This window comes from Perissodus microlepis, chromosome 11 (assembly GCF_051167445.1).
Source record: "Perissodus microlepis isolate ML-2025 ecotype Zambia chromosome 11, ASM5116744v1, whole genome shotgun sequence".
In the NCBI taxonomy this organism is placed as follows: Eukaryota; Metazoa; Chordata; class Actinopteri; order Cichliformes; family Cichlidae; genus Perissodus; species Perissodus microlepis.
Window position 1 is genome coordinate 35,485,625 of NC_140471.1, and position 105,823 is coordinate 35,591,447.

Consider the following 105,823-nt stretch of genomic DNA (forward strand, 5'->3'; position numbering starts at 1 on the left):
TCTGCTGCTCCAACCTGGAGTCGGGCATAAGTCTTCTGCCCGTGTCTAATCTCCACCATCTCCACCTCTCTGGGCAGGGGAACCAGCGGCGGCAGGCCCAGGCTGGAGTCAGCCAGTCGGCAGTCAACATACAGCTCCATGTTGATGTTGTTACGCTGCAGGCCACCGACTCTCAGGATGATGGAGTGAGTCCGTCCATCAGCCAGGTTAGTGTTCTGCATGTTCACGGTGTGGACCTTCCCGTCAGCTTTGACGTAACGAACCAGGACTGAAGAACAAGAAGAACATGGACGGTAGAACAAAAGATAGTAAAAGAAAGGAGAGGAGAGAGAAGTCGTAGTTGGAGCAGAAATAGATGGAGTAGAAGAAGAGGAGAAAAAAACAGTTTGACGTTTGGTTTAAATGCACCATGATCACAAACACGGCACTGTTCTCAGGTATTTTATAGACTTACATATAAAACATAGCTCTGTTTTTATAGGGTTTATATTAAGATAACACAGAGCCAGTGACCGCTGGTTAAAGATTATAGATGACCACCTTGTAATTTGCAGTTTGATCTAACAGTGGCAGTATTAAGTCATTGCAACAACACCTATAATTAGACACAATAATGATACAGAAGTATCATGAAGGTTTAGTGTTAAGCAGCATTTTCTGTCACATCTCAGAGAACCAAGTTGGCCAGAACTTATCTTAATATATTTACCTGTCGTAGTGCCATTTTTGGCAGCATTTTAAGTTGCTATATGTCAATACAGCCATTATATCCCAGATGTTAATAATATGTATGCATTAAGTTCATAGTAACTACATAAATTGCAAAACAAAGTGCAATAAACTAGGTTTATATTTAGTTGCATGAAATATTTTCCAAACACTGGAAATTTATTTTGAGTCTTTATAGTTACATTTTTGAGATGCACCAATTTTTATAAACTGCAGGAAAAATGAAAATAAATAATTTGTGAACAGTTTGCAAAAAAAGCATCAAAATAAACTATTTCCAACAACAGTGCAGTTTAAGTCCTGAGCCTCCCACAAAATGACACAGACAGTCAAACATGACTCTCACAAACACCAGCAAACCTTCAAAAGGCCCCGTAGGGAAAAACTACGTTTCCCGCAAAAATGACATCACTTCCGGTTTTGGCAGGTAAGGGCGGACGTGCGATAGTTTGCGCTGACGTTTATTCCAACGTAGGAAGTGCTGTGAACAGTTGATCGGCTCGGCAAAGCGTGTTTCTCGATCATAATGTTTTTGTTGTTGCCAGCGCTTTTTACGCGATTTTTGAAAAAAGCCATTTCTGGAAGGAAACTGCGACCTGAGACAAGCTGAATGCGTGTTGCTTAAGCACACTCCTACGGTTTCATATGCAAAAAAATAAAAAATAAATTATTGCGCTAGCTTATGTGGTTGCAATTCTAACGGGATTTAGAAATAGTTACACAAATGGGCTTTAACCTCCTGGCGTCCACATATGTGGACATCACATTTTGGGTTATTTAGACCAAAATACTCAATTTTGCTCTACAAGGGCCTGATATCCACTTACGAGGACAATATCAAATATTTTAAATGAATATCCTCATATGTGGCTCTTAATAAGGTAAAAAAAATCTGGTAATTCTTTGTTTTTACATTCATCAGGTCCCAATCAGCCCAAATATCAAAGAGAAATTAAAAATGCTGCTGTGGGAGAGTTCTGGTCTTAGGAGGTTATAGAGGACAGCTCTGCAGATGAGAACAAACCTGAGAGATGTTGATCAAAGAAAAATAGAACTCATCGATATTAGACTGCAGTACTGAACAAATATTAATCCAGTTTTTAACTCCTATCTGTCTTCTACACAGAAAGTGTTACTAAGATACAAATAAGAAAGTTATTTATGAGGGTCAACAGGAGGAAATCATCCACAGCTTACTCATAAAGACAGGAACTGCCCATGCTCTAATTTCTAAATGCTTTTGTTTGAAAGTGTTTAGTAGGCGATCAGGGCAACGGTTTCGTGGGCTCTGTGGATGAGAAAATGGAAGAAGCGTAACGGAAAAAATTAAAAAGAATAAACAGTCTGAAGGAGCGGATGGCTGGCAGCTCGCAGCAGCAGGAAGAAGGAGCTCTGCTGACCAATAAAAACATGAGAAGCACCAAGAAAATAAAACTACCAGGATAAAATAACTGTGGTGGGGTAAAGATAAAAGTTATAGTTGTATCTTATTTCTCTGTCCCACAGAGCTGCACTCAGTTCAACATAAATTACTGTCACCAGAGAACCCAGTGCAGATTCATCCGCTGCTGGAAATAGTCCCATTATTGGCCTAATTTCAAGGCGAGGAGGCTCTCTGGAAAATTTGTGTGGATCATATTCAGACTAAAGCATTTTGAGACAGTAAATCACGAGGTCAAAGGTCGGCCTAAGCCAAAACGCAAACACAGAGTAGTTTATGAAACATGGAGTCTGATTACAGCAATCATGTAGTTAGAGCAGCTGCAGGCTGAACTCGCAGTCTGTCATTATCAGGATGAAGAAGATTATGAAACGACAACAGAACCAGATTCCTGTGCCGGCCCGGCGGAGACCAGCTTATCAGACCAGACTGCACCCGCCCAGCACAGAGCCACGTGAACGTCATTCAAAGCTGAACCATCAGAGCGCAGTGTTCAGTTTCAGCTTCATTAAACATCACTGAGCTCTGCGTGATTACCAGCTCTGTAATCAGCCACCGTCTCAGTTCTGCAGGACTCAGAGTTTCCACAGATCTTCAGTCTGTCAGGCTCAGCTGTGTGTTTGATGTCGCAGACGTGCGTGGAGTCTGCAGGTTAAATGTGTCACTCAGTGGAAACGTCACAGCTAGGTGTCTGCATCTTTACAGCCCATGTGCTCCTGGACCAGTTGATGTATTTTATTTGCCACTTGTGGGAAAACTACATCAGAATGTATCAATAGGTTCATATTTGATTTTTTGACAACAGATTTTTCCTCCATGTCTAACTGTCAGTGGACAATCTGTGAGAAATTTCTGCTGTTCAACCTTTATGACAGGTAAGAAGGAGACACTGCACCTCGAGTGGACGTAGATGGCGACGTAGTCCTGAAGTTATATATATTTTCATCTATAGCAAAGACAAGAGGGCGTGTAAGAGACTGATGTCACAAACTGAAACCTGAGAGAGCGGCCTGTGCAGAACCAGAAATTCCAATACATTCAATTCAATTTTATTTACACAGCGCCAGATCACAACAGTCGCCTCAAGGTGCTTTATATTGTAAGTTAGACCCTACAATAATACATACAGGGAAAACCCAACAATCATATGACCCCCTGTGAGCAAGCACTTTGGCGACAGTGGGAAGGAAAAACTCCCTTTTAACAGGAAGAAACCTCCGACAGAACCAGGCTCAGGGAGGGGCGGGGCCATCTGCTGTGATTGGTTGGTGTGAGAGAAGGAAGACAGGATAAAGACATGCTGTGGAAGAAACAGATGAACAAACAAGTGTGATGGAAAACTCTGCGCCCTTTCTTTGACATAAAACTCTCCAAGAGCTCAAACTGATGAGCTGTTTAGGTCAGAGAGTCTGACTCTGGGGAACTCCAGGCCTCGAGAGCCGGTGTCCTGCAGGTTTTAATATCACCCTGGGTCAACACACCTGAATTACATGATTAGTTCACTACCAGGCCTCCGGAGGACTTCAAGACATGTTGAGGAGGTCATTTAGCCATTTAAATCAGCTGTGTTGGATCAAGGACACATCTAAAACCTGCAGGACACCGGCCCCCGAGGCCTGGAGTTCCCCACCCCTGAAGTAGAGGAAATAAAAGTGTAGTTTAACCTGTGGAATATTAAAGACTGGTTTTGTCCCCAGATTGTTCAGTGTCTCTCTGGTGAGTGGAGTGTGCAGGATGATTGGTGGAAATGGTGTGAATAACTCTAACAAGCCTGTCATAATGGTTTTTACTTCCTCCATCATCATTGGCTGAATGATTTTAATGAAACATCTTCAACAACAACTAAAACCTTTGCAGTGACCATCACACCTCCTGAAGAACCCCACAGAGTCTCGGGATTCCTCAGTGATCTGTGGAACCTCCTTACTGCTCCACGGTACGGTGTGTTACTCTCCAGGGCCCTGTGGGTTCAAAGGTAAAATAAAATGTTTCTGTCAGATGTCACAGAAACACTGTGGACCAGCTGCTAAACTAAAGACGCCACATTTCCTTCCTTTCTTTCCTTGTCCTGAACCTGCTACGTCGACCCTCTTGGTGAGGTGTTTCCTCTCAGTGAAGTATTTGAACCGCAGCCTTCATGCTTTCATGGAAAGCTTTTACAGCTCTGCTGTTTCATTTCAACAAAATCCATCCTGACACTTTTGGGATCTGTGGAAAGTTTCCAGCAGAGTTTAAAATAAAGAGGATTTGGATGGTGTTTGGATCAGAGCTGGAGTCAGATGAGGGTGAGCTGCTACGCGTCCACCAACCTTTGTTGATCTTCCCCATGATGGCGACCTCCAGGTACTTCCTGTTGTCCTGCTTGCTGTAGATGCCCAGCAGAACTCCTCCGAGCTTTGCCGGCAGCCTGAACGTGGACACCACATAGATGTCACTGAGTGCGCTCAGACCACCAGACAGCTTCTCCACCGCTGCAACGCTCTGCTTCGAGTCCTGCAGACCCAACACGTCGATCACTGAGGAGCAGGAAAGAGTGCACACAAGTGTTTCATTAACACGAGAGTCAGTTAGCTCAGAAACATCAAAGAGAAAAAAGCTGAACTGGTTTTTGACTCCTGTTCAGATTTCATCAGAGACACTGTGAGACACATCTGACACTCAAAGGACTCACACAGGAATCTAACCCCTGCCCCAAACAGCCAATCAACGGCCAAACTGGAAATTAGAAATCATGTTGTAGTGACAGCTGTGGACAAAGACCCACCGTGTGATCGCAGAGATATCTCTGTACTGATTATCTTAGCAAAGATGTAGAGAAGAATCCTGTTTTACTTTCTCGTCACTACTAATTAATCCACATGTCACAGAAATGTAACTTGTATAAAAAGATAACCAACAACAACCATAAGTAAAGAATGACACAATAAAAACATCTGGTTATAACAGGCATCAAAACTAAGAAATAAAGCGATGAGGGAATTCGCTCATTTCCAGATGTTTTCGATTTGTTGAGAAAGTCGTCAAATAGAAGAACTTTTTTCTTTTTATTACATTCAACACCAGGGCAGATGTTTGGCAAGTCTCTTTTGTTTTGATCATCGACAACATGAAACTCGTTAGGTTTGGTCTCAGTTTCAGAACCTTTACATACAATCAGCACACTTTTAACATTCCATCTGGAAAAGTGCGGGGAGGCGTCAGGTCGATGCCAAAGCCTGGCAGCATATTTTAAGACTTTCTGTCGTGACGTAGAAACAGATACTGCCTCGAAATGATTGATGCTAAGGCTGAAAGTTCAACACTAAAAATCATAAACTCTGTGATCGCCTGCTGAGCTGTCCAAGGTACACGCCGCCTCTCTCTCCAGCCAGCTGGGATCAGCTCCTGCCCTCAGGACGCTCTTCAGAATAAAGCAGACATAACTGATGGATAAATGGAAATCATTTAGAAAGATGTAGGAGACTCACCATCACCCCCATTTTCCTTAAAGACCATCTTTACTGGTTTCTTTTTCATTTTTTTTATTAGAATCATATGAGGATCTGAGCATCTAACAGCTAATATCTGACTTTCTTGTGACCTTTGCACGTTTAAATTAGACTCCAAGTCACAACAATACTGAGGTCAAGAGTTAAAGCTTCCTTTTTAACATCTGAAACTTCCTGCAATCACTCAACTGCTCAGACTGCAAAACGAGACAACAGATGCATTTCTGCACCTCAGCTGGATTTGTACAGATGCGTGAAGGTGGTTCACATCTCCCCTCTTGTTCTCACTGGGTGTCTCTAATTGTTGCTCCTCCCACTGTGGATTTAACAGTGATGATTTCAAACACACCAGAAAATTCTGGGCGAGGATCACATGAGTCAGAACGGCTGCTGCGGTTTAATGTCACTGAGACAAATAGATGAGATTCCTCTGGGAGCTAAAATATTGGAGTCTGAACATCGCAAAGGATGCCAGAATATTGTTCTTTAATACTTGACTCAAAGAAAAAACCTCGCCTGATCTAAGATAAATGGAACCTGCGCTCCATGAATGCTCTTTCGAGACAAATAAAAATACAAAAGTTAAGTTAACCCGTATCCTTACACAGACTAGGCGTGGTTCAGGAGTACCTGGCCCAGCCTCCAGGCTTTGCTGATTACCCTAAACTATGGCAACCAAAGAAAAATAAGAAATCTCTACCCTGAGTGAGCTGCACACAAAACCGATTAGGGACCACCAGTGCAGGAACACAAAAGTGAAGCTGCTCAGCAGAACGGCTCTTTCAAAGCAGCTACGGTCTGATGACAGAAGGCGAGATAGAGATCAATCAGGGCAAGGGCCGGCTTGCCTTGATTGACACTAATCAGCACACAGAGCAGAGCAGTGTGCGAGGTGCTGTCGGCTATGCTGAAAGCAGTGACTCACTTTACCTGCTGATACATGAACCGACGCAGCAAACTGCAATGTGCAGCTTCCAGGTTTTTATTGTGAAACCAAGCTACGTTGGTGAGCTCGACTCAGGAAGTTTCTGATCAGTCCATCTGCCGAACACAAACACCACAGAGGAAGAACAACACAGACAGCTGATAATCCTGCTGCTCCATCCTGCTGCCCCTCCACCCTCACACCAGCCAGGATGTCTTAGTCCAATAACAACAGATGACTCCTGATGTTTTAAAACAAACCCCAACAATCTTCAAACTGGAGACTAGTGTAGCACCTGAACCACCGCAGAAAGAGGAGTCAGCTCCATGCAGCCTGCAGGAGGGGGTTCAGACCATAAACATCTGGCTGGAACCAGTTTAAGCTCAATTTACTGGTTTCACAAAGGTGGCTCAGTGTTAGACACAGTAACAGGTCAGAGCATCACGCAGACACAGCTGACGCTAAAACTGATCCCAGTGCAGAGGCTTTAAAACGCAGAAGAGTCGTGAAACCAGCAGGCGACCCCACAGTGGCCACGCCCACCTTTCAGTCTGCAGACTTAACACTTGGTCCTAAATAAAGTCACTACTGCAAACTTTAAACACCTTTTCTCAGATCACTTGACTGAGTACAGTTTCTTTTTGATAGTTTGTTGGTCGTTTCTTAAAAGCAACAGAATCTCTGCCTCGCCTCCAAAACCCCGTTTTCCATGTTTTAATGGTAATAAAGTATTTGTTAATAAAATGAAAGATTTAAAGATGAAAATGATCTCTGTCTGCACTGGGCTTACGTCACAGAAAATGAAGCCTTAGCAGACAGGGAACCCCTTTCAAGTCCTCGCTTTTGGTCCAAATCTCTTGCAGCTGTTTTCCAGAAGATAAAATTGAAAAGATAAAAAAAAATATGTTGTTGGAAACCCAGAAAGTTACTATAAACAGTCCCAAAGTGGAAGAAAGTAGTGAAAGCGCTGACACACTGAGGAAGCTTTCTTCTCATCAGATTGTTTTAAACACTTGAAAAATAGGAGCAGTGATCCTGCTGATCTATAACATCTGTTCCTCTTTATTAGGCCACTGTGAAGATGGTCTCTCAGCCCAGAGTCAGCAGAGGTCCGCACCTCAGTCCTGAACTCTTTGCTCGGTTTTTATTTGGTGTCTCTGTGTATGTGTTTCCCTTTAGTCTGAGTGAATCTGTCCTCACAAAAAAATAAAATCATTACAATTCACCCCAATATTCAGCTGCTGTGTTTTATGTAACATTCATCGGTGAGCAGCAGCTGCTGTCACTGTGGATTACACAGCATGTGCAATATGGACACCTGTGGGGATCCACGAAGATTCACATTTTGTGTTCTTCAATGTTTTCAGTATTATTCCAAAAAGGACTTTTTTCAAGTTAGGTATGATTAAACATCTGGATCTCTAAGACCACAGACTGTATGTAGAAGATGGACATAGCTGCCATGACATCATCCACTGGTTTTGGACTCCACATTTTAAAGGTTAGGACTTAGAAACGACCACATTCAGTTATCAGTTAGTGCTAGCTAGCTCCCTTTGCCAGCTGGCTGCATCACTATTTATTACTATAATGGACTAATAACGCACTCAGCAGAACTGGAGTCTTTAGCAGGCACTGATGTTATTATCAGACTGTTATTCAGATAACTTTAAACGCTCCATCATGGACGTGAGGCCTGAGGTGAAACCTTCGTCAGCTTCCACCTGCTGTTCAAACTTCCTTAGCAGCACACTTTGTTTCACAGAAACAGCATCCTGAGCCGAACACGTCCTCAGGATGTTTTAGACCATCTCACTCCGTCTCCGGGACTGGAAATCCAAACTAAAATATCCAGGTTTTCCAGGATTTGTGCATCCATGATCACCTTTCATCACTGCCTTACTAAAATTTCTGACTTCAGGTGATCGACTGATATCTGATACAGTCTCAAGAACTTTTATTACAGAAATAAAACATTTTAATTTGAGTAATTCATGAGTATAGATTAGTTTTTAATAGGTTTAAGAACAGAAAGGGAGATTTTACACCACCTGGTTAGAAGGTGTAATAATGAAAAGCTTATTAATACATTTAATATAAATGTACCATTTACCTATCATTTACCTTTTTTCCATAAAATCTTAAGACCAACACTAAAACAGTATCAGTAATGATTTATTTGTTATTAATAAACCCGTTTGCTATGAACTCATAACCTGACAGCTGGTCGTGCAACATTAGTAACACAAACCTGGTATTAACATTAATAAACACCATTTATTAAAGAGCAGTTTTTCAATGTATTTGCTAAGTTTGCTAAAACTGTAATATGAAAACTGGTAACGTGTAGCGTTGAAACAATATTAGTAACGTGCTTGGAGTTAATAAAATCAGCAGCTATAGTTAATGTGTCTCTATGAAGTGTAGTAAAGTAGTACTTCAGTGCAGTACTCGAGGATTAAAACTACTTCCCATCCCGTTTTACTCGGTTTCAGTTACAGCATCAGCTGCAGGTTGGTTCGGTTCTCTGACCTTGGACGTCCGGTCCGTCCGGGACTCCCGCAGCGAGCTGAGCGCCGATGAGTGACAGCAGAACCGGGACACACCAACCCATGCTGGACCTCAAAGAACCGGCTCTGGAAACTTTAAACCGGAGATCCGGGAGGTACAGAAACCCGTGCAGGTCCAACGCGATGCTGGACTTGGGGAGCTGTCAGCCGGGAACCGAAGGAGAACCCGAGGAGCTCTCCAAAGAAGGTCGGAGAAGCTGGAGGACGGAGAAGGGAGCAGGGGCAGTTTCAGCCACGAGGAAGGAGCAAGAGGACCGAGAGAGCAGGCTGTATCCACACCGACGAACAGCAGCGGTGAGCGGTGAGGAGAGGAGCAGAGAGAAGAGCCGAAGCACCGCAGGACAAACCGAGCAACTGACGGGCGGGTTCACGAGCACAGCTGGAAACTGCTGCTGGCGCGCGCTCAAGTCGTGCGCGCGACCCGAGAGCAACAATAACAATAAAAGAAAATCAAATTAATTCAACTTTAAAAACAACAACAAAGTAAAAACAGAGAAAGAAATTTTTTTTCATAGGTTAAAGTTTTCTTTTCTTGAAGTGAAACATCTGCACTTCACTTTTTTGGTTAACAAACAGAGAAGCAGCTCGGATCAGATTACATAACAGCGAATAAGGGGTCGAGAATCAGTTTAGTGCCTGATGGCTGCAGCTGTGAGGGCCGTAACCAGATCACTCCTCCATCCATCACAGCAGGTCAGAGGTCAGGTGTCAGAGGTCAGGAGCTGCCTCCCAGGAGCTCTGATGTCCGTACCGCCTTTGTGTTCTGGGACCCTCATTCAGTCCTGCAGAGGGCCAGCTGAGGGTCCAGGGCCAGACTGTGACACCCCCGGGTGCAGGGTCCTTGTGTGAGTTCAGAAAATAATTTACAAGAAGAATTAGAAGAAAAACGTCCGGAAGTTCAGGAAGTGGACCTCTGTTGAATCCTTTTGGATGGCTAATGGAATTAGCTGAAAAAACACACATGGCATGCTGTGCGATACGTCCCACGTGTTTGTACTTCAGTGTCCATATGGGATTTCATTAGCCTGATACTGCAGTGATTTACAATTTAATTCAATTTTATTTATACAGCGCCAAATCACAAGTCAACTTAAGGTTCTTTATATTGTAACATAAAGACCCTACAATAGTACACACAGAGAAAAACCCAACAATCATATGACCCCCTATGAGCAAGCACTTTGGCGACAGTGGGAAGGAAAAACTCCCTTTTAACAGGAAGAAACCTCCAACAGAACCAGGCTCAGGGAGGGGCGGCTGGGGATCGTCTTTACAGGCTGAGACCTCAGTCTAAAGTCTGTGTGTGATCTCCAGCGATGGGCAGTAATGCGTTACTGTAATCCGATTACTTTCTTCAAGTAACAAGCAATGGAAGGGATTACTATTGCAAAAAAAGTAATTGGATTACTGTTACTTTCCCGTAAGCACGCTGCGTTATGATTTTGTTTGTGAGAGTGTCTCACGACATTATTTTATTTTATATGCAGGAAATAGGTTTAAATGTTAAACAATTTCTTCAAGTCAAAGACTGTTGAATATAATTTATTTTTTGCTTGATGCATAAAATTAAAAGATTAAAAGTAATTAAACAAGTTTTAAAAAGAGGCTTTCCATTTAATTCGATTTTATATGATGATTAATTAAAATTAGAATTGGGCTGAAAGGTCTGTTCCTTTATTACGTATTCAGGTTGTGTATCATGTTTTTAAAAAGTAACTAATTACTTTTGATCAGCAAAAAATGTAAGTAATCAGTAAAGCAACTGAATTACTTTTTTGAAGAAGTAATCAGTAATTAGTTACTAATTACTTTTTTCAAGTAACTTGACCAACACTGGTGATGTCTCCTGTATGTCATACAGAGTCAGCTGATCTGAAATACATTTGATTTAAAAGTAAGAAACCTCTCCATACAGCTGAGATAAATGTTGATAAAAGTTAGACCAGCTGTCTGAACTAAATTGTTTGGTTGGTGGGTGGGCGTGTCTTAGATGGGTGTGCGTGTCTTAGATGGGTGGGCGTGTCTTAGATGGGTGTGCGTGTCTTAGATGGGCAGGCTCTACCGAAGGATTCATGCGTGAAGAATTACTCAAGGCCAAGCTGGCACAGACTGAGAGGCATCAAGAGGTCGCAGGGCCCTGCAGCCAAACAAACACTCATGAAAACATCCATGGATTCATGATTTTAATGTTTCTAAAGTCCTCATCACAAACATGACTGAACATAAAGAGCTGGAGGTTTCCAGGCTCCCGTCCTGATGTAAAGGAGAGAAGCGAGCTTCAGTGAAAACGTAACGCGGGGGTGATTCTCGATGAAATCAGCAACACAAAGAAGGCGAGCTCTCGGTTTCTGCTGCGGTCCTCCCTGCAGGCCTCCTCTCCCGCTTTCAGACTGTTTGTTTCTGACTCCAGCACGTTGCCATGGAAACTCGTGTTTAACAGCAGGTGAGGGGAGGAAGGAAACGCCACCTCTCCACCTCCAGACCTCCGGCTCCTTTTTGCCTCCTCAGTCTGAAGCAGAAGTGTGTGAGGAGTGAAAAAGTGTCACACAGAGTTTGTAATTCTGTCTTAACTGCGTCTGGAGAAAGAATCCAGCTCCTCAAACTGCTTCCAGATCAGCTCATTAAGCCCAGCAGAGCAGGAGGGGGGGGGCACTCACGTTAACAGCACGCAGCGGGCGAACAGAAGCCAGGCCAGGATTCCTGCGAGGTGGCGTCATGTGCAGCTGTACGTCCCCGGGGTCCAGACCCGGTCAGGATGGGTGGAGTCTCGGGGCGGAGGGGTGGGTCAAAAACATTCATTTCTATTATCCTGACATGTGGATGTTGTCTGCTGTTGTTTCATTGTCCAGTTTACGGTAAAATCACCTCGCGTGACCTCTCGTTTCAGTCAGAGTCCAGATGATTCTTACTTCTCATTTTCAGCAACATGTTTTCATTCCTAAACTAGTAGAGTGGCTTAGCATGATTAACAGCTCAAACAATAATCCTTATTTATCTTACAGCGCACTGTGACGCAGCTCCCCCAGTTTCAACCTGTCTGGAAACTTTATTCTGATTGGCTCAGAAGATTTGAACAGAAGCGAGAAGGTAGCATACTTGATCAAATAAACATCACGTATTAAATAAGACCTTAAATTGCTGTTGGAGATAACAAACTCCATCAGAGGTCATGGAAATGAGCGGAAGAGTCGCTGTGCTGTCGTGGAACCAAGACGGTGAAGCTCGGGTTCGGATTTGGGAACGAATCCATGTGTGTGACTGAGACAGAAGCAGGTGGAAAGGTGAACACGGAAGGAGAGACAGAGGAGTTTAAATACCTGGGCTCCAAAGCAACAAACAGCACACAAGAGAGGTGAAGAGGAGTGGGTGGAGACGGGTGCCGTTTATTGTGACAGGATAGCAGGAAGTGTGAAAGTTTAAAGATGGAGGCAAGACCTGCTGTGATGTATCGTTTGGAGACGGCGGAGGCCGAACTGAAGATATCCAGATGTTCATGAGCGGGATGGACGGGATTAGAAATGAGCGCGTGCAGAGGAGGGAGGCGGGGATGGAGCTTTGAGGCAGGAGGAGAAGAGCATGGATGAAGGAGGACATGCAGAGGCATGACAGAGGAGGATGCCGGGATAGGAGGAGATGGAGGCAGATGATCTGCTGTGGCGCCCCCTACAGCGAGCAACCAGAAGAAAAAGTAGTAGTTGGTGACTGGAACGTTGCCACGCTGGAAATGTGGTAATTTGGACCAAAATCAATGAAACTCCAGTTTGAAAGCCGGTAGAATTCCAGCATGAATAACAACTGGTAACGATTTGTTGTTATATTTGCTGGTTTAGGCACTCTTCTGCTTCTGTGCACCTCCCCTCTGTCATTCGCTGATAACTTCCACAGATGAAGTGAAGGCAGCTGCTGGTGACTTTGATTATATGGAGAAAAAAATCATTTAAGCCACAAAACAACAAATGAACCCAAATAAGCTTTGTTTGAATCCTCCATGGGTACGGAGCCATCCGTCTGCATTTAAAGCTTTATTCTCTTTTGTTGTCGTCACATGAAAATTACGCTGAAACATGTTCAGAACAAAGATGCATCAGTAGTGAACGCTGTCAACATTTCTTCTCCTTTTGCTTCATATTATGTTAAAAATAGAACAGAACACATGAAAACTAAACAAAACCATGTGGCTCCACTTTTCCTTTAATTCATTTCTGTACATACACCAGCACCAAACTCCACTTCCTGTCCACAGAGGCTCGTTTGTGTCGATAAATTATTTTTTCATTTGATAAACTTCACACTTCCTGTTTGGTCAGATGGACCCTAACTTTGTCTAACTGCACCTGGATCTTATCCTGAACATTTTCACTGCTGTCCGCGAAGTCCCACGGCGGCCTCTGCCCGTCGTCCTCAGCCGTCTCCTTCGTCCTCGTGGTCGTGATGGGAGCCGATGTCTTGCAGGTCCGGCGGCTCCTCCAGCGCCTCGTGATGGGCGTGCTGGATTGACACCATGCCTGTCAGGAGGGCGTAGCTCAGCATGGCGCCCAGAGCCACCAGAGCAGACAGGAACTGCTTCCTCCGCTTGTTGGGAACGTGGTCGAAGTCTCCGCCTTCAGAGTGGGGGGAAGTCTTCTGACTGAAGCTCTCTGAACCAAAAAACAACAACGGGGAGAATGTCAGCCGTGTTTCTACTGTGTTTCTACTCTAGGCGGTTTCTGCTCGCTCACGGTGGCTTCGCTAACCGCAGCGTGAAACACTACATCACAGCTGCTGGTGCACTTTGGTGCCATTTTGGCTCATCATGCACATTCTGACTTTTTCTGCCTCGGTTGGGGTGGAAATACGAGTGTGCGGACCGGGTCTGCTGTCGTATCAATGCAGAGATTCCCACAGGACACATAAGGAAATCACCGCAGCAGTTGGAAACGAGAATTCCTGTGGAAAACTTTGCTTCTCGTCTTCCTATCGAAGAGGCGAAGCGCTTCATTTCTTTCCTGAGCTGTGATCATTCAGCAGCTCCAGAGAGCCCGGCGCGCTTCGAGCACCAGTTTAAACACTAATGTGTTGACGTCAAAGTTTCCAGGAGCAATAAACAAAATGTCAACCACAACAACGTGTCAATGTCACATTACTGAAGTATAAGACGAAGCCGAACCGCTGCAGGTTGCATTAACACGAGCTACAATTCAAAAGCTCTCAGGATCCTTCACGTCACAGGGTTTGTGGCTATTAGGTTTAAAGCTGAACCATCAGCAATGACAAGCACCCTGACCCTTGACCCCATGCTCTTAGAACATGTGAGTGGGCTTTTAAAAGTTGTTCTTTCAAGTGAAACATTGTAACTAAAAAAGTAAAGTAGTAGTAAAGTGCTGCGTCACAGATTTGTGGGTTGATGCTGTAGTCTCTTTACTTTAGAGCAGAAGGCAGGACTGTTGTGGTGAACTGGTGCTTTATAATTAAATCTGAATTGAACTGGGAACTTTTCCACTGGTGTCCTCGCTCACACAGCAGGAAACGGTCCACTCACAAGACTCCGACTACTGGAAATACTCTGTGTGCTGAAATGAAAGCGAGCTGGGAGCGTTTCAGACGGTGTCAAGTTCACAACCAAAACTTTCTAAAAGGCACCAACAACAAAAATCTCTCCAATAAAACAAACATCGTCTTTGTGACAGCGCTCCGATAAGCATCCCTTTTTCCCCTAAGTGTTACAAAAATGTCTTTCCACATTTCCCCCAACATGTGTGCCTGATGTCATCTTTGTTCCTCATTAGTGATGGCAGAAGTCAAACAGCAGAAAACATTTGCACGTTTCAGACTAAAATGAGACAATCTGTTTAGAGTGACGGTTTACACGATGTCACATCAATCTCAGACGGATAAACGATTCCAAAACATCTCAGAGGCAAAAAATGCTGACGGGCTTGAACTTGAACTGTTGTTACTTCTCTTATTAATGGTTTCAAACATCTCACTCTCAGAGTTTGACTTTAAAGTCTGCAAACAATTTGTCAGAAGATTAAAACGTCCTGAAGTGAGCGGGACGGCGTCCAGCCTCGTCCTGGACTCGAGAAGTCTGCTCTCGGACTGTTGTGTGCCTCACCTCGGCCGTCTTTGGGGAAGTAGAGCTGCAGGATGTTGGTGCAGAAGTTGGTCAGGTTGTCGAGAGACTTCAGATGCTGTTGTAGTTTCCCATTGGGCAGTTTGCACTTCAGGATGGGCGCCAGGTGACCAAACACATAGGCATCGAGAGAGGAAGGCCTGCAGGGAGAAAAGCTTATTAGGGTCAAAGTCCAATAATCTGGTGTCACCACTGCAACTCCCAGTGACAATTACTGTGTACATCACTGTATGCAGTGCAGTAAGGTACATAAGGAGGACAGACTTGCATGAACACAGGGTGTCTACAAGAGTTTTTACCACAGTTAACATGATACATAAGTGTTTTTCAAAATGATAGCAATCAATCTATTGTCTAACGTATATTTGACCTCCTTCTCCCGAACCCTCCAGCGGCCCCGGGTCTCCTCCTGGGTGGAGGTGCCTGAAACACCTCTAGAAAAGCTTTTAACTTAATGACTATCTTCAAAGTTTCCCCAGAGTAATACAAGTGTGCTACCTGTGAGAAAAGCCAACTTCGTGTTTTCACGTTCAGTTAACGTGTGGATGAACTTACGAGTCTCCAAAGAAGAATTTGTGAGAGCCGAGTCGCTGGGACAGCAGGTTCATGCACTCGGCAGCATCTCGGTACAACTAAAAACCACAAGACAGACACAGAAAGACAAAACTGGGTCACAGCCAGAAGCTTCAGTTTATAGATCAACAATATCTGTAAAAAAGGCTCAAAAGGTGCAGGAATTCTGGTCCTGCTAAAAAGCTGAAAACAAAAAAACTCCGGGCCAGTTTTGTTGTCTCGTGCTGGAGCTTTTGGGGCTTTTTCTGTTCCTGGTACTTGGACGGTAGAAGAGAGGCCTTTAGGATACCCAGAGGTGTGTTCATATGTGGCCCTTTGTCCCACCAGACTTCACAAGATGGAAAGTCTCGAGTAGTCTAAGGAGCTTGGAAAGAAAAGTGTCTGGACTTCTTTAAGTTGCTTGAAGACGTTTCACCTCTCATCCGAGAAGCTTCAGTTCTAAAGTCTCGAGTACTTGCCCCCGATTCCCAACCTTTAACCTTAAATCTGCCAAGGCTACAATGGAGTCTCGAGCTGCCTGGATGTCATGCTTGTGACCTTGGTCCTCCTTGTCTGGAGTAAATTTCCTGCAGTTCATTGTTCCTCCTCTCACTGTGTACACAGCTGTTCCATTACCAGCTCCTCTGACTTAGTGCTATTGAAACCAAGCATTAAAAAGCCAAGGGCCACTATAAATTTAACTGTGAAAGCTAAAGCAAGGAACTAACATGGCCAAGGCCAAAGGTCCGTGTCCAACTCCTGTGCTGAAAGTCTGCACGGTGTGATGCCTTTTACGACCACTGAGAGCTGTTAATATCTCCACTGGACACCTCCAAAGAGAGCACATAAATTCCTTTCTTCATGCCTTAGAAACTCCTGCGACTGACTGCTGAGGTCAGGTTATACCAAACCGTCTTTGGTACGGTCATTTAGAAAGGGCTTCTCAAACATGAGCGTTATAGCCTCAGGTACAGCCAAATGTTCACCAAAGTCTGACGTGTTTATAGTCTCCAGGGGAAAACTGTCTGACGAACTCACTTTTCTGGAGCATCCAAACACACCTCAGACTTCATCAGTCCCGACCACAAAAAACGTCGACTCTGTGCAACATTTCAGGCAGTCCTTCTACGGTTTCCCTCCAGATGACGGAAACACTCGGCAGTACATTCATATTTTAACCAGTCAGTATTTTAATGAGCGTGACATCAAATTAAAAATTGAATTATCTGGATGTTAATATTATTTCTGTTGGACTTGAGGCATGTTTTTGGCCCAGAGTTTCCATTTGTATCGGGTACTCTGGACATTTAAAGGGCCGGTTCATGCAGATGACCACGTCGATGTAATGCGTAACTTCCAATAAAATGAGACTTTCTCAAACTTTGATTGAATCCATTATAAATACAGCTGCCACGCTGCTCTGCCGCCTTGAACACAGTGGGCAAAACGGGCACCGCTCTTCCACTTAAACATGTTTTACTCATGTGGCTAGAAACCGCCCACATGCGTGGGATTTCAGCAGTGGAGGCGAATTTTAATTTGTGTCTGCATGAATGCATGTGTGAAGCAAAGAGAGAAGCCCTGGAGGCTTTCAGTTACCATCTGATAGTCTACACCCACAACAATCATCGTGAAGCGGTACTGTGGTTTAAAAATCAGTTACAGGCCTGAAACGCCACCATTCCTTCTTCATATTTCTCCTGGGATCACAAATATCCACAGGACACTTTGTGCCAAACTGTGATTCAGATGTTGTCCAGATCCTCTTCTTGGATGAACCATCAGACCAACTGATGTTATCACCCTCAGGCTCCATGACTGACTTTTTCCCTCTAGTTCACTCTGCTTCCCGGCATCTCTATTCCCCTTTCTGTACATACTCAAAATTCCAGCCTCACTGGTTTCTGCTTGCCTAGCCAGACTACGTCTCTATAAACCATCCACCGTGACGTCTTTATCTTGGTTACGACCTGAAGGGGAGTCAAACTCAGAGGAAACAACCCTGGAAAATAGGCCGCTTCGGCGATCGTTCATTCCTGAAAAGTCAACTCTGAAGGTTTCCGCGCTGACAGGAACAAATTGCTTTTTAACTACCTTCCCCTGAACGCGGCGTGCCCTCTGACCTTTGTCCAAAGCAGACCGGTTGTTCTGCATGTGCACTTTTCCAACAGAAAGCTCCGCTGACAAAAAGTTTTCCTTTCAGTCTAGATTCGTTCCAACCACTTCAACAGCCCGAACACATGGAAACGATATCTGCGTCTGAAGTGGAAAACCACGGAGCTTCTGCATGTTCTGGTGTCACTGCAGCCGGCTGAAAGTCAGTGTTTCCTTCACAAAAGCGGGGGGTCTGGTGGACGCTCCACATACACGGTGACCTCACTTTTTATTCTCATGCTGGAGTTTCAATTCAGGGGAAATTTGTTTACTTCTTTTATAAACACAAGGACAAAGAGAAGGCTGGGATTTATTGAGAAAGGAAGGAAGTTGGGAAAAAGAGAGCGAGGCAGATCAATCAGAGGAAGGGAAGAAAGAAATGCACAAGTTGGATTAGATAACAGGCTTTACGTATGTATCGAAGATGAATTTACTGCCTATAAAATATTAAAGAATGACTTCACAGTATGGCATCTTGATCATCTTGATCAGCTGTTTTATTCTGAAGCTGGTAAATCAGAGCCGATTCACGGAGGGTCGATCTCTTCTGACCTCCTCCCCCTCCGAGCGCTCACCTCCTTCTCCAGCTCCTCTCCGGCCTCCAGCCTCTCGTCTCCTCGCAGCAGTCGCAGTTTCTCCAGCTGTTGCCGCTGCATTCGTCCCGGCAGGAAGAAGTTCAGGGGGAACGGCATGTGCTCGGCGTACCAGCGCCGAGTCACGTCCACGTAGTTCTTCGGCTCGATCCAGAAAGCGTAAATCTAAAGAGGATTGATCCAGAGATTCAGGGACGAGCTCAGGAGAAACGCACTCTCGGTTCGTTAGCAAAGAAACTCGTCTCACCAGAGCCGGCATGAGTTTTTCCTCCATCAGTGAGATGAAGGCCAGGCTGTCGGCGCCTTCCTTGGCCGACAGGTCGTAGTCTGCATTGAACTTCTGGGAAGGAAAAAAAAAAAAAAGTACGTCAGGATTAAACGTTGATAAAACAGGAACAAAGAGTGGAGCAAGTTAATGATACTCCAATGAAAGGAAAAGGAGCTCACTGCAGCCGTTTCTAAACACAATTTGTTTTTGTCAGTGATTTGTGCATAAATGTTCAACGACTTTAAAAAACAAGAACTGGCTGCACAGTCTGAATTTATTTACCACATCACATCTTAGCGTCCTCGTTGTCCCATATTATCTACTGCCTCCCTGAACCTCCATGAACTGAAGCTACGTCATGAAGAAGAGATGCTCCACAACAATGTGAGACACTGATGAAGCCATGCACAAGATGATTCCTGCTGAAGGTGGTTCTAAAAGCTACCGAGTCACTGGGAGTACTGGAAGGACTGGGGTAGCAGCAGGCTTTCGGACACGCACAATACTGCAGTTAAGATGCTGTTTGAAGGAATGAGAGCTGGGAACGGGAGCGTGCTCCATGTTAGCAGGAATATCAGTGCAAAATTCATTTGCATTATGTGTCAGTTTTACAAGAAGCTGTAAACGGATTACAGTTCCAGCTTTATTTGAACAACAGCAAACAAAATGTGAGAGTTTCAGCTGCTCTTAGAGTCAAGTTCAGTTTCTGACGCTTCGGTCGTCTGCAGGAACGGCTCGAGCGGAGCTGAAGGTGTTTGTTTTAGTGTGTGTTGGAGGGTTTACAGGCTGCTGCCGTCTCTGCGGTTTGAACCGCTTCCATGTTTCCTCATTAGCACAAGCAGCTGCATACAGTGGCAGCAGCAGGGAAACCAGAACGAGCTGCTGCTGAATTCACGCTCAATGAGCCGCTCTGATAAACAGCTGAGTGCACGCAGCACTAAGAGAACACTTAACAGGTCCTCCTCGTACACGAGCGGGGCCCCGAGGGGCAAGAACACCACAAAAAGATGCAAAACGGCAACAAGTTCTGTAAAGAAAGAGGAGCTGAAGGGCTGACGTTTTTTTTCCTTCCAGCAGTTTTCTCCTCCGAGCTTCTTCAACAGCTTTCCTGTCGCTGTGGTTTCTGAACAACTTACCACATAGAGAAGGCACCGAGCATGCTGGGTAATGTGTTCCAGCTGCTGAACGAAGGCCGAGCTCCTCAGCGAGGGGGGTGTGGGCCAGAAACTGCTGTTATCACTGGGTTTGAGAGTTTCTTCCTCAAAGATATTCAAGAGCAAATGTCAAAGACGCGCTTCCAGTTTGGGCTTACGATGCTGCTTTAACAGCAGGCCGCACGACGCTGAAGCAAACCTGGAAGCTCGACAGCAGTTTTAGCTCATTTTATTCCAGTGAGCAGGTGCAGAGACACACCCACACTAACAATCATGACAACATGTGATCAGAAAGCATATCAAACCCCTGCAGGCTGAAGTCTGAGTAATGCACACCACCCTTCACGTGCACGACTGTGAAATATTTATGATAACGTGTCCAGGTCGGTGTTCGATCGTGGCTCAAGAGTTGGGAGTTCGTCTTGTAATCGGAAGGTTGCCGGTTCGAGCCCCGGCTCGGACAGTCTCGGTTGTTGTGTCCTTGGGCAAGACACTTCACCTGCCGCCTACTGGTGATGGCCAGAGGGGCCGATGGTGCGATATGGCAGCCTCGCCTCTGTCAGTCTGCCCCAGGGCAGCTGTGGCTACACCTGTAGCTGCCTCCACCAGTGTGTGAATGTGAGAGTGAATGAATAGTGGTATTGTAAAGCGCTTTGGGTGCCTTGAAAAGCGCTATATAAATCCAATCCATTATTATTATTATTATTAAAGTGCCTGAAAAAGCTCCTTCTCCATCCACACTGTATAAAGACAGAGGTCCACCTCGCAGCGCTGCTCGGATTTCTTTCTACCTTCTTTCTCCTGCTGAGGTTTAACAGAATTATCAGCTGGAATGTGTCTCTGGCTGCAGCTTCCTGTTGTTTAATGAGTTTTTCCAACCGGCGCGTGCGCACACACACACACACACACACACACACAGCAAAGGGAAAAGTTTTGACTGCAGAAACAACAAGTGGCAATCAGAGTTTTATTCCTCGCAGCTCTGCTTTTGTTTTCCATCAATCCTGAGAGTGATGATTTCATTCTCCAATATCCAACAGAACATTTGAATGTTAAAGACGTTTGTTTCTTCTGTCGGACCGTAACCCTGAGAACGAGGTTTCACCTGTTTTCTGAGGTGGATGATGATGTCAGAGGGTCGGGACAGAGTTTCTTTCTGATTGGTCCTCAGAGCAGGAAGAGAACCTGAAGACAGGAAAAACAAAAATCAATAAGCGCTTTCAACAAGTCAGAGTTTCTTCTTCGTGTGTCTGCAGCGGAGCCGCCTCACCGCTGGGACTCCTCCAGGGGTTGGAGATCTTTCGAAGTTTGAGAGGAGCTCCAGCGAACTGGGCGTAGGCCTGAAAAAAAAAGAAGAAAACACGACAACACATGAGAAACACAATTCAAACTTTTTTTTTTATACAGCACCAACTCACAACAACAGTCAAGCTGCTCTGTATTGTAAAGGCCCGCAACAAAGGACGACCCCCTATGACCACGGCAAAAATAACCCCAGATGAATGAAAGTGAACTTTCAGGAGTCCAGAATCTGCATTTTACGCTCCACACTCTAAACAAACGTCATTTATTGTTTACCCTGGTGTTTAGTTTTGCTTCCTTCTTTGTGCCTGTGGGAGCGCTGACCTGCTGATGGACCTTTCAGAAGAAAAGCATCCAGGAAACAGACCGTCTGGACCTGATTTCATCACAATCCATCCGACGGTTGTTGAGACATTTCAGTCTGAACCGCAGTGTTGGACTGAGCAACATTTCCATGTGTGGAGCCAAGCAGGCAGCCTGAGCAAACCCACTCAGACCACACTGACATGATGTCTTCACGGGAAACTCAGACGAGTTCAAGGACTCGTTCAGCAGAAACTACAGCCCCGATGTTACGATCAGATCAGACTTTCCAGAGTTCGGACCAGAAAACCTCTGAAAACAAAGCTGCAGACTGAGAGAACCGTCAGTCACCGAGGACAAGGACGCTCATTATCCGGAGACCTGCTGACCCGAGGCTCAAAGAGCTGCTGTAAGACAAACACCTGAAAGCTTCCTGAAGCCTCTCTGTTCCTCTCTTCAGTCAGAAAATCACTGACCCAATTATTTCTGCCAGACAGAAACAATAACAACTTTATAACGAGGTCCCGCTCACACGGAGATTTTTTGAATTACTATGCCCACACATTCCTCTAAAGGTGGGCGTGGCCAAACTTGGAAGCTGGATTCCCTGAATATGAATAATTTTAAAAGGTTTATAAAAAGTTGGGAAGCTGTGAAAAACAAGAGGAGCGTAATGCTGGATACAAGAAACGGATCAATATTTCCCCGAGTATATTGGTGATCGTTATTAGTGCATTTGTGTTCATAGAAGTTCATGTTTTCCTGGAGTGTTTTGCCTCAAAAATATGCAGTTATGATTGAAAATAACCAAAATGTAACATGACACAATGTTTTTTAATGTTTTCTGTCTTTTGTCAATTGCCTGCAATTTAAAATAAACTACTGTAACGGTCAGAGGATAATTAGTAATGAGCAGCGGGGGATTGGGACCGACTGCTCTTACAGTAAAAGCTGGAGGTGACTCAATTCTTCTGGAAAGAAAGAATAAAAGCTTCGCTCAGAGTCGAGAGCCTCGTTCTGCTTTTACAACCAGAAAAAATGAGGAAGAATTTCCCCATAAATGTGCAGCAGTGAAGTCAGAGTATGATGAAAGTGGAGCTGTTTGTTCCACGCAGCTGTGGCAGAGCGTGAGCTGATCTCAGTAACACATTACAGGCTGCACAGTCACTTTACAGGCGCGATGGACACGCTGGATGTGCTGAAAACAGAAGTGTGTCGTCCACTTCTCTGCTAAACAGTTAAATGTAGAAACAAAGGGAAAGATTCCTCATGACTCCCAGTAGGGCTGCCACAAACGATTATTTTGATAGTCGACTAGTCACCGATTATTTTTGCGATTAGTCGACTAATCAGATCATCATCCATTGGACGTACAACATACAGCTTATTGCACCAGCATCATCTGCTCTTATATAACTATCATTAGCTTACAGCTTTAAGTGTTTCAGGTATGTGCTAACTAAAAATAAAGACAAGATGATAGTTTATTAAAGTTTAATGAAATCTGCAGATTGTTTCTGTGAAATTTAATAAAGTCCTTGCTATCTAAAATATAACAGGACACCGGAGTATATTCACACTTCTGATAATCAGCTGTCTGCTTGACGTTTATTCAGCTGTGTAAAAACTATAACTTTAATCTCAGCCAAACCGATTTACTCAGGAACAAATAAAATACTAAAAAAAAAGCCAAACAATAACATTTTTAAGTTATCTAAGTGACTTATATATCATGTTTAACCTGAGTAGCGAAAGACGGCGGTGGGTTTGAAAACGATTTGCCGGGAGTCCGGTGTTCTCACGGCTCTAGTGAGCCGTGCCCCCGGCTAGCTATCGAGCTAGTGGGTAACAGACGTCTCCGAAAACGTCGGAGCGCTTTTGAAAATATGTGGTGTCTTGATAAACTGAGCAGATATTTGAGGTTTACACAGCTACATTCTCGCCTGAAAATATGTTAAACGTTTATTTTGTGACCCAGAAAGAATAATAAGAGTAATATTAAAACTAACCAGCTGCCACCGTTGTTGGAAACTGAGCTGGGCTGGGACACAGCTTCTTCTTCTTCGGGGTTTAACGGCAGCTGGCATCCTTGTACATGCAGTGCTGCCATCTTCTGTTTCAGTCCGTTATTACACTCTTAAATCCTACTACTTATTCCTGCATCTTTTGTGATCTTACAAAGCTTCAAACGGCGCGTCGACTATTAAATCAGTCGTCGACGATTCTGATAGTCGACGTAATCGTGACTAGTCGACTAATCGTGGCAGCCCTAACTCCCAGTAAAACCAAACGATTCATAACACTGCATCTCACAAATGAACAGATAGAAGCTGAATGTGAGTAAAAAGACATCACAAATAAAAAATATAATCCTCATGGTGATAAATGTGTTTAATCTGAATAAATGCATCCTGTTCACGACCTCGGTTAAGAACAGGCTGCGAGCGCCGGGGTCACAGCTGGACGCTAAGATAACAACTCCGACTGAGAGACGCTTAAAAGAAAACACACATCATCGCGCTGCTTCCGTCCAACAGGAAGACATCATTTGTCACGATGAAGTGCTGAAAGTCTTTCACTTCACCTGTGTGGACAGCTGAAGCTCCGCCTCCTATCTGCTGAGACCACAATAAGAAAACCAAGAAAGCTCTGATTGAGTGTAAAGTGCAGTAGTGGATTCACATTTCTCCGGTGGTTTGGAAAAACAGCAGCAGTGACACATTAGTGTTTTCCAACCGCTGCTGAGGAGCCCGTCATTACCCAGCATGCACTGCTGCTCTGCTGTGTGATTTCAGTCCAACACAAACATGTTTCAATCAGCTTTAATCACTCAGCAGAGCTCTGAGGCCCTCAGCGCGGTCTGCAGGCGGGGATCATCGTACCCACACTGTCACCAGAGTCTCTGGACCACGGCAGTAATGGAAACTCTGCAGCCACAAAGCATTCTGGGTGGTCGCGAGTCTTTAACTACACCTAATGCCTCCACTTAAAGGACAAGTCCCCCGTTTTTAAGCATGAACTGAATGAATGATGAGGGAAGCTGCTTTTATAGGACGGTAGAAAGTCACAGCTCTGCTCCTACAGAACAGGCTCGTTTCTTTGCCTTTGTGGATGACGCAGTTCTGCTGTTTAAAATTAAGATAAGTGCAAGTGCATTAGCAGCAGCACACTGCTGCACACAGTGCTGCACACAATGCTGCACACAGTGCTGCACACAATGCTGCACACAGTGCTGCACACAGTGCTGCTGATTATAAAACATAAGAAAAGAAAATATGTCTACAAAAAGGCAAGAAGACATTTTTGCACTGTCCATAAGTTTAGTTTTTTGCTCAGACTCAGCTCAGCAGTGTGACTGTTTGCGTCTGCTGGTGAATGCCTACACCATCAGGACACAGGGTAAGGAGCTGGTCAGGTGGGAGGAGCTCAGAGGGGGACGGTTCCAGCTTCTGACCAGGACTCCTCCTGAGCGCCTCCTTTGTGAGGAACTGAGGCGTGTCCAGATGGAATTATGGAGACTTTTGGGTGTTTCTCAATTCAGAAGATAAAACCTTTCAGGGACACAGTCCATGAAACAGCCAATGCTTCCCTGTTACATCACCAGCTGTCCTCGCCCTTACACCAGCAGCACAAAGTGCAGCTTAATACACACAGCGACTTAAAGCACTTTTAAAAACACATTTGAACCACTAGACTGATGTAAAACTGAATTCTGAGAAACATAATACTGAGGCTGTCTGACGAACGTGTCGATAAAAGAATCTCTGGTGCCATCTGGTGGTCATATAAGGAACTACAGGTCAATGACTATTTATTGGTAAGAGACAGATTTAGAATTAATTTATTAATATTATATTATTAATTAAAGGCAAAGAAAACAGATGGATGGATTATTACATCTGGACTCTGAATACAGTGTGTAATAAAAAAATACATTAGATAACAGTAGAAAGCTTAAAATAACAGGCAGTTCTTCCTCCCGTCCACTGAGGACGAGTAAACAGTCACACTGCAGGAACCATGGCACACAGCACTGCAGCTCTCGCCTCCCTCTCTGGGCTCAGGACCAAAGCAGGAGGGTGAGACATGCCCACTGGGGCAAAATCACAGCAGGTCCTGGTAGGCCTGTAACAACACTGCTCTGCTGACTGAAGAAATAGTACATTTAGGGACTTGTACAGCTGTGTCATGCCAGATCATCCACAATAAATTTTTATGTGATATCAAAATATCTGTTAGTGCTGCAGCAACGCCTTGTGCTCAAGTTCCCTAGGACACGCAACAGCGAGACGATCCTGGGACAAAAGCCACGTCGGCCTCTGATGGTGATTTAGTATCAAAAAAGGGAGCAACTGTGAGATATGAGGAGCTGGTGGTGTTACCCACATATGTATAAACATCACCACTGAGCCGGGAAATTTTTATCCATCATTTTTGTCCATAGCATCAGAAATATAATTACTGCAAATGAAATATCATAATCTAATTTTGAGGGTATGAATGAGAAAGATTTTTACTGAATTAATCATCACCAGAAGCTTTTTTCATCTGAGCTGTACTTCACTTCCTACAGGTGAGCTGGAGTCACTAAAGCCGGCACTGAAAAGAGCCGGTTTCCACCATCATCCTTCTTCATGAGGATGTGAGCCAGAGATCTGACTTCAGTCAGCACACAGGCACAACTCCAAACGGAACGATAGAAAGATCTGCCGTTTCTTCTGCTCATCACTGCGCTCTAAAACTCACTGTCATACAGCACAAAACAGACCCTGCTGTCATTCAAAACACCACAGAAGGAAAAGACCCAACACACAAAATCCAAAGTCCTCCATGGAGTCAGACTTTCCTGCACATCAACCAGAAGCACTGCTTCAAGAAATGTTTTAATCAGATCAGCTCCAGACTGAACGTGGAGCATTCCCACCTTCCAAAGCTCCACGGCGAGCTAGTGCTGTGTGATACTGCAAATGTAGATGCCGAGTAAATAAAGAGCCAGTACTGCTGATACCAATACTTTTAACTCATAAAGGCAGATGATGTACAAGAAAGCAGTGTGCTATGATTTATGAGATCTACTTACATTGAACTTAGCAGATAGAAACAAAGTATCGATCCTATCGCACTACTATCGAGCCGATACCAATACCAGCTTTAGTATCGACACTATCGATACTTGGATCGATCCGTCCACCTCTACAGGAGCCGAGAGGAACCATGCCAATCAGACTCGTTGAATATTGTTATTATGTTACCGCTGATCGGTCAGAAAACTTCCCGTTTCCACTCCAGCTGAGCCACATGGACATCAAGCTTAATTATTTTGAGAACAAATGAAAGAAAAACTCCGTTTACGCCTAAAGTCGGTTTATTGCAGTCTGGTTGTGGAGCCATCACTTTACCGTTTACGTGAGTAATCGATCACGCTCCGTGCAGCCGGCAGTTTTATGATGAAACCTCGCTAACGCACGCTTACTGAGGCGTTAGCATTAGCAGCCGTTAGCACAGAGCCGGCCCGCGCCCCTGAGCGTGAACCCGCCCGGGCACAGAGCCGGGACCGGGCCCGGTGTGAGCGGACACTCACCAGAACCACCAGACAGTCGGTACTGACCGACGGCAAACCCCAGTCTCCTTCCCAGCAAAACAACTCATCGGGCGCCGCCATCTTCACCCCGGATGGTGACCTCTCACACCGGAAGTAGCTATCAAATGAAGTCTTTTGTAAAAACGCATTTCAAAGTAAAAGGATTTATAAAATGTTTTATTTTTCGATCCAGAGAAGTAATCCGTAGAGACGAACAAGTACTTATCTTCAGTACCACTAGCAAAACTCAGGGTGGGGTCATGTTAGCACCCTGGAAAACTCAGCAGGCATTCACCAATCACAGCAGGAGGTCAGATAAATACAGTTATTTATTTATTCTTAGAAAACATGAAGCAGGATGTTCATCCCAAACAGCATTACTGTTTTCTGTGTAGATTATCCTGGGCCATGTCTAAACCAGTATTCATTTTTATGCTTTTACCAAACACACTTACCAAAACAAACTGAGCTTGCTAAGATAACACCAGGAATGCTGAGCTAACACTAGTCTGAATAATGGTTGTAGTCCCATGTTGAACATGTCATTGCATCATTTGGTTTAAAGGAGCACTACTGTATGTGCGTTGTCGAGGAAATTAACAAAGTCCGCAGGCACGGTCAAATTCAGAATTCAAATTCAATCTTTAGTCTTTAATCTTTAGTCACAAACTCATCATATCACACATCACGCGGCTCGCTATGAAACCTGGGTTTGCTGTTTTGTGCCCTTGGCCTTATCAGCACCTGCAAAGCGGCTTGTTTTCTTCAACTACTGAGCCTGAAATACTTCCATCTAGCTTTAGACTGTTCAGTGAAAGTTTCCATTACGGTGTCACAACTAAGCAAACGCATGAGCTCTTAAACACTTTAAATGGGAGAAATTTTCCATTACAGCATGTACAGCTCTGCAACACAAAGATGTTTCAGACATAAAGTCATTGCTCTTGTTTCCTCATAGTTTTAATTCACTTTAGAACACAGGCGTCAGACTCCAGGCCTCGAGGGCCGGTGTCCTACAGGTTTTAGATGTGTCCTTGATCCAATACAGCTGATACAAACGGCTAAATGACCTCCTCAACATGTCTTGAAGTCCTCTAGAGGCCTGATAATGAACTAATCATGTGATTCAGGTGTGTTAACCCAGGATGAGATCTAAAACCTGCAGGACACCGGCCCTCGAGGCCTGGAGTTCAACACCCCTGCTTTAGAAGATTTTAAAAGTTTTGTTTTACAATAAATACAAAACAGGTTCAATGTGTGTTTTTAGCTTGCATCGAAGGCAAATCTTTATTTTTTTTATTTTATGTAGACTTTTAAGGTTTTCAGTAGTTCAGCCACAATAATCGACATGCTGCTGCATGAAAGTCAGACTGGAGCTGCAGCAAACAGATCGGAGCTTCCTGCAGCTCCTCCTGTCGTCTGTGTGTTTCATCTGGTTCTGTGGCTGTGAGTGAGAGGCGGCTTCTGCCTCAGCTGGTTACTGTCGAGTAGATGACGGCGTCCTCAACCTCGCCCACATGCCTGAAAAAGAAAAAAAAACACAAATTGAAAAGCAAAACAAATTTTTTTTAGTTATTGGAGCTTTCATAATCCATTCTCTTCTACTCATTGTTATCAGGGTCACGGGGGCTGCATGTGTTTGGACTGTGAGGAAGCCTCCACAGTCCGAGGACCTGGACCCATATTTTCTAAAAACATATAAGACAATTTGTTCTTATTTAAAAGTATCAGATTAATTTTCTCTCTTCTGTTTACTAAATAAATGTTTGTTTTTTGTACAAAACTCACTAGAATTTTTTTGCAGCTGGATTAAATGCATTAAATGCAAAACTCACACAATTTTTATGATTTCTTTATTTAGCACGGTGGCACGGTGGTTAGCACTGTTGCCGCACAGCAAGAAGGTCCTGAGTTCAATTCCACCATCAGGCCGGGGTCTTTCTGTGTGGAGTTTGCATGTTCTCCCCGTGTCTGCGTGGGTTTCCTCCGGGTACTCCGGCTTCCTCCCACCGTCCAAAGACATGCGGCTTGTGGGGATAGGTTAATTGGAAAATCCAAATTGCCACTAGGTGTGAATGTGCAAGTGAATGAGAGTGCGAATGGTTGTCTGTCCCTGTGTGTTGGCCCTGCGACAGACTGGCGACCTGTCCAGGGTGTACCCCGCCTCTCGCCCTATGACAGGCTCCAGCGCCCCCCACGACCCTGAAAAGGATAAGCGGAAGCGAATGGATGGATGGGTATTTATCAAGGACTGAGTTCGTCTTGATGCATTCTCAGTCATCCAGGTAAGTAAATCTCGAAACGCTTCTCCCACTGAAAACGCTACGTCCAGATAAACAGAATCAACTGTTGGAGAAGGACTGAGTTCCTTCTTTAGTGTCTCTGTCTCATCTGAAAATCTAAAACCTCTGCTCAGTGAGACCAAACAGATGTGGAGTTTCCATCCCTGCAGCTGACACATCTGTCTGTCCTACCTGCCCTCCGATTTCTTCTGTGTGAACTGGACGGACGCGTAGCTGACGTCCTCCACAGCTCGGCTGGTTTCCTGTTGGTCACCTTGTTCTTGAATGTTGCTGTAAACGTTACCAGGATGCTGAAGCCACAGACAGAAGTAAAGATAGTGAAGAAGACAAAAACACAGAAAGATGCCTGTTAGTGATTAACTCTGTAAAAGATCGTCTTCTTTCTCCCTTCAGGTCTGACCACAGCGGATCATCTGCCTCCATCTCACCCTCTCTCTACTCTCCTATCCAGCTCTCTCCATCATGACTTTGATAACAGAGGATGTTCCTCCCATCAGTAACTCACCTTCAGCTCCATCTCACCTCCAGCAGCTCTCTGACCCTCTGCTGTTCTCAGCTTCCTGTAACAATATGACTGACATTACAATAAAATATCAAAAACTACAAAGAAAAAAGGAGAACGGGTAAAAATGTGTGAGTAGCTGCTCAGAATAAAACAGGGACTCATAACTTCATGTGTTTACTGTCATCTAGAATAAAAAAGCTTTTGATAAATGTTTGACTCTGTAAGTCTAAAATTGTTTTGTTTTGAATTTTTAAATAAAATATTTCCTGTGTAGCAAAACAGGAAATCCTCTGGTTTTGGTGAGAGAGCTGTCTGATAGAGTGAGAGATGTACACCAGAGTTACCTGTGTCGATCTATCATCACGCACACTTTGTACCAGTGAGCGTGTGAAAGACAGAGAGTGACCGTCTTTAACATGTTTGTGCACCTGTGTGAGGTAACTCCTGCAGGGAACTGTTGGGTGAACAAACACTCAGGCGTGACTTACTGCTGAGGGCCAGATGAGAGAAGTTTAGTCTTAAATCAGAATCAGAATACTTTATTAATCCCGAAGGAAATTAGGGTTACAGCAGGCAGCACGCTAATGGCGCACGCGCACTTACAAAGGAACCTTCTGACCAACTTTACACAAACATCACATTGGGGAGACATGTCAGAGAGGTCGGCTGATAGGAAAAAAACAACAAAAATACATAACATGAGGTAAGAGGAGGAGAAAAAAAAACACTCAGACTGAGCTCCTAGTGGGAGAACAGTTTGATAACAGAAAAAACACCTCAGCACAAAAAGCACATGACTATCAATACACCATAGAAACACAAGACAAGCAACAGGGGCGGGTAAAGGGTACGAGAGAGCCGGTGTAGACAGCGCATCCGGTCCTGCAGCATGTCTGCGCTGGTCCAGTCGACCGCCATCTTCCCTGGGAGTTGACAAGTATCGAAGGCATTTGGAAAGGGAGGGGGGATGAGTGTGCGCATATCAGTGTATGTGTGTGTGTCCAGAGTTCAGCTGAGACAGTGTCCTTCGCCCTGCTAGGCTAAGTAAACAGTCTTCCAGCCAACCCAGGTGGCCTTGCATGGAATGGGGGGAACAGACTAAACACAGTTGTTATCAGGGTGTTGTTGTTCAGCTCCAGCCTTGAGACCACAGCTGGCGCCGAAGGGGTCTCCGCATGAAGTGATGGTGCTTTTTACTTTAGTGCGAACAGCTCATATGAATTTCAAAGCAGTTCTAACAGTCCGACACTGGTCTCTCAATCTCCCGTTGGAGAGCTGTGAGCTTCTCCATGATGTTATCCAAACTTACGTTCCGTGATGTTGTCATTCTTGTGCTCAAAGAGCCGATTCTGAGAACTCACGACCGCAGTGCACTTCCCCAAGATGTGATCGAATTTGCGCTCAAAGGTGTTATTCGAGCTAGCCCCTCCAGATGTAATCCAGTTTTTCACTCAGAGGTGAGCCAACGTAACTGAGTGAGTTGTGAACACCAGCGTTGCCATTCTTGGGCCTGATTTGGTGGCAGTTCTTCATCCCAGGAGAGCTCCTTCTCCCCCATTTCTTGGAACATGCGCTTGACCCTAATGGTAAAGGGTTTCCGAAATAAATGCATGCTGAGGACTGCAGGATGCATCGTTTGGTTCCTTTCTTCTGTTTGAAGCCTCACTAGTGGCCTAAGGTGAAAAGTGAAATCGTCAGCCTCTGGCCTCCACACTAATCCAAGTACCTTTAATGCTACTCCATTTGTCTCATGGGCCAACATGTAGTTTCTGGAGCTCTCCTCCCATTTCTGCATCAGTTCGGCTGAGTTCGTTGTGCAGAGCTCCATAGCAGCAGCTGCCAGTATTTCTTTGACATTTGTTGTTATATGATACGCCTCTTCAACTGTGCCTGTACTTGAAATGCACATAAAGTGACTCCCTTATTGTATTCACAACTTGTGGTTTGTTTGTTTTATATTGTTTTAGATGTCTTTGTAGCTGCAAGCAGAAATGGGCTTGAACTCCAAACACCACTCTTGTCATCCTCAGAATGCGCAGTTGTTAGTTCACTTCTCCTTTCGGTGTTCCTGAGAACTACAAGAACCTGGTTGCATCTCTGTCCTTTTCTGCAAGATGTATTTGCAGTAACGCTTGTTTTACGTCAGCTAGAAAGGCGATTTTGTGTTCCCTACATCGAATTAGAACAGTGAGCAGATCTGGATTCAAGTTACAACAAACCTGCTGTCTATCCATAGACAGAGGAAGCGGCATAGATGCAAGTAAATGTAAGTAAATGGTTCTTCTGCCACTTTGTGAAACAGTCATTAATGCAAAACTATGTTTAAACTCTTGTGCAGCTTCTCATGTAAGACATCTGTATGAGACGTTTATTTATTCTGACTGTGATTTCCTGTTGATGATGCTGACGTTCACCTGCAGGCCTCAGCAACAGACTGAACAACATTCAACAAGACACTCAGACCGAGTCCACAACTCAGCTGTTTAACCCCTGAACCACCTTTAAGAAAGTCCAGAGCATCAACAGTTACCTGACAGAAACCAGCCAATCACGGGAGAGCAGAGTGACCTTTCAACTGCTCCAGTGTAGAACCAACCTTTATTTAAAGCAGTGATGAGTCAAAGTGATACAGCCTTGGCAACCCTGGCCTTTATTTTAATCTTTATTTCATTTAGTGACACAATCCCATCTTATTTTATTTTGGATTAATTTTACGATGTAGAAATGAAAGTAGACGTGTTCAGGCGTTTGATTTTTTACCGATCGACAGTTCAACAATCAGTCTCTCACCGTAAACACAAGCTGCCGTCTTTCATCATGTGCTGTGTGAAACAACAGGATGAAGGAAACTTCCTCTGCTGCGTCTCGAGTGGTGAAACTGTTGCGTTGTTGGTTTTCAGCAGCTTCCACTCTAAAGCTCAAATGTTGCACAACTAAATCTTCCTCAATCAGAACTCGGAGCAGATTAAAATGAGAAGTCAGGTGGTAGATATGGATGCTGCTTAACTCGAGATAGGAAACCATAACGGAATTATTAATTCATTTCATTACACAACATCACATTTAACACAGCAAGAAAGTAACTAATGACAAATAATGCAATACTTATTTCCCTTATAAAGAGTGTGAGGCCACAAAAACACACTCAGGCTTTCTAACCAGTTAATATTTCTAACATGATCATGTCTGAATTATTCACGTTAATATAAACACGATCTGTGCTGAGAGAGTCCACAAAGATATTTTCTTTTATTTGGAGGCAAATCACATTCCAGCACACACGCATGTATGCATGCATGCATGCATGCATGTATGCAAGTAAAACACAGCAGAAAATAAATAAAGTCACAGACTAGCGGTCCTGTTGCTCTATTTTCACCTGTAAAGCAGGAGTGGGGCAGGCGGAGGTTTACCCTGGTGCAGGTGAGCCGCAGCGGTCAGTGGAAGGATACGGCAGTTTCCCATTACATCGTAGTGCACTCGGTGCTTGCTTGGAAGTTTAGGGGGTTTTTCGCTGTAAAAAGAAGTTTTCTTCCCACGCAGTGAGCAGCAGACACTAATGTTTTTGTCACTTTTTATGGAATCAAACTCAAAGTAAGGTCAGTACTTCCACGCTTTAAACGCTGCACGCTCATACTCTCTCCGCACTGATATATGATCCATTGTTGATCTGCACACAGCTGTTGTCACGAACGTCGCACTCGCTTACGTCACTGTCATGAGACATTCTCGCAAAAAAATCACGGTTTTAGTAACGCAGTAACGCAGCGTTCCTACGGGAAAGTAACGGTAATCTAATTACCGTTTTTGCGATAGTAATCCCTTACTTTACTCGTTACTTGAAAAAAGTAATCGGATTACAGTAACGCGTTACTGCCCATCTCTGCTGTTAACAGAAGGTATCTCAGGAAGTTGGAGGGAAGCATCCACACACAAAGCAGTGGGGGGTGAAGTCTTGTCTCTTTTTCCACTGTAAGAGACAGCAAGGGAGACGGGGAAAGACCCCCAATTCCTGCTGTCTTTACTATTTAGATATTTATTTTTTACTCTTGCACACTCAGCCACATATCATTTCATTGTACATGAACAATGACAATAAAGACCTATTCTATTCTATTCTATTTCTCCTGTGTGAGCTGGACACAGGTGTAGCCGACTGTAGTTTCCTGTTGGTCATGTTGTTCTTGAACGCTGCTGTAGACGTTATCAGGAAGCTGAAACCACAGACAGACGTGAAAACAGTGAAGAGGACAGAAACACAGAAAGATGGCTGTTAGTTTGCTCTGTAAAGGAATCACTGATCTCTTCTTCTTTCTCCCATTAGACGTCATCTCACCCCACTTAGCCTACTGCATCGTCTGCTTATTATTCTGAACAAGTCATCACATTATAAATATATCTTAATCTATCCCATTATCCTCAATAAAAGGGGTAAAGTGTATTAAACACAGTTCCTCCCATCAGTAACTCACCTTCAGCAGCTCTCTGATCCTCTGCTGCTCTCAGCCTCCTGTAACAATAGGACTGATTTTACAATCAAATATCAAAAACTACAAAGAAAACAAACATGTGGATAAAAAAAGGAGAACATGCGAGTTAGGGTTAAGACTAATTATTCATAATATGCTGTTAACATATTTAACAAAATCATTATGTGTTTAAAAAAATAAACAGTAAGAATCAGCAGTTAAACAAACCCACAAACCGAGGAAGTGAAGTTTTCTTAACTGGAAGCTTGTGTGTTGGGTGTTATTGTGTATTTGTAAGATCTGAGTATGAAAAATGATTTGATGTAAAATTGTTTTCACAGGTGTGACGATGGAATTGAGATATTTTTCCCACATGTGTTTTATCATGTAAGAAACAGCAGGAAATGCTCTGTTTAGGTGAGGGAGCTGTGGGAGGTTCGGGGCAGACGAGTCAACGCACATATATACACGAGGCGTGAGAGACGGAGGCTGATTTCACATTTGTACTTCAGATCATTTCTGTGTTTCCTGACATCAGACCTCCACCTGTGCTGTGGGCTTTATGCTAACACGTAAACAGGCTGCTGAACCAAAGCTCAGCTGTCTGTCTCTTCAGCAGGAAAGAGCTTTGTGTGGACGTGTTGGCAGAGAAAGCTTTACTGTTATACTGATAATTACACAGGTGATGTAATGTTACATACGTGTGCTTTACATGAACACAAGTAAAATCACTAAAATGTAATATAACTCAGGTTCAGCACAGCCACCTTCAGCTGCTACTGAAGAGGAACTCAGGCTGATTTGTACCTTTTGATGATGAAGAGTACGAGCGCGATCACAGCCAGCAGGACAACAAACACCACACCAGGTATCGGAGGAAGGTTTCCACCAGCTGTGAAAACAGAAACATATGTAGAAGTCAACATGTTCGTGCTCTCGGCTTCTTTAAAGAACTCCCTGTGTGCATTCACCTGTGGTACTAACTACTGTTTCCTGTATGTAGCTGTCCCCCTCCTGGACCAGATTACGGACCTATCGTGTGTGTGGCGGTGTGAGTGGAATTTTGGAGCGATTGCGGCTGAAGAGGAGTGAGTGTGCGTGGAGGAACTGTAGCGGTGACTGAGCTGAAGTGGAAGCTTGTGTGTGGATTACCCCCTTCTCCCTGGAGCCCCTCCCAATTCACTGTACATATATCGCACTGAGGTGTTCCATATTGTAAATAAACTGTCTTCGTTTGTGTGCAAAGAACTCTGTCTGTGCTTGAGTCTGTCCAGTAGCCATGCTTTTTAATTATGCTGCAGATCTCAAGAGATCATGGATCTGAGGACAGAGGATGCACAGGTGAGTCCACCTGTGATGTTTAAAACAGGTTAACATTGCTGAAACATACAAACCATGGCAGGGCTCAACAAATACATTTTCATTTGTATTCAAGTCATTTGAGTTCTTCAGATGTTTCACCTTTTGTGTTTGAAAGTCTGTGTTTGGGGGGAAAAAGTGATTTTTTTTTTTAGGGTTTTGCAAAAGTCACAATAAGTTTTGGAGGCTCATAAAATCCTTTGATATGTTAAAACAAAACTTGAATCTTTGCAAAAATTATTATTATTATTATTATTATTGTTTGTATTTGAGGTTCCTTCCTGCCAAACACCACGTAGCTCATAAAGTCACAGCTGTGAGGCGACTCTGTGGAAGAAGTGTCAGTATTTAAATAATTTCCCAATGTGTGTAATCCTTTTTTAGAACATCGTTTACAAAAGGCAAAGTTTATCATTTAAAGTTACTTGAAACCTAAAAACAGAATCAAATTCAAATTTGAGGTTCATCCTATCCTCCCACCCCCACAACCTCACCTGTAGTCAGCCTGGAACCCAGAGCCACACCACTGTGCCAGCCTCTCTCTTCACATGGCGCTGTTGCCTCCTGGGAGAGTCCTGTCACCCCTCCCCCACCCATCACCTTCACTCAATACCAGGTTGAGATGCAAATGAGGAGACTTCACTCAGGCAAGTCTGCTGGACCAGACGGAGTGAGTCCCCTCGTCCTCAAGACCTGTGCCCCCCAGCTGTGTGGAGTCTTTCATAAACTGTTTATGCTGAGTCTGAGTCTGCAGAGGGTCCCAGTGATGTGGAAGACATCATGCCTCGTCCCTGTACCAAAGACGCCACGTCCCAGTGGCCCCCAGGATTACAGGCCCGTGGCACTGACCTCCCACATCATGAAGACCCTGGAAAGGCTCATCCTGGACCAGCTGCGACCCATAGTAAGACCACATCTGGATCCCCTTCAGTTCGCTTATCAGCCTCGTCTCGGAACTGGGGACGCCATCATCTACCTGCTCAATCGTGTCTACACCCATCTGGACCAGCCGGCGAGCACTGTGAGGGTCATGTTTTTTGACTTTTCCAGTGCTTTCAACACCATCAGGCCGACCCTCCTGGGTGATAAGTTAGCAGTGATGCAGGTGGATGCTTCTCTGGTGTCCTGGATTGTTGTGTGTCTGACAAGGTAATCAGCAACACAGGGGCACCACAGGGGACTGTCCTCTCCCCCTTCCTCTTCACCCTCTACACCACAGACTTCAGCCACTGCACAGAGACCTCCATCTTCAGAAGTTTCCTGATGACTCTGCGGTGGTTGGATGCATCAGCGGGGATGATGAGACAGAGTACCGGGCTGTGGTCGACTCCTTTGTCACGTGGTGTGAGCAGAATCATCTGCAGCTCAACGTGGCAAAGACCAAGGAACTGATCGTGGACTTCAGGAAGACCAGGAAACACTTGACCCCTGTTTCAATCCAGGGGGTCAGTGTTGACATTGTGGAGGACTATAAATACCTTGGAGTTCACATTGACAATAAACTGGACTGGGCTAAAAACACCACAGCACTTTACAGGAAGGGCCAGAGTCGTCTCTATTTTTTGAGGCGACTGAGGTCCTTCAACATCTGCCAGAAAATGCTCAGGATTTTCTATGAGTCTGCTGTGGCCAGTGCGATCCTCTATGCTGTTGCATGCTGGGGGAGCAGGCTGAGGGTCGCAGATGCCAACAGACTTAATAAACTAATCCGTAAGGCCAGTAATGTTGTGGGGATGGAGCTGGACTCCCTCAAGGTGGTGTCGGAGAGGCGGATGCTGTCCAAGATAAAGACAATGTTGGATAACACCTCCCACCCACTCCATGACACGCTGGTCAGTCACAGGAGCTCGTTCAGTGAGAGACTGAGATTACCGAAAAGCACCACTGAACGACACAGGAAATCTTTCCTGCCTGTGGCTCCCTGTACAACGCATCCACTTAACACACTGGTTACTGCTACAACTACACGTTTCTTTCCAGCTATTTATTAATGAGTGACTTATGTATATATATATATATATATATGTATATATTGTACTATTCTTAGTTAGCGTATTGTCTGTCTTGTCTGAATGTTGGTTTATAATGGAGCACTGTAACAAAAAAAATAATTTCCCCCAGGGATCAATAAAGTATTCTGATTCTGATTCTGATCAAAACACTTTACCAGTCTTTGTTTCAGTTTTGCTAAATTTAACAATTTAATTTTAAGCATCCTCTAACTTTTCAAAGCTTCTTTTTTCAGTTTGAAATTGTGGCCGGAGATCGCTCCCACATCTCTGTAGAGTTTGTGTTCTCAGTTTGATGACGTCTTAAAATTTTAAAAAAGGTTTCAGAAAACTGAACAAACCTCCAGCCTCCACCTGCAGGCTGTACGGCTCAGAGAGAGTCTTCATGTTCTTCTTCAGAGCACAGGTGTAGCTCCCAGAATCCTCTGCAGTCAGAGGGCTGAGAGGGAGGGAGGGGCCAGTGTCTGAGAGGGCGTGGCCATCTTTGAACCAGGTGACCTCCAGTTGGTGGAAAGTGCAGACTGAAGCGCAGAGCAGTGTGACGGTTTCACCTCTGCTCAACTTTTTATCATCACTGGAGCTGATTATTCTCATTTTAGACGAATCTAAAATCAAAGAGTCATTTTTTTTCTCATTAACACCAATACAAGAAAAAGTAGCAGTACTACTTAACGATAGTTTGATTATTTATTTATTTTTTTAAGAATATTTTGTTCTCACCAACAACTGTGACAGTCACTCCTGTCTGGTTAGTAAAATGTCCTTCAGGACGATCAGCTTCCATCCTGAAGCGAAAGCTTGCGTTGTCTCCCTGCTGAACATCTCTGATCTGTAAAGTGCAGTTTGTCTTCATGTCTCCCAGATATTGATAACGAGGATCGTTGTTTGCTGAGTTACTGTCATACACAGACGGAGCGGTGCCCTGACAGATCACATGGTTCTTACACCAGCGGACTTTGACGATCTTTAGAGGAACTTCTCTCCCACCATCACTGAAAGACTTCCGAGGTGTGAAGGTGCAGGGGAGGGTGACAGTGGATCCTCTGACAGCACAGGTAGACGTGAAAGGAAAGATCACAGTTTGACCCACAGCACCTGTGTATGAAATATACAAAGTTGGTCAGATTAAACAAAGAATCATGGCAGGGTATTCTGGGTAGTTGTTATGGTTGCACACAAACTATCAACACAACTTTTTTATGAACATAACTCCAAATTTCGAGTTACTTTTCTCAAAATTTCAAATTATGGATACTTGTTTTTCTTGTTTTTGTTTTTTTAGTGGCGGAAACGGGCTTCCATACTGTAGTGTCTGCTGTTATACTGACAGGAACAAACAAAGTCAGGTACTGATGAGTTAGCAAACGCCTTGTCTTTAACCTCAAGGTCACAGTGACTACTTTTATGTAGAAATATAACAAATTAGAACAAAGCAGAAGTATCCTTTAGCAAAAAAGCAGCTACATAATGTCACATGTTTGTTTGTTATTGCAGTGATGATCTAAAGTGATGAAGCACATATTTTAAACCACACCACGATCCTTCCCTGAACCAAACCTTCACCATAGGACCGTCACGTCATAACAGCAACAACCAGCTGTTTATGTTTCAGCCACAAATCAACTGAGCGTCCACCTGACCTGAGCAGCCAATAGAAGAAAGGGGGAGGAGCTAAAATTATGACCGGAGGGGGTTTGATTTGCCTGACATCCAACTGGATGCATCACTGCAGAGCTTTTCAGGGTTCAGAGGGAGACTGTGATATTAGAGGCTCCGTACAGTCCAGATCAGAAGTTTAAGATCACTTGAAAAATGGCAAAAATTCATGTTTTGCACGGTTGGATCTTAACAAGGTTCCAGGTCGAGCTTCAACATGAAACAAGGAGAAATGAGAGTGAAACAAAACATTTTTTGAACATGCAATTTATTGAAAACAATGATTAAACTGAAACAGGGTGTTTCAAAAAAACAAAAATACCCACAATTTAAACTCCATAAAACCAGCTTTAGACACCAGTACACAAACAACAGTAGTTCCTTACTTTCTAATAAGAGTTTTTGATACGATGCAAAATAAGTAAATAAGACAAACTGTAGAGATGAAGACAGAAACACATCTGATAAGCAGGAAGACGTCACAGCAAAGCTGGCCGGAAAAAAAGAAGAATGAAGGAACTCGAGTGTCCGGCCAACAACGTCCTCAAATAACTGCCTGACTGTTCACCTGGTTTCCAGCAGCACCGACCTCAGGAAGGAGGTACGAGAAGATCCATGAGCAAATAAAAAAATAAATAAGTGCCAATAATGAAATCAATGACTGCATTCATTGAAACCTGCTATCTTCAATAGCAACTGTAAAGTTTTTCTATCAAGTAAATGTGACGTCAGTCAGAAATAATGAGTCTGCTACAAAATCTTTGTGTGAAAACAAAAAGTTACATAAAATAATTTCTCCTTTTTATTTCCCCTCAGCAGCTTTAAGGTGGCTACAATGATCACATCCACCTCTAAAGCTGCTCGATCACTTTATTGATCTTCTACATTCACACTCACATCTCTGATATGTCGTTTCTGCTTTTGTGGCTTTAAACAGGATTTGGATGCAGAGCAGCAGCGAGCGAGTTAAAGGAAAACTCTGAACCCTGTTTTCACTGATCGTCACTAAAACAGGATCAAAATAAGACTTCAGTCTCACCTGCCAGCAGGAACATGAAGCTCCACAGAAGGTTTTTGTCCCAAACTGCCATCCTTAGTTTCTGCTGTGGCTCTGCTGCAGTCAGAGGAGCGAGCAGAGAGTAAAGAGCTGGATGATGAAATGAGGCTGAAGACTGAGTTGTCTCTGTGAATCTGTCGTTTCTTTTATCGTCACTTCCTGATAACCACGTGATTAATTTAAAAAATAGAAATAGTTTGCAGAAACTCAGAGACCAAAGCACTCTGAGCTGCAGGAGGAGGGTTTCATATTCATTAGATTTGCAAGATGCAACAAAGAGAACAAGAATGTTGTGTAAAAATCTTTGTTTCTTGTTTTATTCAAAGTTCTCTGTTTCATCATTTGCATGAAATCTCTGCTGAACATTGAAAACAAGTGTGGACACAAAGAAAGAAGATTGTGTTTCAGTAGTTCATCGCTAACAATCTAGGAAGTGTCCCAGTCTGATGTGCAGAAGCTCCAGATGTTGGTTTCATGTGTCAGCACCAATCGTTAAACATGGTCAGAGCTGTAATTAACACGTTTATCCAATGAAATGTGTTAACGTGAATACATAACATATTATTTTTATCTCTTTATTTTTTTGCATTGGCTGCATCAAAACAAATAAAGATTGTTATGATCACTGTTGGTCAAGTTACTTGAAAAAAAGTAATCAGTAACTAATTAAGTAAAACACAGCAGAAAATAAATAACATCAAAGACTAGCGGTCCTGTTGCTCTATTTTCACCTGTAAAGCAGGAGTGGGGCAGGCGGAGGTTTACCCTGGTGCAGGTGTGCCGCAGCGGTCAGTGGAAGAATCTGCAAGTTTCTCTGTGTTTCCCATCACGTGATAGCTACTCGGTGCTTGGAAGTTTAGGGTTTTTTCGCTGTAAAAAGAAGTTTTCTTCCCACGCAGTGAGCAGCGGACACTAATGTTTTTGTCACTTTTTATGGAATCAAACTCAAAGTAAGGTCAGTACTTCCACGCTTTAAACGCTGCACGCTCATACTCTCTCCGCACTCGATATATGATCCATTGTTGATCTGCACACAGCTGTTGTCACGAACGTCGCACTCGCTTACGTCACTGTCATGAGACATTCTCGCAAAAAAAATGACAGTTTCAGTAACGCAGTAACGCAGCGTTCCTACGGGAAAGTAACAGTAATCTAATTACCTTTTTTGCAATAGTAATCCCTTACTTTACTCATTACTTGAAAAAAGTAATCGGATTACAGTAACGCGTAAGTAACGCGTTACTGCCCATCTCTGCTTATGATCAGTAGATTTTAAATTTCCACCTGAAGTTTGTGTTTTCTCTCGTCTAACCTGCACCGAGGATTCTGTACAAAGGAGCTTCTTTGTATTTGAACACACAGATGTCATGGAGGAAGTCATCGCTGTTACTTCTTCAGTTTGATTTTCAGCGTCTCCGTCATGATTTTATTTCACTTCTTTAGTTTTTTCTTTTTATATTTCTGTAAAGGTTAAATTAATAGTATCCAGAAGCTCTTTAATGAAAATTACATTTTAAAGCTACAATCTGATTATTGTTGTCATGCATGAATTTTCAAATTTCAGTAGTTTTAGTGGTTAAACTTTATGATTGATTCATTTCTGACGTGCTGCTCAAATTTAGATATAAAAATGTAAATTCAGCTTCCTGTTTGTTGAATAAAAAACAGTCGAGATTTTAGTTTTACACGTTTTTTTATGACAACATTCTAATCATTCTGTTCATGTTTTGTTGTTTTTACGACAGGTTTAGTCTCAAACATGTTTCCGTCCCTGCAGGCAGAGTCTGACATCACGTCCTGTCTGCTTGTTTCAGGGAAAACAGAAACTTCCTTCATCTGTTGAGTTAAAACTGTAACACTCATTCTCAGAAGCTTGTGCCATCATCTGTTTCACAACTTTATCCTACACTAAAGACATTTGTGAGAGATGAGTAAACAGACGTCAGAGCAGATTAAAATATTAATATAGTCGATGTTTTCTCTTGTTTGTTTATCAAGAGGAAACAGGAACCCCCGAGAAATTTAAAGAAAATCTTAAAATTTTTCATAAAAACTTTTTTACAACAAACAACAACAAAAAACAGACAAATTTTTAAAAAAAATCATTATTTTTATTGCAATTAACATAGAAGAAAAATGAAAGTTATTTTTAATAAAGTAATATGTTCATAACAAACAAAACATTTTGGACTAAAACAGAAGTCGTGACACTGAAACACAGACTGTACATAGAAGATGACCAAAGGCCCATCGTGACGCCGCAGGTTCATGTTTTTAAGACTCTGTTTTGGTATTTTGACTCGGGATGTGACGAGCGAGGCGGCTCTAACAGTGAAACCGAGACCACCGCAGGCTCGTAAGGCTTTTGGATCATTTAAAAAAAGACTAAATAATACCTGAAAATAACAGGAGAACTACTTCCTCCTCTGAAGTTCTGCGATCAAGCTGCAAAACATCTGAGGAAGTCTTAATGTGTTGCTAATTTCACTGAGCCAGTGCTGGTATAAAAAAGTGGACTCATACAGCTCTGGCAGCCATGACAGGGTAAAGACAAGCCGGTTATTCATTTCCATTTCTGCATATGTGGCGTCTGCGTGGACGACTGAATGTGTGTGAATGCAGACAGAAAGTGCTTTTATGAAAGGGTGAATCAGGCGTGTTGTGTAAAGTGCTTAAAGTGCTCGAGTAAAGCAGAAGAAGTATGGAAATGAACCCCATAAAGCAAACTCTCCTCTATCATCAGTACTTGGAAAATGAACTTCATGTTTCATTCAGCAAAGCTTCAAACTGCAGATGAGCCTTCAACTCACTGGGAAACATTTAATGAGGTCACAGATTAAGTGAAGGTTCGGCTCATTTTCTCACCTCTTATTGAGGTTTTGCAGACGTGTGACCACTAACCAGGTGATGGTTAATGCTTTAGATGTGTGACAGTCACAGAGACAATGAAGGATCAAATGAATTGAGTGGCAGTGATACAGGCCTGGGACCAATGAAGCTTTCTGACCCTCAACGTAATCGTCTGTACGGCTAAAAAAGTGAATTGTGTGCAGATCGCTCGGCTCACATCAGGCAGCATGTGGAGGACACGACGATGGTTGTGGTTCAGCAACGTAAAGTTTTAGCTTTTGTTCTCAGAACAACCTGATCAGAGAAAAGCAGCTCAGACTCTGAAGAGTATAAAGTCTGCATTGCTGCATTTTTCCTCGTCCTGGTTTAATGAGCGCTGTAAGAAGAAGTGTGCTGGGTCCTTCACTCAGACTCGAGTTTCAAACCAGCTTCCAGATGACTGAGAAAATAATGATGTGGAATAACAGAGAGAGTGTAGAGCAGATCATGGGGAACTAAGAGGAGCCAGAAACAAATAATTCGATTGTGAGTTATTCCCGATATGGACAGCGTTCCAGTTTGGACTGAGCTGCATTCATGACTTCCTCCACCTTACAGCTCACATGCAGCACCACAGAGCTGCAGATACGCCTTTGGTTCATCTCTCTGAAGTTTTTTAATAGTTCTGTATAAAGTCAGAGTGGAGCCGCAGCTTCATCAAACAGATTAACACAAACTGCCACAGCTCACAGCTTCCTGCAGCTGATTGGTGGATCGAGGGAGTGAGAGAGCTGCGATTCATCCTCGACTGGACACTGAGGAATAGACAACGTCATCGTTGGCCGCCTGCAGGCGCCTACGAAGCAAAAATCAAAAGAAAATGATCTGATGACAGCTCATGAATGCAGCATAGACAGACACTTCTGTGGTGTTGTTGTGATACGTTGTGCCGAAATAAAGTTTCTATCTTTCATCACTGTCTGTTTGTCTGAGCTGTCTGTTGTTTGTGTGACGACACAAACGTGAGTGTTTAAATGTTTCCATTGCCGGGTCCTACCTGCTCTCCTGTTTCTTCTGTTTGAACTGGACGGAGGTGTAGCTGACGTCCTCCGCGGCTCGGCCGGGTTCCTGCTGCTGAGCCGCCTCAGTTTGTGCAGACTTCACGATGTTGCTGTAGATGCTATCAGGATGCTGAGAACCACAGCAGGGAAACAAAGAGATCAGACGACTGAAGATCCAGAATCAAAGCAGCACACTTTCAATCAATGCACATGTTTTGAACTCAAGCTTGCTAAAATAATAAACTATACTGGGTCACATCACATCCTATAAGAGTCATTCATAGTAAAGTCCTCCCATCACCAACTCACCTTCTGCTCCGGATCACCTCCCACAGCATCCTCTGCTGCTGCCAGCTTCCTGCAACAGTATCAGTATTTATGAGTATCACACAACAGGACCGTAGAAAACAGACACAAAGACAGAAAATATTATGTTTCCATGTGATTATAAATCACACACATTAGTAGGTTAGGAGTTAGGAAACATGCTGTGATGTCAGACTTGATCAGCTGATATTGTATTGGTTGTATTGTCTCTTATTAATATGAAAAACTACTCAGATTATTAAGTATTTAACAGAACTTTTGCCAGCTGTCTCTTAATCAACTCTTTCATTCTTGGGCTGCAGTTTGTACCTTTTCTGCATGAGCCTGTGGTGGAAATGTCTTCATTCATGTAAAGGAAAATATTAACATGAGGAAGCATAATAATTTCTAAACGTTATCACACTGTGCTTCTGCATTTTTCTCAGTTATTACAAGTACAATTTAAAGGGATTTGATCAGATGATATTTTCCAGATTGATATAAATATATAGCAAACACATTTTATTTTATTATTAATTATTTAAAAAAATAAACCTTTGATTTTATATATTTAAGGTGAATGTGTGCTCCGTGTTTACTGAGGATGAAGTGTGAAATCCACACCAACTTCACATAATTTGGTTCTTTGCTAAAGTAAAACCACAAAAACATGAAATACTTCAAACACTCGAGACCGTCTGTTTCTGCACCTTTTGATGATGAAGGTGAAGAGTACGAGCAGGATCACAGCCAGCAGGAGACCAAACACCACACCAAGTACCAGACGAAGGACACCATCAGCTGTTAGAACAAACAACAGATCATGAGTGACATCACTGGGTGCTGTGATTTGGGGATTTACAGATTTATGAAAGTGAACAAAGCTCCTTGCGTGTTTTACATGTGGTTCTTTATTGGCTGAGTATAAAAACAGCGCATGCATGAAGGAGTTTTTCCAGATACAAATGTGCCAGTTTTATTCTGCTGGTGCTCTGGAGATGATTTGGTGTCAGGCTGACCATCATTGTGTGTTTGCAGTTTGATGACATCTTAAAAATTGTTTCAGAAAACTGAACAAACCTCCAGCCTCCACCTGCAGGCTGTATGGCTCAGAGAGAGTCTTCATGTTGGTCTTCAGAGCACAGGTGTAGCTCCCAGAATCCTCTGCAGTCAGAGGGCTGAGAGGGAGGGAGGTGCCAGTGTCTGAGAGGGCGTGGCCATCTTTGAACCAGGTAACCTCCAGTTGGTGGAAAGTGCAGACTGAAGCGCAGAGCAGTGTGACGTTTTCACCTCTGCTGGTGTTTTTATCATCACTGGAGCTGATTATTCTCATTTTGGTCGAATCTAAAATCAAAGTGTTTATATTACTTCACACTTATTAATTATTAATGATGAATGATTATTTGCAGAATTAAGATTTTTTGTTCTCACCAACAACTGTGACAGTCACTCCTGTCTTGTTAGTAAAATGTCCTTCAGGACGATCAGCTTCCATCCTGAAGCGAAAGCTTGCGTTGTCTCCCTGCTGAACATCTCTGATCTGTAAAGTGCAGTTTGTCTTCATGTCTCCCAGATATTGACAACGAGGACCGATGTTTGCTGAGTTACTGTCATACACAGATGGAGTGGTGCCCTGACAGACTGGATGGTTCTTACACCAGCGGACTCTGACGATCTTTAGAGGAACTTCTCTCCGACCATCACTGAAAGACTTCAGAGGTGTGAAGGTGCAGGGGAGGGTGACAGTGGATCCTCTGACAGCACAGGTAGACGTGAGAGGATAGATCACAGTTTGACCCACAGCACCTGTGTATGAAATATACAAAGTTGGTCAGATTAAACAAAGAATCATGGCAGGGTATTCTGGGTAGTTGTTATGGTTGCACACAAACTATCAACACAACTTTTTTATGATTGGTTTGCATCAAAATTCAGTTTTTACACATTGACCCTGTAGTTCAACCTTCAAACAGTCACTCATGCTGTGATATGATACTACGTGCAGCAGTTCACTGCAGCCCTGCAGACTCTGAAACACAGAGTGACCTGCTATAAACAAACGGCTGCAAACTTTCTATAGGTCATTATTGCTTATGTTGATGATTATGTTCTTTTTTTAAATTACAAAAACTCTGGACACTAAAGGATTATGTTTATTCCCTACAGACGGAGCAGCAACAAGGATGGGAAATATATGCTGAGTTAGAATATACCAGGATTACAGCTGGATAACCTCATCTCGCTGTTTATGATGAGCAGGAAGATCCTCTAACCTCATCCTGTTTTAAACCACACCACAATGTTTCCCTGAAGCAAACCAAACCTGAACCAACAAACAGCCGTCCATGTTTAGAAACCGGCTGAGCATCCGCCCACGCTGCATCCTCATCATCAGAGAGAAATACGACATTCAAAGTACCCTCAGATATAATCAGTGAGAGCGTTCTGCAACAGCAAAGATGGCGATAGTTTAACACAGCAAATATTTTAAGTTCTTTTGTTTGTTTGTTTTAAAAAAAGACTTTTGCTCCTTAAATCACATTTTAAAGTGTCTGTCTGGACTTTTTAAGGCTTCCTTCATCTTTCTTGTCTCCGCCTGCTTGTCTCCTCTGTCTCTCTGCCTACAATGCTGCTGCTGCTAGCCTCAGTACACCATGCTGAAGGATTTCTCAGTCTGTCAGTGCATCCAGAGGACAGACTGAGGGGACTTTGAGGAGAAGCTAAACCAGCTTGTTTCAAGGATGAACAGAGTGGCTGCAGCAAAGGGCAACATGAGATAAATGAATAGTTGAGTCTAAAGATAACATTTCGAGCTGGAAACAAACAGCATGAGTCCAATTTGTTTAATTCTTAATACAAGTTCATTCAGACCTGTGTGTATTGAATTGTATTAACACCACGTTAGTGCAGAAACATGTTTTATTTAATACTCATATACTAATTCAAAAAAGTCTTTCAGGAAAATGTCAAATTCATCAGTAGTGCTGCATCAGCACTGGTTATACATCATTAAAAAATACTTTAAAGTTATTTTAAGACAGCAGTACTAGTAAAACTGTGCCCTTACTCTGTAATATTACTGTATATTCAGCAGAAGAAGTGATGCAAGTAAGAAAAACAGGAAGTCTGCTAAAGCAGCTCAGGACTGAGCCATGGCAGCTCGCCCGACGCGGAGGAAAGCAGAAGTTTATTTAACCGAGATGGTCCCGACCTGCCGAGTTAGCTGTGGGGCTGGTTACCAGCTTTCAACATGGCGGTCACTCCTATGGTCAACTTCTGTACACAGTTTGTGTTTTTGAAAGTTATTAAACATGTTTGCTGCAAAATCCTTCAGCCTGGAGACGTGTCAAAGGAACCATTAACAGCCCAGGATTCACGCCCAGTTTAATTAAACTTCAGTGCACATCTGTATTTAAACTCTTCATGTAACACATCAGCACGAGGGTGTGGGGCTGCACATCAGCTGAAAATCCTACTCAGTGTTTTCTGTGTTTCTTTATGACCGTGTTCCCTGCTATTCCAAATAAATCCTGGAAAGTCCTGATGCATCCAGGTAAGGAAATCCAAAACATGGATTCTGTTCATCTGGATGTTTTCAGCGGGAGAAACGTTTCATCATCATCATCATCATCATCCAAGTGACTTCTTCAGTCTCAGCTGACTGCAGGTTTCCAACCTTACACATAATGACTGACTCTGGCACCACTGACCAACTATGGGCCGTGAGGTCAGTTTCATGCTCATTGATATGCATGACTATTGATCAACGGTGATTTATCAGTCGTCCTGGAAACACAGGTGAAGCACCGGGCAGCAAAGTCGCATTAAACAGGCCCAGCTCACCTGTGCAACAGCTGCACCAGCTTTCAGAGCACCAACAGCAAAGCAACAAGCTTTTATTTACAGAGCTTATTTACTCAACTGACAGCGCAACAGGGAAGAAGGAAAAGAGAAGTAATGAGAACAGACGAGTTTTTATATCACTGCTCCAATAATACTGCAGTAAAAGTACTCTGTTAAAGTAAATGTGGGTTTAAAATTTCCGTCACTAACAGACAGAAATAATCCGTCTGTTATAAAATACTCGAGTTTGAATAAAAACTCATTTAGAAAGCCTTCTCCTTTCCCCTCCAGCAGCTTTGAGCTCTTTGAAACGATCGTTAACCCTCCCTGTGTGATAATATCAGCTTGTTTCACATCGTCATTAAGTCTACGTGATTCGAATCATTTCTCAGATTTAATACGTTTGTAGATTTGGAAACAGTTTGCAGACAGAGCAGCAGTGAGTGAGCGAAAGCACAACTTCACAGATCCGTCATTAACAAGAATAAAAACATCTTTTCAGTTTTACCTGCCAGCAGGAACACGAAGCTCCACAGAATCATCTCACCATAAACTGACATGTTCAGGTTTCTGTTGAGCTTCTCTGGGTTTCGTCTGTAATCAGAGGAGAGGGCAGAGAGCGAAGCTGAGAAATGATGATGTCTCATTTTTGTTTTGAGGAACTCTCCTCTCTGACTTGGCTCTGTTAGTCTGACCAGCCCCGCTCCTTTTGGAGTTACTTCCTTTCACATTTTATATGCGATCAGGCCTGAAATCATTCGTGCAAAGAAAAAGAAAAAACGAGAAAAGAAAATCAGTTTATCGCAAACAGACTGAAAGATTCTCAACAAGATGAAGTTTGGTTTTTATCACAGAAACACAAGAGAGTTGTCAGTCTGGAAATAAATGAAGCACTGCTTTGAAAATGAAAAATTCTGCAAGTTTTTTTCTTCCTCTTTTCTATTTCAGAAGCACAAGGAGATATTGCAACAGAGGACAGAGAGTTTTCACAATCATGAGCTCTGCAGAGCAAATATAGATCATTATCTAAAAAGGTTTCAGACCGACACAAGTGCAGAGTAAAGGACAGACAGCATAATGAGGAGAGGGGATCAGGAAGAGGCAAAGAACGGGTTTTAACCCAGTGGGACCCCAGAGGGTTAATCCAGACATGACTTTCAGGACAGAGAAACAGCATTTCAGTCTGGATGGAGGCTGAAACATAAAAATGAAGCTATATTTATGAATCTATCCCCCTTGTTATGGATATGGTCCACGTCAGATGCATCTGCGGTTCAGCTCTCTGAGGTTTTTCAGTAGTTCAGCTAAAACTAACGTCACAAAAAGCTGCAACTTCAACAAAGCGCCAAACGGATCGGCTCGATCTGCGGCTTCTCCTGTGGTCGCTGCGTTTACTTCGGCTTCTGTGAGTGTGACTAAGAAGTGGCTTCAGCTTCGACTGGCTACTGAAGAGCTGATCACAGCAACGTCAGCTTCCTCCACAGAAGAAAGGACAAAGTTATAAAAGGGACTAAAACTGTAAATGAATGCATCAGAGGACATCCACTCAACACTCAGTCAGAATAGATCACACACACAAGCACAAAATGTTAACGTACACAGATGTGGAGTTTCCATCTGCACAGCTGAAACATCTGTCCATCCTCCCCGTCCTCCTGTGTCTTTTGTTTGGCATGGACGGTGGAGATGATGTCCAGATGCTGATGTCCCCCACAGCTCGGCTGCTTTCACGTTGGCGACCTTCATGTTGGGCGTTGCTGTGAATCTTATCAGCAAGCTGAAGACCGCAGACAGAAATAAAAACACAGAATGCTCTTCAGGAGTTAACTCTTTGCAGGCTTGTTCTGCATCCTGAATTTTGCTCATTTTTAGTGAACACAAAGGCACATTTTTGCTCTTCCTGTTCATCATTAGGACAACAAACTCCTCCAGAAGCCTCAAGATTCTTAAATTCTTATATCCTGTATTTGTATCATTGTTGTGCCTCATCGTTACATCTAAACGATGCTAAGAATACATTTATTTATTTTGTGGTTTGATCGTGTGAAGTCATCTTACAGGAACTGTTTTCTTGCTGACCTGGTTCTCCAAAATTGCCCAGAAACGTTTCTTTTTTTTGGTACTTCCTCTGAAAACAGCCTTTCACACTCGAATCAGCCCACGTCCTCAAGGTGAGAAATTAAAAAAAGAAACCGTTTTTCTAAACTTTGAGATGAGGAAGAAACTGAGCTGCATCCTGCTGGTGCAGTTTCATCAGCACGGATGTTTCCTGCTAAAAACTTCCATATTTACAAAATGATGCAACAAGAACAAAAGTGCTGCTCAGGGAAGCTTTTTAGTATTTATCCTTCTCCCTCTGAGCGAGAATGTGAACGACAGTAGAGTACAGAGTACAGAGTACAGTACAGAGTACAGTGCAGAGTACAGAGTACAGTAAGAGGGACTCCAGAGGGTTCAGTCAGACATGTTTTGCAGACCAGTGTCAGTGAAGAAATTATTTAAATTACACAAACATAAGAGAAAAACTCGTATTTACAGTCGTCACAGTCGCAGACTGTGCTGAGAGGAGACTCGAGCACCCGTTTGTAGACAAAACAAAGCGCAGAAACAAACTCAGTATTACGTGAAAGCGAGCCGTTTATTATGGCTGATGGAGAAATACAAAGAGAACCGAGAAAAAAAAACTATAACAAAAACTGGAAAAACTAAAACTAAACATGAAAAACTCTAAATGTGAAACTTGGCATACATAGATACCTGGAACATGGAGACTTGACGCACAAGACAACAGACGACCTGACACTGAACAGAGGAAACCAGAGGACCTAAATACAGCAGGTCCAGTTAGCATCAGCTGAAGGGTCGTCAGGTCCTGCACAGATCAACTGTGTTGGAGCACATCTTCAGCCTCAGGCTGAGAAGAGTCCCACAGGTCTGGAAAACCTCCTGTGTGCTACCAGTGCCAAGGACTCCACATCCCAATGACCTCAACAGCTACAGGCCAGTGGCTCTGACATCCCACCTGATCAAGACCCTGGACACCGGTCCTGGTTCAGCCCCTGGTGAGCTCATCACTGGAACCACTTCAGTTTGCCTACCAGCCTGGCACCTGGAGATCGCTGGGAGCACTGTGAGAATCATGTTCTTTGATTTCTCCAGTGCCTTCAACACCATTCTTCCCACAGTCCTGAAGGACAAGCTGGAGACTCAGGAGTGGACCGTCACCTCACTACATGGATCCTAGACTACCTCACTGACCAACTACAGTATGTGAGGACTCAGGGCTGTGTGTCGGACAGGGTCGTCTGCAGTACGGGGGCCCCACAGGGAACGGTTCTGGCTCCGTTCCTCTTCACCATCTACACTGCAGACTTCTCCCACAACTCCACCCAGTGCTTCCTGCAGAAATTATTTGACGTCTCTATAATAGTCGGCCTCATCACTGATGGGGATGACAAAGAGTACCAAGAACTGACCCATGGTTTTGTGGACTGGTGCCAGCAGAACTACCTCCAGATCAACACCAGTAAAACCACGGAGCTGGTGGTAGACCTCCACAGGCACAAACATCCTCCACTGCCACCACTGAACATCCAAGGTATGGATCTTATCTTATCTTATCTTATCTTATCTTACACAGAAGAGTAATGAGGGAAGTGGAAACACCTGGAAACACAGCTGACACAAATAAACACGATGCCACAGGGGAAGCAAAACTAAACACACTGAACATGGAAACACAAGACTGATTGATTGACAATTGGACGTGGGAAACACAGACATGAATCATAAAGCAGACTGGGAAGATTGAATGAAACACAAGGAGAGGAACATGGAAACAGATAAGGGGAACGAAGATATAACTAAAAATCATGCAGGAGGACAAGACAGACTTTCACAGGAAACAGAAAACAACACATACACAGGGGAGCATGGATGAAATTTTATCTAAACAAAACCTAACTAAGACATACTAATAACACACGAACTTACCATTACTCTGATACATCATAAGAAATCAAATATACAAAATAAACTTGCTGCGTCACAGACTGAGCGCCCTGACAACAGAGCTCGGTACACTCAGTACTGTACGTGAATGTGATGTTTCATAGTGTGAGAAAACAAACCAGACAGCAACCAAAACCCAGAAGGCAGACACACCCAACAACTGAGCTTTCAGTAGAGACGCATCGAGCTTAGACGCTGCCAGTGATGCTGATCTTGAACAAAGCATGATTCCTCTGCAGGGCCTGCAAGAAGCAGCTGCCAAACCAACACGTAGCCCCCCAGGCAGGGTGGACAGGGTCATCACACTAGAACAATACCATTGTAGTACTGATGGAGGCTGTGATGGAGACATAAAGCTGCATTTATGAATTTATCCAACTGTCTGCACCACAGAGCTTTCACAAGAGGAATCTGATAATCGCAGCGAGCTGCCTGCTGCTGTATGAAAGTCAGACTGCAGCAGATCAACACAAAGTGCTGCAGTTCAGAGCTTCCTGCAGCTTCTCCTATGGTCAGCGTGGCTCCTTTCAGTTCTGTGGGTGAGAGTGCGACTTCAGCCTCGACTGGCTAGTGAAGAGTAGACAACGGCATTATCGACTTCCTCCACGTGCCTGTGAAAACCAAGAGAAAACTCCACATGAGCGCCATAAAAACATCTGGGGTTAGAGTGAGCGCCCACATCTGGCTCCCAACAGGGCTGAGCCCCCTGCACCACAGTTACACCACTGTAATGTTTGCAGACGATACCACGGTGGGGGGGACTCATTTCTTGGGGGGATGAGTCAGTCTACTGCGTTCTTTTATTCTTCTTTTGCAGATTTGTGTCTCTATTTTGTTGTTCAATGCTTTGTTGCTACAATGACAATAAAGATTCTGATTCTAATGATTGGAAAATTCCATATGTGAAAAAATAAAGAGCAAGTAGCTGCAAGCAACGAAGTCCAAGAGTTAGAATTAATAGGAAGCCTAAAAGCAGTCACCAAGTAAAAGAAGTCCAACGACTTTTACACACCAAAGAGAAAACCCAGAGTCCCAGAATGCATCACAGCATGGCATCAAATCGACAGTTTTTCAGTGAGTCAACAACCTCATCACATACTTACCTGAGATGTAAGAAGAGCTTATTTTAACTCACACAGTTATTTATGGTCCTCGTGCTGCTGCAGTTATTAAAATAAATAAATCTTTCAAAATGTCTCAGCTGTTTGTAGCTACTGTTAGCTGTTAGCTGTGTTTTATGTTTATAGGGTAAATGTACAAGTAAAAACAAGTAACAAATAATAATGATGTTTGTAACTTTTATTCATTTTAATTTAGTTCCTCTGATTTTCTTCTTACGTGTCTGTTTCTCACCTGAAAATCTGAAACACTACAAGCATCAAGCAAAGACTTTCCATCCTCACAGCTGAACAGCTGTCTGTCCTACCTGCTCCTCTCATGGCTGTGTTGGAACTGCACCGAGGCGTAGCTGACGTCCTCCACAGCTCGGCTGGTTTCCTGTTGGTGACTTTCTTCTTGGATGCTGCTGTAGATGTCATGAGGATGCTGAAAACAGCCAGAAATACAGACGTGTGTAAAGCCATCACTGTCGAGCTCCCCGGCCCGATCCCTAACCGTATGAACCAATATCTTATGATCAACCATTATTATGTTTTTGACCATTAATTGCAAAGACTTTGGAGAACCATTAAAAGAAAACAACATCAAAATGGCATCTGGGTTTAGGAGTACAGTCACTGACAACCATTTAGATTTCACGTAGTCGTAGACAGATCATAATCTCCCCCTCTGTGCTCATTTAAGATGAAATATTCTACGAGAGTCCGAAATTATCTTTGAAATCATAACTCACCTTTGGCTCCGTCTCGCCTCCATCAGCTCTCTGATGCTCTGCTGCTGCCAGCTTCCTGTAACAATATGACTGTCATGTCAACAGGAACCAGAAGATCTACCTAAAATCATGAATGTAGAAAATCAGGGGCAAAGAGAAAGAAAGCGCGATGCTAAGAAAACTGGAGACATGAATTAAAAATGGCTTTTTTAAGACTGTAGCTTCACCGAATAACGTCTGAATCTAAGAGTGAAACAGGAACTCAAGCTGTAGACATGCAGAGCGACGCTGGAGATCAAGATCACATCGAGCCGCGCAAAGTATCTGATGTTTTATCTAATCACTATAGTTTTGTTCTACATGTATAATGACAACAAACGGCTATTCTATTCTATTCTATTCTATTTGTATACATTTTATAAAACAAAGTATTTCTTAACTGTGAAAACAGATTAGCTGTATTGCATTATCATGCAAAAAAAACCATTTATATATGTTTTGTTGTTTCTGTGTGTCTGCAGCTGATTTCCCACAAACTCAGGCAGCTTCCACGGTTGTCCTTTCACACAAACACAGCAGGAGCTTATCTGCTTTGTGTACACCAGTGGAAATAGTGTGAATTAGGAGAAGTAGCTGCTCGGACGGAGTGAGCAGGAGGCCGTGCTGAACCAGAGTTTTTACCACATTTCTCACATGTAACTCACAGAAAACATAAACTGACCTTGACTTGCTGCCTCGACATTATTTTGTCTTATTGTATCACAATTATGTGCCAGAGACCAGCTTCGCTTCCCTTCTCCTCCATTGTGGTTATCAGCACATAACAATAATTTAATGTAATTCTTTCTTGGATACTTGTTTCTCTTTTGACTGTTACGCACAACAGATTCTTTCATTATGCAAAAGTTTAATAATGAACAGACTTAATTCATCTTCTCAGATCGAGGTTTAGAACGTTTATGCACCGATTTGTATGATTTCTGTGTAAAAGTGTGCTTTAAACATCTTTAATTTTATACGTTACTATCATAACTCAGAAGTAGGAAATCCTAGAGAAGTTCAGAACTGCAATTCTTGTGTAACAATAAACGCAGAGTTGACAGTTCTCGCTGCTGCTTCTCGCACTTACATTTGGGGAAATGACTTATTTAAAAATGCAGGCAAGTATTCATCAATACTTCATGTTTATAGTTCTGATATGTTTCCGCTCATGTTCAAAACTTTCTGCACACAAAACATGTCACACACGTCTGTGTTTCCTGTGACTTTTTGGAATCATTATCATTAAAATAACACTCGTAAAATAAAACAAAAATATAATTTACAGCTGAGATCATATCTGAATTTTTTACTTCTGGCAGCCCAACTTGCTAAACAGGATCTCTCTGTGTGTGTGTGTGTGTGTGTGTGTGTGTGTGTGTGTGTGTGTGTGTGTGTGTGTGTGTGTGTGTGTGTGTGTCCTTTACGATTCTTTACACATTAAAAGCCACCAAAATGTTAAAAATTTTAAATGTAGAAGAAACACATAAAGTGTGATTTGTACCTTCTGATGATGAAGATGAAGAGTATGAATGCGATGACAGCCAGCAGGACACCCGACACCACGCCGACTATCAGAGGCAGGTTACCATCAACTGTAAAATGCAGAAATAATTCATAAAGAAATTTACAAATAAAGAAACAGACTAGACAAAAATCCCCTTTTTCTCCAAAAAACTGTAAACTTTTATTTATTTTTGCATCATTTATGGTTACGTTGTTTGTGGTTTTCCATATAATTTATCATGAAGATATCACACACCAGTCTTGTTTCTCTTCATTGGCTTACTGTGGAAATTCAAATGTTTTTAAATATTTTAATTGCATTTATATCCCTGCAAAGCCCGACTCCTCCCTACATAACAGACCTGCTGAGACCTTGTTGCTCTCTGCGTTTTAACTGTTCAATACTCTGAGTTTAAATCCAGAGGTGACCAGGCTTCCAGCTGTGGCGCCTCTGAAACAGTCTTCATCAGAACAGCTGAATTAGTGGTTTGTTTTAAACAGCAGCTGAAGCTCATTTTTAGAGGCTCACTTCTCCTTTATCTTTCACACTCTGGCTACTTTACACCGAATATCCATGAACGAATAGAAGTATGCTTGAATCTCTCTGTTCTATAAAGTGCTCTACTGACTGACATCAGCCCCCTCTGCTGTGCATTAGAGAAACGCCTGCAGTGTATTTACAGTCTGTGTAATATCTGATAAAGATACCAGGCTGTCGTTCCTCCGCCTCCACCTGCAGGCTGTACGGCTCAGAGAGAGTCTCCTTGATGCTCTTCAGAGCACAGGTGTAGTTCCCAGAATTCTCTGCAGTCAGAGGGCTGAGACGGAGGGAGGGGCCAGTGTCTGAGAGGGCGTGGCCATCTTTGAACCAGGTGACCTCCAGTTGGTGGAAAGTGCAGACTGAAGCACAGAGCAGTGTGATGTTTTCACCTCTGCTCAACTTTTTATCATCACTGGAGCTGATTATTCTCATTTTGGTCGAATCTAAAATCAAAGTGATCATTAGTTTCATTGAATGCTCATTTATGTTTTTTTATTAATGTCAGGATATTTTTCTCTCACCATCAACTGTGACAGTCACTCCTGTCTGGTTAGTAAAATGTCCTTTAAGATGATCAGCTTCCATCCTGAAGCGAAAGCTTGCGTTGTCTCCCTGCTGAACATCTCTGATCTGTAAAGTGCAGTTTGTCTTCTTGTCTCCCAGATATTGATAACGAGAATCGATGTTTGCTGAGTTGCTGTCATACACAGATGGAGTGGTGCCCTGACAGATCACATGGTTCTTACACCAGAGAACTCTGATGATCTTTAGAGGAACTTCTCCTTGACCATCACTGAAAGACTTCAGAGGTGTGAAGGTGCAAGGGAGGGTGACAGTGGATCCTCTGACAGCACAGGTAGACGTGAGAGGATAGATCACAGTTTGACCCACAGCACCTGGAAACAGATGGTATAGAAGTAATTATATGTAAATGTTCATACTATAACTACTGATGCAATAACACATGCTGAAGCCCACCGTAACATCCTGCAAGTGTTCCAAGGAACACAACACGTATTAAACATGCAAACCATCATTTCACTAGCTGGGCCCACGTCCTCATTTTAGGTTTGACAGTGTTTGAGTAGGTAAAGGTGATGCTTGGACATGAATTGAGCTGCGGTTTGGGGAAGGCCTCCAAGGATGGAGTGGGGCACGTAAACGAGAATGAACAGCTTGCAGAACTGGGGAAAACTATGTAGGTGACAACAGGAAGGAGCGTGTTTAGGGGCGTGGTCCTGCTCCTGAAATTCTGATACATAATCTCCAACGAATAAAGCTCACATGTTCTTTGCATGGTTCACTGTTAAGGTAGCGGGCCACTGATAGTGCCATCTAGTGGTCGCTATGACACTGAAAGGCCTACACGAGGACGTCAGGTCATGTAGTTTATCGAGTATGGAGGGCGCTGAGCTAGAAGGATGTTCAAACCATGGACTTATTATTGTACACCAACAAAAAACATGTATAAGAAATAAAGTGTTTTTCTCTGTCTATCGATTTCCTCACACACCGGTGTTCGTTCTCCCTCACATCTCCGGCCTGACATACGAGCAGATGAGTTGAGGATGTACAGCCTGTGAAATGAAATTATACGTCTATCTGTACTTATATCGCAAAATTAAATATTGTAGCAGTTACTCAGCTACATTTACCTGAAAGCTTTAAACAATCATGTGTTACATTAGGATTGTGCCACGAAGAGTTTATGATATTGTGTAAAATTGTGTTAAAATAAACTTTCTTCAACCTCTTTTGACTGAGATTCATTTATAGATATTACTTTAAAAATGTACTTTTGTTACTTTATTATTAGTACATATCTCCAATGTGACTGAATGTAAACATTTCTGCAAAGAAGAGTTTTCTGAATTCCTGCAGAGTGAAGTAAGACTCACTGACAGCTGTCACACAACACTTATTAGGCTCAGGCAGCAGTTACTTTGTCACATTTGTCACAGTAAGTTTAAACTGTTTTTTTTTTTTCATTAATAAATGAAATGTTAAAAAAAGCAAATATGTTTTATAGCAGTGCAGCCAGGGTCATCATTTCAGCAAAAAGAGAAAAACAATGAGGTCATAAATTCTTTTACACTAATAAATCTGCTCAGACGCCCTTCTGCTTTCTTCTTTCCTGTTCCTGTGACAGTGTCGGCTTTCTCTGGAGGTTAAAAACTAATGAAAGCATCACTTCAGTCTCACCTGTCAGGAGGAACATGAAGCTCCACAGAGTCTTTTCAGTGCAAACTGCCATTCTCAGTCCTCTGCTGACGTCCTTCAGTTTAACCTTCTGCTGCTTCTGCTGGAGCGAGAGAGAGAGAGAGAGATGGTTGTGACTGTCTGTCCCAATGTCACTTTCAAACTTCCTTTTATTTCAGCAACTCTTTTCTCTTTGACTCTGTTTTGTAAAGTTGCTAACTCCCTCTTTTAAAGTAACTTCCTTTCTTACAAAACACTGTCACTGTTTTTAACGTAATTTCTAAAAACAGTGACAGTGTGAAGAAACTCCCATCATGCAGCAGTAAGAGGTGTTTTCTTTCCACTGTTGAACCTGTGGTGGTGGTTGGAGAAACATCAGTGACCAGGTTATGTTGGCGTTGCCCCCACTGATGGAAACACTTTGTCCTAGTTTGTGTGGATCTGGCCACCGTACGGCTGATTCAATCAAATATTCAAAAACGTTCAAACATTTGACAGCCTTTGAATTTCTGTGCAGAAATTACTGGAATCTGACCGAGCTTTGAGGAATAGTCATAGTCAAAGTAAACTTTATTGTCATCTTTGTACAGTACAGTACATAGCAGAGACGGCGAGGCTCCAGTTCCATTCAGTGCAAAAGACAACAATAAATATAAGAAGAGTAAGAAATAAATATACACTTTAGGACTTAGGTAAAGGTAAAAGGTATAAATAGTAGGTGAAGCACACAAACCTCGATAAAGTTGGATCCTTTTGTTAGAGGTGAGATGGGAGTCTGGGGCAAGCCTGTTGTAGGTTGGTAAACCTGAGCACAGGAGAGGAACACATATTGTAACCTGTGTGTGTAACATATTGTATTATTTAAATAAGTTTAGCCTGTTACTGTTAGTGTCTTGTAGCAAAAGTAACCCACATAGTTTCCTTAGGGATTATTAAAGTATTCTGATAACATCCTACAATGAGTTGAAACATTAACTTGTTATTTATTCCTGCTTAAAACAGATTATTAATGGTTACAAAATCTTATTTGGTTTTCGTATGTACCTGTTTTCAGTGATATCACCTTTAATAGTTGTTAATAGTTAACACTATGTGTTAACAGACCTCTCTGCATTAAATCATCCCTGTTATTAACCTCTGTCTCTCTTCCACAGCATGTCTTTATCCTGTCTTCCTTCTCTCACCCCAACCAATCACAGCAGATGGCCCCGCCCCTCCCTGAGCCTGGCTCTGTCGGAGGTTTCTTCCTGTTAAAAGGGAGTTTTTCCTTCCCACTGTCGCCAAAGTGCTCATAGGGTTTCTCCATTTCCTCTGTGGAATATTTACCTTACAGTATACAACACCTTGACACAACTGTTATTGTGATTTGGTGCTGTATAAATAAAACTTAGTTGAATTGAATTCCTGCTACTTCTGGTTTCTACTGGTTTTGCTACTTGATGCTGTGCTCTTGAAGCAGATATGTTTAAGGGCCCTGTTAAAGGTAAAAATAGTGACAGTGTGCTAATGCTGAGTGTTGACCAGAGACAATGTAAGACAGAGACATTATTATTATTTTTTTTTTTTTTGCCTGTCCCGTTTGGCTCTTTTGCCATCAGAATTATTGTCTAAAGGCGAGGAAAGATGCCCAACGGATTTACTTTACCAAATGGACCATCCCAGCCTTGCCGTAATGGTCTATTTGATTCATCTTTTATTGTTTATTTTATTTATTTTTTTATTTTCACTTGCTAGATACGGGACAGACTTGAATGAGGAAAAGAAAAGGGAGAAAGGAAGAGGAGGAAAAAACAGCGGAGAAGAGGGACGGGGATAAAGGGCAAAAAAACAAAAACCAACTAAATAAGCAGACAAAAAAAAATCCATCTATCAATCACCTGGATCACCTGTTGAGAAAGAAAAAAGAAAACAAGCAGAAGAAAACGAGAGCAATACAATAAACAGCATCACGATGATATATGGGAGTATGACAGTAAATACTAAATGTTAAACATTATTGTGCAGCACGTAAGATCGACAGCACACAGTGTGCTTTGAGGTAGGAGCCAAAAAGGGTGTAGTTTGTGTGTGTGAGCACCCGTGTGTACACCTGTGAGCATGGACGCGCTTGTTTTTAAAAGGTTTCTTCATGTAATGATCTGCTAGAGGGTGTGGGGGGGCCACAGCCCCGTCCTCCAGGGCATGAAGCAGGTATGGAGGAGATCAAGACTCCAGACATCTGGAGGCCCCCAGAACACAAGAGACCAAGGAAGACCAACAGAGGGGCAGCCGCACCACTGTCCCAGAAAGAGCTGAGGAGAGTCCCAGATGAGGGGTCACTCAGCAGCCGTGGAGCAGAAGCCAGGGGGGGTTGCAGTGACGTGCCCGTGAGCTCCGCCGGCAGCCAGCTGCGCCAGAGTGACTGAGCCCCAGGCCGAGAGGCCGAGAGGCCGAGGGCACCCCACCACCGAAGTGGCCCGAGCGAGCCCCAGGCTCCAGGCCCCGATAAGCAGCCACCAAGGAGTGAGCCGGTGTGTACCTGGGCGCCCATCCCCGGACACAAAGAACCACCAACGCACCGATGTCTGAGGGAGTCCGCCACCGGCAGGGGAAGTGGTGGGGGGAGATAGGCCTCCATACCTTAGAGGGCCTGAGATGTCCCCAGAGAGGTGGCGTCTGATACCCAACCTGACATATAGACACAGACATACAGGCACACACAGGCACACATCCATTCCCACCCTCATGCTCTCATAGAGAGACATTAAAAACTCGTGAGCTGAAATCTACTGAAGAATTCTGAAACATAAGCAAAACATCCAGTGGAAGAAATAAAAACTCAGTAAACTTTGAGCTTTGTTGTTTATGTGCTGACCACTGAAATAAAGGTTTACATAGATAACGCTGTCATGATGGTGAGGTTTGATTTTAGAAGGACTTGACTTGGACTTCTGATTCAATTCAGTTTAATTTATATATGTAACCCGGGTTAAAAAGATGCATAAATAGTAAAAGATAAGTGAAGTCTAAGAATATAAATATCAAAGAGTTCATTTATTTAAATTTTCTTGTATATTAAAAAGGTAAAAGTTCATGTAAACTGATTAAAAAACATGTTTGCATTGTTTAAAATAAGTTATCTTTCTTTTCTTGTGAATTGTTTGCGAGAAATGTAATTTCCTACGGGGATAAGGTCTGTGAAGGTAACACAGGGTGGAGAAGGAAAAAGAGAAAAAAGGAGAGCGCGAGGAGGGAGAGCGGTGGTGCGTGAGTTACACGGAGCATCCGGAGAAGTTAGCTTGTTTTTATGTACTAGTAGTAAGTGTGTTTTGACTTTTCGGACAGATAAGTCACAGTGTCGGTAAGTTAGTGACATGACACGTAAAGTTTCGGCGTGAAGCTGCTGGACTGTGTGTTTTGTTTACTGCGGCCTGCACGCATTGAGTTAAAGTGAGGCTAACCCAGCCGTTCGCTAATAAGGACTACTGTAGGCTGCCGTTTCGCTAAAGTTGTGGAACGTAACAAGCTGCAGAGGATCGTTACCGAACTGGATAACGACGGACACACCCCAGATAGTCACTCTGAGTGCCCGCGTCACTCAGAGTACCTCTGGCAACGTGGGAAGCTAAAACAGGTAGCTTGTGGAGCACGTGGAGATCACACACCTTCCTCATCTTTGTGCTACTGCATTCAGAGCGGAGTGTTTCTGAAGGAGCTGAAGACAACTTGTTGCCTAGATTAAGCTGGTGGGAATTGCACGTCTCACAAGGTACTGAGTTTATTTATTTATTTTTTGCTCGTTGAGTGAAGAACTTCCGGTTGGGAGATCGTTTTGGATTTATACTGGAGCAATACAGGCCTGCAATGTAGGGTTTATCTCTGCCGGCTTTAGGTTTAGTTTGGGACTATAATTGTTTTATCACTGGTGGTTTACACTGTATGTGTGGAGATTCTGTGTACAGTGGGTAAATTGCTGTGTGTGTTCTTTGGTTTGCCTGAATACTGAAATCTGCCATTTTATTATTTTGTTTTCATTGTTTGGTAAATTAAAGGAGGGTTGCAATGCTCTACTTTACATGGTGTATGACATGATTTACTGCACTATAGACACTAGTGTTCATTTTCGCGTGTAGTGCTACTGTTAAGGAATAAGCTTCATTGATCCCAGAAACAAAAGAGAAGTTAATTTAAAAATATCGTACGAGAGTACACTAGAAAAAGAACCCAAAGCCCATTTATTTAATGGTATTGAGTAAATGAGGGCTACATATACATCGCCAACAAACAACAATAACCATCCAAGGCACCCTGTACTCTAACGCTAACGCCAGCACAAGCTCGACGAATATGTAAGCTCACATTTTTGGCTCCACTCCCAATTTTACAGCTTATTAAGAGACTTCCTGTACAGGTACATGGTTCCCTGGAGGAATTCCTCCCTTTTATCATCCTTGCTTTTATCATTATAAACATCCATCATGTATCTGTGCATCTCTTTGGTATCGACAGGGCTCCACAGGCCCTCCTCCACCAGCAGCTGCAGTTCACGCTCCATAGATGTTTTGTATTTGTTTCCAGACTCGGACTTTGGGTCCACTCTGGACATGCAGACGTAGCCCCCTGAAGGAGAAAAAAACAACAAAACCACAACAATTTATGACCTTTTTCGTTTTTTTGAAAAACAGAAAGTTTCCTCAGGTTTGCTGGACACTGTAGGATGTGCTCCAACGTCAGGAGAGCGTCAGGAGAGCATGAGTCCTCTGCCACATGCTGTCACATATTGTGTGTTTTTATTCATCTGAGGTCCCATTTACTGTCATTTGAAGACCCAACAACAACCAGATTATTTTATATATATATATATATATATATATATATATATATATATATATATATATATATATATATATATCCTTAGCAGGTGTGTGGTGGTCTGTCTAAAAATCTCCAAAAGTTGATTCTGTTCATCTGGACGTAGCGTTTTGTGGGAGAAACGTCATCATCCAGGTGACTTCTTCAGTCTCAGCTGACTGCAGGTTTCAATCTTATAAACAGGACATTTGCATAATGACTGAAACCAGCCCGCTGAAGGAACAATGGGCTGGGAGGTCAGTTCCTTCATTATGATTATGCAAATTCTCATGACCATTGATCAGCAACGCATACAGATCAGTACTTAAAGGTCTGACTCTCATCATCCACTGGAGGATAAACTGGGTGTCATCAGTGAGTAAATGTGGTTATCTCGGCTGGACGTTTGTCAAAATTGGGAAGGCGCCAAAAGAAAGCTCCAGCCGATCCAGGAGAGAAGGACAACCGCTGCCTAAGCAAAAACCTGTAGTGATGTGTCAGCAGTATCGGAGCAGCTGAGATGCATTTTTTTAAAACACCGGGTCTCTGTGGCTTTTAAACACCAAAACACGCTACGCCAAAAACTGGTCCACCCCAAGGATCGGGTCCCCCGACACAAACAGAGTAACATAGTGTACGCTGTTAAGTGCCAGGATTTATACATCGGGGAAACCAAACAACCTCTGGCGAAGAGGATGGCACAACACAGAAGAGCCACCTCGTCAGGCCAGGACTCTGCAGTCTATTTACACCTACAGGTCAGTGGACACTGTTTCAATGATGAGGATGTAACATCCTGGACAGGGAGGAACGCTGGTTTGAGGGCGGAGTCAAGGAGGCCATTTACGTGAAAAGGGAAAGACCATCTCTGAATCGAGGAGGGGCCTAAGGTACATCTGTCACCATCTTACAATGCTGTGATTGCAGCCATTCCCCAACTCTCTGTGAATGGGACTCATGGTTATTGATCAATGGTTGTTGATCAATGGTTATTGATCAATGGTCATGACAATTTGCATAATTAAGATTAAGGAACTGCCCTCCCAGCCCATTGTTCCTTCAGTGGGCTGGTTTCAGTCATTATGCAAATGTACTGTTTATAAGATTGAAACCTGCAGTCAGCTGAGACTGAAGAAGTCACTTGGATGATGATGATGATGATGAGTGACGAAACGTTTCTCCCACTGAAAACGTCCAGATGAACAGACTCAACCTTTGGAGATTTACTTACCTGGATGATTGAGATGCATCAAGACGTCTTCCAAAAATCACATCACAGCATTGATTATGTTATTATTGAAAGCTAAAGAAGAGTCTGAGTTCATCACATCAGATAAATGGTTTTAGATTAAATGGAAAAAAAAATATCTCACTCAGATTAACATCAGTTTGTTTGTTTGAAAGTTGGTTGGTTACCTGGTTTAGTAGCTTTGCAGAGCTCCCTGATAACGCTGACCGGCACGTAATCATCACGTAAAGCACCAGTAATGATCACCACATCAAACCCACCTGAAACCAGAAGCAGACCAGGAGGGAGAGGAGTTAGTAAAAGGAGTTACTTAGAGTTGTTAGTTAGAGAGGAGTTAGTTACAGAGGAGTTAGAGGAGTTAGTTGTTTTGGGGTGAAAAGTTGGCATTGTCACGTTGTGGGTTTTTCTACGTTTTGGTTCCTCTTTTGTTTTGCACTTCTTTCTCGTGTAATGTTCTCGTGTTCCTTCCTCTATCGTGTCTTTAGAGCAGGGGTGCTCACACTTTTTCCGCATGTGAGCTACTTATAAAATGACCAAGTCAAAATGATCTACCCACTACAAAAATCCAAAACATATACTTATTTATAAATATATTGAGGATTCTTTATATCTACAACGTATATACATGCATAACCGCAATATCCAATATTTCACAACACAATTAACAATGTAAATTTTTTGTCATTACCTGAGTTTACTCTGATGACTTGCACTGAATTGAATCAGCCAGGGATGCATAGTCCGGACAGTAGCTGCGGACGGCCAGCCTCAAACACACTTCCAAATGTTCATCAGTCATGGTGGAACGGTACTTGGACTTAATGATCTTCATGTGGGAAAATGATGACTCACATAAATAAGTGGAGCCGAATAATGCAGTCAAAGAGGCAGCACATTTCCTCATGTTGGGGTACTTTACTTCTGTGAGTAAGTTCCAGAACTGTCCATGATCTCTGGACTTCAGCTCAATGTCGGCTTGTAGTGTCAAAATCTCATCTTCCACTCCAGAAGAGTTCAGGTGAAATAGTTTTGCAATTTTTGATGCGAGTGAATCGACCTCAGCATCTTCCCGAAAAGGATAGCACATGAAGGTAGCGACTGGCTCGAGCAAAGAAAAGTCTTGAAAGCGTTTGTCAAACTCTGACAGACAATTGTCAATCTGCTCTGTGTAGCGTGCACTGTCAAGTTGCAAACAGGCCATCCCTTGCATCTCCAGCTCTGACGCCAGGTTTTGAAAGTTTATCAAATCATGGCGCTGCAGCTTTAAAGAGAGATGTTGCATCTTTCGTTTGAAAGCATTAACTGAGCTGATCATGTTGATCACTGTTTTGTTTTTTCCTTGCAGCTGTAGATTAAGGTCATTCAACATGTTTGTCAGATCGGTTAAAAATGCTAAGTCTAACAGCCACTGACCGTCATTAAGTTGCATGTATTCTGCTTGTCCAGCTACACGGAAAAACTCCTTAATCTCCGGACAGAGCTCTCGAAATCTTTGCAGGAATTTCCCTCGACTAAGCCACCTCACGTCAGTGTGTAGCAACAACTCAGAGTGGTCGCAGTCAGCCTTCTCCAGATGTGCACGAAATAACCGTCTTTGAATGAGATCTGGCGCGAATAGAACAGGCGATCTTCGTTGCAACATTCATGATCTCCTTCATGTTGAGCATTTTAGCGCATAACGCTTGTTGGTGGATTATGCAATGGTAATTTAGGAAGTCCGGGAAAGCATCGTCCTGCCTGCACTTGGCAATAAATCCATTCAAGCGGCCAACCATTGCGGGTGCTCCATCTGTGGTAATAGACACCAATTTGTACACTGGGAGCTGGGTTTTCTCGATAAAGTTTTTGAACGACTGAAATATGTCCTCTCCTCGCGTCTGTTCTTTCATGGGCAGGACTGTTAATAGCTCTTCTTTTGCAGTGATATCAGTAAACACCATACGAATGAAAATGCACACCTGGGCTGTGTCACTCACGTCCGTAGATTCGTCCAACTGCAGTGAGAAACACTGGCAATCTCCGATGTCCTTCCAAAGTTGCTGGGTTAAATCCTCCGCCATGGCTTCACAGCGCCGTGTAACTGTACTTCTTGACAGCTGGAGAGCTTTGATCGAAGATGTTATTTCTGCCTTATTTTTAAAGTCTCGGAACAATGAGTCAGCTGCTTCAACGAATGCCTCTTTTACCATCTCTCCATCTTGAAAAGACTTCTTGTTTTTAACGATGATGTGACTCACCCGGAACGATGCTTCGGTGGCAGCTTTCGCTTTTGAAGTTTGTTGTGTGAAAAATGACTGCTGTCTGGACAACTGGGATTTTAGTTTATTCACCTTTTTCTTTCTTAGCTCGCTTTTCGGCGGGAATGTAGTGTCGTATTTTCCGTGAACAGTTCGAAAATGCCGCTCCACATTTCCCTTCTTTGGCATTGCGATGGTAGCCTGGCAGATGAGGCAAACGCACTTCGAAAATGACATCGTGAAAAAAAAGTCCTCCTCCCATTCCGTATGAAAGTGATACGTTTTTGTCTTCTTACTTGGTCCAGCTCCCTCACTCATTTTTAACCCTTTCTTAGGTTTAAGAGAAAAAACCGAGAGCTAAAAATTCGAGTTAACTCGCTGACTAGCTTGTCAGTTTTACTACACTTCGCGCCGCTGTTTGCGCATGCGCAGCGACCTAAGCGTCAGAAAAAATCTGATGTCATCTGACTGGCTTCCCTGTATCAATCAAGTGACGGGATGGATGATAGGCTGGCATCTATTTTTTTTAATGCCATGCGATCTACCAATACTACCTTTGCGATCGACGTATTGAGCACCCCTGCTTTAGAGTAAAGCCTCCTGTGTTCCTCTGTAAGTGTTTTTAGTTTTAATCTTCATCTCATGGATAGTTTCCTGTTTTACTCTGTGAGGTTTTTTCATGTCTTGTTTTTGCTTTTACTGTTTGTCTTCCCTCTTTTTTTTCTTCTCTTTTTGATCCGTGATGCGCTGCAGTTTCAGACCATTGTTGACATAAATATATTTTCAGCATCTAACTAATCAATATCCTCAATAAAAGTATTTCTTATATTTATAAAATTAAATAGGTAGCAAAAGTTTTGACTACATCAGCATTAGCACCGCCCCCTGACTTTGACGGGTGGGGTTGACAGATAAAATAAATTCATATTGAGCTGTGGCAAACGAGTTATCAAATACTTAATAGTTAAGTAATTAACTATCTTTTAAAGTAAAAAAAAAAAAAAAAAATTTAAGTTATTAATGACCAGTTTCATTACTTATGTACAGTGTTGGTCAAGTTACTTGAAAAAAAGTAATCAGTAACTAATTACTGATTACTTCCCCCAAAAAGTAATCCCGTTACTTTACTGATTACTTATTTCCAAAAGTAATTAATTACTTAGTTACTTTTTAAAAACACGATTTACAACCTGAATAGGTGATAAAGCGATAGATCTTTCAGCCCAGTTCTACTTTTTCTGCATAATCCATCATACAAAATGTAATCAAATGGAAAAGTCTCTTTTTAAAACTTGTTTTATTAGTTTTAATCTTTTAACTTTATGCATCAAGCAAAAATTTAATTATATGCAACATTCACTGACTGGAAGAAATTTGTTTAATATTTAAACCTATTTTCTGCACATTCCAGCACATAAAATAATTTGTTTTTTTGTGTTTACACTCAGTCTTTCAAATAGATGCAAGTAAAACACAGCAGGAAATAAATAAAGTCACAGACTAGCGGTCCTGTTGCTCTATTTTCACCTGTAAAGCAGGAGTGGGGCAGGCGGAGGTTTACCCTGGTGCAGGTGTGGCGCAGCGGTCAGTGGAAGAATCCGCGAGTTTCTCTGTGTGTTTCCCATCACGTCGTAGCTACTCGGTGCTTTCTCTGAAGTTTAGGGTTTTTTTCGCTGTAAAAAGAAGTTTTCTTCCCACGCACAACGGACGCTGATGTTTTTGTCACTTTTTATGGAATCAAACTCAAAGTAAGGTCAGTACTTCCACGCTTTAAACGCTGCACGCTCATACTCTCTCCGCACTCGATATATGATCCATTGTTGATCTGCGCACAGCTGTTGTCACGAACGTCGCACTCGCTTACGTCACTGTCATGAGACATTCTCGCAAAAAATCACGGTTTTAGTAACGCAGTAACGCAGCGTTCCTACGGGAAAGTAACGGTAATCTAATTACCGTTTTTGCAATAGTAATCCCTTACTTTACTCGTTACTTGAAAAAAGTAATTGGATTACAGTAACGCGTTACTGCCCATCTCTGCTTATGTATTTATTTAGTTTTTTTATTTTGGCACTTTCAGTCCCCCATATTCTATAAAACCTCAGGTGTTGTTATTCTCAATTGTGTTGTTTTACTATCAGCTGGCGGTGCTGTCTTCTTGTCTGTGGTGCTAATGTGTCTGTCGGGTTATCTGCTTTGTTAGCTCAGAGTGTGAGTGTGATGTACCAGTCTGTGCAGGCAGTGGGTCTGTTCCCAGTAAGGCCAGTTTGAGCTCCCGATAAAGGCCACTCTTAGCAGCTTGTTCCAGCATGCCCTTACTACCATCCACTCCCACAAAGTGTTTGAAGCCGAGGTCAAACATCTAAATACAGAGAAAAGACGATCAGTTCTGAGCCCGTTCCATGAACTCTGGATGTTCGTCTGAGGATGAATTTCACAGATTTTGAATAACTGCTGAAATTTCCCACTTTCAAAAAGAATCACATGTAAGATGGTAAGTTCATGTTTGCATTTACTATTTTACAAAACTGATTTGGGATTCATTAAAATGTTGTTGTTGTTTTGTGTTTTTCCATAATTAGATCAATCTGAACATGTCCTCACGTGTGATTCATAAAAATGCTGACCACAGTAAAACTTCCTGAATCCCATTTGTGACATCAGCATTTTAAACATCTATAGGTCTCAAATCAGCTCAGAGTGACGGCTCCTTCCAGTTATTGGAAGGTGCCACCTTCCAGAGTTTTCCAGTTATTGGTTCACCAGTTTTGCAGCCAGTCCAGATCCGCAGGCCACATCGAGAACCTGAGCATCTCCACGACTTCCACAGAAGTGGTCGTTCAGAAAATCCACGGCCAGCTGTGGTGCTCTGTACTTCATTGTCTCCGAATCCTGTCAACATAAAGCAGCGGAAAAAACAAAGTATTCTTATTGGCTGTTGGGATTTAGGCTGTCCATTGCTGTTTTTGTCACACCCACATGTTTCAGATCATCAAACAAATGTGAACATTAGACAAACCGAGTAAACTGAAAATTTTTATTGATGATTTCATTTATTAGAGGAAAAACTTCCCAAATCTCCCTGCAATAATTGTCCCATAAATAATAACTAGTTGTGCCACACTTGGCGACAAGACCTGAAGTCAAGTGTTTGTGTTATCCTGCAACGAGTCTTTCACGTGTCTGCGGAGGAGCTCTGCTCACTCTTCTTTACAGAATTATTTGAATTTCCAGAATTTCCAATTGTTTTCCAGCATGAGCAGCCTCTTAACGGCAATGCTCTGCTTGCTTTTTTCTTGTGACCTCTTGTGACATCATAACCATCTTCCTCAGTTTTCACGCGCTGCTCTCCTCCCTGAGTGCGTCCTGTCCTGCTCTCTTTCCTCTTTCCTGTGGGACAGATGTCGCTCTCCCTCACGTATTCTATGAAGCGTTTACATTTGGCCCTCAGAGTGTCTCCACTAAATCAGATCTGATGGTGAATGTTCGGTGTTCATCGGGTCAGCTGTGCCACACAGAGTTTAGGTTTCAACGGCTCAATCTTCTGTAATAATGAAACTCTCCTCTGGATCGATCCTCCGTCGTCGGGGCTTTGTAACGCACCATGTCCCCTCTGATTTAAACTGCCACACTGTTTTCAGAGAGAAATAAGTTACACTTTATTATTTCGTTCTGTGAAGATAAGTTGGCCGTCCGACTGCGGTCTGGAGTGTGTCTGAAATGTAACATTCCAACTTCCCCCTTAGTGTGTTTGTTGGGCAGCTTAGATAATGTCACTACAGAAAAGAATATAGCCCATATGGTTTTCACTGCCCTATGCATAGCCAAGAAAACAGTCCTCATGAACTGGAAAAATAAAAATAATCTTAATTCTAACCAATATAGAAATTATCTATTAGATTACATTAGTCTTGATACAGCCTCTGCCACCACATCAGATCAATTGCTCTGGGCTCCTTTGATCAGCTCCATCACCTAGTGGGGGTGGGGGGTCGTAGTTTGGTCCCGTCTTCATTGTTGTGATTGGTGTGGGGGTAGGGACAGGCTTAGGGCGTCGGGGGGTTCCCCGGAGGCATCTTTCTTGGGGGGCTCAACCCGGGGTAGCGGTCATGGCCAATTAGGGGCTCTGTTGGCTCTCAGGTGACGGTTTCCTCGTGGCTGCGTGCAGCGGGGCTAGGGGAGGGTCTGTGCTGACGGACGTGGGTTACTGACCTGGTAGCCTGGCTGCCCCTGGGTGGGTCCGGGATGGGCGTGAGGTTCTGGGGGCGCTCCGTCTCTGGGCTGGGGCCCTGGCCAGGCCTCGGGGGCTTGGGTCCTGGTTGGTGTGTTGCCGGGGTTGTGGGTGGGTGGGTGGGGGCCTGGCCCTGGCGCAGGGTGCCGCCGGTGCGTCGAGCCACCTGGGGGGCTCTTCAACTGGTGAGGGAGGTTGTCACATCTTGCAGGAGCTTTCCTCTCTTCAGGAACTCTCTCTGCAGGAGGGGGAGATACAGGAGAGGTGGAGGAAGATCTCAGCCTGGGCGTCTATTGTCTTGTGTAGTCTGGAAGATGAGTGGATGACGGGGTAGATGCAGCTTTCTCTGTGGTGGGGTTGGGTGGACTGTCCCGGGCTCTGTGGGGCCGGGCGGTGCTGCTGCACTGGGCCCCGGTCTGGATGGGCCTGGGCCCCGGTCTGGATGGGCCTGGGCCCCCTTTCCCTGGCGGGTCGCGGAGTATGGGGGTGCCTACTGGGGTCAGCGGGGGAGCTGGCCCCAGGGAGGGGTCACTTGCCCCTCCCTTCCTTCCCTCCCCATCTCCAGCTGCCTCCCTCTTCCCGCTCCACCACAACCACCCACACATGCAGGGCCTTGGAGTAGGGGTGTGTCACCAGGGTGCAGAGGAGGCTACCCTCTGTCCCCTTCTGGCTGCCTCTGCCTCAATTTTATCCCACAACTTAGACATTCACATTACTCACACTCTCATTACACATACATATAGGATCTTGGGGGTGGGCACGCTACACGGATTCCAAAAGACCATCAGGGTGTACACCTCACCCCTGGCGTCGTTGCCCACCTCTCACTTTTAAATACACGTAGACACTGAGGGCTAGCAGGAGGGGCTATGCGCTTACCTGCTGCTCTCTGGCAGGTAGCTCCATGCCCTCCTGGGTTTTAAATGCACCTTAGAACACACATGCATCAACACTACAATGAGCGGGTGGAGGGAGGTTTGGAGTCTTCTCACACCCCCGTTCTCTGTGGCCTGCTGGAGCGGGGGGGCTAGAAGGAGGAGTTGGCCGTCCGACTGCGGTCTGGAGTGTGGGGCCACCCTGCTGCTGCGGAGTCGGGGCGGTCTGCCTCTCCCCACCGCAGGGAAAAGGGTTACACCACCTGGGTCTGGGTGCAGTTCCCCCCTCCAGGGGCAAGGGTACCTAGACCCGGTTCGTAGAGTACGCTTGGGGAGTGTGATCTTGTGTACAGCGTCTCTTTATGTCTGTCTCCACGTTGGTTGAGTGTGGAGTAAGTGCATATGAGAGCATGAGGGTGGGAATGGATGTTTGTATCTGTGTGTGCCTGTATGTCTGTGTCTATATGTCAGGTTGGGTATCAGATGCCACCTCTCTGGTTACATCTCAGGCCCTCCAAGGTATGGAGGCCTATCTCCCCCCACCACCACTTCCCCTGCCAGTGGCGGACTCCCTCAGACATCGGTGCGTTGGTGGTTCTTTGTGTCTGGGGATGGGCGTCCAGGTACACACCGGCTCACTCCTTGGCGGCTGCTTATCGGGGCCTGGAGCCTGGGGCTCGCTCGGGCCACTTCGGGGGTGGGGTGCCCTCGACCTCTCAGCCTGGGGCTCGGTCACTCAGGCACAGCTGGCTGCCGGCGGAGCTCACGGGCACGTCACTGCAACCCCCCCTGGCTTCTGCTCCGCGGCTGCTGAGTGACCCCTCATCTGGGACTCTCCTCAGCTCTTTCTGGGACAGTGGTGCGGCTGCCCCTCTGTTGGTCTTCCTTGGTCTCTTGTGTTCTGGGGGCCTCTGGATGTCTGGAGTTTTGATCTCCTCCATACCTGCTTCATGCCCTGGAGGACGGGGCTGTGGCCCCCCCACACCCTCTAGCAGATCATTACATGAAGGAACCTTTTAAAAAAACAAGCGCGTCCATGCTCACAGGTGTACACACGGGTGCTCACACACACAAACTACACCCTTTTTGGCTCCTACCTCAAAGCACACTGTGCGCTGTCGATCTTACGTGCTGCACAATAATGTTTAATAGTTAGTATTTACTGTCATATTCCCATATATCATTGTGATGCTGTTTATTCTATTACTCTTGTTCTCTTCTGCTTGTTTTCTTTTTTCTTTCTCAACAGGTGATCCAGGTGATCGATAGATGGATTTTTTTTTTTTTTCTGCCCATTCTGTTGGTTTTTGTTTTTTGCCCTTGTCCCTCTTCTCAGCTGTTTCTCTTTCCCTCTTTCTTTCCCCCAGTCAAGTCTGTCCCGTATTCAGCAAGTGAAAATAAAATAAACAATAAAAGGTGAATCAAATGGACCATTACGGCAAGGCTGGGATGGTCAATTTGGTAAAGTAAATCCGTTGGGCATCTTTCTTTGCCTTTAGACAATAATTCTGATGGCAAAAGAGCCAAACGGGACAGGCAAAAAAAAGAAAAGGAAAAAAAAGCAGGAGAAAATCTCAGGTCCAATCTGAAAGTTTTCGGGGTTTTTTGTTTTTTTGCTTGAGGTCAGGGCGGAAACATTCTGATTATTTGAGAAGAAACAAAGAAGAAACGGTAAGAACTGGTCTTCACTGCCAGACTGAGTCCAAAGACCAGTTAAAGCGCGTTTGATATTTATTTATTGGTTCACACAGAGTCAGCCCAGGAGGCCTTTCTTTCTCCTCACCTGTTCGTACGTCTCAGCCCAGCTGTTGTAAAAATCCGTAGTCTGCTGCGGATCGAAGCCTTTGCAGGACTGAAACAAGACCCTCATATCGTCCACAGTTCTTCTGGAGCCCGACATGATGAGGAGCTGAGCTCAGACCTGGAGAGAGTGCAGCGGACTCACTAACACGTAGAGACCCGACTAACCTGACTGTGCCCGCCGGGCAGGTATGCACCACAAGTATCTTCGACACAGACAGGCTGCGTTGGTTTTAGCTGACTGCAGGAGAAAAATAAATGTTTAAGGTAAAGTATCACGACGGTTGATAGCTGTGGGTTTTTGTTAATTACAGCGATCGATAAAACGAATGATTCTCCGAGTCGGAGGCTGCAGTCCAAGCTGTTTAAAGGGATGACATCACTCATAAAAACATAAAACCATTTATTTTCTGAACACATGCACATTCCAGGGTTTGGGCTGCTGTGACTTCACATCTGAAAGAATACGAAGCATAAATGAAATGGATTCCTGAGTCTTTCTGCCTCTCATGGTGTAATGTAAAAAAGACCAAACATGGCAGCTCCTTTAAACTCGATGAGGATAAGAGTGAGCGGCTTCTAACAGATGAACAATGAGGTGACACTGAAAACGAACTAATCGTTTGTCTGTTCTTCTGATATGTGTTTCCTTCAGGTGACGATCACTAAATGATTGCTCTCTTCAGATACTTTGTTACAGTTAAACACAGTCAGATTTTCTCTGACCTGACTGATGCTCTCTTCACATCTGTCAGACATTCAGTCGCCTACAGATGTGAGACTGTAACTTCTCATCCTGCTTGGTTTCATTGTAATTTATGAAATAGTTACGAGTTCTAACTCTTTTTAAAACGTGGACACTGATGTTACAGACATGAATTTACTTTACTTACTTTAGTGAAGAGCAGTTTTACACAGCCTACTCGTACTTTGTTGAAGTGTTTGTGCTACTTTTGACTTTTACTCTGCTAATTTGAATCCAAATGTTATACTTTGTCATTTAAAGCTTTATTTTATTCTTATTTTGCTGATCTTCAAGTCACAACACATCACAATCACCTGCCAGTTTGTTACTCATGTAAATAACCTGTGACTCACACGTTACAACCGACTCAAGCCAAGTTCAAACCCAGCAAAACAGTTTTTGTTGGCAGGTATTTCAGAAACTGTTGATCTGCTGTAATGTTCCCACAGTCAGGCCTGTCAAAACCTGAAAAAACCTGAAGGGAAGCCAGTATAGGAGAAATATGCTCTCTTTCTACTTACAACATGTGCTCAGCTCGGGTAACTAACGCTATGCTGTCTGATAAGGTAAGAACAGACACGGACATGTTAATGCACGTGGGTTTGACAGTTTATTTCCAGCAAAACGTGCAGAACATTTTCATGCTTTCGAGCAGGTGTGACATTGTACAAGTACAGTGTCCCCAATTCGACAAAAACAAACCAATGGAGGCCCAGTAGAGTGCAATCAGAGTTTATTAAGAACACACGTGTGGGAAGAAGTACACAGCATCACATCTGCGGACTTCTTCTGCCAAAAATACACAGAGAATGGTTTATATCAGCGGTCTCCAACCTTTTTTGCGCCACGGACCGGTTTATGCCCGACAATATTTTCACAGACCGGCCTTTAAGGTGTCGCGGATAAATACAACAAAATAAAACTAGTACCGGTACCGAAAAAAAGAAGGTTTATTCATAACACACGTGAAAAGACCAAGGAAAACCGAGTAAACGATAAAAACGATAACAAAATAATGCTGAAAACCGATAAAAACCCTGAAAACTATACATTTCACACCTGAGCCTCAACTCTCGCAGCCCGGTACCAAACGACTCACGGACCGGTACCGGTCCGAGGCCCGGGGATTGGGGACCGCTGGTTTATATAACGTCAGGCTTAAACGCCCCTTCACGTGTTCTAATAACATATTTTGTATTTCTAAGAACATCATTTGCATTTTGTGCAGACAATGAGCAATTTTGAGAGCTAAGGTCAGACACAGAAGTTCCTCTTTCTAACATCTTTTCCCAAATATGGTGATGATTTCAGGCCCTGGAAGTGGACTTGTCCCCCTGTTGACCCATCTTCTGTCATCTGTTACTAAGCAAACTCAAATGCCACAGGCTACAACAAGAAGCTGAATACATTCAGGCCTTCACTCAAGCTTTTCTAGATTATATGTACTATATGTTTTTGTAAGCGTGTATGCAGTTTTAACCTTCTGTTGCTCTAAGTCACCTACAATAGATTGCCTGGACATTCGCGCCAAACAAAGCTTGAGACCTTCGATTGACTGAGCAGAACACACTTCTTTAATGAGCACAAAATGCCATGTGTATAAAATGGTCTTAGCTGTAGCTGTAATAAAAGGTTAATGTAAAGCCAGCAGGTTTTAATAAACATCTTAATGCAGTATCAATGCTATAGATTATATCATTAATGATGCAGAGTATATTGTAGCCATACAATAATTACCTGTTCCTGTTGTGGAATTAAAGAAAGTTTAATCCACAGATCATGTAATGATAGTGAAGACAGCTAGAAGAACATCAGTGAATAAAATTCATCAATATGAGAATAAATCAAATCGAAACCTTGTCAGGCTACATTCAGCACAAGTGGGGACAAAGAACAAGGGGACAAGCTCTATTTTAAGATTAAGGGATAAATTCATTCAGCCTATGAACGCCAGCCAATAAAAATAAGGAAACGTTTAGACCGTGTCACAGTCTTCCTCCACAGAGTATCCAGGAGGCTCTGTTGGACCCACTCTGTGGAAAATCTTCCCATCAGGCTGCGTCTTCCACGTCAGCTTCACCTCCTCCGTGATCCCTTCCTCCCCCAGCTTCACCTTCAGCTGAAACACAGTTTTCATATATCAACAGAAGCTCCTCACTGACTGGTCGAGGTGAATGAAGTTTTTATCGCTATAAAGTGCGACTGATTCATGATGACAGGTCTGGCTGCAGTTCTTTGATGTCCACCACATGCTCGTTGATAATTTACAAAAATAAAGTTAAAAAGTAAGATTTTGTTTATATAGTAGATCCCATGATAAATATCACAACCAGCAGCAATAAAGGCCCCAAAACAAAACCTGGCGGTACACCGCAGGAAGGTGAAGGACCTGCGTACAGAGCCAAACATCATTCAGGCAGAGAAGCGCTCCAAAACAGACCCTGATCCACCCGACTGATATCTCAGCCTTTCAAGGATAACACGATGGTCAGCAGTATCAAATTCTAAAATGAGGGCAATATGAAACTGTGTAATGTTGAGATTGATCTGTAACTGCAAAGAAAAGAAGGGTCAAGGACTTTATCAGGGACCAGTGAAAATATTCATAGCGAGCACACGGAGAATAAATGGAAAAAATAATACGTTTAGACTCAGAGATATCAAATCTACGGAAGCCCGTTTCCGCCACTACAAAAAAAGTATCAATAACTCGAAATTTCGAGTGATTAACTTTAAATTTCGACTTACTTCAAAACTTTGAGTTAATAAAGTTTCACTGCCGATCAGTAATCTACGTGAATGACGTCATTTCCTTGTCAGCCGGAAGCTGAAGCCCTCAGCTGCAGCCAGTCATGAATGCAAACATTGCTGATTATTTTCATCGTGGCTTCACAAATGATGAAATCCCTGTGCTATTAGCTGAATCACATGGCGTTACTATCAGCAAACTCTCGAATGCGCTAATTTGTTGCGATCCGGTTTTGAGTGCGTAGATTACTGATTGGCAGCGCTAACTCAAAATTTTGAGAAAAGGAAGTCAAAATTTCAAGTTACTGTTCTCGAAATTTCGAGTTATGGATTTTTTTTAGTGGCAGAAACGGGCTTCCATACAAACCCTATAGCTAAAAGAAAAATTCCCTTTTTCCAGGTCTCAGCAGCTTCTTAGTAGGCTGTATTGTGAGATACTTTCAGATTTACCCGGTAACTAAAGCAGGCAGCATGGTGGTGCAGCGCTTGCAGTTTCACTTCACAGCATAAGATCGTGGGTTTGAATCCATGGACTGGTCTTCGTGTGCTCTCTGGAGCTCCATTCATTTGATATTTTATTTTTTAATTGGATTCTGTAGCTGCAGGAATGCGACTTCCTGTACCTGCATTTATTATTACAGTTATTATAACTGTGCGCTCACTGAGTCAGGGCATCGCGTGACCTCTGACCTGCTGCAGGATGGATTCTTGCACTGTCGGGTCGCTCAGGTCTGCAGATCCCACCCTCAGCTGAACCTTCACGTTGTACTTCACATTGTGCGTCACGTTGTATGTCATGTTCTTCTCTGCGGGCTTGACATCTGCAGTGAAATAAGAAGTCATCAGACCAGGAAGATCATACTCTGAGGAAGCAGTGATGAAGGACCCACCTTGGTAACAGAGGAACTCATGATTCTTGTTACAGTCTTCACCGGACCAGGAAGCTGATGACGTTTCCATTAAGGCACAGTCCTTACCATCTTTAGGCTCCCCAGATTTCCAGTTTGTGTACGTGGCATTGCTTCCATCTAACCACCCCCACGATGTTTTGTACAAACCAATCCAAGCAGTTTGGGTGTTTAGAATGTTTAACAGCATCAGAGCAGCGATCTTGATGTTGTCCTGCACTGTGTTGATGCTTATCAGGTCTGTGTATTTCTCCCTGCAGTAAGACTGAGCAGCAGACCAATTCATTGGTGTCTAAACCAGGATTTGATCATGTGTTGCACCTGAACAAGGAAAAAACAGACAGATTCACACCAGTGACTGTTTTTTAGAGACAGTCCTGATGCTTATGTTCTTTTCTGTTTGCAGTACTTTCACTTGTGATGTTTTTAAGTGCAGCATCTTGCATGAGTATAGACTTTGTTTGATGCGGATGTTGGTGAATTTAAAAATAACTCACCACTGTAACAGATGAAATGATTCTGAACTGTACAATCTCTGGTAGACCAGAACCCAGACTGAGATATTATGACACACTGTCCCGTCCCTGGCTCATTCCAGGCCCATTTCCTGAACCAGGATGACTGAACCAGGCCTGTTTGAGACCATTTCCACATGTTCCTGAAGAGTCCGATCCAAAAGTGTCCATCTGATGCTGCCTGCTGGGCTTCCGAGTTATTGGCCGGTCCCTGGATGTTAGCGAGGTCGGTGTACGTCTGTCTGCAGTTTTGGAAAGCTTCATACCAGTTCAGTGATTGACTGACGTAGTGGAGCTGCACAGGCTGAAGATCACAGACCACCACACAACCTGAGCAATGACACAGGAAACAGTCAAATGATTCTCTGTAGATTAAAAAATCAAAAAGGTGCTCGAACCTTTTAAAATGTTGTTTGTTTGTCATTATAAAGTCACATGAAATGCAAAGTTACAAACAGGACTCTCAGTCTCGACTTGAGGCGACTGTTGTGATTCGGTGCCTTCTACATGAAATATCATCTGTGCATCATTTAATCATATGGACCACCTCGAGTACCCACTCGGTGATTGAGGCCTAAAGATTTGAGGACAGAATCGCTGATTTGACATTGAACTTCTCCGTATAACAAAGTATTCTAGAGTGAAACTTGAGTCATGCAAGAGGACAATGGTCCCATCACAGCAGCATCTCTAACAGAGTGGCTGAAAAAAGAGAATCAGCGTGCTGCAATGTTCACTCTGACCTCACCCACTCTGAAACGCTGTGGTGGGAGCTTCAGAGAGCTCAGCATGAACAAATGGCTTCAAGCCTCAATGATACAAAACTGATAGAAAAATGTTTGGTCTAAAAAACAGTGATAATTATAACCTGATCCAAAATGTTTTTTAATGTATTTATCATAATCATGTCTTGATGCTCAATCATCCAGGTAGGGAAATCCCAAAAAGTTGATTCTGTTCATCTGGATGTTTTCAGCGGGAGAAACGTTTCATCATCATCAGCTGACTGCAGGTCTCCAACCTTATAACCAGTACATTTACATAATGACTGAAACCAGCCAACTGAGGGAACAATGGGCTGGGACGTCAGCTCCCTGATCATTAATATCCAAATAGTCATGACCATTTGTTATGACCCAGCTCGAAATGACCGTAACAAGAGCGGGGTGTCGCGTGACTTCCCACGCCCAAACAGACACAGCCACAGCATCGGACTTTTAACAATGGTTTATTGACGACCAGAGATGGGCAGTAACGCGTTACTTTAATCTGATTACTTTTTTCAGGTAACGAGTAAAGTAAGGGATTACTATTGCAAAAACGGTAATTAGATTACCGTTACTTTCCCGTAGGAACGCTGCGTTACTGCGTTACTAAAACCGTGATTTTTTTGCAAGAATGTCTCATGACAGTGACGTAAGCGAGCGCAACGTTCGTGACAACAGCTGTGTGCAGATCAACAATGGATCATATATCGAGTGCGGGAGAGAGTAAGCGTGCAGCGTTTAAAGCGTGGAAGTACTGACCTTACTTTGAGTTTGATTCCATAAAAAGTGACAAAAACATTAGTGTCCGTTGTGCGTGGGAAGAAAACTTCTTTTTACAGCGAAAAACCCCTAAACTTCCGAGCAAGCATCGAGTAGCTACGACGTAATGGGAAACTCACAGAGAAACTCGCGGATTCTTCCACTGACCGCGGCACACCTGCACCAGGGCAAACCTCCGCCTATGCCACTCCTGCTTTACAGGTGAAAATAGAGCAACAGGACCGCTAGTCTTTGATGTTATTTATTTTCTGCTGTGTTTTACTTGCATCTATTTGAAAGACTGAGTGTAAACACACAAAAAAAATATATTTTATGTGCTGGAATGTGCAGAAAATAAGTTTAAATGTTAAACAAATTTCTTCCAGTCAGAGAATGTTGCATATAATTAAATTTTTGCTTGATGCATAAAGTTAAAAGGTTAAAACTAATAAAACAAGTTTTAAAAAGAGACTTTTCCATTTGATTACATTTTGTATGATGGATTATGTAGAAAAAGTAGAACTGGGCTGAAAGATCTGTCACTTTATCACCTATTCAGGTTGTAAATCGTGTTTTTAAAAAGTAACTAAGTAACTAAGTAATTAATTACTTTTGAAAATAAGTAATCAGTAAAGTAACGGGATTACTTTTTTGGGGGAGTAATCGGTAATTAGTTACTGATTACTTTTTTCAAGTAACTTGACCAACACTGTTGACGACAATGGCACTCAAGGTAGTGGGAGTGTATAATTTCGGGGTGAGCTAAGGCCAACACAACAAACAAAACTCAACCTAGGCTTCGGTTCCCCTCTGACCTGTTTAAGGAAAAGAAAAGAAAGAAATAACAGTCTGACCTCCCTGGTCTAAAAACATAGGAGAAAAGAAGGCTTCCCAAAATAAGCCCCCTCCTCGACTCAGAGACGGTCTTTACATAAATGGCCTCCTTGACTGAAGAAGTCACTTGGATGAGTGACGAAATGTTTTTCCTACTGAAGACGCGTCAAGATAAATTTTATATAATTATGTTCCTGTGAATTTGAACTAAGCAGAACAAGCTATGGGTGTGGTCCGCTTTATTTTGAAATCATGTCCTAGCAGCGTGTGCTAGGACATGTGCAACTTTACTTTGTCCCAGGGTTTAGTTGGTAGGTGAACAGGAGGCAGATGCTACAGTCATGGTACAACATCGTGACTTCAACAGTTCTTTGATGGAATAATTTCACAGACCTGAGAGCAGCAGGAGGATCACTCCACGTCCGATCATGACTGAGAGCTGAAAGACCGTGAAGATGTCGTCATTAATATCATTTGCAGCAGATCACGAAAGCAGCAGCATCAGAGCAGACTCAGACTCCAAAATATAATTACACAGAGCTTTACTGAAACAAAGCCTGGAGTTTGAATCTTTACTTAGAATATATTACTTTTTATTAAAATGTTTACTTAGCCCATGTAGGAGGTACATTTTTAGACAAGTTACTACAGTCAGTGCAGTCAGCAGCCTCACCTGAGATGCAAAGTAATGTAACTGCAGGTTCAGAGTAAACTGCACAGACGTCAGTATCACAAAAAGAAGGATGGATACAAAAAATCTTTCTTTTCATCATTAGCACAAAGTTTTCAAAAGTCCACAGAGCTCAGAGAGGAACAGAAACGTGATGTAAGTGGGCAATGTTCTTATCAGGGACATGTTGTCAAGGTCTGCACGGGCACACAGTGAAGAGTGGACCCAAATGCAGACAAATTAAACGTGAAGACAGAACTGGATACTAACGAAAAGCGAGCTGTTTAATTAGGCTGATGAAACAAAACAAAGGGGCAAAGGTGAAACAACATGAAACTAAACAATAATCTAAGCTGGCAGAGCTAACGTAAAGCAAACAGACATGAAAACCTGGACACGAGGAAAGTGGAACACAGACAGATATGGGAAGATTAACGGACAATCCGACAAAGACTGAATGACAGCTAAACCATAGGAAAGGAAACACACGGGGAGCACAGCTGGGACGAATGAACATAACGGCAAGACAGGAGGAAGCGAGCTGAACACGCTGAACATGGGACATGAGACTGTCAAAATAAAACAGGAAGTGCAGAGAAGCAGACCTGAGACGCACAGGCTTGACATAACCTCAGGGAAATAGAAACGGAGATCGAGCACGGACATAACTAAGAAACAAATACAGAGAACATGACAGCAGGGAGACACACATGACAGATATAACGACACGAAGGGAGACAAAGACAGCACTGAGACACACAAAGGGAGACTTAAACACAGGGGACGTGACAAAGTGGGGAAGAAAACACAAGGACATAAACAGAGACACACAGAGAGGGACACAAAGGACAAAGACACAAGCGGAGCCTAATAACAAAGAACTGGTCATAAGCAAGCTGAGAGACGTAGTAAGAGTGAACTCAGAAATAACCAGTTAAACAAAAATAATCCTAATAATACACAACAGAAAAGTCAGTGACGCTCTGCCAGATTAGCTACATGATAAAACAATAATAAACATGTAAAGGTATCATCTCTGTCCAGTGAGCTTCTGTTGAGGTTTATTCATGAGAGCAATGACGTACCTCAGACGAGGAGCTGCAGGCGGGCTGATGGACTGAACGCTCAAAATTCTCCATCTGATATAAATCTGATGTTTCTGCCTCCTCCCACATCAACATGAAGCATGTAAAACCAGATGAAGTGTGAGTAATCGTTCATTAGAGTCCATTTGTTTAGAAGATGACATATTCAACCTCGCTGCAGATGCAAACGGGTTGTTAATTACAGCTAAATGAGGTCATAAGTGTCCGTCCGTGAAACAAAGACAGAGCTCGTGCGCAACAAGCAGGATGTCGAGGAGTTTCCCTCAGTTTCTCTCAGTTTTCCTTCAGTTTTCCCTCAGTTTCCCTCAGTTTTCCTTCAGTTTTCCCTCAGTTTTCCTTCAGTTTCCCTCAGTTTCTCTCAGTTTTCCTTCAGTTTTCCCTCAGTTTTCCTTCAGTTTCCCTCAGTTTCCCTCAGTTTTCCTTCAGTTTTCCCTCAGTTTTCCTTCAGTTTCCCTCAGTTTCTCTCAGTTTTCCTTCAGTTTTCCCTCAGTTTTCCTTCAGTTTCCCTCAGTTTCTCTCAGTTTTCCTTCAGTTTTCCCTCAGTTTTCCTTCAGTTTCCCTCAGTTTCCCTCAGTTTCTCTGTTTTCCTTCAGTTTTCCCTCAGTTTCCCTCAGTTTTCCTTCAGTTTTCCCTCAGTTTTCCTTCAGTTTCCCTCAGTTTCTCTCAGTTTTCCTTCAGTTTTCCCTCAGTTTCCCTCAGTTTCTCTCAGTTTTCCTTCAGTTTTCCCTCAGTTTTCCTTCAGTTTCCCTCAGTTTCCCTCAGTTTCTCTCAGTTTTCCTTCAGTTTTCCCTCAGTTTCCCTCAGTTTCCCTCAGTTTTCCTTCAGTTTTCCTTCAGTTTTAAGTCTCAGACTTGTCCCTTTACCAAACCTTTATCCAAACGTCACATTTTCCGTGTTTCTTCTGCATTGTTTGTCTTTAAAGACGGACACGCTTGAAAACATTGGTGTCTTCATTTGAATTGGAAGCAGCATTTTGTGTGTTTGCCTTTTGTGTTTGCATAGATGTTAGAGACTTTCTGCCTGACAACTTCAGGGTTATTTGAGTAATGTTGTAATTAAGATAATTCCCGTGAAGGCTTTACGCATCATCTAAACAAATCTGTGATGAGCAGGATGAAGACACAACCTGAGACATTTAAATCCTAATCATAAAAACATCCTAATGGCTGAATGGCTCATTCACTTCATTCATTGATGTTGGAGCAGTCATTTGTTTTCCAACATTTTAGTGTTGCTGCATCTCCTCGTGTTGTATTCGAAAACTGCAGATATAAAATTTTCATGCATCATTTGCTTTGCATGCGTTTTATGCAAACATGGTTTTCTGTGTAAAAAGCAAAGTTTCACTCCAACGATGAAATCAACCTGACATTTTACTAAATGAAAAAGAAGAAGAAGTGACATCAGAAATATTTGCTCATGTTGAATTTGATACCAGCAACACATTACGTCCAAAATAAATCAATAAATACAAATAAAAGTTTCCCGATGTCTGATGACACGTCGCCCGTCCTCAGGCCTGATGGATTGATCCAACACTCCATGTAATACACTACTGTGTGTGTGTGTGTGTGTGTGTGTGTCATGGATTGATTTGTGCCCACTTCAGTGCTCTGACTGACTTTGTGTGACATCAAAGTAAAATGCACGAAAGAGTCAAAAGAGTTCAGACTAAATATGTAAACACAGAAAAACAAAAACAGACTCTTCTAAAGACTCAAGACTTCCATCTCTCCGGGTTTCTCATTTAAAGGCCTGGAGACCAAATATAAACATTTTATAGGAATAGCATTTTTCTTCTGATTGTTTTTTAATCATGTGTTTTGTTAAAGTTTGGGACGTCCCAGCATCACGTTTGTGTTCGCAGCGCCGTGATAGCGGTCGCATGGTGTAAATCCTTAAATGATCAGGCAGCATGCTGGCATTTTGTGGACAAAAAGCTTCCCTACAAGAAAAAGGAAAGAAAAGAGACACATTACAATCAATAAATTGATCAAACAGGAGAGGCACTGCTCTTCTGAGGCTGCGTGACAGATGAGTGAAACGCTCTCACAGCCTCTTCTCAGCAGCTTTGTCTCATAAAGGAGGAAAAAAAACTACTAACAATGCTAACATTTTCTTTTTGATGCACTGATGCAGCTGAAAGAAGCTTAGTTTATTACATCTATATTGGTTCTGGAGTCTGAGATGACCGTGACTTATAATCCTGCAGCTTCTACTTTGAGATGAGAGACGAGACTATTGTTCATCTCACAGACCGCATCCACGAGGATCTCCAGAAACGGCCCCCGTTCTCCTTAATTTTTGGAAGAGGTGAAATAGTTACGGCCTGGGGCGATGCTGTCTCCGTGTGTTCACATCTGGTTTGGAGAGAAGTCACGACAGGGCGCAGTAACCCCAGCATTTCAGGAAAACAGAGCATAAAGTTTACGCCTGTTTTGACGGCTGTCAGTGAGGTTGTAGCAGAAACCTTGATTTGTGGTGACAGTCGAGCCGACGGCAGAGATTAGCGTGGCGGACAGACAAACTGAGTGTGACGCACGTTTGGGTAAACTGTTTCATCTTTCTGGTGACTGGAAGATAAACTTATCTCTCATCAGAGCGGGGATAGCGCAGGTCAGTAGGTGGAGTGGTTACCTCATGATCGGAAGGTCGGGGGTTCGACTCCACTGAACGGCTACCCTGAGGTACCCCTGAGCAAGGTACCGTCCCTACACTGCTCCCTGGGCGCTGCATTGGTGGCTGCCCACTGCTTCACTGGTGAATGGGTTCAATGCAGAGGAGTCATATCCCTACGGGGGACTAACACACACACATACACACACACACACAGTGGGTCAGAGCCCTGACTGTGCCCCTCAAGTAGCTCCACTCACTCGACCTCCACGGCACTGTGCAGCGTGCTTCCTGATGGTCTAAGTAGAACCTGTCTGGTGTGATCAGTGAACGACCCAAAGGTCGTGTGCTGTCCTGTGTCGGGCTGAATGAAAGGCTCCATATTGGTCTCAGTGTTCAGATAAACTCAAACGGACGAGTTATGTTTCACATGTGTGACCATGACAGAGACGTTGTCTCTATTCTGTGTTTGCAGGCCCTCGGGCTCAAATACATGCAGGCTGCTGCCACACTGTTTGACACCTTTGATAAGGAAAAATAAACCAGTTTATTTCCAGTGCAATACTTCAGTTACCAGTCAAATCAAACAGTGATGACCAGTGCATGATCACATCCCCAGTTCATATACTTCAACAATCACCTTAGGTCAAAGCACTACTGTCAAACATACCTGTAGACACAAAATGCTGCGACTGTATATGATGCGAACATAAAGAAGCACGAGCACAAATATTCTTCTCACGCTGTTTGTCTGCTGTGTCAGTCTCAGATACCAGGATTCATGTAGATGTGCTGTACTGTGATTAGAATATTTACCCATGTTTCTCGCTTTATTTGCAAACACAAAACTGCCTGATTGAGTTTATTTATATCAACATTCACAAATGGGAGAACTTTATGAGAGCTGCTGTAACCAGCTGTGCGACAGCATTATTTACTCTCGCTGCTGAAGGAGGGAATAAAGGAAGCATCCAAGCTCCTTTCCTAAACTCTCATCATGACCGCCATGCAGCTGCTTCGGGGTCACTTCACACAGGTGGAAACCTTCATGAGCAACAGAGGTTTTGATTGGACGATCCGTTTTAAACCGTTTGATTTTTGGATTTTTCGTGTGTTTCTCAGATCTCTCTTTAATGGTTCCCAGTAAACTTGTGCTCACCTAAACGTTTTTCCTGAATATACAGGCCTCAACACATCTTCGTGACTTCGTGTTGTCCTATCAGAGCACTTCGCTCTCAGACGGCAGACTTATTTGTGGCTCTTTGAGGTTCAGAATGAGAAAGTTGGGCTGAGCTATCAGCTCCCTCTCCTGTGGAACCGCGTGCTGTTTGGACCCAGTAATTTGAGTTTATTATGTTTTGGTTTACTTTTGCATCATGGATTATTCTTTATGTTTCTCTGGTACTTTGTGTTTCAGTTATCTTGGTGTTTTGGATTGTTTTCTCATTCTCTTGTTGTGATGATGATGTTTATTATTAGAGTTTCATGTTTCTGTTTATCCATGTTTTAGGAATTGTGATTTCATGTATTGTTTGAGTTTCATGTATTATTTTCTGTCCGCCCCTCTGTGTCGAGTCCGTGTCTTTTAGTAGTGTTTCATGTTTCCTGTTTTATTGTGAAAGTCTTTGTCTTAGGTTAGTGTGTGCAGCTTTGTTCCCCCTGTCTCGTTAGCCCTGATCTCTCCCAGCTGTGTCTCCCTCCTGTTGCCCATTCCCTCATTACTACCCTGTGTATATAAGCCCTGTGTTTTCCCGTGCTTGGTGTCGTGTCGTACCCTCAGATCCTGCCTGTGTGTTCCAGTTAGTGTCTTCATGTTTGGTTTCTGTTTTGTTGGTGCCAGCAATAAAACTGTGGTTTTCAGTATATTTCCGTCTCAGAGTCCTGGGGTCCGTTCTTCGTACCTCGCTTACTACATCCCAGATCAAATCATCGCGCCAACTTTGAGCTCGCTATTCCGGTTCTCCGAACACACCTGTTGTTGACGATTAGTACAGCTGGATGAAGTAATGTGAGATCACTGAGTGGCTTAAAAGGGGCTACGCATCGATAGTAGAAACATTGATCGGCAACCCTTTGGTCGGCGAAAATGTCGAAGGAGCGCGCTCAGTATTTTTCGGCAGCAGAGCAAGAACTCTTGATTGAGGGATTTCAGGAGTTTCGGAGTTTAATTAAAACGCAAGGGAACACTGCAAAGGCTGCAAAAGCAAGGAGAGAGGGCTGGCAGAAAGTTGCTGACAAATTAAACTCGTAAGTAATTTATTATATTATATTACATTATATCCTCTTTCACATTAGAGCCACAACAGGACCCACTAGAACATGGGAACAAGTAAAAGTGAAATATAAGAATATTCTACAGAATGGTAATATTTATCACTTATATTGCTTTTAGTCTCTTGAAAAGAGACCCTGAAATAATCTGTTTGTTTGTTTATAACAGCAACCAAGAAAAGGGCAGAGCAAAAAAAGACAGGTGGTGGTCCTGCACCCCCTCCTCACACCCCGGCAGAGGAGCTGGCCCTAGGGTTGAATGCCACCAGACCCACTGTTGAGGGCATCCCTGGGGGCAGCTCTTCCTTAGACCAGCAGCCGGGGTGCAGTAGCAGCAGCACCTTCATAACTGGTAAATGAGCTCATAATTCTATTTGTACAATGTAAAATATTTGGTTGTTGCCTTAATTAAAATGCTTTTTGTACTTTGACATTTATTGACATTGTGGGTTTTTTTGTGTGTAGTTTCACATAACACTCCATCACTTTTACCTGTTCCCATGCAAGGGGTGACTGAAGCATGCACAGTAAGTTGGGATATATATATATATATATCTTTTTTTTATTAATTATTTAGACCAATAGGCTGTACCACATCCCTTTGTAACACCATTTTGTTTCCATTGCACAGGACAGTGAAGCAACCCTGTCAGATGACTGTGGTTTGGAGGAAGTCCCTGTAAGTGCATGCATAATTTGGCCTGAATTTGTATCTACTTGTGTACTTCTATGTGTTTCTGACTGCAGTATGATTTGCAGGCAAAGAGGCCGGCAGAGAGGCCTGATACAGAGGTGGGCAGTCTTGTAATTAATTTTACTTCCTATATGACATGTATTGACCGTTAAATGTTGTCTCTATAATTGAAACAGGGTGACATTCGTTTGCTCTATAAGAGAAGTCTCCAGCAAAAAATGGAGTATACTGAGCTAAAGAAACAAAAGCTTCTAGGTGAAATCGAACTTCAAGCTCTAATGAGGCAAAAAGTTCAACTAGAAATCGAGTTTCTTCAAAAGGAACTTCAGAGTAAGTAAAAATACACTTTCATACAGAGCACTATTGATGACCTTGCGTGATACAGTATATATGATTTTTTTCGATGAGACAGAAAAAGATGCTCAAATAAATTTCAATGAAAAATATGTTTTGTCATGTTTTTAATATTCGAAATTGTGTTGCACAATTCTGTCCCGTGCAGCTCTGCCACTAGGTTGGTCCAAGTGCACTGGCTGGAGGTCATCATCAGGCTGCACCTCCACCACAGGAGTCCTCTCCTTTCTGATGGTGGCAATGTTGTGCAGTACGGCACATGCAACAATAATGTCACATGCCCTGTCAGGTGCAACCCTCAGACTTTTCAGACACTGAAATCTTCCCTTTATTTGCCCAAAGGTCATTTCAATGCGTGCCCTTGTCCTGGCTAGAGCTGCATTGTAGCGGGTTTGTGGCCCAGGGTTGGGGTCAGGGAACGGTGTCATGAAGTACTGCCTGCATGCATAACCCCTGTCTCCAAGGAGAATCCCATCGTAGGCCCCTGTGTAATGGAGAAATGCTGTTATGTTAGGCCCAAAATAAGTATGAAATATCAAAATAAGTCTCTTTTTCTTACCACGCTCAAATAATGTGCATAACCCTGACTCTCTGAAAATTCTTGAGTCATGCACTGATCCGGGCCATTTAGCTTCCACATTTGTGATATGGCACATAGAGTCACACACCATCTAAGAGATTTCACTATATGTGAACACACTCCTTTTCATTATATATTACCATCTAAAATATTAGTATTACTCACCTGCACATTTATACTGTGAACCCCCTTTCCATTGACAAAATCCCCTTCATTGGGGCCTTGATCGCAATGTGTGTGCAGTCTATGGTACCAATCACATTAGGGAAGCCTGCGGACAATCGAGCTATAGTTACAGACATAGGTCATGATTGCATCACATTCATTATCGAATTTAATGTACCTGCAATAGGAAAAAAGCCCTGTTTGACAACCTGTGGTCTTAAGTGGCTTGGAAAAACCACAAACACACCCAGGAAATGCTTGAGTGCCAGGTATACTTTGCGAATGGAACGGCAGACAGCACTTTTGCCAATGTTCTCTGCGTCTCCAACAGCGTACAGAAACGTGCCACTCGCAAAGAAACGCAAGGCAATGCACACAGTTTGTGCAGTTGTTAATGCCCGACTACGGTGAGTGGAACTCTTAACATAGGGATCCAACAAGTTGGTTAAGTAAATAATACCCTCACGGAAAAATCGATATCTCTCCATGAGCACACTGTCGCGCTGAGCTAAAGGATCCTGTCTATCCCGCAATATACGCTGAATTCTGAAAACTCTCCTTATCAATCTTGCACCTTCCGCAATGGGTTGCTCGCGTACAAACGGACAGGACATGGCTGCGACAGACTTCCCAAATCCACCTTCGCTTTTATAGCCGTGGTCTCTCATCTTGATTACACGAAGTAATTTACTATTACTACTCTAAAATATGAATTACATCTGAAATAATCAAATACATGAAATAGAATGATTAATAGTACATTTCCCTTTTTTTAGGAAATGACCTGTATGTATCTGTATGAAATCAATAAAAGAATCAAATACTGCATTATCTTTAGTTACATTGATAATATTTATTTATGGAAAAACAGTGGAAAAATATCGCTGTTGCTTTCGTATAAATGAAGCGGACATACCTGAGTGGCCGCGATCTAATCCTGTTTACATGAAGTAAGCCTGCTCCCAAGCAGGTTTACGCTTACGGATCTGTTGCTATGACAGCAAGTCCCGGATGAGCTTCGGAGAACCGAACGATCCAAGATCACGCGAAATCGTCAACAATCAAAACCAGCTAACTTACTTAGCGAGGTACGAAGAACGGACCCCTGCACTTGGATCCACATCTCCACCTGCCCGCACACAGAGCCCTGACAGCCGTAGGGTCTTTATTTGCCTCTCTGGGAGGAGTGTTGCTGTGTTGTTCCTCTTTTGTAACCAGGAGTAGTTGGGTTAAGACAAGTATACCCAAACAGTTTGAACATAGCAGCACTGCATCAATACTTAAGCAATACTGCAATATTTTTACTGATCCATTTAAATGGAAAGTCTACCTCATTAGTATCTTGTCTCTGTGAGTCTCGGTTTTAAATCCCTCGACTGTCAAATTTGGCTCAATGCAATGTTTCCAGTTTTAAGCAGTTAATAAAAGCTCCCATCGGTGGAACAGCTGGAAGGTCCAGTTAGTGATCTGATGTTTTCCTGAACAGTGAAGACTGGTGTGTTCAAATGTGAGGCCTGTTTGTTTGTTTGTGTACATGTTTAAAATCACGATGAGATTAATTTCATTTGTAAACAGAGCCCTGAAGCTTCTTTGATTTTTAATTCTTTGTTCATATTTTGAAAAGTGCTTCATCATTTATTATTAATTTTGCTGTTTTAAATGACAATATTAGAGAACACAGAAAAAACAATATTGTAGTTCCAATTTGGCACATAGTTGAATTTCACAGTACTGTAAAATAAATAAAATAAATCACATAGATTCATCTTTTTAAAAAAGAAGAATCCTCAACATGAAATTCTGACTCACAGAAAAATTTATTTTCATTCAACTTTCACGCCTGATTGAGTAAATACGACAAGTCACACCACAAAAACAAAAATATCAGCAGCGTCTAATCTGAACAGAACAAAATTCTGGACTTTCTCGATGGTACTAATTATGATATTACAGGCTTACAAGTAAAATACTGTCCAAATAAGACATAAAGGATTGTTCCTTTCATAATTAAATATTATCACAAAGCAAAATTAAAACCTCAAAGTGCTCAGAGCGCAACAGAAAACTACAAGTGACTAAATGTTTTTTATTACTAAAATGTTGTTGTGTTTACACTTTTTCCAACTGTAGTTATTACAGGTTTTAGTGCGACATAGATGATGACATCATCATCCGATTCCCGAGCTTCTGCTTGAGCTTACGCAAAAAAAGATGCGAAACAAAAACTTGGTAACTTACCCGACACAAAGATGCCGACGCTCTGTTCAGCTGTGAAGCATCAAAACTCTCCATCTGATATAAATCTGATCGTTCCTCCTCCCACGCCTATCAGAAGGTCCTCGTGTAGGATTGCTAACGTCCATTTGATGCTCGGAGTCATTTAAAGTGAAGATGACTTATTCAAATGTTATTACAGATGCAAACAGACTGAAGAGATAGTGCGAGATAAATGAGGTCAGGAGTGTCTTCTTCATGTTTAGTGTCCCGTACCTCTTTATTAAAGTGCGTTTCAAACCAGCACATCTGCTGCATCATCCATCAGTAACTATGGAAACGTTTGGAAACTGCGGTGTCGTCCTCTGAACTGAAAGCAGCTTTTTGGGTGTTTTTACACCCAAAATCTTTTTTTGCCTGAGAACTTCAGTGATATTTGAATATTATTATAATTATGATAATTCTGTTACAGGAGTGTTCAGGCTCGATTCCTCCTCTGAACCAATCAGTGATGAGCAGGACGAGGATGCAGCCTGGGACAATTTACATCTCAATCCTTATTTTAATGGAAACACAAAAGGCTGAAACAACAACAAAGAAATGTTTAACTAGACCTTCAGCTGTTTCAGTTTATTCAAACTTTATTGTTTTTAAAACTTCTCGTACTTTGTCTCAAACCTTCATTTTTTTTAAACTGGATCAAATGATTCAAACTCCAGTCACTCGTCTCCACGTTACAGTTAACTGAAAACTGCAGGGAGCGAATATATCGACCTGGGAAGTGTTTTGTTTTGTTAAATGCATGTAAGTACTAAAAAAGACAAAAATCTTAGGAACTCTGCACAACAGAGCTGTGGGCTCTAACAACAAGAATAGCAAAGGTCCACCCTTAAAGATGGATCATCGCGGCGCAGCGGTTAGTACTCGTACCTCACAGGAAGGAGGTTACTGGTTTGAATCTGCTGGTCAGTTCGTTCTGTGCCGAGCGTCCAGGGTTCACAAAGGGAGTTTGTCTGCATGAGTTTCTGGTAAGAGTCCAAAGAGATGCTTTTCAGGTTAACTGGTAATTTTAACTGGTCAAACTTTGAATGTGAGCATTATAAACCTTGAACAAAAAGTAAGGAAATTTGTGTTTGCTTTGTTAATGCTGATTCGCCTTCGGAATTAATAAAGTTCTATGAGATGTGCCCGGATTTATCTCAGACTGTTCAGGAGCTCAGTGATCCAGATGTGGGCAGAGATCCAGGACACCATCTGTCGTCTCATTAGGCTGACGATGTCGACCGTGTATACAAACTACTCAATCTGTTTTGAGGTGCTGCAATGAGATTTTGAGGCGATCGTGGCTCAAGAGTTGGGAGTTTGCCAATCGGAAGGTTGCCGGTTCGAGCCCCGGCTTGGACAGTCTCGGTCGTTGTGTCCTTGGGCAAGACACTTCACCCGTTGCCTACTGGTGGTGGTCAGAGGGCCCGGTGGCGCCAGTGTCCGGCAGCCTCGCCTCTGTCAGTGCGCCCCAGGGTGGCTGTGGCTACAATGTAGCTGCCATCACCAGTGTGTGAATGGGTGGATGACTGGATGTGTAAAGCGCTTTGGGGTCCTTAGGGTCTAAGTAAAGCGCTATACAAATACGGGCCATTTACTTTGTAGTTTCACTATTAGAGCCTAAAACAGGAACAAATCCACGTCCGTGCTCCAGAGCCAAAAGAAGAAAAACATAATTCTATATTTTTTATACTTTTAGAGCCTGAAATGAAATTTGCTAGAGGTGTGAACAAAAAGTTTTCCATAATTCATATTACAGTCCAAAACTACATGTAGGTGGTTTCTTCAGTGTAAGAAAAACTCTGTTCTGTGACTTCTGGAAGTGGAAACCTTTAAGCATTAGAGGTGATACTAAACCATAAATATTCAAATGCTGCTGAAAACACTTAATGATTTTATATTCTTTATGTTGAAGGTAAATTAGCGATACAGCCTCTTCTATAACTATTTTCCTTTTTTTGATCATTTGATAGTCTGTATCAGGTAAAATCATAACAAATAATAATAAAAATCTGATCCAAGTTTGTAATTTTCTAATTATGTATTTTGTCAGTGCGCCCCAGGGCGGCTGTGGCTACAATGTAGCTGCCATCACCAGTGTGTGAATGTGTGGATGACTGGATGTGTAAAGTGCTTTGGGGTCCTTAGGGACGAAGTAAAGCTAGTAAAGCGCTATACAAATACAGGCCATTTACCATTTAATAAAATGGACTCACCTCATCATTTGCATTCTTTCATTCCTAACACATAACTCACATTACTCGGTCTATACCAGTATAAATATCCAGCATTGTCACAGTACTGAGTCTGTGAGCCAGCGTTTCGTGTTTGTTGCTTAATTTATATTCACTGATTATTGTTATTCGTGATTTTTGATTCTCAGTGTTTTCTACTTATCTCGTGTTCTCAGAATTTAGGTTTCTGTTACTTTGTCTCTCCGTGTTCCACTCTAGTCACTCGTCTCCTCGTTCCCTTTGTCTCCGTGTCTCTATGTCTCAGTGTCTAGTCTGCATCTTTGTGATTGTCTCGTGTTTCCTGTTTTACTTTGACGGTCCTGAAAGCATAACTAGATACCTTGTCAGTGTATCTAGTTGTGCTTTCGTGTCTGTCATTATGTCTAATTAGTCCCAGCTGTGTTTGCCATTCACTCATTACTTCTTTGTATATTTAAGCCCTGTGTTTCCTTTGCCCTTCGTTGCGTCGTAGCTCCTCATGTGTGTAAGTCTCCCCGTGTTCCTGGTTTCCTTGGGTGTTAGTTCAATTTCTCAGTGTTCTTTTCCTAGTTTAGGATTTTAGTTTGTTTTTTGTGCGTATGTTTCGGACATTTTTCCCAGCAATAAAGTTGCTGCCTTGAGTTCACTTTTTGAGTCCTTTTGGGTCCACCTCCTGCCTGCCACAGCCTCACATGAAGAACTTGAGTTTTCCTCTTGTCACTGTCCGGAGTCTGGTGACTCCATGTTTATGTTTTGCATCTATTAGTATTTTAGAGTTTTCTGGGGGGTTTGTTATTTGTCTTCCAGTGTTTAGGTCAGGGGTGGGCAATTCCAGGCCTTGAGGGCCGGTGTCCTGCAGGTTTTAAATCTCACCTTGGGTCAACACACCTGAATCAAATGATTCGTTCGTTTCCAGGCCTCTGGAGAACTTCAGGACATGTTGAGGAGGTCATTTAGCCGTTTAAATCAGCTGTGTTGGATCAAGGACACATCTAAAACCTGCAGGACACCGGCCCTCGAGGCCTGGAGTTGCCCACCCCTGGTTTAGGTGTTCTCTGTGCTGCACTTGTGTTCATGTCATTTTACTTTAACGGCCCCTTGCCTCGTGTCTGTGTCTCCCCTTAGTCTCGTCAGATCAGTCCCAGCTGTGCTCTCCTCCTGTGTCCCATTCCCTCGTTATCCCTCATTGTATTTGAGCCCTGTGTTTCTCTCTGTCAGTGTCGCGTCGTCCCCTCATGCTGTCTCTGTTTTCCTCCATGCGTCTCACCCCTTGTCTCTTGTCTGCAGGTTTCTTAGAGTTTAGTTTCAGTTTCTAGTTTTGATTTGCTCTTTGCAAGTTTATTGTTTTTGGAGTTTTGTCCCGTAACTGCAAAATGGCATCCTCTTTGAGTTTACTCCTCCGTCTGAGCGTCCTGCATTTTGGGTTCTACATCCTGCCTTCCACAACTGTTTCATGACACTGAGATCTGATGTGTTTTCTAACTGTTCCTTTCCTTTTTGTAAGCAATGTATGTAGAAACAAGACTTACATGGTACTTAACTGGATAAAGTTCCTCGTTTAATTTCTTTTACACTTTTTAGGTGTAGCAAACCAGTTTATTTGCTAAATATTAGTAGTATGTGCATGCCACCAGCCCCAGCATTCACCATATCGATGACGTCATTAGCCGTGTCTGGGCCCAAACTCCGCTGCAGGTCCCAAAGTCACACGAACACTGCAGCATCACCGAGAGCTAAAAACTGTCTGAATTCTTTCATCTGTAATAAAATCATCAGCGTTGCTGCTTAACCAGGTGTAACCATTAAGTTTAACATCCAGGCATCCATGAAAACAGGATTTGTTAAATTTAACGAAATTAGAAGTTAGCAGGAAGTTAGCTCGCTAGTTTCCACCTAAACATGATAAAACATGTTGGACTAGTTGGTATATAATGATGTGCTACGTGATCGCTAGCTACACAGCTATGTTAGCATAACATTAGCACAGTGAAGCTGGAGGATGAACGCCAACTTTTTATCCACTCGATAAAAGTTAACGTGAAGGTTCCCGATGGTCAGGGACAAATGCAATCGCATGGCAGGATGCTGTAAAAGGACCAAACTTCAGTCAGGAGAACAACTGAGATAATCCATCCACAATACAAGGTTAGTCATCAATATACTGCTGCTGGGCTGGGCTGTAGTTACATCGTAAGGTTTTAAAAACTGAGATTTAAAATGAAAAGCCGTAATAAAACCTGAGAGAGGCCGACAGTGATCACTGACTGTTTTTAGGGGCTTGTTCAGATTAAATAGAACAAGATACAAAACAATAAAACATGTTAAAAACACAACAGCTTTATTAAACGCAGAGTAATTTGGGCCCGGAAGCAGGATTCATTTGTCATCACTTAAAGACCGGATAGTCATCTTCAGCATCCAGCTGTTTCATACACACTCAAACAGCTGCCATGAAGGTTGTCTGTCATGCCAGTCAGTTAATCAGGTTTCTTTCAGGTGCAATTTAACTTAATGCTAAATATGGTGACACAAATATAAATGCCATTTAAGGTCAAGTTTATTAATATGACACATGTAGAGAGTAAATGTGTTTGTAATAAAGATTTAAACGTGTGAACTGCCTGAGCTGTGCGGATATGGAGAGGTAGGCTTTAAATCAGGATCATCCTCCAAAGCAATGCCCACATTCCCTCATCCACACACATAACTATTTACACAAAAACTTTAATACTTAAATAAGTTCAAATTAGAGCAATGCAGTTGCTCTGGTCGAAGAGAAGGGGAGGAGTCTGTACGGTCCTGCAATGGCCCTTTGCAGCCCGGTGGTGCGGCCTTTGAGGACTCTGCTGGATGGAAGCAGGGGGAAGGTGATGCGATTACATTTATGTCATAACAAATGCAGGAGCAAGAAAATAATCAGGGTAAATAATGTCATTTCCTCGCGCACAAAATTCAACAACCTGCTTGCGTAAAACTCAGCAGCCGCGAGCACAAAGAAGCCATCGTGCACGCAAGCGTGTCAGCTTTGCACGTGCTGCTACAGTTTCACGTGTAGCTCTGTGCTCAGAGAGAAATCCTGCTCGCACGAGCAGCTTGCTCATTTAGAGAGGAGAAACTGACCAGGTCAAAGTGCTCAAAGACAGCTTCACTGTGAGGAGGTGCAGATGGGTCTGCCTCAGCCTGAGATGATGGAGGTCTGAGAGCAGACAGGTTTTCTTCCTGTTTTCACACAGTAGTGTGAAACAGTAAAGCAGTTTCAGCCCGGTTCTTTTTTATTCCTCAGGCCACCAGAGACGACACCGGACTCAGCAGTCATTTCACAAAATCTTTATTCATCTTCAGTTACACATGCATCTAACATCTAAGGGGAGACGAACAGGGCCGGTGTCCCTCTGCAGATCTTCACTTCTTTGCTTGTTTCCACCAGTTTTATAGAAGCGACCCCATCGTAAAACCCACATGGTGTGTTGTAAACTCCGTGTTTGTGTATGTATGGCTGCTGAAAGCTAGGAATGTTGCCTTCAGAGATGGAGACGAGGCGAGCCTGAGGACAGCTAGGGCCAACCTTTCCCGTGGCATCAGAGAAGCTAAGAGACAGTACTCTAGGAAAATATCTCATCACTTCAAAGACAGCAGAGACTCACGGAGCCTGTGGCGGGGCATTCAGACCATCACAGATTACAAGCCCCCACCACAGACCTGTGATAGCACTATCCCCCTGCTGAACGAGCTGAATACTTTCTTTGCTCGCTTTGAAGCCCAAAACAGCACCACTGCACAGAAGACCCCACCCCCTCCTGGTGACCAGGTGATGACTCTGTCCCCGGACAGCGTGAGGAGATCCCTCAGCAGGATCAATGCACGTAAAGCTCCGGGTCCTGACAACATTCCTGGTCGTGTACTGAGAGACTGTGCAGTGGAACTCACTGATGTCTTCACAGACATCTTCAACATATCACTCATCCAGGCTGTCGTCCCCACATGTTTTAAAGCCACCACAATCATTCCGGTTCCAAAAAAGTCATCTCCCTCCTGCTTTAATGACTACCGTCCTGTTGCACTCACTCCCATCCTGATGAAGTGCTTCGAACGACTAGTCATGCAACACATCAAGACTGTCCTGCCCCCCTCCCTGGATCCCTTCCAGTTTGCGTATCGGCCCAACCGCTCAACCGATGATGCCATCTCCACTGCACTCCACTCAGCACTCACACACCTGGAAAAAAAAGACTCATATGTTCGAATGCTGTTCATAGATTTCAGTTCAGCATTTAACACTATAATCCCCCAACAGCTCACTCAAAAACTGGTCCAGCTGGGGCTCAACATCTCACTGTGCAACTGGCTGTTGGATTTCCTCACCGGAAGACCTCAAGCAGTACGGGTCGGCAGTAATACATCCAGCACCATCATTTTAAACACGGGGGCCCCGCAGGGATGTGTGCTGAGCCCCCTCCTCTTCACTCTGCTGACCCATGACTGCACTCCATCATATAGCTCCAACCTCTTCATCAAGTTTGCGGATGACACAACGGTGGTGGGTCTCATTAGCAACAGGGATGAGACCGACTACAGAAGTGAGGTGAGACGCCTGGCCACGTGGTGTGTTGACAACAATCTCTCTCTGAATGTGGAGAAGACGAAGGAGATTGTCGTGGACTTCAGGAGAATGCACACCCAACATGCTCCTCTGACCATCGACGGAGCGTCTGTGGAGAGAGTGAGCAGCACCAAGTTCTTGGGTGTGCATATCACAGAGGATCTCTCCTGGACGCACAACACCACAGCACTGGCCAAGAAATCACAGCAGCGTCTCTTCTTTCTCCGCAAACTAAGAAGAGCAGGAGCACCAGCCCCCATCATGTACACTTTCTACAGAGGCACCATCGAGAGCATCCTGTCGAGCTGCATCACTGTGTGGTTTGGAGCCTGCAATGCGTCCTGTCATAGAACCCTCCAACGCATAGTGAGGGCTGCAGAGAGGATCATTGGTGTCTCTCTCCCTTCCCTCCAGGACATTTACAGCACCCGTCTCACTAAAAAAGCCCTTTGCATAGCGGCTGATCCCACGCACCCGATGCAAAGCTTCTTCAAGCTGCTGCCGTCAGGGAGGAGACTGCGGAGTCTCCAGGCCAGGACCAGCAGACTGAAGGACAGCTTCATCCATCAGGCTGTCAGGAAGCTTAACTCCCTTCCGATTCTGCCTCCTCTCCCCTCTTCTCCTTCATGGTCTCACTGAACTCTGTCACACACACTCACACACACACACACACACACACACTCTCTGACTTCACTCACTGGCCTGCACCAGTTACCAGTCACTTTGTGGAGCGTTGGACTGCCAGTACCTCATAAGACTTTGTTGTCATACCATCTCTTACCGTATATTACTAATCTCCATTTGCACTATTTGCTTATTTGCACTACTCTGCCTGGTTTACACTCATGGTCATTTATCCTTACTTGAATATTGTATATTGTATATTGCATAGCTTTCTTGTTATATGTAAAATTGTATTGTATTTATTTAAATTTTTATTTTTAATTATTTTATTTGCATTTTTTAATCTAGGGTTTGAGAGTAACGAAATTTCTATTCTCTGTATGTCCTGTACATGTGGCAGAATTGACAAATAAAGTTGACTTGACTTGACTTGACTTGACTTGATGTATGCGCGAGCACGACTTCCTGACGGTCATAAAAGTCCATCTCCCCTCACTCAAGCTTCACCAAACTCCTTTAGAGACCTAATTTAGCTAATACTTTGGTTTCCGGTCGGGCTCGTAGCCGGGAACGAGCTTTACTGTCTGGGTCAACTTTGCTAGCGAGAGACAGAGAGAGGCGTTGAAAGACTGCTCCAGCAGAACTTTATTGTTTCGGAGGAAAACAGGAACACAGTGTACAGTCGAGTCTTAACAGCTTACTTACAGCTGGGCTCGTCAGGCTCTCTGTTTGGCTGCAGTGGTTATTATTATATTTACATGCTTCCAGCTCCCGTTTCTGCTCGGGGACAACTGTTACTCTTCGATTTTCCTTTTTCTCCCTCACGCTCACACAGTGTTGCCAACTCCTCAGTAAGGAAAATCGCTATTGGCTGTCCTAAAAGTTCGCTAGAAGTCGCTAAATGACGTCATCGCCTAATTTGCATAATTGGTCATGCTAATGTAATTGTAACCTACGTTGTTGGAGAGAGAAATAACATCGTGGAAAAGACATAAAGAGAGTAAAAAATGTTGTAAATGCATTTAGAACTATTATCTATTTTATTTAGAACTAAAAATTACATTTCTTTTAGCAAATATTGTTTTTTTAATTTCACAATTCCAACCAGGAAAAGTGACCTGAAATTAGCACCCTGGTGGAGTTACTTTGTGTGTGATTTGTCGCTAGTCGCTTTTTAGAAAAAAAGTCGCTAAGGGGGTCTGAAAACTCGCTAAATATAGCGACAAAGTTGCTAAGTTGGCAACACTGCGCTCACACACACACAGCGGGAGGGGCGGTCCCACACGTTCTCCCTGCAGCAAGGACTACACCGCCCACGAGGCTACAGTCTTAAAGGGCCATGCCTGTAACACTCTGCCTTCGTATTAAATCATTTTTCATATAGTAATTAAAAAAAAAAATTTCTTCACATCAATATGCGGGCAACTCCAGGCCTCGAGTGCCGGTGTCCTGCAGGTTTTAGATGTGTCCATGATCCATCACAGCTGATTTAAAGGGCTAAATGACTCCTCAGCATTTCTTGAAGTTCTCCAGAGGCCTGGTAATGAACTAATCATTTGATTCAGGTGTGTTAACCCAGGGTGCGATCTAAAACCTGCAGGACACTGGCCCTCGAGGCCTGGAGTTGCCTACCCCACACAGACAAATCCTTCCCTATTCCTCTGATCTACTGCTGGACCCGCTCATCTAAGCAAATTTAACATTAACATTATATTCGAATAATTGTTTTCTTGTACTCACAGTTACTAACAGTAAAAAATCAGTGAGTATAAAACTTTAAGAGTTTCTTTAAGTATAATTATGTTAGTAAAATTTATTGTTTACCTACATTTGCTATTTGTGTTAGCTTGTTTGGTGACTTGCTGCAGCCGCCACAGAGAGCACCGTGTTTGCGCAGGACTAATCGTTATCACGACCATCAGTGGTGCAGGCGACAGTTCACCTGTGGAGTGTAAATCACTATTTGGCTCGTGTGCTTGCTATTTTCTTTGTTTTAAAAGGGTGTGTGTGGTTTCTTCATATTGTATGGCTGAGAGTAGATCTTAGTAGCTGTGTGACTGTGAGCAGCCAGCCTGGTGCCGAGTGTCCTTCCATATTTGTCTGATTGTTTTTAATGTTCTTGTGACCGAGGACCTTTCAGGTGGTGGGTCCTCGTCCACACTCCTTTTGTTTTGTTGTTAACAAAAATATATTTAATAAAGGTTTAATACCCGAACCAATCTGTGTGAACACCCTTTTTACATTTCCTAGGGGTGAGATTCCCTGAGTTGGTGTTGTGGCATTTAATCATCATTTAATTCTGACACACACACACACAAACACACAAACACACACACACACACACCTGTTTGGACAATGATAACAAGGAAGGAGAAAGCTGAAAAAAGGTGAAACTGCAAATCTATCACAACAAAACGCACACATGTTTTGTTTGTTCCTCTCGTGATATGAGAAGCAGAGTAAATGTTTATTTAGCCAATAAAACATGTGACACGTGGTTTAAGCGTCTTTTCCTGAACTATGAGACGATGCACACTTCATCAAACCTGAAGTCTCATATTTACGTTGATACAGTTCAAAAAAGATTTAAAAAAGTCATCCGTGATGATGTCACTGACCTGCAGAACTGCAGATGATGTGAGAGCCACCTGCTCTCCCGTCAGGACTCGGCATCCTACCAGGTGTTGAGAACAGCTGCGTTGTGTGGGTCAGCCTCCCCTGGAAGCACACCCTGAACCCACTCCCCCCCCCCCCACTGAGCTGCACCACATGCCCCTATGGACCGACCGATTTCTTGTAGAAATAAACATTCCCGCTGATGTACACGACCTCCTCCTCGGTCTTTCCATCTCTCTCGATTTTCAGATGCGGGTCTTCCATGTATCTGTCCACCTCCTGGATTGCTACTCGACTCCACAGTCCCTCCTCCTCCATCCGTTGCAGCTCTGTCTCCAGGTCCTTCTTGTAACTCGCTGCCGGTGCTCCTCTGTGGTTCCCTCTCACCATACAGACAAAGCCTCCTGAACACAGCGCACAAATCATTCAGATCACAGCAGCTACAGAGTTACAGAAATAAATGTTTTAATGAGGAGAACAATTCACTTTGAATTTTATTAAACAATAAGGCTTTTATTCTGATGTTAGCTGATTACTCAGAACGTGCTTGATGTGAGGAATAAGTGCTCATGGCTGCACCACCATGCTGCTGATGTCAGACTGCACAATGCACATCCTTCAGCTAAATGCTAAAGTTACCTGGTTTGGCGGCCTGGCACAGCTCCCTGACAGCACTGACTGGAACAAAGCCAGCATCCAGAGCGCCAACAATGGTCACCACATCAAACATATCTGGAAGAGAGAAATCCCTTCAGTTAGCACGAGAAGAACAGGGCTATATTTATGAATGTGTGGTAGGTGTGTATGTGTCACACCAGTCTGTACAGGTAGCGGCTGTGGACCCAGTAAGACCAGTTTGAGGTCCTGATAGAGGCCGGTCTTTTCAGCTTTCTGCAGCATGCCCTCACTGCCGTCCACTCCCACAAAGTGCCTGAAGCCCAGCTCGAACATCTAAATACACAAGAAACAACCGATGTTTGTGCTGGTTGGATCTGTCAGCTGCAGCTCTCGCTCCACAGACGCTTCGTATTCACACATTCCTGTAATGTTAGAGGTTTGACTAAGGCCTCTGCTGATTGTGACCCACACCCGTTTTCACACCTCGGCTCGTGTGATTAGGTAGAGGATCAATAGGGGGCCCATGACCCTCTCGGGGACACTCCCATAGGGCTTAAATCTGGGACTCTCCACCAACCTGCATCCAACTGAAGAAGCTTCTCGGATGAAACGTCTTCAAGAATTCAAAGAAGTCCAGACGCTTTTCTTTCCGAGCTCCTTAGACGGCCATTAAATACATTTAGGTCATGATGCTGTGATTATGTTTTTGCTAAAGCCTTTAAACAGGTTAGAAACAAACATTTTTACTTAAAGTCCAAATGGTAATTGTAACAAACAAAGCTGTACTGAACCATCTCCCAGGTTCATTTTTTGTCTAAAAAAGTTGTTGTTGTGCTGAGGCTCAGTGGGGTGGGGGGGTGGGGGTGGGTGGGGGGGGGGGGGGTGTCACCTTAGACCAAGGCTCATAATGCTGGAAGGAAACTGCTCTCACCAGGCGACATCCAGAACCAGAGCTTTTTCAGGATTCCCAGTGAAGTGATCAGACAGACAGCTGACAGCTAGATTTGGTGCTCTGTAGCTCATCAGGGTGTGATCCTGTCCAACATCAGCAAAACCAAACATCCTGTCAGTGGACTGCAGCACAGACACTCCTAAACTAAAACGGGACAATGTCTTCGGTTGCTTATAAAGATCTGTGCTAAAGGGTCGCATCAAACCACCCAGCTGATGAGAAATAAGTCCCGACAGAGAGCATCTTTAGCATGGTTATCAGCAGCTGGGAGCAAACCAAGTATTAGAAATGAGCTTTTTATTTTCAGTCATTTAATTTGTCCACTTACTTTTGAGCCCTTGAACTGAAGCGATTTGGTTAAAAATTATTTTGTGCATGTGTGTGTGTGTGTGTGTGCGCGCATGTGTGTGTGTGTGCGCGCATGTGTGTGTGTGTGTGCTTCTAGGAATGTTCTCTGACTGGACCCCTTCCTTAGAGGATGGTGCGGGGACTGGAAGCCTTGTTCAGTAATAGAGACATTTCTGGTCCTTCACACCGACCTTCTCGTAGTTGTCGGCCCAGGAGCTGTAAAACTGAACGCGGTCTCTCGGATCAGAACTTTTGCAGGACTGAAAGGCGGCCCTCGCATCGTCTGCACTTCGTCCGGACTCTGACATGATGGTGGCTGCAAACCTGCACAAAGAAGAAGAGAAAGAAGCCAAACTATGATGTGAAGGTAACATTATCAGGGAGGATCTTTGTACTGCCCAAAATGGGGAAGCTGGTTATCAAACTACAACGTGCTGAAACTAAGATCTGTGTCATCCAAAATATGTTTTCCATAAACACATAGTCCCAAATATGAAATAGCGCATAGAGGTCATTTTGTCCACATTGTTGGGAGAGGACTGCATTTGTAAGCCTGTGGACACAAAGAACACAGCAATTATGTCCATGTCCAGACGCAGACACAGCACGTGATCAGGAAACCAAAGAGCAAACACACAAACCTCACTGGCCCTCCTCAGAAAGCTCTCGGGACGCTCGGGTTTAATTAAAAATCAGAGTTTGTTAATCCTGAGATCGAGGAGGCTCCAGGTTTTCTGCTCCAGAAACAACAAAACTCAGAGTTACTCTGTGTGCTAAACCTGCTCGCTGGCAGTTTTTCCTCAACACACCCCGAGGTTATCACTGGCTCCTCCCCCTCCTGCTGCAACTGAAACAGGTAAAATGCAGCTGCAGAGCGCCTGATGGTAATCTGATTACATTTCGTGTTGAAAGGTGTTAACATTTTGAAACGTTCAGTGCCTGAATGTCAGCCTTGTAATAAGCAGACGTGAAAAAGTAAGTACAACTTTCAGGTATCTGTGCGAGTACTTTTTACTTTCCCTCCCTATAAATATTTATACTTTCTACTCTCGTTACTTTTGCTTTAACACATTTGGGGGGAGTTATAATTTTGTCACCGCGAGCCTCCAAACATCCAACTGATTTGAGTCTAAACAGAAACACGTGAGATGAAATCCTGTTCCTGTGTTAATGTGGCATAAAACGTGCAAAAAGTCAGGGCTTAAACGTGGGACGTTGTAAGTTGCGGTACTTCAGCTTCTGAGCGCTGCTAAAGAGAAGCGAGCATAAAGGGAGTAACGTTTTTAAGTGCCAGGTAATTTGAAACGCAGCGTTTCTATCGGCTCGGCAAACATCGGCAAACACACAAACTGTCCGTGTGCAGTTTGTGTCACAGTGCGCTGCAGCTAAAGGTCGAGCTGCTGCATTAACCTGAAAAACAGGTAAATGCAGGAAAATCAGGTGAGTTTGCTGCACTGTGATGGGTTTGAGTAAAGAACGGTGTGTGACTGCTGCACAGTGGTTTCATGGTCACAGTTAGCTTACATCAAGTGTAACAGAGACTCGTGTGAATTTTAGCTGATGATGCTGAGATTCATTGACTGAACTCCTCCTTCATACCAACTTTAAAGCATCTAGAAAACCCAGCACAAACTGTGTACTGTCAGTGTAGAGGGCAACTCATCACACATCTGCTCACATCTGTTGAATTCAAGTGTAAAGAGCCTGAAATGATTATTGTGAGTTATAATTCTTTTCCCACACTGAGCCACGACAGCCATTTTTAGGATTTCCACACCTGCTGAATCCACTTTAACCCCCGACTCTGCTCATTTCCTGTTTAGATGCTCGTGTTCTACTTCACTGATTCGAGGTACCTTCATTTGAATTAAACACTTGGATTGAAATAAAGTTTGTACTTATATTATTTTATATTAGTACATTAATAGAGCACAGGGTTCAAGTTT

The 105,823-nt window shown here is 43.3% G+C and overlaps 6 protein-coding genes and 1 pseudogene across 7 annotated transcripts in view; all 7 read right to left on the reverse strand.

Moving 5' to 3' along the window:
- The window catches only part of thbs3a (thrombospondin 3a), a 24,411-nt gene extending 14,865 nt beyond the window's left edge, over positions 1 to 9,546 (reverse strand). The window contains exons 1-3 of the mRNA XM_084944451.1: positions 9,116 to 9,546; positions 4,480 to 4,686; positions 15 to 268 (exon numbers count right to left, since the gene is read on the reverse strand). Coding sequence (XP_084800577.1) covers positions 15 to 268; positions 4,480 to 4,686; positions 9,116 to 9,197 — 543 coding nt within the window. The 5' untranslated portion in view covers positions 9,198 to 9,546. The remainder of the gene's footprint in view (positions 1 to 14; positions 269 to 4,479; positions 4,687 to 9,115) is intronic.
- Positions 9,547 to 13,120: 3,574 nt separating this feature from the next.
- On the reverse strand, positions 13,121 to 27,298 carry mtx1a (metaxin 1a). The gene is made up of 8 exons (XM_084944476.1): positions 27,173 to 27,298; positions 21,257 to 21,326; positions 21,092 to 21,171; positions 18,812 to 18,904; positions 18,547 to 18,729; positions 15,821 to 15,897; positions 15,248 to 15,405; positions 13,121 to 13,790 (listed from the first exon to the last, which is right to left on the reverse strand). The coding sequence occupies exons 1-8, from the start codon at positions 27,251 to 27,253 to the stop codon at positions 13,555 to 13,557; spliced, it is 978 nt and encodes a 325-aa protein (XP_084800602.1). The 5' UTR covers positions 27,254 to 27,298; the 3' UTR covers positions 13,121 to 13,554.
- A 5,874-nt stretch (positions 27,299 to 33,172) lies between these two features.
- On the reverse strand, positions 33,173 to 40,607 carry LOC146378407 (uncharacterized). The gene is made up of 6 exons (XM_084944480.1): positions 40,513 to 40,607; positions 38,538 to 38,912; positions 38,159 to 38,422; positions 35,257 to 35,341; positions 34,453 to 34,490; positions 33,173 to 34,194 (listed from the first exon to the last, which is right to left on the reverse strand). Exons 1-6 carry the CDS (start codon positions 40,562 to 40,564, stop codon positions 34,187 to 34,189), a joined length of 822 nt encoding a protein of 273 aa, XP_084800606.1. The 5' UTR covers positions 40,565 to 40,607; the 3' UTR covers positions 33,173 to 34,186.
- A 2,012-nt stretch (positions 40,608 to 42,619) lies between these two features.
- LOC146378408 (uncharacterized) lies at positions 42,620 to 49,342 on the reverse strand. Of its 2 annotated transcripts, XM_084944473.1 has the most exons (8): positions 49,078 to 49,342; positions 46,158 to 46,532; positions 45,807 to 46,070; positions 45,437 to 45,527; positions 45,057 to 45,086; positions 44,730 to 44,778; positions 44,417 to 44,550; positions 42,620 to 44,215 (listed from the first exon to the last, which is right to left on the reverse strand). In XM_084944473.1, the coding sequence occupies exons 1-8, from the start codon at positions 49,214 to 49,216 to the stop codon at positions 44,158 to 44,160; spliced, it is 1,140 nt and encodes a 379-aa protein (XP_084800599.1). In that variant the 5' UTR covers positions 49,217 to 49,342; the 3' UTR covers positions 42,620 to 44,157. The 2 variants fall into 2 exon arrangements, with proteins under 2 accessions (XP_084800599.1, XP_084800600.1); XM_084944474.1 differs by lacking the exon at positions 45,057 to 45,086 and having other exon boundaries at positions 49,078 to 49,341.
- A 1,858-nt stretch (positions 49,343 to 51,200) lies between these two features.
- LOC146378409 (uncharacterized) lies at positions 51,201 to 58,770 on the reverse strand. Its single transcript, XM_084944475.1, has 7 exons — positions 58,700 to 58,770; positions 57,019 to 57,393; positions 56,665 to 56,940; positions 55,955 to 56,045; positions 54,433 to 54,487; positions 54,007 to 54,125; positions 51,201 to 53,191 (listed from the first exon to the last, which is right to left on the reverse strand). Exons 1-7 carry the CDS (start codon positions 58,749 to 58,751, stop codon positions 53,134 to 53,136), a joined length of 1,026 nt encoding a protein of 341 aa, XP_084800601.1. The 5' UTR covers positions 58,752 to 58,770; the 3' UTR covers positions 51,201 to 53,133.
- A 4,270-nt stretch (positions 58,771 to 63,040) lies between these two features.
- LOC146378410 (methyltransferase-like protein 27) lies at positions 63,041 to 74,103 on the reverse strand. Its single transcript, XM_084944485.1, has 5 exons — positions 73,902 to 74,103; positions 69,776 to 69,904; positions 69,239 to 69,374; positions 64,943 to 65,035; positions 63,041 to 63,295 (listed from the first exon to the last, which is right to left on the reverse strand). Exons 1-5 carry the CDS (start codon positions 74,016 to 74,018, stop codon positions 63,057 to 63,059), a joined length of 714 nt encoding a protein of 237 aa, XP_084800611.1. The 5' UTR covers positions 74,019 to 74,103; the 3' UTR covers positions 63,041 to 63,056.
- A 28,015-nt stretch (positions 74,104 to 102,118) lies between these two features.
- Positions 102,119 to 104,384, reverse strand: LOC146378411 (methyltransferase-like protein 27; annotated as a pseudogene).
- Positions 104,385 to 105,823: the final 1,439 nt, after the last annotated feature.

What these genes read in the sequence shown, in the direction of transcription:
- mtx1a (XM_084944476.1), bottom strand. Translation starts at nt 27,253, where the DNA reads ATGGCGGCGCCCGATGAGTTGTTTTGCTGGGAAGGAGACTGGGGTTTG. An exon ending in CCCCTGGAGGAGTCCCAGCG is followed by an intron (nt 21,172 to 21,256) that starts GTGAGGCGGCTC and finishes TCCTGTCTTCAG; the next exon opens with GTTCTCTTCCTGCTCTGAGG. An exon ending in AAAAACTCATGCCGGCTCTG is followed by an intron (nt 18,730 to 18,811) that starts GTGAGACGAGTT and finishes AATCCTCTTTAG; the next exon opens with ATTTACGCTTTCTGGATCGA.
- LOC146378407 (XM_084944480.1), bottom strand. Translation starts at nt 40,564, where the DNA reads ATGGCAGTTTGGGACAAAAACCTTCTGTGGAGCTTCATGTTCCTGCTG. An exon ending in AGTGACTGTCACAGTTGTTG is followed by an intron (nt 38,423 to 38,537) that starts GTGAGAACAAAA and finishes CTTTGATTTTAG; the next exon opens with ATTCGTCTAAAATGAGAATA. An exon ending in CCTGCAGGTGGAGGCTGGAG is followed by an intron (nt 35,342 to 38,158) that starts GTTTGTTCAGTT and finishes CTGTTTTCACAG; the next exon opens with CTGGTGGAAACCTTCCTCCG.
- LOC146378408 (XM_084944473.1), bottom strand. Translation starts at nt 49,216, where the DNA reads ATGAGACATCATCATTTCTCAGCTTCGCTCTCTGCCCTCTCCTCTGAT. An exon ending in TTCACCTTCATCATCAAAAG is followed by an intron (nt 45,087 to 45,436) that starts GTGCAGAAACAG and finishes ACATGAATGAAG; the next exon opens with ACATTTCCACCACAGGCTCA. An exon ending in GAGGTGATCCGGAGCAGAAG is followed by an intron (nt 44,551 to 44,729) that starts GTGAGTTGGTGA and finishes TGTGGTTCTCAG; the next exon opens with CATCCTGATAGCATCTACAG.
- LOC146378409 (XM_084944475.1), bottom strand. Translation starts at nt 58,751, where the DNA reads ATGGCAGTTTGCACTGAAAAGACTCTGTGGAGCTTCATGTTCCTCCTG. An exon ending in AGTGACTGTCACAGTTGATG is followed by an intron (nt 56,941 to 57,018) that starts GTGAGAGAAAAA and finishes CTTTGATTTTAG; the next exon opens with ATTCGACCAAAATGAGAATA. An exon ending in TTCATCTTCATCATCAGAAG is followed by an intron (nt 54,488 to 55,954) that starts GTACAAATCACA and finishes ATATTGTTACAG; the next exon opens with GAAGCTGGCAGCAGCAGAGC.
- LOC146378410 (XM_084944485.1), bottom strand. Translation starts at nt 74,018, where the DNA reads ATGTCGGGCTCCAGAAGAACTGTGGACGATATGAGGGTCTTGTTTCAG. An exon ending in GGGCTGAGACGTACGAACAG is followed by an intron (nt 69,905 to 73,901) that starts GTGAGGAGAAAG and finishes TTATGTTGACAG; the next exon opens with GATTCGGAGACAATGAAGTA. An exon ending in CCCACTGCCTGCACAGACTG is followed by an intron (nt 65,036 to 69,238) that starts GTACATCACACT and finishes TTCTGGTTTCAG; the next exon opens with GTGGGTTTGATGTGGTGATC.